The sequence below is a fragment of the Zalophus californianus genome, chromosome 3 (assembly GCF_009762305.2).
Source record: "Zalophus californianus isolate mZalCal1 chromosome 3, mZalCal1.pri.v2, whole genome shotgun sequence".
Lineage (NCBI taxonomy): Eukaryota > Metazoa > Chordata > Mammalia > Carnivora > Otariidae > Zalophus > Zalophus californianus.
Genome location: NC_045597.1, coordinates 176227129 through 176365001, shown reverse-complemented (window position 1 = coordinate 176365001; position 137873 = coordinate 176227129). Strand labels below are relative to the sequence as shown.

General features: G+C 48.6%; 7 protein-coding genes and 1 long non-coding RNA gene across 37 annotated transcripts in view; 3 read left to right on the top strand and 5 right to left on the bottom strand.

The window, feature by feature from the left end:
• Window positions 1-922: 922 nt before the first annotated feature.
• On the top strand, window positions 923-26836 carry LOC113920109. The gene is made up of 4 exons (XR_003519234.2): window positions 923-1576; window positions 3426-3484; window positions 7511-7637; window positions 26752-26836. It is a non-coding gene; the product is annotated as an uncharacterized LOC113920109 (long non-coding RNA).
• On the bottom strand, window positions 11650-47388 carry TTLL4 (tubulin tyrosine ligase like 4). 11 transcript variants are annotated; one of them, XM_027590308.2, is made up of 25 exons: window positions 47112-47388; window positions 41535-41618; window positions 40050-40157; window positions 39638-39736; window positions 33357-33451; window positions 29841-29994; window positions 29174-29273; window positions 27324-28917; window positions 26331-26443; window positions 25912-25975; window positions 21961-22082; window positions 21456-21566; window positions 21021-21097; window positions 20137-20328; window positions 19954-20036; window positions 19595-19723; window positions 18015-18137; window positions 17610-17708; window positions 17154-17288; window positions 16602-16739; window positions 15126-15228; window positions 14290-14500; window positions 14080-14150; window positions 13590-13675; window positions 11650-13161 (listed from the first exon to the last, which is right to left on the bottom strand). In XM_027590308.2, the coding sequence occupies exons 8-25, from the start codon at window positions 28817-28819 to the stop codon at window positions 12903-12905; spliced, it is 3612 nt and encodes a 1203-aa protein (XP_027446109.2). In that variant the 5' UTR covers window positions 28820-28917; window positions 29174-29273; window positions 29841-29994; window positions 33357-33451; window positions 39638-39736; window positions 40050-40157; window positions 41535-41618; window positions 47112-47388; the 3' UTR covers window positions 11650-12902. The 11 variants fall into 11 exon arrangements, with proteins under 11 accessions (XP_027446109.2, XP_027446119.1, XP_027446113.2 ...); XM_027590318.2 differs by having other exon boundaries at window positions 11650-13065; XM_027590312.2 differs by lacking the exon at window positions 29841-29994.
• A 1952-nt stretch (window positions 47389-49340) lies between these two features.
• Window positions 49341-78295, bottom strand: STK36 (serine/threonine kinase 36). Of its 8 annotated transcripts, XR_003519292.2 has the most exons (29): window positions 77956-78060; window positions 77378-77552; window positions 76516-76656; window positions 76331-76408; window positions 74921-75051; window positions 74428-74677; window positions 73025-73118; window positions 72563-72732; window positions 72236-72423; window positions 71620-71719; window positions 70083-70226; window positions 67123-67302; window positions 66013-66110; window positions 65485-65590; window positions 64087-64237; window positions 63745-63872; window positions 63107-63211; window positions 62499-62597; window positions 62324-62412; window positions 61980-62043; window positions 61678-61788; window positions 59998-60072; window positions 59431-59605; window positions 59063-59210; window positions 58716-58863; window positions 57396-58142; window positions 55776-56358; window positions 54977-55069; window positions 49341-49456 (listed from the first exon to the last, which is right to left on the bottom strand). XR_003519292.2 is itself a non-coding variant. In XM_027590711.2 (27 exons), the coding sequence occupies exons 2-27, from the start codon at window positions 77459-77461 to the stop codon at window positions 56215-56217; spliced, it is 3948 nt and encodes a 1315-aa protein (XP_027446512.1). In that variant the 5' UTR covers window positions 77462-77552; window positions 77956-78060; the 3' UTR covers window positions 55648-56214. The 8 variants fall into 8 exon arrangements, 1 of the variants encoding a protein (XP_027446512.1); XR_003519291.1 differs by lacking the exons at window positions 49341-49456; window positions 77956-78060 and adding an exon at window positions 78166-78295 and having other exon boundaries at window positions 54678-55069; XR_003519293.1 differs by lacking the exon at window positions 49341-49456 and having other exon boundaries at window positions 54678-55069; window positions 78020-78141.
• A 114-nt stretch (window positions 78296-78409) lies between these two features.
• RNF25 (ring finger protein 25) lies at window positions 78410-84735 on the top strand. Of its 2 annotated transcripts, none has more exons than XM_027590714.1 (10): window positions 78410-78466; window positions 80746-80820; window positions 81064-81166; window positions 81257-81324; window positions 81418-81487; window positions 82615-82686; window positions 82784-82921; window positions 83282-83371; window positions 83640-83774; window positions 83948-84735. In XM_027590714.1, the coding sequence occupies exons 1-10, from the start codon at window positions 78426-78428 to the stop codon at window positions 84524-84526; spliced, it is 1371 nt and encodes a 456-aa protein (XP_027446515.1). In that variant the 5' UTR covers window positions 78410-78425; the 3' UTR covers window positions 84527-84735. The 2 variants fall into 2 exon arrangements, with proteins under 2 accessions (XP_027446515.1, XP_027446514.1); XM_027590713.1 differs by having other exon boundaries at window positions 83279-83371.
• A 290-nt stretch (window positions 84736-85025) lies between these two features.
• LOC113919560 (mitochondrial chaperone BCS1) lies at window positions 85026-88914 on the bottom strand. 4 transcript variants are annotated; one of them, XM_027588913.1, is made up of 8 exons: window positions 88827-88914; window positions 87209-87577; window positions 86968-87107; window positions 86584-86778; window positions 86249-86312; window positions 85845-86014; window positions 85490-85607; window positions 85026-85328 (listed from the first exon to the last, which is right to left on the bottom strand). In XM_027588913.1, the coding sequence occupies exons 2-8, from the start codon at window positions 87526-87528 to the stop codon at window positions 85076-85078; spliced, it is 1260 nt and encodes a 419-aa protein (XP_027444714.1). In that variant the 5' UTR covers window positions 87529-87577; window positions 88827-88914; the 3' UTR covers window positions 85026-85075. The 4 variants fall into 4 exon arrangements, with proteins under 4 accessions (XP_027444714.1, XP_027444715.1, XP_027444716.1 ...); XM_027588914.1 differs by lacking the exon at window positions 88827-88914 and adding an exon at window positions 88770-88801; XM_027588915.1 differs by lacking the exon at window positions 86249-86312 and having other exon boundaries at window positions 85845-86009.
• Window positions 88915-88992: 78 nt separating this feature from the next.
• On the top strand, window positions 88993-107245 carry ZNF142 (zinc finger protein 142). Of its 4 annotated transcripts, none has more exons than XM_027588906.2 (9): window positions 88993-89472; window positions 91129-91443; window positions 94187-94786; window positions 95883-96050; window positions 97153-97977; window positions 100045-100222; window positions 100993-103927; window positions 104473-104578; window positions 105523-107245. In XM_027588906.2, the coding sequence occupies exons 2-9, from the start codon at window positions 91164-91166 to the stop codon at window positions 105990-105992; spliced, it is 5562 nt and encodes a 1853-aa protein (XP_027444707.1). In that variant the 5' UTR covers window positions 88993-89472; window positions 91129-91163; the 3' UTR covers window positions 105993-107245. The 4 variants fall into 4 exon arrangements, with proteins under 4 accessions (XP_027444707.1, XP_027444708.1, XP_027444706.1 ...); XM_027588907.2 differs by having other exon boundaries at window positions 88994-89198; XM_027588905.2 differs by having other exon boundaries at window positions 88994-89617.
• PLCD4 (phospholipase C delta 4) lies at window positions 107227-126586 on the bottom strand. 4 transcript variants are annotated; one of them, XM_035726602.1, is made up of 16 exons: window positions 126455-126586; window positions 123527-123582; window positions 123219-123377; window positions 121827-122055; window positions 120548-120677; window positions 119728-119959; window positions 115748-115949; window positions 114474-114618; window positions 113681-113833; window positions 111400-111594; window positions 109920-110076; window positions 109459-109575; window positions 109045-109217; window positions 108365-108500; window positions 107864-108013; window positions 107266-107782 (listed from the first exon to the last, which is right to left on the bottom strand). In XM_035726602.1, the coding sequence occupies exons 2-16, from the start codon at window positions 123546-123548 to the stop codon at window positions 107676-107678; spliced, it is 2307 nt and encodes a 768-aa protein (XP_035582495.1). In that variant the 5' UTR covers window positions 123549-123582; window positions 126455-126586; the 3' UTR covers window positions 107266-107675. The 4 variants fall into 4 exon arrangements, with proteins under 4 accessions (XP_027444711.2, XP_035582495.1, XP_027444712.2 ...); XM_027588910.2 differs by lacking the exons at window positions 121827-122055; window positions 123219-123377; window positions 123527-123582; window positions 126455-126586 and adding an exon at window positions 110223-110318 and having other exon boundaries at window positions 107227-107399; window positions 120548-120741; XM_027588911.2 differs by lacking the exons at window positions 121827-122055; window positions 123219-123377; window positions 123527-123582; window positions 126455-126586 and adding an exon at window positions 110223-110318 and having other exon boundaries at window positions 120548-120741.
• A 7550-nt stretch (window positions 126587-134136) lies between these two features.
• CNOT9 (CCR4-NOT transcription complex subunit 9) overlaps window positions 134137-137873 on the bottom strand; it is a 30434-nt gene continuing 26697 nt past the window's right edge. The window contains exon 7 of one of the 3 annotated variants that reach the window (XM_027590390.2): window positions 134137-136542. In XM_027590390.2, coding sequence (XP_027446191.1) covers window positions 136374-136542 — 169 coding nt within the window. In that variant the 3' untranslated portion in view covers window positions 134137-136373. The other 2 variants (XM_027590391.2, XM_027590392.2) reach the window with 2 other exon arrangements.

The window sequence follows — 137873 nt, the reverse complement described above, 5'->3', positions numbered from 1 at the left end:
GTTGTAGGATTACGAGTTTCCAGAGAAATTACGGCAGTCCCCTTTGGAAAAAAAAAAACCTCCCACATGAGCCATCTGTTTGGGGTGATGAAATATTTGGCAGTAGATAGTGATAATAGTTATGTAACAAAGTGCATGTCGTTAATGCTACTGAGTTGTACATTTAAAATGGTTAAAATGGCCAATTTTATGGTATATATATTTTGCCACCATAAAAAAAATTATAGAGGGAGGAAAGGAAGGAAGAAAGAAGGGAAGAGAGGGAGAGAAAGAAGAAAAGGAAAGAAAGAGAGAAAGAGACCCAGCCCAGCCCAGCGCTGAAGTCAGGTAGGAGCTACGTGGGAAATTAGGCATGACACTCCACAGAGTAAAGCTGGATTCTGTGTCCACGTCCTACCTGTGCATGTAATTTGTACCCCCAAGATTCCCCAATCTAGAAGCTTGTTAGAGCGTTTGCAGATTGTTTGAAGGATAGTAGAGGGTTCGGCTGGACCCGTGATAAAGTGTACTCACTAGAGAGAATGAGAGGTTAAAAATAAAATCAAAGGACAAACTTGCATTTCCAAACCCACAATTTCAACAGAAGGTTTATGAGACCAACCTTGGAAGACTAACTTGTAATTCCAACAACATTACTGAGTTTCTCAAATTCATGTTTAATGAACAGTGACACAGAGCTGGGAGCAAATGGCGTGGGTTGGAAAGATCACCAGTGTAGTCTCTGGGAGGTGCAATGCCTGAATGATATTTTGTGGATAATTGTGTAACAAGGATGCCGTAATGCTACCAAACAATGGGCACATTGTCTGTTCAAAATGAAGTAAACAGTTTCTGTGCTGTCATCACATATTTGGTTTTTGGCTTTTAGCTGGGTTTTTTGTTTTTCGGTTTTTTTTTTTTTTTTGAAATCTGATGTCTGATCTTATTTATTTGCTACTCTTAGAAAAATCTCATTTTTGTTTGGACTCAGAGGTAGAAGCTCTCAAAGAGGATACTCCCGTCTCTTGGCAATCTGTGCTTGGTGCTTTTCTTTGGCCTCCTTCATTCTCTTGGCCAAAGGTTGAGCATATTCTGCACCCTCTTACTTACTTTTCTCTGTACGCTGTTTCTTCAGAGTGATTCGCCGACATTTGGGTTGGAGGACACACAGAGGACCAAGACGCTGAATCTTGGGCGCTTTGGTTCTAGGTTTCTTACCTCCTTTTTTAGGGGCTTTCTCACAACATACGGGCGGACATCATCTTCTTCAGAAAGACTGAAAAGCTTGTGGATTCTGCTAGCTCTTTGGGGCCCCAGTTTTGTTTTTTTTTTTAACAATGACCAAGTTGAGAAGCCTGAGATCGGCGTCCACAATGCAACCCTGAACAGATTTGCGCTTTCTCTCTCCAGTCCTCCTTGGTCTGTAGCGGGAATGCCCCTTACCCAGCATCAGGCGGACACGGCCATGGATCAAGAGCACCTGCTTTGTGGGGAAGCCTTGTTTGTTATCGCCACCCTTGCTCCAGACCACGAAACTTGCCATTCTTCACCCAGAACATCGGAAGCAACATCTGTGGCCACGTGCTTCTCCTAAAAGGTACGAAGTCTGCGTTCCTCATCCACTTCAGTGAGTCTCTGGCAGCCAGTAGCTGGAATGAGATGTTCCATTTCATCCTAAAGCAACCTACTGCCTCCAAGGTGCCACCAAAAAAGAGTTGCCATCGCATGTTCTAAACACTTATGGGGATGTTTGATTTTATAGCTTTATCCTGGATTCACCTGCTGCTAAATGGAACACAAGCAAGATAGAGGAGAAAATAGACATGGAATGTATAGGGGCCCAGGCCAGGCTGCCCCAAGATGGGCCACTTTGGCATGAAGATTATTTCGAGCTGAAGGCAATTAAGATCCTGAGGGCTCAATAGAAACTTTGGCCCTTTCCTTAACTAGTTAGAAGACTTTAAATTGGGGATCTTTCCCAAAATAATGGTTATTACCAGAGATAAGTTTTATCTGAGTGACCCATCTGTACGGCAGGGAAAACATCCAATTACCAACATTCCTGCCCTGTGAATTGCATTCCTTCCCTCTGAAGTCCCAGACCCCAACCCCCTTCTCATTAGGTCAGGATGACATATATCCCTCGTTTTGCCTGTCTTTGGAATTTCCATGTCTGTTTGGATTCCCTGTATGTACCCTGTTAGATTTTATTTTCTCCGTCTCATGTCAATTTGATTCTTAGTCCAGCTGGAAAGACCTTGAAGGGGATGGGATAGTATGGCTCCCCGACAAATGGCACACCTGATTCCACTTCTGTGACGTTCTCACCCATGTCTTCCCTCACATTTGTGTAACTGGGGAGTTGGATGCCAAAATCTAGACAAAGTAAAAATCTCTATTCAACTTTACAGTCACTTAATGAATATTTAGTGAGGGACCAGATGGAAAGTCAACCATCTCCAAAGATGGGAAATAAATGATTTCAACCATGTAGATTTTCAATTCTGTTAGGTGGGATTAGAACAGACTTTAGGACTAATTTTTCCCCACTATCAAGGTGATCCCCTTCTGAATGTTCAATCTGATGTCCCATGAATTTTACATTTTTTTCTACTTTGGGGGGAACATAATCCTTTCCTGTCCTTATATGAGTTCTGAGGATTATGCCCTTAGGTGGGTTTTCCCCCCAGGCTTGGGTGGTTTCTTCCCACACATGCGCTGATCAGAATTGAGCTGAAGACTCAAAAGGGACACTCTGTAGATCTCCTGAGCGTTCTTCCTGTCCCTCTTTCTGTGTGGAGCTCTCCTCTTTGGGAATTCCCCTAAGAATTCCTGGCAGCCCCGACTCCTAGTTCTCCTTCTTCAGCTCAGGGGCTCTACCAAGCTCCACCTGGGGTCCAGTTCCCTGAGCTTTGGTCTAGAAACTCTCTCCAGGTAGTAAGCTGGGGCAACCGAAAGGATTGTATTTTTTGTTTCCCAACTCTCAGGTCACTGTCCTATGCTGCCTGATGTCCAGTGTCTGAAAATCATTGTTTCATATTTTGTCCATTTTTTAGTTGTTTCATGGGGGAGGGCAAATCTAGTCCCTACTACTTCATCTTGGCTGGAAACAATCACATAGATTTTAAATTAGAAAATATTCTTTATTGCTGTCTCCCTTAAAAATTGTTCTTGACTCCCAACGTATGTTATCTTTTATACTGAGGACTTGGTTTACCATCTCCAATATTAGGGGAGAGGGTTGTCAAGATAGGTGTCAGATGGGAGCTAGCAATTCTTTTTAATGATACTACAGGTATCTCTGTAGAATTGTTTAGCTACAGGTTGATTGCTATGATGGATAGCACAGGTCTTGAATTTGGCTTCTCATATAAATAAAATAAAATCTAATTTGCAGTTTGAGCTTCCAGACTCCATTTTATGAAGTCTCTTCTCTTTTTTTACAGCTGCATCTCTGGGGTACATCGTGGGATAAACTTTAGGATATGTAATCACTAAGAGATCTGTAAGTGCGAATGCAGGCCATTTTATTCTAGAGTTAAATGGAAGCCACTTTATTTAGAGTGGTACAAATAAAATAGATTTTTTTTAAAAGATTTTATTTTATTTTATTTTTTAAGATTTTATTTATTCATTTGTGAGAGAGAGAGAGAACAAGCAGGGGGAGAGTCAGAGGGAGAGGGAGAAGCAGACTCCCTGCTGAGCAAGGAGCCCGATGCGGGACTCAATCCCAGGACCCTGGGATCATGACCTGAGCCGAAGGCAGACACTTAACCATCTGAGTCACCCAGACGCCCAAAAAGATTTTATTTTAGAGAGAGAGAGCGCATACACACGCAAACAGGGGGAGGAACAGAGGGGAAGGGAGACAGAGAGAATCTTCAGCGGACTCCATGCTGAGCACAGAGCCTGATGCAGGGCTCTGTGCCTCCTTCCTTCAGGCCCGGTCTTCCCATTGATATCTGAAGTCTGTAACTGCTACAAGGCACTAAGAAACTGGACAGTACATGCATTCATTAGTTCATTCAATAACCTTGCACAAGTCATCCAACCTCTTTGAACCTCATTTTTCTTATCTGAAAAATAGAGATAATAATCATACCAATATTGAAGGAATTTTTTGATAAGAGTGTGTGAGTGTGCGTGTATGTGCATGCTCGTGTGTGTCTACTCCAAGAACAACGCCTGAGTCAAAATGGAAACCCAGTAAGCGATAGCTAGTATTTATTTTGCTCAAACGTCCACTGTCTGGAAAGAAGTATACATATTAATAAAATGTCTGTAATACCTCTTCCAGTGACTGATTTCTCTTCTGAAATATATCATGATGAGATTTTCAAGTCCGAGTCCGAGACTTCATCTATTAATAGCACAACCCATAAGAAAGGTCATTTGTTGAGGCTAGAGAGGAATTGCGAAAAAACAAAAACAAAAACAAAAAACTGTCTTTCATCTCCACGGATTTAAAGTTTTTCCCATCTAATAGAGGGAACAGAATCAGTGATATTTATCTCAGCTATAGTCTCAGATATGATTGCTGAGATACAAATTGGCACTTACCAAGCCCATGGTCCTGATTTTGAATCAATTCCCCAACAAGGGAGTTGACTTAAAATTTGTATTCCTCTGCCAAAGAGCATTCAGATTTGGGTTGTCTGGTTTCAAGTGAACTATCTTTCAAATTTGAAATATATCATGCACTGACGATATTATGACTAATGGGTACAGGGATCCATTCACCTTGCAGATGTAAGTTCCCTTTGCTAGTATTAAAATTGTCACCTGCCAACCTGGAGTGGCCTGCTTCTTTCTTCAGTCTCTCCCTGCCCTCTTCATATGGGGCCTGGTTTCAGATTACACCAGGAAAACTCCTGAGAGGGTTGTGAACCTACATATGCATATGATGGAATATTATTTGGCCATAAAAAGGAATGATGTACTGATACATGCTATGGAGTGGATGAACCTTGAAAATACACTAAGTGAGAGAAGCCAGACACAAAAGATCACAAATTGTAGGATTCCATTTACATGAAATATCCACAATAGTAAATCTATAGTGAGATGGCATAGGCTTGCAGGCCCCTTGCGAGCCAGGGTCATTCAAGGACTGCAGTGAGAGTTAGGAAAGCCAGGCAAACCTGAGCAAGGAGGAGAAAATGTTCTCTTCCCCTTACCTCATGTTGCAAGTTCTGAATGCCTGGATCTGCAAGAAGTGGCTCTTGCCTAGATTAGAGGCGTCCCTCCTTAGGACAAAAACATGCTGTCTCCAGAGGAAGGGTGGCTGAGAGAATTCTTTAATGTATCTTTCTTCAAGGATGTTAGTTTAATCCCATTATGTGTGAAAGTACATAGTGTTATGCTTACCTGATTGCTACAAGTATATAGCTATGTGGAAAATAAACGACAGCATGCAGTTGCAAGTGCTGCCTTTGCTCTGCATCCCCTGTGTCCCGGTGATTTCGCGACCCTTACCCAGGGACCCCAACGCACTAGACGTTGACACTATAGAAACAGCAAACAGGAAGTGAGGGTGGGGGGTAGGGGTGCTGGGGTTTCCTTTTAGATGGATGAGAATGTCTTGGAACTAGAGAGTGATGGTGGTCACACAACACTGTGAATATATTAAATGCCACTGAATTGTTCACTTTAAAACAGTTATTTTGGGGGCGCCTGAGTGGATCAATCGCTTAAGCAGCTGACTCGATTTTGGCTCAGGTCATGATCTTGGAGTCCTGAATTCAAGCCCCACATCAAGTTCCGCACTCAGTGGGGAGTCTGCTTGAGGATTCTCTCTCTCTCTCTCCCTCTGCCCTCCCCCTACTTGCACTTTCTCTAATAATTCTTAAAAAAAAAAAGTTAATTTTATGTCAATGTCACCCCAATTTCTAAAAAAAAAGTGCTATCTTAAAATTAATGCACAGGTTTTAAGTGCACAACTTGATGAGTTTTAACTAGTGCATTACATGTGTAAACAAGACCCCTATCAAGAATAGAGCATTGCCATCACTCCAGAAAGTTCCCTGGTACCCCTTTTCCTACCACACTATTAACTCCCAGAAGGAAACATTGCCCCGATTTTAATCCCCACAGGTTATTTTTCTCTGTTCTTGAACTCCATGAGTTGCACTGTGTGTACTCTTTTGCAACTGGCTTCTTTTATGCAGCATAAATTTTTTGAGATTCATGTTGTTGAATAAACCAGTAGTTTATTTCTTTTTATTGATGAATGGTAATACTTCAGACCAGTTTATCTGATCTTCTATTGAGAGACACTTGGGTTGTTTCCTACTCTTTATTATGTTGAAGAAAGATGCAACAAACATTTCTGATGAGCATATTGTTTTATTGCGGAGGGACTATCTAGGACTGGAAATGCTGAATCGAAGGTAGATATATGATAACTCACAAGAAACTGCTGGTGTCTCATAGCAGTTGTACCATTTACACTCACACGCGTCAGATGTGAAAGCCCCAATTGTATAACCTCTCCAACATTTGGTCTTGATTGCCTTTTAAATTTTAATTATTCTAGTGTTATCTCATTGTCTTTAATTTGTATATGCATGATGAAATGGTATCTCCTTGTCCTTTTTAGAAAGTCAGCTTCATATACGTACATATGATAAAACTCACCCATCTGGAGTGTATAGTTCGACTACTTTCAACAAATGTACCGTCATGCAACCACTACCACAATCAAAATAAAGTATTTCCAAAGTGCCCCTGAACAGTCAATCCCCACCCTCATCTACAGTCTCTAGCAACCACTGATATGCTTTCTGTCACTACAGTTTGCCTTTTCTAGAATGTTATATAAGTGGAATCATATTGTACATAGTTCTGGGGCACCTGGGTGGCTCAGTGGGTTGGCGGGCTGCCTTAGGTTCAGGTCATGATTCTGGAGTCCCGGGATCAAGCCCTGCATCGGGCTCCCCACTCAGAGGAGAGTCTGCTTCTTCCTGTGACCCTCCCCCATCTTGGGCTCTCTCACTCTCTCTCTCTTTCTCAAATAAATAAATAATAATAAAATAACATACATAGTTTTTTGTTTCTGGCTTCTTTGATTTAGCACAATACTCTTGAGATTCTTCCATATTATTGCATGTATCAGTTGGTTGTTTTTTTGAGAGAGAGAGAGATTGAGAGAGAGAGAGAGAGAGAGAATGTGAGTGTGCATGCCAAGGCAGGGGGCTGGGGGAGGCAGAGGGAGAGAGAGAATCCTAAGTAGGCTCCACACCCAGCACAGAGCCAACGCAGGGCTTGATCTCAGGACCCTGAGATCATGACCTGAGCCAAAGTCAAGGGTCAGAGACTGAACTGACTTGAGCCACCCAGACCACCCAGGAGCCCCAGTTTATTCCTTTTTTTTCCCTGAGTAGTATTGAACAGATATATCACAATTTATTCAGTAGGTGTTGGATATTTGGGTTGTTTCCAAGTGTTTGCTCTATGAATAAAGCTGCTATGAACATTTGCATGCGGGAGTGAATTGCTGGGTCATATGCTAAGAGTATGTTTCACTTTACAGGAAACTACCAAGCTGTTTTCCAATGTACCATTTTGCATTCCCACAAGCAATGTATGCATTCCAGTTGCTCCGCATCCACGCTGACACATGGTATTTTCAGCCTTTTTCATGTGAGCTATCTTACTACGTAAGTGGTGTCTCCTCGTAGTTTTTCTTGTATTTTGGCTTTCTTTTGTTTTGCCCTTTTCCCATCCCCATCCCCTTATGTCAAGGTCTGGCTTTCAATAGATCCCAATGAAGGAACTGCTCAGCTACGTAGCAACCCAGACCCAGAAGCAGGTCCTCTACAATAGTTTAACACCAGGTTCTCCTTGAATGTGCCTTGCATGGGATGCAAGGGCAAGGCTCCCTTTCCAGCCACACCCGTGTCTCTGGAGGAGCGGCTGTCCACGCAGGACGCCATCCAGGGTGCACCTGCAGCAGGCACCTGGGAGAACGGGTGGAGGCCCAGTCACGCTGCCCCGTCATTTGGTCTCAGTAACATTCTTAGAGGTTCAGTCATATTCGTAGATGGTAGCTTCGCCCCATTGGCTCCTCACTGAAGAACATACACCAAATCTCTGAACCTGCATCATTATAGTTTTATTTTTTTTAAGATTTTATTTATTTGACACAGAGAGAGAGAGAGAGAGAGCACAAGTAGGCAGAATGGTAGACAGAGGGAGAGAGAGAAGCAGGCTCCCCCGATGTGCGACTCGATCCCAGGACCCTAGGATCATGACCTGAGCCGAAGGCAGATGCTTAACCGACTAAGCCACCTGGGCACCCCCCCTTTTTTAAAGTTTTATTTAAGTAATCTCTACACCCAACATGGGGTTTTAATTCACAACCTGGAGATCAAAAGTCACATGCTCTTCTGACTGAGCCAGCCAGGAGCCCCTAGAATCTATTTTAAATCTGAACTGTATGTTATCACTTTGCCTAATTTTTTCCATACATCCTCCCCCCCATTTAACCCTCATAACTAGCCAATGAAGTATGGTTTGGTCTCCCCACTTCACTAATTGAAGCATGAAGAGAAAAGAGTTTTTCAAATTGTGTTAGCTTTCCCAGTAACAGTCCCTAGCATTCTGTGTCCAAGTCCATTATAATAAAGGCACAAATGGGTTTTAGAAAACAACTATTGATCCTTCTCGTGTGCTTTCATCTATGTAAGAAATCTGCCAAGAGCAACATATGATTGCTTGCAGCTTTCATTGCTCCGAAGCTGATGAAAGGTCATGTCAAAAGAGCATCTATTGATCCCTGGACATTAAAGAGGATGAAAACTCTGGTGGGGGGTTGGGGGCGGTCCAAAGGCCAAGAAGGTTTGAGAGGCTGGATCAGAATCACAAGTGGCATGAGACAGAGGTCCCTCAGCTACACATCTCTGAAAAGTCTCAAAGCAGTTGGGGGATTCAACCAGTAAGCACACAGCTTAATCTTAGGTCTTAAAAGGACAAATCCAGGGGAAACGAGAAGGGGAGGTCCCCCAGCTGCCTTTGGTGCCCCCCTTATTTAACTAATTCAGCTGACAGGACATGGAAGTACCTACCATGTGCTGGGTTATCCACCTCCTTCACTGGCCCAGGGTTGGATGGACTCAGGGGGCAGCCAGGTGTGTCGTTCAGCCATGGCGAGAGGGATAGTCGCCCTCAACAAATAGCCTAAGAGCTTAAGAATGCACCTATAACAACTGTCCTTGGCATAGCTGTTGGGTCTGTGCATGTTCTTGGCTCCAGCTCCAGTTCAAGATCTCCCGCTTTCTGGACCCTGCTCCTCCCCCTTCCAGCCACCTGGTCCCTAGTGCTCCCCTGCTCTTCCTTTTCCATCAACGTTTCTCTTGGGATAGGGCTGAATAATTTCATTCAATTCACATACTTGCAATGCTTAATGTGTTTCCTGTCCCAGGGAATTTGTATTCTGTAAAATATTTTAATTTTATTTATTTGATGGAAAGAGAGCACAAGCAGGGGGAGCGGCAGGCAGAGGGAGAGAGAGAGAAGCAGGCTTCCCGCTGAGCAGGGAGCCCGATGCGGGGCTCGATCCCAGGACCCTGGGACCATGACCTGAGCCAAAGGCAGACGTTTATCCAGCTGAGCCACCCAGGCGCCCTAAGTATTCTGTAAAACATTAACCAAAGTAACCCTCAATGAAGAGTAAAACAGTAGAATGAATAATGCTGGTAGTGTTTGTCTGGGGGTGATGAGGCATATAAAGCCTGTTCTGGCCTTCCTCACCTCTAAAATGTCTCAGCTGCTTCACTTCCCTGTGGAAAGGGCTTTACATTTCTCGCCTGCCTTCCCCTAGCCGAGGAACAGGGCTTGGACAGCAAATGGAGAAAGGAGTGACCGTGTTATATATTAAGTTCCCTTTACGTCCTAAGTACTTTTACTATGGCTTGCTTAATTTTCACAGCCCTGCAATGTAGGTATCATTTTCATGTTATTTAAAACATGTGACTTTAGGGGTGCCTGAGTAGCTCACTTGCTTGGGCATCCAACTCTTGGTTTCAGCTCCGGTACTGATCTCGGGGTGGTGGGATTGAGCCCCGCATCCAGCTCCACGCTCAGTGCGGAGTCTGCTTGAGATTCTCTCCCTCTCCTTCTTGCCCCTTGTTCATGCATGTGTGCTCTCATAAATAAATAGATAAATAAAATCTTAAAACACCGGACTTTAGAAAGTTAGATGACATGCCCAAGGTCACACAGCAAAACTGAGATTAGAATCCAAGGTCAGACTACAAGGTCCATGCGCTCTTCCTATCACACCACCACCTCTTTATCAGTATGCATTCTAAATTAGTTTCTGATCAATCTTGAGTGAATCTGAAGTGAACAGGAATAGTGACCACCCTCCATGCCCCCACCCCAGCGCCCCACTCCACTGATCCGGAAATACCCCGTGTTTCTCCCCAGTCTCCAAACAGGGACTGGGTGTAAGTCATCAATTTAGAAAAACAGTGGACACGTTCTGACACTTACCCTACTATAGCTCCAAAGTTAAAACTTTTGAAAAATTTCATTACTTCCCCCAAAGTCCTTATTTAGCTGAATACCTTATACCGTGGGTATTCATTGCTAAACATGTATGCTGAATGCTCAAGCAAGGTTCAATTTTCTCTCAAGGGTGAAGGGGGACTATAAGCCCCATTCCTTTCTCCCATCTGGCAAAACACTCACACCTTCAGATGCTGTGATGGGATGGAAATTAAAAATAATGTCCGTACAAAGATGCTTTAAACTACTAAGGACACTTATTTTCATTACTTGCTTAACTAAGCCCTCCTCCCACCCCACCCCCCAAGCCCACGCTGCTGCAACGCCGGTCCCCTCCCCCTTCTCATTACGGGGGGGATGCCGTCTGGGGACTCTCAGAGGGTGGGCTGAAGGCCTCAAGTTGCTTTCCAAGGAGCAAACCAGCACAGCCGGCCCTCCGGACCAAAGCCCTCACCCCAGACCAGCCACCCCAAAAGTACTGAAGCAGGTGGCCAGCTCTGTTAGGAAGGCCGGGTCCTGCCCCCATCACAAGGTTTGTTTGACCTGGCACTAGGGTACTGCATGCAGGTGGGACGGGGGGGCGGAGCTGGCTTCAATTCTATTGGAAGGGATTTAACTAGACTGCCGGGCCTCTCCGCTGGTCCTGGCTTTGACGTCCTTGCTGCTGAGGACTTTGCCACCAAGCTTTCTTCACAGCTGTCAACATGGCCTTCCGACTGGCCAGTGTAGCCATCTACTGGGTGGCCTTGAACCCAGGCAGGCCTCTCAGTGACTTTTCTATGGCTCCATCCCAACTCGCCACTTAGAACTCCAGGAGCCACGAAGCAGGGTGATGGTCTTTCCAAAACTCGGAGAATGAAGGCAGAGAGCCTGGGGCCAGGGGGCTGCTCCTTGGGCACCATTGCTAGAAAACCAAAGTAAAGAAACCGCAGGGCTGGGGCAGGAGTGAGCAGCTCCCAGGAAGTGCTGGGTCGAGGAGGAGCACAGTTCGAGGGAAAAGCACCTTTTTTTTTTTTTAAGATTTTATTTATTTATTTGAGAGAGAGAATGAGAGAGAGAGAGAGAGAGAAAGAGAGAGAGAGAGAGAGAGAGAGAGCATGAGAGGGGGGAGGGTCAGAGGGAGAAGCAGACTCCCTGCCGAGCAGGGAGCCCGATGCGGAACTCGATCCCGGGACTCCAGGATCATGACCCAAGCCGAAGGCAGTCGCTCAACCAACTGAGCCACCCAGGCGCCCGAAAAGCACCTTTCTGATCCACACTATCACACTGTGTACTTCCCCTGGACACCACTCTGCCCCAGGAAAGGAGCAGAACGCCCGGCTCGGGGGCTCGTGTTCTTCATAGGCACCGTTCACTCAGTCGACATTTATCCCACACTTGCCATCTTACTGGGTCTTGGGGAGGCAGATTCAGTTAAGACTACGAGAGTTTCGTCAGCGGTCCGGCTAGAAAGCCATCCTACAGGGGTGACTGCTCCTGAAACCCACCTGCCACGCCACCAGACTCCACTTGCCCTCGTGACCTGGGAGCCAGACCCCGCTAATCAGAGACTGTGACGGGAGTAAGCAGAAGCCGAGACTCCCTCTGTGTTGAGGGGACATGAAATCAGAGCTCCTGCCCTGGACTGTGTCCTTCGATGGATGGACAGAGACAACAGCAACTGATTATCTGGGCTCCTTCACTGGGGCCACAGGAAATTTGCAAAGCTCACGAGACCTCTCACCTCACAGAGCACCAAGAACTAACATCCCTGAGAGAAGTCCAGAAGGTTGGACAGGTCGTGACGTGAGGTCAGAATACAAAGGCTCAGGACTTCTGGCCGCTGGGTGCTGGAGGAAGTGAAGCCCTTAAGACGAGGACGACAGGAAGTGGGTTTATCCGTGTGCGGGCTCTCCCTGCCTGCCTACTGAGGAAGACTCAAGGTTTCTCAAAGTGTCCTCAGGACAGGGTGTGGGGTGCCGGGACTGAGGGTGAGACCTGAGGAGATAAGGACCTTTGGAGGGACCTCCTCAATTACAGGCAAAGGACTTCAGGCCCAAATGTGTTCAGTGCGGTTTCTCCTCCAGAGCTGTGACTTAATCGCCGAACCAAGGTCGGAAACAAACCACACACGGCTCTCTGAAGTTAGAAACCAAACCCTGCTTTATAAGGCTGAGTGGCCATCAGTGGCTTCTCTGCGAAGATATGAGGTACCAGCCAGTGAACCTTCCTCACCTTCTCCCCATTCCACATTCCCACCACCCCTCCAGATACCCATCTCTGCAATTCAACCACTTCAAAAAAAAAAAAAAAACAAAAAAAACTTTGAGGAAGGGGCTGGGGCTCAGGCTGGCTGACCAGCCAGCCGGCCGGCCAGTTCCCATGAGGTAGCTAATACCGGTGCTCCTAGGCAGGGGCGAGTGGAGGGAGGCCAGTCACGGGCTCACAGCAGCCAGGAGTGAGTCACCGGTTGACTGGGAGGTGGGGGAAGCAGACAGTCTCGAAGTCTGCCCAGAGTACTTCATCAGAGGTAACATCTGGGTGGAGACGCTGGGCTCTTTGCTGGTGTCCTCACTGTCCTTGGAAGAACTGGGTTTCCTGGGGAGAGGAGAAAGGCCAGCTTGGGTCTTCTTGGGCTTCGGGATGGTCCCGTCTTCAGAGAGTGGTATGCTTCCCTCGGAGAAGCTGTGTTTTCTGAAGGAAACGGGTGGGGAAAGAAATGGCTGAGATGGCTGTGTAGCTGGGACTTTAGCCTGTGATCTGCCCTCAGAGTCTGGAGCAGGCATTCACGACCTGACAGGGCTACACACCATAGTTACATGGAGAGAGAGAGAACCATAAAATACATCTTCTTTATCTGAAGGCTGGGGAGCTTGGTGCAAACGGGAACGTGTGAGAGGAGACCTCAAGGAGCCCACGGGCAGTGGGCACAGCTGAGAGGTTAACCCTGCGCTCCGGCTTGACTGGGCCGGGCAGATGGGGAGCCACCAGGCAGAGGAGCCGCCCACCCCCCCCCAAATGGAGAACGCTGATCTCATCATAATGTGGGAAGAGAGGAAGAAGAAAACTCCCTGAACTCGCAGCAGCACCCAACACCCTTCCCTTGCCCAGACAGCACTCACCCCAGCTTGTCAGTCTCTGATTTGGAGAGAGCACTGAGTGCCACATCCCCCTTTGGGACGGTCAGAAGTGATGTTGGGAGGGACCACTAAAAACAAAGGAAGCAGTGAGGCCAAAAGGGCTAGGCAGGAGTCAGGCGGGAGTGTTTAGGGTCCTGGGACTCTCTCCCGGCTCTACCTCTGAGTGATCATGGGGCTCTCCTCTTCCCTACCCTTCAGGCATGGGCCCATCTGGGACAAGAATCTCTGTTTTCTCCAGATTCAGACAAGAAGTTGAGGCTACAAAGCACTCTTTGACCCTTGAAAGAAAGGCACCCAGGGAATCCTGGAGGCCACTATTCCCTGAAAGGGAAAGGTCGGGAGACACAGAGACAGGGCCTAGCGGAGAAGTGAGAGGGTCTGAACCTACGTCCAACCCATGCTGCGCTCTTAAGCTGGAGGACTGAGGGTGCCGACTGGAGTTGCCCCCCTCCCCTGCAATGGCGTCACTCACCACTGGAGCCGCATCAGAGATGGCTCCTGTGTGGAACCCTTTGTAGCACCAACTCCGAAGCAGATCTACTCCTAGGACAAGATTAGCAGGGGTGGGACTTAAGAGGGTGGAATCAACTGGTCAATTCTCCTTGTCAGGGAGGCCCCATTGTGTACCAGAATTTAATCACTCATTAAACATGGCCTCCTGTGGACAAGGAGGACACATCACCTTTGAGCTTGTTGCCATGGTACTTCTGTTCCCATTGGGTGGTGAGAATGTTGAAATATCGTGGCTGCTCAAAAAAGCGGAGATAGCGAGAGGAGATTCGAGAAGGAAAAATTCGTTCAAATTGACCACGGCGAGAAAACTCATCCTCCATCTCAACCAGAATCCGAACGTCATCTGGCGTCAGGACATCCAGCACAGATGCATAGAAGTCCTAAGGCCCAAGGAACGGAGAGGAAGAGAGTGTGACAAGAGGGTGTGAGCTGGAGGCAGAGGATCAAAAAGCTGGGGGACGGTGAGCACAGCTCTGAGGTCCTAGCGCTCCAGGACTCCCAAGGGAACACCAAGGCTGACTAGTGGGTCAGCTCAGGACCTTGTCTGTTCCCAAGCCTACTGAGCTTTGCTGTCTGGAGAAGATACTCTTGGTCTGGGCGGGGGAGCCCCTGGAGCACGGAGGTTTTAAGAGGTTGGCTGGATGGAGTCAAGCCCAGAATCTAGCAACTGAGATCTGGCATCTGCCTTCAGTCTACTACTCTCATTTGCTCCAAGAAGACATCAAGCCTCCCCGGGGCTCACTGCACCTCAAGAAAGAAACCCAAAGGGTCTACGGCTCTGACAACAGGGGATGGCTAGTATAGCATTTGGCTAAGAGCAGTGGTTGACCACGTGATAAAGGCCATCAACTCTCCCCTGGAACCACACATATGCCAGCAGATCCCTGCACACCAAGGGACCCCGGAGCTGGGTTAGAGAGAGGGAAAACTGCTTGCCTTGCGCTCCTAAATATTTCACCAGGGAAACTTTCTGTTGGCACTTGGGGGTGGAGGGTAATCTCCTACCTGATCAGGAATTTTCTGGGTCAGATAATAGGCTTTCTTCATCTTCTGTGCAGTGAAATGCTCCGGGGCCATTCGACATTTATCACTGGGGGAGCTGGGCAGGCTAACACAGTGGATGGAAAGAAAGCAAAGCGTAAGGTCAGCAGCTTCACATCCTGAGGACATGTGGAGACAGGGTCCATTTCAGGACCCTTAGCTTAGCTGGAGGAGGAAGACAACTCTTGGTTGGGGTCAGGGGACTCACTGGGGCACCAAGGTTAAGTGGTTTGTTGGTGGGAGTCACCCCCTTCTCAAGAGAAGACAAAGAAGTTTGAACAGATATTTGTTACTCAAGTAGATGAGACTGCAGTGCACTCTACTCAAGCAGCCTGTCTGAGCATCAAAGATCAAATACCACAGAATAACTAGAAGAGCACAAGGCATGCTCGCTGGGTTGCATGTCAGTGGTAAAAAAGAGGACTCTGGAATAATCGCTGCGTAGGTCAGTTTAGTTGGATTTGGTGGACACCTCCGAAATACCCAGCTCAGCACTGGGTGTGTGGCCCTGGGCACACTACAGGACTCCCTGCCCAGCGTCCTCACCCACATCACTACAATTACTGCTGAGAGACACGAAGACGGCCTCCACAGAGCTCACAGGACGGCAGGGGTCAAAGGACAGCCACGGCACAGAGCCACGCCGGAGGCTACAAGGCGTGGTGTGGAAAGCAAGTGCTGTTCCCAGCAAACCAGGACTGGAATCCCAGCTCTACCACTTTGTGGCTGAATAACCGTGGGTGGGCTGCCTAATCCCAGGGATCTCGTGTCCTCATCTGTCACCTGAGGATACTAATACCAACCTTAGGGGGTTGTGGTGGAGATAAGCTACAGGTTTCTCCTTACACACAGCAGGTCCCAACTAAATATTAGCTCCCTTCCCTCAAGAGTGGTTCTAAGAGGTTCGGGGCTGTGGTGGAGACAGCGCACGTGGAGCTGGCTTCATGAAGATGCTGCCCTCAGCTAGGCTCCCGTGGGTGGGTGAGGTCCCAACAGGGAGGTCTGACGGAGGGGAATGTCGGGAGGAAGCAACCCCATGAGCAGAGGAGGGGACACTATGGAGGGACAGTGAGAAGCCACACACATTTCAGAGAGGAGACTCGATTCGCTGACCCTTCCAACTCTGAGGTTCTAGGAGTGACTGCTTTGTCAGAGCACAGGAGCCAGGAAGAGGAGTAAAGGGAGGGGCACCTGGGGAAAGGAGGCCGGGGCCCCGAATGTCCCTGTGAGGAGTTAAAAGCTGATTCCCCAGGCCCTGTGGAGATTTCTGAGCTGGGAACAATATAACCAGCCATGCTTTTAAGGGGCACTGACGTGGGAAGAGGTGTGTGGGAAGACTGTGGGGGCAGACTGCGCAGCACGGGAGACCCAGCAGGAGGCGGCGCCCGGGCACCCTTCCTTCCCACAGTCCTCAGGGGGCTGCTCATGCTGCCGGCTGACCTGGCGCTGGAGCTGCCGGAGCTGCTGGAGCTGGACACGACATCCCCTGCGTTGGGCAGAACAAAGCCTGCCAGGTTCAGAAGGTCCCGGATCATCTGGCCTTTGATACTGATGTCCAGGGGAGAGTTGGAGTGGAGGCTTTGGAGAAAGGGAACAAGGAGTAGTAAAGCGGTTTCCGGCTATGCGCCCGAGTCAGTGCTAGCCCTGTGTGTACCCTGCCTTCCCGACTCCTGAGCACCACCGTGGGGGACTCCTTGCCCCCCCCCGAGAGTGAATAACCTGGTTCCTGACTACGACCTTCGTTTGCTAGGGGAAAAGCATGTGGTAGGGATCAAGCTGGAAAGAGCAACTTTTAACAATCTCTCTCCATCCTCAAAAGAAGCTTGAGATCATGGCCAAGAATGAGCGAAGGAGCGAAAAACAGATCACGAAGGGAAAACACAAATTCTAGCGCAGGAAAGGTCTTCCCAAAGTCAGCGAGGCCAGAGTGGCAAGAGGATTGTGAGGATACAGGCAGGGTTGTACTCGGAGCGCCCTGAGACTTGCACCTACCTCGGGGAGATGTTGACCTCCAGGACCCAGGGCTTGAGGTTCTCATCCAACATGATGTCAAAACCGAAGAGCTCGTGGCAGCTGTACGGCCGCCGCACGTACATCTTCAGTAGGCTGGTCACATAGGGTTCGGACCTGGTCACGGGGAAGGCCAAGTCTTCAGCCCAGCTCCTCCCGGAGAGCCCTACCTATACTGCCCGGACCGGGGGAGCTGCCCAGAGATGGGAGAACAGAAGCACCCCAGGAAAAGCAGCTCCCAAGAGATGCCTCTGATCTGGAGCCAGCTTCTGGAGAGGAAGTTCAGTAAAAGAGCAGAATTCCATCCACTCCTTCCTAGTCCCTGTCCTCAGAAACTCACGCACAGCGTGGTCGGCATCTGGGGCGCAGCCGTGTGAAGGCCCATGAGCCAAGGGGTGCAGCGGCAGGCCCCACACCCAGGGTGGTAGTGTGACTCACGAGATGATGGTTTTGACAACAACATCCTTTATCTTCTCCCAGATGGCATCAATATTGACTCCCTTCTGGCTCAGGTAGTTCCATAAAGCCTTCAGTGCCCTGCAAAGCAGGGGGGAAGGGGAGGGAGTGTCTGGGGTTATATTCTATGAACGGGTGATGAAGAAAAGAGAAAAGAAAAAGGAGTAAGAGGTCCAAAGGCGTTCTCTCCATGTCTCTTCTTTTGAGGTTTTCAATTAAGAAAGAGAGGAGCTTGGACAGAAACAGACCAATTCTGAATTGCCCAGTGTTTACATAACCTTTGGGTCTTACATCAATCCTCCACTGACCCAAGCCCCTGAACCTCCCCAAAGCCCAGAACCCTGTGTTCCCCTAGGCCTCCGCCTGACGGGGACGCCGCCTGGGTACCATTTGTGGCCCTGGCAGGCCGTTGCATCGGCATTGGCCTGGTACTCGGCATTCTTTTTATTGACACTGTAGTTGGTCAGGTGCATGAACTTGTTGCCAAGGCTCTTCATGGAAGGGGAGTACCTGGAAGTGAGGAGAAAGGCAGAGGTAAGACAGGGAAACGGCAGGTGGACATTGCCCCAAATCCCGAGGCAGTAAAGGACAAACAGACAGATCTTTTCAGATCTTTTCAGATTTCAGATCTCAGGCGCAAGAGCCTGAGACGTATGTCTATTGGTAAGGTTTCTAGAATACCACAGCTCTTTTATCATGAGCCGCTCACAAAACTCAGGAAACCAGTTTACTTGTGTTTACTCGTTCCTTATAAAAGGAGACAACAAAGGATACAGAGGACCAGCCAGGTGGAAGAGAAGTGTAGGGCAAGGTATGTGGGACTCATCTCCTTCATCCCACCTCAGTCCTGCAGGAAGACTCACCCCACATTCAGTGAGGTCGAGAACCTTCTCATTTCCTCTTCCCCATGTGACAATGCGATTTATAACAAGAAACTTACATGTGTGTCTCTGCCCCTGGTTCCTGGCACAGAGCTCCTAAATCCCGTATAAATTCCTCAGTGAGAAGAGCACTATAAGAGCATCTTTTGACTAATATTTGGTCTTTGACCCCAGCTCCTGAAACCCTTGTAATTTCCTGGTGATAGGAGTGTCCTGTGTTCTAATGAGGTGACTTCGGGTGGGCTCCCGGATAGGGTCTGATCACCAGACAGACCAAGCCATGGTTAGAAGCTTGGAATTTTCGGCCCTGCCCCCCCTCTTAAGAGGGAAAAGGGCTGAAAACAGAATTAACGATCAATCATGCCTATGTGATGAAGCCTCCATAAAACCCCAAAAGTACAGGGTACGTGTTCTGGGTGGGTGAGCCTGTGGCATGTGCTGGGAGAGTGGTGCCCAGAGAGGGCAGGGGAGCTCTGTGCCCCTTGCCATACACGCTGTCCTGTGCCTTATCTCCTGACACCCCACCTCGTCTCTTCTATCTGGACGTTAGCCTGTAACCGAACTACCATCTCCTCTTATGATGAGCTGCTCTAGCAAATTAATGGAAGCTGAGAAGGGGGTCCCAGGAACCTCTGACTTCTAGCTGACCAATGAGAAGCACAGGGGGCACCCGGATTGGTGACAGGCATCTGAAGCAGGAGGAAGGGGCAACCTCGTGAGAAAGAGCCCCAAGCTGGGAGCTCGGACCCTGGCGGGGGGGGGGGAGGGGGGAGGGGGCGCGTTGCCAGTGTCAGAAGGGGAGTTAAAATGCAGGATACCCAGCTGGTGTTGCAGAGAACTGCTTCCTGTGGAGAAGAGCCCCACGCATTCGCTGACCAGACGTGGCGGAAGTGAAGTGTTCTATGTAATAGGAGCCACACAAGAGGAAAGGAAGATTGGGTTTTCCAGATACACCCCTCCTTCTCCTTTGCCAACAAAAACTACCACAATGTGTTGTTTTTCTGCCTGGCATCCTCCAGTTTCCCTCGTTCTCAGGAAAACAAATCCCCAGAGCTGTCAGTGTGAGGCCTCAGTACGACCACATACTTGCAACTGGCAAAGCGGACGAGTCCATCTGAAAAGAGGTAAATCCGCAGAGGATCGTAGGAGGTGACGTAAACATAGATTCGCAGATCGAACTTGCTGCCGCTGATGAGGTAGGGTTTGTGTAGATACCTAAATAGGGAAGGGCCAGCTTTAGGGACAGGACCGACAAGACAGGGCTCGGTGGGTAAAACAGCAAGAGCCAGTCAACAGTCCCCGAGGCAAAGACCTTAAAACCGCTGGCTGACGGAGGTCGATGGCTGGGAGGACAAAGGGCAGAAGAACACTCACTATAAAAAGGGAACCCCCGGGCTGAGGAGATGGGAGAATGAGGAGCGGATGTGAGCTGGAGGCAGGCTCACCTCTGTACCAGGAGGGGCCTTCGCTTGGGGAGCTGACTCCACTTGTGAATGACCTGGATGCCAATGCCTCGGGCTGACGCTGGCTAGAAGTCAAGTGGAAAGGCGATGAGCTGTGCTGCCAGCCCAGTATGCCATCGTCCGCACTCTCAGACCACGGCCCGCCGCCCACCGCGATCCACCCACCGGTTTAACAATCCACTTCTGCCGGCTGCTGCTGTCCCAGGCTTTGCGCAGGAGCTTGGCATCCTGGGGCAGGATGAAGGACTGGGGGAAGAAGCTGAACTCCTTCTTGCCAAAGCGGCTCTGCATGCGAGACAGGTTCCGCCACAGTCGGTCCTTTCGCCCAATCTGGAAGGAACCTGGGAAGTGGTTTAGCTACAGAAGGGACAAAGGGTGAGAGCAGGGAGAGGGCCCAGGTGAGGCCAGGAGGAAGACAGCAAGGCTCACTGGTGCCCTTCCAACTTCCTTAGCAATGCTCTGAGCTCTTGATCCATCTTTACCATCACCATCTGATGGTAAGTACTCCCTTGCTGAGCACTCACCAAAAGATGATTAAAACACAAACAAAAAACACCAAAATGTAGTGCCCCCGAGGAGCTGATAGCTCATGAATAGCCAGAGAACCGTGAGGTCAGGCATGATATTCCCCTTAAGTGTCTTTTGCCGTGACAGCCTGCAGAGCAAAGACAGGAAAGCACCTGGCCTTCATGAGGTCTGGGGGCAAGGGACTCCTTTGTTGCAACATAAGACCAGAGTCCTCTTTGTGCATATCCAGCTTGGAGGACCGGAGGCAATGCACAGTGGTCACAGGAGAGATATGATTCATGGAAACACGTGCCGCATCTCAAGACACACCAGAGGAGAAAGTGTCTTTGGGAGGCGGCAGCTGCGCCACTAGACATACGTGACCCGCCAGGGCCCCGCTGCCCCCTCCTCCTGTACCGCCTCCGCTCCTCTATGCATGTTCCTGGCTTCGCGGTCATCCTCCTCTTGCCCCCCTGCCCACACCAACCTCCTCCTGCCTGGTCCGAAGTCCAGGGGAAGGGCTCGCCAGAAAGGACACCTACCTTCTGATGCTCCCGAATGGATCGGAAACTAGGAGACTTCATGTGGTGACCCCAGCAGCCCAGCCAGTCATCATTTCCTACAGAAGGCACATCAGGGAGTCAGTCCTGCTAGCAGCTCAGTCCTTGGGACAGAGAGGCTCAGAGGTCCCAGAAATACTGCCAGGCCTGGGCACAGCTCCCAGACCCCGTTTTCTAAGAGTTGCCATGGAGCTGTCCTACATGAGACCCTGGGGTCACAAAGAGAACAACAGCTCTCTGTCTTCTAACTCTGAGGACCAGGCTCCGGCTCAGAAGGACTTCAGAGCCATGTCTTCCTAGGAGGTGGAAACTCCAGGTCAGGGTCCCCGCAGAGCAGGAGGTCCCTAGGGCCCTCCTCCCGCCCACAGCCCATCTGTCGGGGCAGAGGACAGGCTCGCAGTAAGGCAGGTGACTTACTCTTGCTGATTTTGAAGTGGGACCGTCCAATGGTCTGCTTGACAATGTTGGGGGTCACTGTGCTCATCTTCCACCGGAGCAGCTTCCTCTGCTCCCAGGGAAGTTTCTCCACTGGGGAAAGGGGATGGGGGATGAAGAAGAGCAGGAGAGTCAGGGTTAGAAGGGGAAAGGTGGCACAGGTGCTCAACCTTCACTAGGGAGACAAGTCACTAAGGAGTGTTCTAGGCCAGAGTTTCAAAGGAGCACCCTTAGTGGGAGAAATGGCAGGTTGAGGAACACGGACAGGAAGGAGGTTGGAAGGGAGAAGAAACAAGGTCAGGTTATGGGGCTGACAAGGGTCAGCTCAGGGACGGACAGGGAAAAGTTCCCCATATCAGACCGGGGAACTGAGCACCAGAAAGGTCATTCTGGAAAGCCCCTTGCACCCTACTGCCACCTCCTCCCAACTTCGCTAGCATCCTACTCCTGGGGGCACTTCTGGGCTTAGACACTTGCCCGGGTTTACCTCTCTCATCCCGGGTGCCAAAATAGATGGTAGGGGGCACGTTGGGAAAGAGGCTGTAGATGAGGGCTGGCCGGACAATTTTCTCAGTGGAGAGGGGTTTGGTCAGAATCTCCGCACAGCTCCTAGGATGCAAAACAGACGTGTGGTAGAGAAAGGGGAGGCTACAGCCCTGAAGGGCTGTTACTCCATCATTTCCTTCAGGGTCCAGTCTTCCACATTGTGATTCTACAAAGACAAGTACTCAGTAATTATTTTGCAAACAGGAATCCATACTGTGCCAGGGCCAGCACCGTTACATGTCACCTAAAGACCAGACTTTCCAATACTTCCTTCTGTGATATAGCCCCAAAATTTCCGGTGACAGGCCACAGGCAGGGGAAGCCCCTGGAAAGAGTGGTTCTGAGAGCAGGTATGCGACACTTGAAGAAAGAGGAGTAAATGAGGAGCAAAAACAATTGATACGGACAATGAAAAATAAGGAAGAGCAGAAAAGACCTAAGAAGACGTATAGACAGTTTTAAAAACCAAAAGGAAAGAAAAAGCAACAGAAAGGGAAGAAATAGGGATACTTCTAACTCGTTTTATATTTAGGCTAATCTGAAGATATGCAGATGATGAAGGCTCTTCTCCATTTTGGAAATGACCCGGGACATCAGGTTTTTATGTAACAGTGTGATAACACAGGACTGGGAATCTGGGGCAGATGGCTCAGCCAAGGTGATCTCAAGGGCCTCTAAAAACTGAACACCTCAACTATGTGCCAGGTACAAGCAGACAGACCCAGACCATGTCTTTAAATAGCACTGAGGAAGAAGAAAATAGTTATTACTCTCTCTACTGGGCTGACATGACCCACAAAAATTACTATTTACGATTAATCTTTAGCTTATAAAGAGCCGTTCTGCCTGTTATTTTCCAGCACAACAGAAGAGGCACTAGTATGGAAACCATTTCAGTGTTTAAAATCTTAAAGATTTTTAAAGAGTGTTACTGGGTCAAGTTAAATACTAATTCTCAGTTAAATAATTCCAACTCTTAATTCCTCATCCAAAATATTTTATTTCGAAGGCTTTTAATTTACAGAGTATTAAGATTGCTGAAAATCAGGGAGTTAAGATTTAGAAACAAAGACAAAACAGGAATGTAAAATGGTATAGCCATCAAAAATTAAACATGTCGGGTGCCTGGGTGGCTCAGTCGGTCAACTAGGTAATGATCTCAGGGTTGTGAGATCCAGCCCCGCATCGGGCTCCGCACTCAGCTCGGAGTCAGCTTGAGATTCTTTTCCCCTCCTTCTCCCCCACCTTTGCTCCTCCCCCAGCTAGTGCTCACTCTCTAAAATAAATAAATAAATAAAATTAAAAAAAAAAAAAAAGAAAAGAACAAAAACACTAAATATGCAACTACCATACGACCCAGCAACTGCACTCCTGGACATTGATTTCAGAGGGATGAAGACTTATGTTCACACAAAAATATGTACATGAGGGTCGCCTGGTTGGCTCCAACGGTAGAGCCTATGACTCTTAATCTTGGGGTTGTGAGTTCGAGCCCCACATTGGCTGTAGAGATTACTTAAAAAAAAACAAAAATTTTTTAAAAAATTATGTACATGATGGTTTACAGCAGCTTTATTCGTAATAGCCCAAACTGGAAGTAACCCAAATATCCTTCAACAGGCAAATGTACTGTGGTACATACATCCACACCACACAACATTACTCAGCAATAAAAAGGAATGAAAAACCTCAATGCATGCAACAACCTAGATAAATCTGCAGCAAATACGCCGAGTAAAAAAAGCCCCTCCCAAAAAGTTACACACGGCGATCATTCTATTTGTATAATATTCCTAAAATGACTAAATTATAGAACAGATTAGTGGTTGCCAAGCATCTTATAAGGAGGGGCTAGTCATAGGAGGGAAGTGGGTATGGCGATTAGGACAACAGGAGGGATTCCTGCAGTGATGTACGTATGTGTATCTTGACTAATATTACTATCTTGGTTATACTACATCACCCTAGTTTTGCCAGATGTCACCACTGGGGGAAACTGAGTAAAGAGTTGAGGGGAATCTCTGTATCATTTCTTACAACTGCATGTGAATTTGTAATCGTCTCAAAATCAAAAGTTTAATTAAAAAAAAAGGCAGAAAATCTTTGTTAGCTGCCTCTCAAGAGTACTGGACTGATCATCCTCAAGAGGCCTGGCTTCTGGTCTAGCAGTGTTGGAAACTATGACCCCACAATAGTTAACTTCTCTGGTCCTCAATATTCATTATCTGAAAAAAGAGTCTGGACTTAATGACCTCCAGCCCTAAAATTAAGTGATTCTTAGAGAAAAAGAATATGCAACAGGAAAGACAATAAACTATTGCTAGGTAGAGAAACAGAAACAGTGTTTTCAATGACCTTTCTATAATTGTCAACTTTTCTATAATAAAATATATACCTCTCTCACAATTCAGAGAAAATGATTTTAACAATCCAAAAGTATTTCTGATTTTAGTCATCCTTAAAATGCAAAGTGGTTTGGAACTCATCAACCTTCATTTGTGTGAAAATCCATTTAAGCCTGGTGTAGATAAGGACAGTACATCTTGTAGGAGTTAGATTAACCAAGAAACAAATTATGAATAAACACCTTTGGTGAATTTTATCTTATAAATCCAAAAAGTTAAGTAAAGGGCCATGCAGCTGTCTCAAAGGAGGGACAAACCTAGAGCACCCTTAAGTATGGAAAACATGAGACTCCAAGTCAATCACATAATAAATGCCCTTCTCTTATGGAGAGCAGAGGTCCTCGGGCAACATCCAGATGTACCTTTTTTTTTTCTGGAAGGAGGACAGTTTAGGCTCTAAGTCACAGAACCAAGGCACCAGACTCGAGGTACCTAAGACAGGATTTCTATCGCCCTTCACAGAAAGCCCTACTTCTGTCTCTCCACTTTGCAAACAGCTCTCCCCCCTTGCTGGCTCGGCGCTTTGAAACTGATACAGTCGCCGCCACCATCACACGCACAGAGCCGCAGCTGGCCTTGTCCACACTAACCAAAGCATGGAAGGCTCCTGGTCCCCCTGGCTTCATCTGAGGCACAGCGGACGCAGAGAAAAGCTAGCTGAGTGTGGGTGCTGCGTATGATAGGTATGGGTTAGCCTTGACACAGGTGGCTTTTCATTAAAATGAAGAGACATTTTGCATGAAAAACAGAACAAAACTCACCAATTGTCAATACTTGAACTTCGGGGGTTTTTGTTTTTTTTTTTTACATTTTCAATAGAAGTTATTTAAAAAAAAAAAAACTTTAATGTTTAGTACTTTGGGGAGGGGGGTTCTTCATAATATTTAATAGACCAACATAATACATAATGAGGCAAGGTGGGAAGCGGTGAGGGGAACAAGATTATGCTGAATGAAGCGTGTTAACTTTCTACCCGAAAGATGCCATATATGACCCTTTAGCCAGTTCCAAAGATCTTTAGCACAATGACACGCCCTCGTTTATTGTAACTTCCTCACAGTCCTGCATTCCTTCCTCTCCCCTGACTCCCATCTCAGTTATGCAGCATCCTCCAACAACCTGTTTTGTAAAGGAAGGGCCTACATGAAGAGACTTCCATTGGTCCTTGTTTGAAAACTGAAGTCCCAAATGTAAAAATCTGGTAAAAATGAGTTACAGTTAACAGGGCCATTAATGACTTTATAATCTTTTTTTTTTAAAGATTTATTTGAGAGAGAGAGAGAGAGTGTGCAAGCGAGCAAGCGGGGGGTGGGGGGATGGTAAGGGAGAGAATCTTCAAGCAGACTCCCCACTGAGTGCAGAGATCATGATCTGAGCTGAAACCAAGAGTCAGAAGCTTGACCAACTGAGCCACCCAAGTGCCCCCCTCTTTATAATCTTAAAGAGAGAGCAAATGAGCCTGTACCAACGATCGACACAACACTCACCGAGAGATCACTGCTACTGACTCGCTGGTGGAGACAGCACTGACTGAGGAACACTCTGAGTCTCCTGGAGGGGAAAGAGCAGAGACGTCCCACTGAGAGAGGCTGCTACGCAAACCCACCAAGCCTAGGCATCTCTTCCTTGGGCATCTTGCCTCAGCCTTCCTGCGGAGCCACGAGCACCACCCTGCCGCCTTGCACTGCCTTCCGTGAGCTTGGCAGTAGCACAGAGGAAAGAAGACTGGTGGACCGCAGGGCTAGTGAACCAATTTCCCAGAAGCCACTACCGCCCTTACACCCACAAGGCAAATGATTACGGTAGGGGATAAATGAGTCAAGGACCCAGTATACAACTGTCAGCCCCCTTCCCACATGGGTGGCGACCACTTCCCAGTTGGGAGGGGAGAGGGTCCCTTACTCACCCTCTTCCTCTTCATTCTCATCATGGCTGCAGCAGTCCTCCAAACCATCTGCTACTAGCTCTTCTTCTAGATCTTCAGCCTCACCCAGGTCTAGCTGGGGGTCTGTAGGTGAACTATAAGAAAGAACCATGCCCCAGCCCAGTCCGTAAGAGAGAGGTCACAGCTAGATGCTCATTCCTTCATCACCTCCCAGTATTTGTCTCCTCCCTACTCACCAACCTGCCGTCTCTTGCCCGGATCTCACAACTCATTTTTCTTGCCCTCAGAGCTTAGGTCTAGCCATAGTTCCTCAACCCTACAGCCCCTGTTGTGCAGAGAGGCACTCTGTCTCCCATCTTCTCTGAAGTCCCTCCACAGCACCTCAGTGCAAAATTCTGCATACAAAATACCATCAATGAATGTCTGGTAATTGACTTCACAGATCCCTGGACCTCTGGGAATTCCGAACAAGGCCTTGGTGGACCAAGGTTCCAGAGAAGTAACAAGGCACAAGAGAAGGAGCCAGGTTTGTGTATGCCCTAACTCTGAAATGGCTATGAAACAAGGAATGACAGAGAGCCTGATTTGGTTTGGAATTAAGTAGAAAAGTCACAGGCCCCAATGTTTCGTATTATTTCTTCCTGGTTATAACCTAAAGCAGGGTCGGCAAACTCTTTCTCTAAAGGACCAGACAGTAAATCTTTTCAGTTTTGTGGGCCATTCAGTTTGGTGTAACTCACCCCTACCACTGTAACAGGAAAATAGCCACAGACAGCAATAAACGAATGGGTGAGGTTGCGTTTCAATAAAACTTTATTCATAAAAGCAGGCAGTGGGTGAGATTTGGCCCGCATGCTGGTCTAGGTTTGCCAACCTCTGCCCTAAAGTGAAAACCAAAATTCCAGGGCAGCCAAAAAAATAAAACCACCTTCAGAGACATAGGGTCAGTGTCACCAAATTATGGAGTATACATTCTACTGCCTCTAAAGGCATCAAAAACTTTCTCTAACTTACCCGATATCCCTAGCAGGGGAGTCCAGTCCCCTGGCTTCCTTAGGCCCCTCCTTCCCAAGCTGGCCCAGATGGATGGAAGAGAGGCGGGTGGCCACGTCGGCTACACCAAGCAGCTGAGGGGGAGAAGGCAGAACAGAAGTTTTCTCTTCTCCAAGTGGTAGGGAGTCCATCGCAGATCCACAGGCAGGGCTGTGGCTGAGCGCACTGGCATGGGAGGCAAGGAGGTGAATGCTGATGCGTTTGGTACAGAAGACCGTACTGTCCAACTCCAAGGTGTCTGAGGCGCTAGGGGGGATCCTACTGTTTGCTCCGGCATCCTCCTGCGGGAACTGCTGGCCTACCATGGGAGGTTTCCACTGCCGGGTCCTGTTGAGGAGATCACACTGCAAGCCGGGGCTCAGGAAACAAGACTGTTCAAACTGGCAGCCTTGCCTTGGCTTCTTCTCAAAGCCTCTTGCAGTCAACTTTCTCACGGCCTCAGTGAACCGAACCTCCTTAGTCAGAGCCTGAGGAACCAAGTCGCCATCCAGGCCACAAGGATGCGGCTCTGCTCTTGCGGCTAAGTTACTGCGGTTGTACTGGGAAGAGGCAACATTGGTGGTCAGAGTGTCAAAAGAGCGAGGGGCTGACAGGGTGCTAGGGGCCGGGGCGTCACCTGGGACAGTGCCATCGCTCTTGGGCACCCTGTGCTCCACGGGCTGGAGTGCACAGTCTCCGGTGCCCCCCGAATGATGCCAGGGGACAAGATGGACCTTGGGTGAGGGTACTGGCTTCAGGCCCTCTGGGGCCTGCGATAAAGGCACTTTAGTGCTATTTGGCCGCATGAAGGAGTTGTTATTCAGCACGGGCTTGTAGGAGGAGTGGGAGGAGGCGAGCGGAGACGGGATCTTCCCTGAGATGGCAGAGGCCAGGCTCTTCCCCGAAGGGTTTTCTCCAGCTGCGCCCACTGAGAGGTACGGATCTGTGGAGGACGCCATGGGCTGGGCCATGGGGGAGACCGTGAAAGAAGGGGCCTTATTGGCAGTGAGTCTGACAGGGAGGCTCTTTGGAGGGAGAGAGAAAGGTCTCTTTTCTGGCAGGCTTGAGCGCAAGCAGAAGGACTCCAGCTGCTGGTAGGATTTGTGGCTGTAGCTGGCGCGGCGGTATAGCAAGGTGCCGCTGAACAAGTCTGGGAGCGAGTGCAGGGAACAGGAGCCGCTGTGGCCCGCGATGACAGCCGAGCGCCCCGAGCTACACAAAGTGCCAGGGCAAAAGAAATACGCTGGCTGGGCTGGGACACCCAAGAGGCCAGGGCCCAACCCCGCTGACAGTGTCCCCACCTGCTTCCGCTCCAGCTTCCAGATTGGCTTCACCTGCTGATGGGCCTGCGCCCAGCCTCTGCCCTCAGAGGGCTTCTCCAGCGGCCGGGCAGGCACCGAGCCGGAGGGGCCACTCTGCTTGAAGCTGGTTCCCTGGCGGAGGCCAATACTGTAGTGCTCTGTTCCTGCAGAGGCCATGAGGGGCCCCCATCATGGCCGCGTGGCCTCGTGGCCCAACTCGGAACAGGTGCCACGCACCTCTAGAAGCTGCGGCTGCATTCTCGAAGTCCGTCAGCCTGGAGGGAAGAGAAGCCGTTGGGAATGTTACCGTCCCAGGAGGACAGACCGCGTGCTATGGCGGTCCTCGGTGAAGCAACAGAGCCCCACCCTTGTCCCCACCCCCCAACCCCCAGGGCAACCAGCCGTGGCTGTCACTTAGGAGCCCCAGAGAAGAACATTAGACTCCTCCAGTGTTTTCAGCGGTCTTCCGGCTGCCCTCACGCAATCAGAGCCGGCTTCATCAGGGACTGGGCCACCGAGGAGTCCACTCACAGGTTCCCACTCCCTCGGAGCTCTTTGCTCTCTCTCCGAAGAAAAATGCATCTGTCTGTCTCACCATCTGTGACTTCACTGAGCGGCTTCCTTCTCTCTCCTAATAAGGCAAGTCCAGGGGTGGCAGAGAAACCAGCCAATTATCTTCCTCCTCACCAACCAATTCTGAAAGGTCAGGGGTTACTTGAGAAACCTATTTTACATCTACTCATCCCTGACCAACTCTCAGAGGCCCCTGGTGTGGTCTGCTTTTCATGGCTAGGTGTGACAAGCTGAGATAGAAGCAGAGAATTCCCCTGCTGACCTCTGGAGTTCACTCGGAAGCTGAGACACTGACTTCACCTCTCCAAGTGTCTCGCCAGCTATATAGACTTAAATCCCATCACACGTGTTGATGGGAAAAAGAAACAAAATGGAACTGGACACCAACGTTATTTTTACTTAAAGTGACCTTATTTCCAGCAGCCATTGTGGGACAGGAAGAGTTCAGGGAGTAGAATACAGGGGAAGGAGGAGAGCTTGCTTCACCCCAAGCCCTAAGCATCAGTTTGGGCTGACCTCAGGGGGTAGGGCCTGTCTCAGACATTCCCTCATTCGATGTTTCCTCTAAGGCAAAACCAGCCAGTAATTCCGAGTTCCAAACAGTCTGTTAAGCATGGTCACTTACTTTCTAAATCAAAGTCACAAAATAATCTCCAGTTTTCAGAAATGACAGCATCCAGAGGGTTGGAAAAACAAGACCCTTCTATAAGAAGTCACTCATCTGGGATAATTCTGAATGGAATCCTGGCATCCATACCAAGGAAATGTTTTTGTAGTAGCTACAGGGAAAGAATTAGCAGAGAATTTTTTTGTTCAAATTACTTTTAAAACACAAACTTTGGGGCACCTGGGTGGCTCAGTTGGTTAAACAGCTGTCTTTGGCTCAGGTCATGATCCCAGGACCCTGGTTCTGGGATGGAGCCCGCATTGGGGCTCTCTGCTCGGCAGGGAGCCTGCTTCTCCCTCGCCCTCTGGCCCCTCCCCCACCTGTGCCCGAGCGCGCACCTCTCTCTCTCTCAAATAAATAAAATCTTAAAAACAAAACAAAACAAACAAACACAAAAACCCCACAAACTTCAACGGGGAGAGGACCTCATATTCTGATAAGAGACTAATGGCCAAGGAAGATCCATGATTCCTGTCTACATCTATAGGAACTGTTGGTGTCGACCAACAGAAAGCCTGCAGAAGCCACATGACGTCACCCACTTTTCCTGCAAAGGCTGACCCATGTGGATTCTTTCTCAAGAAGAGAGTACAAAAACCACAACTCATGGCTGCCAGTATTCAATATGACAGTGGGCTAAAAACAGCCTAAGTTCTAAAACTAGATTTTGATGCCAGGAACCTTAAATTAAGGAGACAGAAAATGGACCTCCACCCAGTCCAAACCATGGAAATCCCGTGCAGGGGCTGATTACACTCTGTGCGTTTAGGGTAGAGAAGCAGACACAAGGGAAGAGTCAAAGCCCGCCAGGGACTTTACCAGACCCCATGTGTGTGCTGTGTACACCCAACAGATTCACAATCCCAACTCACGTCATCCTCTTTCAGGAATCCATGTCTTGCCCTACCCATGCAACCCGACACACCAAAGTGATGGGAGAAAAGAACCAAGGAAATGAAACTGCCCTGGGCAGCCTGAAAAATACCCCACTTGCGCTTCCTCACATGCATCCCGCTATCTCCAACCTTCATGCCTTTACAAGTGCTCCTCCCTGGAGTCCTTTCCTTCTCTTTCACCAGACTTAAAGGTCATCAGCTTGAACACCCCCTTCTCCAGGTAGCCTTCCCGGACTCTCCACTTTGAACAGGATGCCTCATCCGTGTGCGGGCCACCATCACCGCTTCTACCACACTGAACTTTAATAATGCACCACTCATCTGACCAGGAGCCACATGTTGGTTTTCTGCTAGCTCATGTCCCCAGCAGCGTCTGGAACACAGTAAGTGCTCAATATTCTGTGGAACGGATAAACTGCAAAAGTTCAGTAAATGAAGGGGAAACACACTAGCAGTGGTGAATACTAATTTGGACACCTAACAAATGCCAGGTACTGTGCTAGGCACTTTGCCTCTGTTGTCTTATTTAATCCTCACAAAAACCTGACACTCAATTTACTGACGATGAATCTGAGAATCAGAAAAGCTAAGTAACTCTTCTATAATTAAACAACCAATAATGAGTGGTGCCGAGATTAAAACTCGAGTTTGTCTGACTCCACATGCCTCTTAAATGAAACACACGCTTAGTCCCTGTCCCCTCAATTATCCTTAAGCTTCAGGGACAAGACAAAACCCAGGTTGGAAACACTCTCCCAGTTTATACTGAACCCCTTCAGGGTTGCAGCCTGTAAGAGCATGTGTTCTCATCATCACCATGGCCAATCTCACTTTCCCCCGTAGCTGTGGATGCCCACTGCACACTACCCCAGGGCTGGGTGAAAAGAACCCTCCCACCATGCAGTGTCTGCCTCTCTGCATTGCATCATATGAATCCTCAGGGCCAGGAATACTGAACGCGAGTGGCCTGGCATCTGGCTAGCTTGACTTCTAATCCAAATGAGGAAGAGGGAAGCAAAGAATACACTCCCACCCTCTTCAGAGGCTGCGGATGGCCGGCTCCCAGGCAGAGCGTGAAGCAGGCCAGCTGGGCAAGCGCCAGAGTCAAGTGGATTCTCCTCTCTCTGACTAACAGGATTCCAGAACTCGTATGTCTTTGCAATGGCTGTTCCCCACTCCTTGTTCCCCCATAGTCCCCATGATGTATAGGACGGCAGCTTAGAATAGAGCCACCTGTCTCCCTAAGGAAGCATTATCTGGACACAGGGGCCAAGCAGATGATGAGACGGTTTTGTAAAAGTCTCTTTCTGGGAAAGAGCTCCATTGCTAGTAAAAGACGGCCAGGGTTGGCTAAGATGACTGTCGGGAACTGCCAAGCAAAACAAGTCTGTCATGTCAGATCATCTACACAGAGCAGACTCGAGAACATGAAGTAAACAGTATCACTCATAACAGTACCACATACAAACGTTCTGACCTGGTACCACAGTTTCTGCCTCAGAAGCAGTGTCTGGTTTAGATGAGGAAATGGTTGCTAAAAGCAACCTTCTTCCTTCTCCTTACAGAGATTCTTGATGAAATCACAACTCCATGTGAAGGGGAAGCAGGGACCTAGCTAGAAAATTCAGGCAACCTGGGTCCCGGGAACCTCTGACTGCTGCCACAGGCCACCTTTTCCCAGATGTGGCCCTTAATAGCACTACCACTCAAGTGCCACGGAATGACCCCACTCCCTACAGAAACGAGGAGTGACAAACTTTAAAAAGGCCTAGGTGGTCTAAAATGTAAGTAGAGGAAATGAGAAAATAGTTGCAAAATACAGCACACTGAGTAGTGGTTTCTGGCCATAAAGTCAAAGTCTAGATTGCCAAATAAGGTCTGGCAGCCAGACCCCACAGACAGCTTACACCCAGAAGGTCGTTTTTCCCTGAGGTCATAAAACCTGTCCCCTGTGGTATACCCTGGGCTCCTGACACAATGTCTGGGAGATCCTTCTCCCCATCTCCCTCAAATTTCTAAGTGCACCGAGATGACACAAACTTGGTGTGTCTGTGTGTGTGCCTACAGAATCTCAGAGACGGGCTGCCCATCTCCCAGGAAATATTTTAGGATGAGACATCAAAGGCAAGAGAACAAGAAGGAAAGGTATTTATATATGTAGGAGGCCTCAGAGAGGCTACTAATGGAAGCCTTGTTTTAAAAAGAGCCAACTAAGCGGCCCCTGGGTGGCTCAGTTGTTAAGCGTCTGCCTTCAGCTCAGGTCATGATCCCGGGGTCTTGGGATCAAGTCCCACATTGGGCTCACTGCTCAGCAAGGAGTCTACTTCTCTCTCTCCCTCTGCCTGCCTCTCTGCCTACTTGTGCTTGCATGCTCTCTATCAAATAAATAAATAAAATCTTTTAAAAAAATAAAAATAAAAGAATAAAAACACCGAACTGAAGCAAACCTAAACTTAGAGTAATTGGTGATTATATAAATTAAAGGATTCACAAATTCCATTACTTTCACTCAATTTACATATACTTTTTAGCCACATACGTCTACTACTTAAAAATAAGCAAAGGCATTCATACTTACTCTCTCTGACTAAGCCTAAAGGATCCACCATCAGTTGACCCTCCAATCGACAGCTTGTGAGGAACTTACTTTAGGAGCCAACACACTGACCTCATCTGGAAAAAAGTATTTTGAACAATCTAACACATTTCACAGAGCTATTAATCTTATATCTTTCTTGCTCCTACACATTATCCCTGGGGAATAGGAGGACTTAAGGGGTGAACAGGGGATACAAACACTATTTTATTGCCTGCGGAGTTCAAGTTTAGAAGTAAACAAGCCTGTTTCTGGTTAAGTTCCTCAATCAAGGTCCAAACAGGGAAATGCCCAGCTGAAAAGAAAGGTTAGTTTAGGGCAGAGCAGCTGAGGAACGGGTTCCTGGGAAGGAAAGTCTCTCTGAAGCAGCTCTCAGAACACGTGAATATGTTTATGCCAAAACAAAGATCTGGGGGCGCCTGGGTGACTCAGTCGGTTAAGCGTCCGACTCTTGATTTCAGCTCAGGTCTTGATCTCAGGGTCATGAGTTCAAACTCTGTGTTGGGCTCCACGCTGGGCATGGAGCCTACTTAAAAAAACTAATATAAATTAATTAAAACAACAACAACAACAACAACAACCAAACACCAAAGGTCTGGAAGAATATACACTAAACTATTATGGCAGATACCTTGGGGAGAGGGGTGAAATGAGGATGGGGCAGGGGTGGGGGGGTCCTTTTCCAGTTTACTTGTTTAATCTTTTAAAACAAACAACAACCAACCACATGTAACTTGTGTGAAGTATTCCAAGAGTCTCCAGGGCTCTACCACTCCTCACAGCCATGCTGGATCAGCAGTTACCACCCCTTCATAACTCCTGTCAAACAGAGCTCTGATGAACAGTGAATTCATTCAGTGCTGAAACCACACAGCTGGAATGTTTGGGAAAAGACAAGAGAGGAAGTACCATTGTTAAGAGGGTAATTCTTCCCAAAATGATCTATGGAGTAAACGCAATTCCTATCAAAATCTCAGCAGGCTTTTCTGGAGAAATTGACAAGCTGATCATAAAATTTATATGTTAACGGAAAAGACCTAGAACAACCAGAAACAATTTTGAAAAAAAAAAAAAGAACAAAATTGTTACACTACCTGATTTCAAAACTTAGTATAAAGTTACAGTAATCAAGATAATGTGGTATTGGTATAAGAACAGACATATAGATCAATGGAACCAAATAGAGTCTAGAAATAAATCCTTATATTTATGGTCAATTAATTCTCAATAAAGTTGCCTATGCAACTTAATGAGGAAAAGGATAACCTTTAACAAATGATGTTGGAAGAAGTGGATATCCATGTACAAAAAAATGAACTCAGACTCTTACCTTACACCATAAATTAACTCAAACTGGATCAGAGACCTAAATGTAAGAACTAAAACTATAAAACTTCTGGCAGAAAACATAGGAGAAAATGTTTATGACTTTGGGCAATTGACAAATTTTAAGAGAAAATGTGGTAACAGTCCAGCTGTTAACTAGATTATATCAATGAAGAATTTAGAAAAACACTATTGAGAGAATGAAAAGAAAAATTTATAAACTGGGAGAAAATATTTGCAATTATAAAGGACTTGTATCCAGAATATGCTAAGAACTCTCAGAACTCAAGAAGAAGATGAAAACCAACCCGATTAAAATTTTTTAAATAGGCAATTTTAAAGATAGGCAAAATATCTGAATAAGTATTTCACTAAAGAAGATGTATAAATGACTAATAAGCACATGAAAAGATGATCAATAGCTTTAGTCATTAGGAAAATGACAATTAAAACCACAGTAAGATACTACTACACACCCACTAGAATGGCTATAATCAAACGGATTGATAATAGTGTTGACCAGAATATGGAGAAATTAGACCTTTCCTACATTGCTGATGGGAATATACGATGATACAGCCACTCTGAAAAACTGACTGTCAGTTTCATAAAAACTGTAATATATAATAACCCAGCAATTCCACTCCCAAGTATCTACCAAAGAGAAATTAAAGCATTATGTCCAAACACTTACACACAAATATTCATAGCAGCATTTTTAATAGGCAAAAACTAGAAATAATCCAAATGTCCATCAAGTGGTATAGTAATAAACAAAATGGAATGCTACTCAGCAATAAAAGGCAACAACCTGGATTAACCTCAGAAACATTCTGCTAAGAAAAAGAAGCCAGACACAAAAGACTATATATTGTAGGATTCCATTTTTATAAAATTTCTAAAAAAGACAAAATTATAGAGATAGAAAGTAGATCAGTGGTTGCCTGAGGCTGAGGGTAGGAAAAAGGAATGACTATAACTGGGAATGAGGGAACTTTATGGGGTGATGAAAATGTCCTAAAACCAGATGGTGGGGGCACCTGGGTGGCTCAGTTGGTTAAGTGTCTGCCTTTGGCTCAGGTCTCAGGGTCTTGGGTTGGAGCCCCTGCATCGGGCTCTCTGCTCAGCAAGGAGTCTGCCTCTCCCTGTCTGTCACTCTCCCTCTGCGTGCTCTCGCTCGCTCTAAGTAAAATCTTTTAAAAAAAATAAAAAATAAAACCAGATGGTGGCAATGGTTGCACAAATGTACAAACTTACTACAAGTGATCAAACTCTACTTTATAGTGAATGAATCAATTGTATGGTATGTAAATTATACCTCAATAAAGCCATTAGAGGTGGAAGGGAAAAAAAAGGACAGAGGAGCCAGCTTAAAGAGGTTCCCTCTAACCAAATCTGGGACAACCTGAGCAGCAAAATAAATGAGTATCAGACTATCTAAACAAGAATCCATGAATCCACAGGGATACAAATAAATAAAAGAATGAATGAATAAATTGGGGAGAAGGAACAACGCCCCCTTACAACAGAATTCCAACTGATAAGAATAGAAACTCACCACTGGCAACCACCATGGTAATACTGCTTCAGGCAAAACTCATCAGTGGATCCTAAAATTGGTGGGTGAGAGATTACTGGGAAATGGAATAATTATATTGTCTCAAAACATCTCTCCACAACATATTTATTAATTATGAAAGAAAAAAAACATAACTTGGGGCACCTGGGTGGCGCAGTCGGTTGAGCCTCCGACTCTTGGTTTTGCTTCAGATCGTGATCTCAGGGTCGTGAGATCAAGCCCCACATCAGCTCCACGCTCAGTGTGGAGTCTGCTTCGTTTCTCTCTCCCTCTCCCCACTCCCTGTCACGTGCACTCTCTCAAATAAATAAATACATCTTGAAAGAAAACAAACAAACCCATAACTTTACAGTGGAGAAACCAGGCAGACACGACCATAATCAAGTGATCAAAGTTCCTATCATCAGTAAGAGCACAAATTGGCATTATGCACCCCATGACAGGACACACTGAAGGACACATCATCGCATCTGTGATTTCCTGACCTAAATGCACCACCTGAATTCAAAGGGAAATATCAGACAAGACCAAATTGAAGGTCATTCTACAGAATAACTGGTCTATACTCTTCAACTGTGTCAAGCTCATGAAAGACAAAGGCTGAGGAACTATTCCACTTACAGGAGACAAAAGATAAGACAACCAAATGCAATGTGTGCTCCTAAAACAAAGGACAGTGACAAGACAATTGACAACATCCGAATAAGGTAGATATGATAATAACATTATAGTATATGGTATTATATCAACGTTAATTTCCTGATTTTGATCAATATACTGTGTCAGTTTAAGAGAATATCTTTGTTTTAGGAAACATTTAGAAGTTTTTAGGAAATATTCAGATGTAAAGGGGTTCATGCCTGCAACTTATTGGCAAACATTTCTTTTTTTTTTTAATTTTATTTATTTATTTGACAGAGAGAGCACACAAGCAGGGGGAACAGCAGAGGGAGAGGGAGAAGCAGGCTCCCCGCTGAGCATGGAGCCCGATGCGGAGCTCAATCCCAGGATCCTGGGATCATGACCTGAGCCAAAGGCAGACGCTTAACCGGCTGAGCCACCCAGGCGCACCTTGGCAAACATTTCAAAAAACAATTCACTGTTCACATATGAACACTAAAGCAAGTGTGGTAAAATATTAACATTTGATAAATGTGGGTAAAAAGTAAATAGGAATTCTTTGTACTATTTTTGCAGCTTTTTTGCAAGTCTGAAATCATTTCAAAATGAAAAAGGTTTTTTTAAAAAAAGGTTATTAACTACTTTTAAAAGGAAGCTTGGTTTTCCTCAGACCAGGAGGCAGGCAGCGCACAATCACCTTCAATTCTTTGAAAAAAGACTGGCAGGAATGGATTTTACCAGGGAGTGATTCCAGCCAATGAAGTAAGACTCACTCCTTGCTCCATACCTGAAGCAGGCTTGACTGGGGATCCGCCTGTCATCACTAAGGTACAAGAACTGAAGTCACATGCCTTATGAAGGGCCTCCCCAGTACATAATTCTTCTCAGTGTAGCCACCTTAATATGAACTAGCCACCCAGCATACTCCGCTCTAATCTGCCAGTGAATTTGCAAACTCTGGCTTAAGGGGCGTTCAAGGAGGAAGGCAAACACCAGAGCCTGGCAGATGATATCCAACAGCACTTTCTCTGGGGCCCATCAACACACAATGTCGGGGGACATCTCCAATTTTTAGGGGGAGAAATGCCATTTAAACCTGATTCTACGTGAAAATATCACTGCCCAACAAAACACAAGTCTTTGTCTTGACTTCAACCTAGAAGGCAGTTACTGCCAGCACCATCTGGGAAACAGAAACCTAGAGGCTGAGATAAGGACTGGCTAGACTCAAGGGATCAAAGAGACAAAATGGGAAACTCCAGGTTTTCTATGACCCCTGCTATTGAAGAAGGGAACATGCTTTCTCTTAATCTCCTTGAATTAGATGAGAATGTCAGATTTTAATAAAGTCATGCTAAGGAGAATGGGAGCAGGGCTGAGATAAGAATGCATCAATCATATCCCTCACTTAATTGATTCACTTTTAGAGCCAATTAACCTTGTTAAAGTCAGGAGCAGTAAATAAGCTGCAACTGCACAAAAAGACTTCAGTTAAAAAAAAATTATATACACAGGCAGAGGGGGCTAAGTCCCTGGGACAGGTGTCCATGCAACACCAAAACTCCCAACATGCCCTGGGTAATGATTTCACCCCGAACTCAGATCTTCACTCCTACTCACTCAACATCAACAAGTCTTTCCAGCTTCCAATATATGTCCCTGGAGCCATCTATTCTCCGTTTCCACCATTATTCCCTTAGTCCACACCACTATCACCTCTCACCTGCTGGTTTCCCCCGCCTTCTTTATAATCAATTCTCCAGACTGTGGTCGAGGTGCTCTTTTTTTAAAATGTAGCTTAAAGCTATCTGGTGGCTCCAAGGCCACGTGATCTGACTCCTATCTCTCTGACCTTCTGCAAGTCACTCTTCCTCCTCTGCAGGCGTGTTCCCACCTGTGTTCCCAGGGGCTTTGCTGTTCCCTCTGAAACACTCAGATCTCTGAATGGCCAGCTCAGTTCCCTCAGCATTCAGCAAACATCACCACCCCAAAGAGCCTGTCCACACTAATACTGCACCACCCCTGATCATTCCCTATCACATTACCTTATTCTAATCTGTTTCATTCTTCCACTAGCTGAAATTACTTTATGTTAGTATTTCCTTATAACTGCCTAAAGAAACAGTGGAAGAATAAGTAGGAACTGATTTTTTATAAAGATGACCAATGGAGTATGAGACCTGTGTATACCTTTTCTATCATTTTAACTTCTGGCTATATAAATGAATGACCTAGTCAAAAACCCTGTTCATTATTTTTAAAATAGAAACTTCAATTATTTATGCATTCCTTTGTTATGTATCTATCTTCTCTTCCAGAATGAAAACTCTTTGAGAACTGGGGCCTTGTTTACACAGTCTGTGCCCAGCCCTGGAAATGTAATCAGGGCCCAGTAAATATTTGCTGAATACATACATGCATCCACAACAGTGAAACCCAGCATAGCCACAGCAGGCCCTCTTCAGATTAAACAGGTGCTCCTCTCCTACCACCATCTCCTTGTCGCTGCTTCTTTACTCAGTGCAGGAACTCGGCCACAGCCAAACCCACCTCCTTCGGGGGTGCCTTCTCCTCCCCAGGAGGCCCCCTCCAAAGTCCTCCATGGCTCCTGATTTATCCTCCCTCCCACGTCCAACCAATCTGCTCTGGCTATTTCAACCATTATCTGTAGAAGCTTCACTCTTCAGATCTGACCTCTCTCAAGCTTCATGCCCTCATCACCAACCGTCTGTGTCACCTTTTCCACGTGCATATCCAACCACTTCAAGCTTGTCACACCAGCTCTGCACTCTTGACCTTCAGTTGCTTTCAGTGAAACCTTCTTTCTCTCAGTCACCTGAGAAGAACACGTAAGCCAGTTGTGACTTCTTCCTTTCCCATATTCTCCAAAGCCACGCCAGTTATAAAACTTAAGAGAGATTCTTCCTTGCTAGCATGCCTCCTCCATCTATTCCCCCACTCCCTCCGCACAGCCGGACCATTGCAATAACTCCAGACTGAGGTCTGTGTTTCCAGGGTCCCCCCCTTCCAAAGCCCACCCTGCAGGCAGCCTCCAGATTAACTTTGCTTGATTATACTTGATCGGGTTACTCCCCTTTCAAAAATTTCCTAGGAGTCCTCGCTAAATATCACAGTAGCCCACCAATCACCTGCATCAGAATAACATGGGGTGCAGGGCGCCTGGCTGGCTCAGTCAGTAGAATGTACAACTCTTGATCTCAGGGTTGTGAGTTCAAGCCCCATTCTGGGTGTGGAGCCTACTCGAAATAAAAAATAATAATAATAAAAAACAAAACAGAACATGGGATGCAGATTCCCAAGCCCCATCTTCAAAGTGGATTCAGTGGGTCAGGGGGTAGGGCCGGGAATCTGCATTTTTAACAAACATTCCAGATGATTCTCACATGAGTCAGCAAATAAAATCCAAGTTTCTTAGTTTGGGTTGGAAAGGCTTATTTCCATCTCCTTCCACCTTGAACTCTGCCCTATGAACTGTGCTGGTCTTAACACTAAACTCCCAGAATAAACCTTTCAAACCTATCTGCAGGCCTTTACTCCACTAAACCTCTTCCTTCTGAATCCTTAATATTTTATTTACCTTTTCCAGGCACAGCTCAAGCCCCACTCTCTCCATGAATATCTCTTGCATATCTACCCCTCTAATTTGGTACTTTACAAAGGCTACTCTCACCACTGTTCTCTTTTCACATGGATATGCCTCCTAAGCTGCATGGATGGTTTTCCTAGGGAATCCCTGTGCCCCTCTAACAGACAGGTGCAAAGCTAATCTGGTGGAAGATCACTGCCCTAGTTGGTCCTCCTTCTCAGCCATGGCGGCCATGTCTCCCTCCCCAAACAACTTCATGGGGCACGCGGTCCCTAGAACAAAGTTTCAAAAACAATTGACTTGGGGTGATGGAAATGTCCCATATCAGTTATACCTCCACAAAGCTGTTAAAAATAAAACCAAAAAAAAAAAAAAAATTGACTAAAGGATAAGAAAGGAGGATAAAGAACCGCAGAGCAGTCTAAAGATAAAATGGCCTCAAACGTCCCTTTCTTTCTATTTACATGCCTGGCTCAGCCCAATCCCTAGCCCTCCGAGCACCCACCTGACCAAGTGCAGAACTCTTGCAGTAGAAGCCTGACGGCCGTCCCTCCCTACAACCTCTGCAGCCAGTCTCAGGAATCACACCAACCTGCTTTGTCATCTTTATACAACACTCGGAATCTGCCTATCTCATTCTGCCTTCCACTCTCTGAGATGTAATTTTGCCTCAAGTTTCCTCCTTAGTCGAGAGTGAATGAAGAGCAGCCTATGCTAGAAAAACCTATGGTTGTTGTTTCAAACCACCAAGTCTCTAGAGGCCAGGTCCAGACCAACCTGGACAAGGTATCTATTTCTACAGAAAGCAATTATTCATTGCCCACTGATTAAATCACTCTCCTGTATTACAGGAGTGTGTGTGTGTGGCTCTTGGGACCTGCAGTTTCCTTTCCCTCCTCCACCTAGGTGCTTCCCTCGGTCACCAGGGGAACTCAGGACATCAGAAATGGTTCAGAGTCTACAATTCGAAGGATCTCTAATGAGATTAATTGCTCAGTAGTTATTTTAGAAGATGGAACTGACTTACCTGGAACTTATCCTGGAAGATTGGAGAGGATCGTAGGAATCATCCTCATTTTCTCTTATGAGATAAATCCCTAGCTATGTCTCCCTAAAAAAAGTTGGAGGGGCAATGAACTTCTTGAAGGCCTACTGAGAAAGGAAGGTCAATACCCCAACCCTATGAGATGGGAGGGTTTTAATTAAGATAGATGGCTTCTGTAGAACACAGTTCAGCAATGCAAAAGGAGGTGGCCAAGCTGATAGAAAAATATAACTTACAGCACCTAGAGCTGAGAGGGGCCAATCTACAAATTACTGAAAAGTAACAACTGCTGAAGGCTCAACATAATTAGGTGACTAGCTCTCCTAGAGCCTTGGCTTTTATCACCTTCAGAAAGGAACCTCCTTCCTCCTCCTGAGGGGGGACAGTGGTCCTCAGGGTATAGTACACAGGTTCTGCTGGGGAACCGAGCTTCCTAACAAAACTAAGAGGTGATTTGCTTTTTTAATTGTGCTGGTCTCTCCATGATGGTACAAAAGCAATGGCAGGTCAGACTGTTGGTGCCTGAGCAAGAACTGAGACAATAGCACACCAAGTTGGATCCTTGACCACCACACGCTTCCTCACCACACAAAGAATGCCAGGTTTACCCAAGAACGTCCTTGGTGACACAATAAAAATTATCTTACATCTCAATTCTGGAGTGCACCTTTTTAATGCTCTGTGTGACCAAACAAGGAGTGCGTGTAAAACACTTCTGTGCATACACAAGGTGATGGCCGTCTCTAAGGAAAGCACTGTGTGTTTGAACTGCAAAATTTTTCTGTGGAACACTATATTCACTTGAAAGAATAAATGACACGAAAGTGATGGGTTATTTAGACTTTGGCATTTGGCAAACATTTTCTAGAAAACAAAACAAAGTGAGTCTGTCAATTCAAGAAAAACAACTGACAGTATTTGTTGCCAATGATAAAATTTCAGCTTCCAAGAGAAAAATTAAAATTCTGGCAAAACTGTATCTGCCACCATAAACTTGACAGCTTCCCAAAAGTTAAGGATTTTTCTGATGAAAGTGTGGTGATAATATGAATGTTTTTTTTTGGGGGGGGATACTGTTAATAAAATGTGGCAACATTTGGAAGAGCTGCTTAACTCAATGAAAACAGTGCTGTCCAGATACTTATCACAATGTGACAGAATCATGTCTGGGTAAAAGGCCCCGTCAAAAAAAGGCCCCGTCAAAAACAAACAGGAAGAAAAAGAAAAAAAGACCCAGTCAAAATGAGACACAGACCAATGGATTTTAATGTAACGAAGTATGAAAAGTTAATTTCAGATTCCACATTGCAATAATCATAAAACCATCCCTTGGTAACTTTTGTGTAATACCAAAGAATACCCACAACTACCAACTAAATGTCTGTGAGGCTGGATTTTCTTTCTTTCTTTTTTTTTTATTATTAGAGATTTCATTTATTCACTTGAAAGAGAGAAAGAGACAATGAGAGCACGAGTCGGGGGGAGGGGCAGAAGAAAAGGGAGAAGCAGGTTCAGGGAGCCCCAAGTAGGGCTCAATCCCTCATGACCTGAGCTGAAGGCAGACACTTAACCAACTGAGCCACCCAGGTGCCCCGAGCTGGATTTTCTTAATAATTCAACCAAAACAACACATCAATACTGACTGAACACAGAAAGAGATATGAAAATCCAGCTATCTTCTATTAAACCAGACAATAAAGAGATTTGCAAAAACAAATCTACTGTTCTCACTAATCTTTTTGAAACAGTATCATTTTTCATTTTAAAAATTCTGCTTATGGGGGGCACCTGGGTGCCTCAGTCAGTCGAGTGTCTGACTCATGATTTCGGCTCAGGTCATGATCTCTGGGTCACGAGATCGAGCGCTGTGTTAAGGCTCCACACTCAACATAGAGTCTGCTTGTCCTTCTCCCTCTGCTCCTCCCCCCTGCTCTCAAGCTCTTGCTCAAATATATAAAATCTTTTAAAAAATTAAAATAAAATAAAAATTCTACCTATGTTAACTTGTAATGTATTTATTACTTCTAAATGAATTAATAGGGTGGGGGGATGGGGTAGCCAGGTGATGGGTACTAAGGAGGGCACGTGTTGTGATGAGCACTGGGTGTTATATGCAACTAATGAATCACTGAACACTACATCAAAAACTAATGATGTAATATATGGTGATTAACATAACAATAAAAAATTAAAAAAAAAACTAATGATGTACCATACAGCGGCTAACTGAACATAATAAAAAAATGAAAAAATAAATGAATTAATATTTCAATTTCTAATATGGCAAATATCAAGATTATATATCCCATATTAAAAAATATATTGACGATCCCGAAGAGGTTTTGAAGTGCATAAAAGAGTCCTAAAAGCAGTAAGTCTGAGCACCTCTGGTCTAAAATACAATTGCCTGTCCAGAATATCCAGGAGGGCTCCTAAAGACAAATTTCTCTGTATTTCAGGGCCTAAGAGAAATTAGCACTCTCCATATTTATTCCCAAATGCCCAGTCTGGTTTTCCAGTTCTGCCAGGGGAGAAGGTAAGAAGTTCAGGGCACTTAAGAAAATTTTTCTCTGCATTTCACTGACAGATCAAAGCATCTGATGCCATGCTGGAATCCAGGGAGCCTATAATCAGACAATTCAAGGTCACAAAGGAATCTTGTGGGGAAGCTAAACTCAACTCCAGATCATGAGTATCAGATCCTGAAGTTAAGGCTTCATCCAGATACAGCTGTTCAGCAAGTGACTTTTCATTTACACACTCATTTTTGTATTTGGTTATAAATTCTTTCATCCCTTTTCCTCTGTCCACTCTCTCAATATTGGTGTTCCTAGGAGTTCAGTCTTCTCACTCTGCCTGGCACATAGTCAATATTCAATAAACTCTCCTAGAGCAATCTCTTCCATCCCATGACTACGACCACCTCCTCCATTCTCAACTTTTTATCATCACCCAGACCTCTGTCATGAACTCCAGACCTACAGAACGACCTCCTGGGCCTCTACCTGGATGTGCTGTAGGGACCTCAACTCGTCATGTCCAAAGTGAACCCCTTTATCTTTCTCCTCAAAGCTGCCCTTCCTCCTAATAGTTTCTCCTGCATCACCACCCACCTTGTCACTAAAGTCGGAACTTAGGATCATTCCAGATTGTTCTTTGTCCCACTCTCTGTATATCTATTTTGCCACCAGGCCTTGTCCACTCTATCATCTTTAACGTCTCTCTAAACCCTCTCCATTCCCACTGCAACCAACATAGAGCCCTCAGCATCTCTAGCCTGGTCTCAAGTTTTCTCACTGGCTCCCTGCCTCCAGTCTAAAATCCTCCCTATTCAACCCACACTCTGATGCTATAGTAACCTCAAACACAAATCTAATGTTATCTTCCTGCTAATTATCTTTCCATGCTTTTCCTGCAACACACTCTTCAAATGGTTTTCCTCATGTATCCCCAAAAGAATTTAAATCATGTATTCCTTGCACATTAAAGTTTAATTCTAAGATTTTCATCACAAGTTTAAACATGCTTATTCTTTTGTTAAAAAGGTGGTAGAATCTACTAAACATTTTATAAAAAGAACTAAGTTAAGGATTAACTGTAATTCAAATAAGCATTTCATGATTTGATAAAATAATTTTTAACTATCTTATTGAAAAATGCACACCTAAATTAAAAGAAATCTCTTTAAAAGTTTTTATGCAAGTTTTATGCTATAGCTTGAAAAACCCATGGTCCCAAAGAACATTCTAGCCACATTTAACTGTTGAGTTCATCTGTATTCAGAATATCACAATAAGAATGAAGCCTCACCCTAACAGCAATGTGTACTAGGAGAAGACAGGAAGCCTTCTGAGTTTTCAAAGTAATTTAATCATCAAAGGAGGCCTTCCTGAAATCAGTATTTCCTAATACTACACTTGGAAACCTGACTTTTTTTTTTTTTTTAAGATTTTATTTATCTATTTGACAGAGACAGAGAGAGCACAAGCAGGGGGAGCAGCAGACAGAGGGAGAGGGAGAAGCGGGCTCTCCACTGAGCAGGGAGCCAGACCTGGGATCATGACCTGAGCTGAAGGCGGACGCTTAACCGACTGAGCCACCCAGGCACCCCACAACCTGACATTTTTACGCTTGGGACAACATTATAATTTGGGAAGTGTGAGGGATATAACATCCTGCCGCCCCCGCCTTTTCTTGTAAGGTCAGTTTCCGAAGAGTTCATTTGGAAGCTGAGGATCTGAAAACTGATTCTTCTAAAGCTATATGTGCAGGTGTATTCCTTGGAAGTCCTGGGCCCCAACCACTCTGCTTGAAAACCTTGAGGATACTGTTCTCTTTAACAAAACATCTATGGCCCTTTGTGATCTAACCTCTATTAATTTTCCTCTTCCTATTTGTCATGGGATGGCTACCTCCAAACCCAGCTCAGGTCTGTCAAACTGTTTTCAATTCTCTTTTTAGGCCTTGCTGTATATTTTCTAAAGCTACTTTGTTTCTGGAGTGTGCTCTCAACTTCTTTATTCCCAGAGGACGCTTGATAATTTTTCAAGGTTCCATCCAGCCTAACCAATAAGCAGCTGGTAACTTTCTCAGCGTCAAGGGGGTAGGTCTCATGCAGTGTCCCAGTATTTACTGCAAGAAATGAAGGATGGACAGAACACTATCCCAAAAAGTCCCCCAGCTACTTGCTGATTGGCTAAATCAACAGGTGATGAAGTTGAGGAAGATGTGAGCTGGACTATCTGAGAGAGCAAGAATGACTCCATAAAGAATGATTAAAATATTTCCTAGATCCAGAATGAGAATGTGAAGACCAGGGAATGGGGATAATATACTTTAGGCAAGTCCGGGTTAACTATTTTTCTAATGTTTTATCAGAGCACACACCACACAGTATGGCAAATACTTGTTTACTTGATTAAACCCTAGACTATAAGCTCCGGGAAGACATGCGTGCCTTGTTCACCACTGTTATCACCCCACCGCCTTCCATAGTGCCCTGGCTTCACTAAATATATGCCGATATTTGTAAAAAATTGTTGAATGACTGATTACATAAAGGGTGCATAAATGAAGAGTTAAATTTACAAGATCTCAAATTCTGTTTGAAACTCTACAGTTTAGGAAAGTATTTCCCTACAGCTACTGAAGATGGAGAAAGAAAAAAGTGGGTATTCATGTTCAATTCAGCTACGAATTGAGAGGAGCTTGGGTTCACACCCAGGCGAGGAGAATTTAAACCGCAGCGCGGCGGGAAAGAGGAGGCACGGAGGCCCAGGGTGAGGAGATGCTGCAGGGTTCAGGCACCCAGAGGCAGGGCTAAGTTCACGGGGCGTGGCGGAGGGGGAGAAGGTTCCCGAGGACGCGCCAAGACCCGACCGGGTGGAAGGCCGCAGCCCCCTCGCCTCCCTGGAGATGGAGAGGTGGCGGGCAGGAAGCGGGGCAGGGGCGGGAGCCGCCGGGGGGCTGGGGACCCGCGTGAAAGGACCCGGGCATGAGGGAGGGGCGGGAGAGTCGGCGGGCGGAGGGTCGTTCCCACGGCTTCACCGTCACACTCACCTAGCGGACCCAGCTTCGCCCCGGCTCGGCGCCGGCTCCGCGGGGCTTCCTCCCTCGGCCTGCTGGGCAAGCGGGCGGCCTGAGACGCCCCTAGCAACCACGCACCGCCACGCGACCCGAGCTCCCAGCCGCCGGCGCCGAGGCCGCCTGCCAGGCACTGCGCGCGCCCCCAGCGGACAGACCGAGGGCCTGGAAGGGGCGATCGCAGCGGGCGGGCGGGAGGCAGGCGCGCGGAATCTCGGGGGTTGTGGGGCCTGGGAAGGCAGGCCGTCACCTGCTCGCGCATGCGCAGGCGCTTCAGAGCGCGTGAGACCCAGCGAGCGGAATTCTGGGAGATGTAGTCCTGAGATTAACACACCCACACACCCACACACCACACACCCACATCCCCCCCACACACACATACACACCACCGCCCCCCCCACCACCGTGAAAGACTACGCTCTGGGATTCCAGGAGATGTAGTCCTGAGATTAAAACACACCCACACACCACACACCCACACCCACACACACCACCGCCCCCCGCCCCCACCACCGTGAAAGACTATGTTCTGGGATTCCAGGATTCTCTTCTTTGGGCCTTGATACCACCTCACCTGAATGAACTCTTTGTCCATGCCTTAAATTCGCTCCTCTAAAATCAAATCTTTATTAAAGAAGTTTCTTAGTAGTCCTTTTCAGCAGAAGTCTTTCGAATTTGACCCCAGGAAAGGAGACACCGCCAGATCCACTGTTTCCCTCCAACCCACTTTCTCCTAACTCTAATCTACTCAGTAGAGTACTATTACAACCACCTGCTTTATGGGCTTCAGGTATGAACTTTAGGAAACACTGACTCAATTCATCATCTCCCTAGGCAAGGCAGACTGTGCCCTGGATGCTCTTAGTCCCAGATGTCCCTAGACCTAATGGATTTGAAAATCAAAGGAGAAGGGTGTCTGGGTGGCTTAGTCAGTTAAGCGTCTGCCTTCGGCTGGAGTCATGATCTTGGGATCCTGAGAGCGAGCCCCACCCACATCGGGCTCCCTGCTCAGGAGGGAGTCGGCTTCTCCTCCCTCTGCCCTTCCCCTGATCCTGCGGCGGGTGCTCTGTCTCTCACATAAAAATAAAATCTTTAAAAAAGAAAAAGAAAATCGGAAGAGAGCTGGAGGGTGAAAAGGTCTTTTCTAAACAGTAGGCTACAGAAATAAAGGGCACAATAAAAGTGAAGCTAACCTAATGAAAACAATCTGGACCAGTGCAAAGGAAGCTTAATGAATAATTGACTTCAGCAACAGTATTGACAGATGCTAAAACCATTAGAGGATTGATTGGGGGAATTTTACCCTTGGAAGGATCACCTCTAGATTTTAACCAATCTTAGATCACGAAATGCAGGACAGCTATAAATTATGTTTCCTAATGTGATGCAATTTGAACTATACAATATTTAGGAAGTAGTGTATTTTTGTCAAAAAATAGTTGAATCTGAATCTAATCAAGCTTTTGGCTCCAACTTCCAGTTTATAGGAAATAAAGGGACATAATGACACTGCAAGAAAGCAATCCGGCGAATCCAGAATGTGGGTCAATGTACAGACAAATGACCTCATTTCTTCAACAATTTCAGAGTTAAAAAAAAAGTGAGGTGTTCTAGATTGTAAGAGACTTAAGAGACTATCAAATGCAGTGAGTGGACCTTGTCTGGATCTTGATTCAAACAAACCAACTGTAAAAGGTAAAAGATATTTTTGAGACAATGGAGAAATCTGAATATGGACTGGGGACATAAAGAACAAAGATGTTAGGAAACCATTATTAATTCTGTTATGCAGTTGACTGAATGGTGCCCCCTCCAAAAAAATATATCCACATCCTAATTCCAGGAACCTGTAAGTATTATATGGCAAAAAGATTTTGAGAGGATTAAGGAATTGTCCTGGATTTTCTGAATGGGCCCTAAGTCCCATAACAGGTGTCCTTCATGAGGCCGAGGGAGATGTGACAGACAGAGAGAAGACACAGAAAAGAGAAGGAAGGGGCACCAGGGTGGCTCAGTCGGTTAAGTGTCTGCCTTCGGCTTAGGTCATGATCCCAGGGTCCTGGGATCGAGCCCACACCATTCCCCCACCTTGTGCTCTCTCTAATAAATAAAATCTTAAAAAAAAAAAAAAAAGGAAGAAAAGAAAAGAGGAGGAGGCAACGTGACCAAGGAGGCAGAGATTGGACTGATGTGGATACAAGCCAAGGAATGCCTAGAGCCACCAGAAGATAGAAGAGGCAAGAAGTGGATTCTTCCGTAGAGCCTTCTGAGGGAATGGAGGTCCTTAAGACAGCCTGATTTCGGACTTCTGGCCTCCAGAACTGTGAAAGAAAAAATGTCTCTTATTTTAAGCCATTAAATTTGAGGTAATTTATTGTGGCAGCTAGATTACTTTGACATTTTGGTTATTTAAGAAAATACCCTTATTGGGGCGCCTGGGTGGCTCAGTGGGTTAAGTGTCTGCCTTTGGCTTAGGCCCTGATCCCAGCGTCCTGGGATCAAGCCCCACATTAGGCTTCCTGCTCAGTGGGGAGCCTGCTTCTCCCTCTCCCTCTGCTGCTCCCCATGCCTGTGCACACTCTCTTTCTGTCAAATAAATAAAATCTTTTAAAAAAGAAAATACTCTTATTTTTCACATACAGATATTTTTTAGCGATTAGACATGATGCCCGGGGTTTGCTTTTGCTTTAAAATACTGATAGCAAACACTCTAGAGGCAATGAGCACACCTAGCACCCAGGTCCTACTTTCTAATACCATTCTCCATTAAAAAAAACAGGGGCTCCTTGAAGAAATGTCTGATTCCAGGACTGGGGTAAGAAATATACAAGATGAGCCTGAAGCATTTTGTAGTGCCAGAAAGAAAAACCACATTGGTGGGTGTGTGTCATGGGAGCTAACTGAAAGAACTCCCAGTGACCAAAGCTGGAACAATTTGAGCAACAAAACTGAATAAAGTAGTAGTGGTTTATAACCCAAAGTATAAAACGAATATGTATGAGTCCCTGGCATAAATAAATGGTTCAATATGTTCATAAACACAGTAAATACACAAATTTCCTGTGCAGAAGAATTCCAAATAAATGTAGATACTATGTAGATTCTCAGCCCTAAAGGAGGGTAAGCATAACTCCCTCATTCCTTAAGTATGGGCTGTGCAAAGTGACTTCTTTCCAAGAGCACAGTAAGGAAAGGTGGAAAGGGTGGAGTAGGGCAAAAGTAGAAACAGTAGAAAAATCTGACAAACACCTTTCAGCCAGGTGATCAAGGTCAACAACAACAGTCAGAAATCAGATACATAGTATGCGCCCTTGATAGGTCATGAAAATGGCACTTTACTTTTGTGATCTTCCTCCCCAAAACCCATAACCCCGTCTAGTCATGAGAAACATCAAATTCCAATAGAGGGGAATCCTAAAAAATCCCTGACCAGTACTTCTCAAAATTGACAAATTCATCAAAAACAAGAAACTTCTAAGAAACCATTATAGTCAGGGGAGCCTAAGGAGACAACTAAACGTAACGTGTAATGAGATCATGGCACAGAAAAGGAAATCAGTTAAGAAAACTAAGGAAATCTGAATAAAATACAGGCTTTGGTTAATAATATATCGATATCAGTTCATTAATTATAACAAATGTATCATAATAACGTAAGATGTTAATAATAAGGGAAACTGTAGGGGAGGAGCATAACATATGAACTCTCTCTACTATCTGCTCAACTTTTCTGTAAATCTAAAACTGTTCTAAGATATAAAGTCTATTAAAAAAAAAAAGCTACATCAAAAGAAATCTGCCCAGACCACCTTAACCAAGTGATCAAAGGTACTTCACCAATAATAGGAAAAAGCAACATCATTAGCTTCGGATAAAGATATAGAAGACACATCACCATTTACATAGTGTTTCTACTAAAAATGTATAACCTCTGGGGTGCCTGGGTGGCTCATTGGGTAAGCGTCTGCCTTTGGCTCAGGTCATGGTCCCAGGGTCCTGGGATGGAGTCTGGAGTCAGGCTCCCTGCTCAGTGAGGAGTCTGCTTCTCCCTCTGCCCCTTCCCACTGCTCAGGATCTCTCTCTTTCTCACTATCTCTCTCTCAAATAAAGAAATAACATCTTTAAAAAAAATAAAAATAAAAATGTATAACCTGAATCAAATCACAAAGAAATCATCAGATATACCCAAATTGGCCTGTATTCTTCAAAATGTCAACCAATGTCAAAAAGGCAAAGGAAAAGATGATGGATGGTTTTAGATTAGAGACAACACAACTAACACAAAGCATGATCTTTGGTTGGATCCTGGACCAGGAAAAGAAAATTGGTATAAAGAACATTACTGGAGGGAGGTGGGCAGGGGTTAGGCTAAATGGATGATGTGTATTAAGGAGGGCACTTGTTGTGATGAGCACTGGGTGTTATATGTAAGTGATGAATCACTAAATTCTACTCCTGAAACAAATATTACACTATAGGTTAATTAGAATTTAAATAGAAATTTGAAAAAAAAATAACCATTTTGAAAAAATATATATATATAGGAACAATTGACAATATTTGAATATGGGTAGCACACTAGTTAATAGTATTATATCAGTGTTAAATTTCCTGATTCTGCTAATCATGTTGTGATTATATAAGTGAATATCCTTGATCTTAAGAAATTGCCACATAAGTATGTAAAGGTAAAAGGACATGATATTTACAACTTACTAACAAAGAGTTCAGAAAAAGATTGTAAAACCAGTCGTGGCAAAATGTTAATCAGTGACTCTGGGTGATGGGTGTATGCAAGTTCTTTGTAACTGTTCTTTCAACTTTTCTTTAAATTTTAAATTACTTCAAAATAGAGTGCTTTTTAAACTATAACAATGACAAAATTTAAGAAGGAATAGGTAGAACCAGTTTGACAAAATGTTTGTAACAGCTGAATCTGTGGGATCAGGGTTTGGGAGCTTATTATGCCATTCTCTCTCCTTTTTTTTTTTTTTTAAGATTTTATTTATTTGACAGAGAGAGACACAGTGAGAGAGGGAACACAAGCAGGGGGAGTGCGAGAGGGAGAAGCAGGTTTCCTGCCGAGCAGGGAGCCTGATGTAGGACTCGATCCCAGGACGCCAGGATCATGACCCGAGTGGAAGGCAGAGGCTTAACGACTGAACCACCCAGGCACCCCTCTACTTTTAATGTTTGAAAACGTTAACCTGCTTCTCACCCCAGAAGAGTTAAAACACATATACTCTCATACACGTGCAAAACCAAACACAGGCATAAATCCTCAAACCTTCCAGACATTCTCTGAATTCCAGGCACTACTCAGACCATTCATGTCAAATCCTCTCAGCACTTTGTACAATGATATAAAATGAAGTGAGATTGTTTACATATTTATAAGCCCTTAGGTTATATGCTCCCAAGGATGGAAACGTGTTTTCTTATTATGCTTCCTCATGAAATGATTAACTATTGTTTTATGTGAGAACCTAAAAAGTTTGTATATTTAATTTCGCTACATCAAGTTTTTTATGTACCAGGCAAGCATGGTATTTCTAGCTAGTATTTAATGAATTATTTGGGGGAAAAAATAATTCTTTCCTAAGGTAATTCTTCCTAGTTCATCTTTTAGGGGGAAGAGGTCTAGATTTTAAAATACAATACTGTATTTGCCTGAATCCAGACAAGTCTTAGAGAAGTACTGTGGTTTTGTTAAAAACAAAAACAGAAGTTCTGATCTGTTAAAGATATACACCAAAGTACTATGGGTAACATTATATGTTTCCCAAGATTTGTTTTCAAATACTTGAAGGGAAAAAAAAATAAAATTGAATACTTGAATAGAAAAAGAATAGATATGGCAGATGTTGGAACCATAATGGAGTTCACTGAATTCATGTCTCTACTTTTGTGTGTTTAAAAATTTCCAGCTGGAGCGCCTGGGTGTCTCAGTTGTTAAGCGTCTGCCTTCCGCTCAGGTCATGATCCCCAGGTCCTGGGATCGAGCCCTGCATCGGGCTCCCTGCTCGTCGGGAAGCCTGCTTCTCCCTCTCCCACTCTCCCTGCTTGTGTTCCCTCTCTCACTGTGTCTCTGTCAAATAAATAAAATCTTAAAAAAAAAATTTCCAATAGACTTAACACGTTCAAAACTGAACTTGAATTTTCCCACCCACTACCCCTCCACTAATAGCCTTCCTCATTTAGTTAACGGCAATTCCGTTCTCCCAATTGCTTAGGCCAAAAATCTGGGAGTTATCCTTGTCTACTTTCCTTTGTTCACATCCAATCAGTTAAAAAATCTTATTTGCTCCATGTCCAAAATATATTCAAAATCTACTTTTCACCATCCCACTGGTACCACGGCAGCCACCTAAGCTGCCACCCTGCCTCCCAGCCCCGCCCCCCACTCCTTACAGTCCACGCACGACACGACAATGACGAGTAATCTTTCAGAACATAAGGTAGATCACATCTCTTCTCTGTCAAAACTCTCCAATAGATGCCCACTTTACTCAAAGTACTAGGTCTGCAGGCTTATAACATCTGGTCCCCACTATCTTCCTGTGCTCTTCTCTACTATTCTCCCCCTTCTTCACATCTTGCATCCAAACTGGCCTTCCGTACAGCTCCTCAAGCCCACCAGGCATGCTTCTATCTCAGGGCCTTTGAAGTGATTATTGTCTCTGCCTCAGATTTTCCCTCAGATAGCTGCCCTGCTCGTTGCCTCATCTCCTTCAAGTCTTTGCTCAAAGGTCATCTCAGGGAGGCCTAACCTGACCATCCAACTCAGCATTCCTCATCCTCTTGTTGTGCTTAATTTTTCTCCAGAGCTTTTCTCACCTCTCTACATGCTACGCAGAATTCACTTATTTTAGTAAGTGAAGTCGTCTTCCCGCCCGGAATGGAAACTCTATGGCGAACACACATTGCTTTATCTCCAGTGCCTAGAACAGTACCTCTGGCACAGAGAAAGGACGCAATGGTGAACCGAATGAAATAATCTGGATAGGAGGAAATTATGGTGGTCTCTAGAAAAAAAAAATGTTATTTTTGCTAGAATATAAACAGACAATGCACAATGAAGATGAGGGCTAAATCAAATTACTTATAAAAATAAGGGCACATGGGGTGCCTGGGTGGCTCAGTCAGTTGAGTGTCCAGCTCTTGATTTTGGCTCAGGTCGTGATCTGATCTCAGGTGCATGAGATTGAGCCCCATTTCGGGCTCAGGCTCTGCACTCAGCACAGAGTCTGCTTATCCCTCTCCCTCTGCTCTTCCTCCCACTCGCGTGTGCGCGTGCACATGCACGCACTCTCTCTCTCTCTCTCTCTAATAAATAAATAAAATCTTAAAAAAAAATTAAGGACAGGGCGCCTGGGTGGCTCAGATGGTTAAGCGGCTGCCTTCGGCTCAGGTCATGATCCCAGAGTCCTGGGATTGAGTCCCACATTGGGCTCCCTGCTCCTTGGGAGCCTGCTTCTCCCTCTGTCTCTGTCTCTCATGAATAAATAAATAAAACCTTTTAAAAAAAATTAAGGACACTTTACTCATCTTTCATTTCAAAAAACAATTGGAATTTAGGAAGGACAGAAAGTAGTCTCCCCATTTTACAGATGGAGAAATCAGGGCTCTGGGAAGCTTGTTGCAAGGTTTAAGCTTTCTAGTATGTTTCCAGCTGGATCACGACTCTAACTAATGGGTCTGCCAAACATCTCTTTCTGGTAAAATGCACAATGTCGATAAACAGCTGCCCTTCTCAAGCAGCTGGGCTTCCCAAACATTGAAATTCCACCAAACATCAAAACTCATCAGTAAGGCTGAGATCACAAAGCAATCCAATGTACCTCTCTGTTTAATCCTATCCCTCCCTATTTCAGCTCCACTGGCCCTGGCTTGGAAATAGGTGGCCACATGTAGCTCCTCTGGGTTGGAAGAAGCTGGAAGGCAGAAAGAGATAGAATAAATAAGCTCCCAAACAGGATCTTCTGTGAACAGGACACAAGTGCTTGCAACACAACACGGCAGCTGAGAGAGGAGCTGAGTCCCTCAACCTCTTACCCTGGCAGCTCCAAGTAAGGTGAGGTATACCTTTTATGACAAGGGTTTACAAACAGAGGAAGGGTGAGCAGAAGGAAGGTAGGAAGGCAAGAAGGCAAGAAAGAAAAAGAAAGAAAGAGAGGGAGAAAGAAAGAGGAAGGAAGACAGGCAGGCAGGAAGGGAGGGAGGGAAAAGAAAAAAGGAAGGAAGGAAGGCAAGAAGGCAAGAAAGAAAAAGAAAGAAAGAGAGGGAGAAAGAAAGAGGAAGGAAGACAGGCAGGCAGGAAGGGAGGGAGGGAAAGGAAAAAAGGAAGGAAGGAAGGAAGGAAGGAAGGAAGGAAGGAAGGAAGGAAGGAAGGAAGGAAAGAAAGAAAGAAAGAAAGAAAGAAAGAAAGAAAGAAAGAAAGAAAGAAAGAAAGAAAGGAAGGAAGGAAGGAAGGAAGGAAGGAAGGAAGGAAGAAAGGAAGAAAGAAAGAAAGAAAAAGAAAGAAAGAAAAAGAGAAAGAAAGAAAAAGAAAGAAAAGACTCTCCACCCTAACCCATGGATGGGAATGTGGGCTACGGGTCAGAGAACCATCCACCAGCAGGGACTGATGGCATTTATCACCTAGAGAGGAGACAGGCTCTGTCTTCATCACTGTCCTGGGGCAGTGCACTAAGGCAGGAACCTGCTGGAGGGATTATAGGAGCTCCAGAAAGGAAGAGAGCTCTCAGATGGAAGATGCCTCCCTGATGTCCAGGAGGCATGTTCTTGGGATTAAAGGCACATGATCGGAGAAAAAGCCTTCGATGTAGAAAAGGAAGGAATCTTCTCTGGCACCAACATCAATGAGGTTTACTGGTTGAAATCAGTATCTGGGGAAAGGAGGGAGCTTTATACAGAAATCTCTTCTAGTTTCTTGTTCTCAAATAGTTGACTTGCAGCTTATCTCTTTTGTTTAGTCTCCTTAGCTCTTGGTTGAGTTGGTGGCTCATATAGTAGAAAAAGGAGAGGTTGGCAATAAGGGGGCCACAAAGGCTGGAGGACGGACCGCAGGAATCTGAGATCACATGCTGTGGGTTGGCCTCAGGAGGTGAATGAGCTTCCTGCAGTGTCTGGCAGAGGCAGGCCGGGGGCTGCTGGGTGCCAGTAACTGATTCCCCAAAGAGAGCATGGCTAATCGCTCACTGGCCCCCAGGGACACCAGCACCTGTGGGACAGAGAGCAGATGACAGAACACGACATGGCCCAGCAATTCCCATTCTAGAAAAGAAAGAAAAAGAAAACGGGCTTCTGGGGACTCAGTCTAGATTGGGTGGGGAAAGAGAAACGGTGGAGATGGGGCTCATCAAGACCGGAGGTCTACTCCCATTTGCTTCGGTTATACACCATGAAATCAAGGCACCGAGGGATCCACGGACTTGGCCCCAAGAAGGGTAATACAGGCTGTGCGGACACGCAGTCAAAAGTGGGATTCCCAGCAGTAGGTCCTGACCAGTGGGCCTTAACCTCGTTACCACTGAGAATCCTTTTCATTATTTCCCCCCAGGGATTGCCAGAAAACCCTATAATTTATACCATCGCCATCCTGTCAAAATGTCTGTTCCCACATGCACCATCCAATGCTACCACATTGCGCTATAATAATTTGGATGTTTAGCCTTATCATAGGTAGATGTGTGATTTCCATTCGGCTATTTCATATACCGGGCAGAAAAAGCAGGATGAAGCAGTGGTTAAGGTATGGGGCTCAGGATTCAGACCCTTGAGCTCAGAAGTCCAGTCCCCCAAACTAGCTTTGTAACTTGGACAAGTTCTTAAAATTCTTAGTGCCTCAGTGTCCTCACCTGCAAAATGAGGACTACAATAGCTTCAACTAAGTAACAAAGGTAACATGCTTAGCATGCTGCTTGTCACAGGGTGAGGGCTGAAAAAAGATGGTTAGCTGCTTCACGGCTCCCGGGATGAAATCCCACTAAGCCTCAACATGGCCTAGTGTGTCCTCACCTCCACCCCACACAGCAAGACAGAAAGCCTGGTCCTTGAGACCCCAGGCACTTCCCACTCATCGGAGCCCTCCCCTGTACTCCTTCCCTTCCCCATGGTGGGAGATGGGAGATGAGTTTGTCATCTCCCACTTCCGGACAGGGGGATTTATGGGTGTCCCAATTCCTTAAAAGACTACCTCAGAAAAATGTTGTGAAATACAACCCCACCGTCGTGGTCCACGAGTCCCCAGGGGCGTACCTGATGGATGCAGGGCTCCTGTCGGAGGCTCCGGAGGGCAATGAGGGCGGCCTCCTTCACATTTAGCTGGGGGTCTCCACACGCCATCTCTAGGAGCCGCTGGGGTACTTGGCACTGTAACAGCTCTGCCCCCAGCCCCTCAGGCCCCAAGTTGCCCAGAGCCGACGCGGCATTGCGCCGGATGCCAGCCTGAGGGTCTCCAAGCAGCTGGGTCATACTGGGTACGGCGGCAGCCAAGGCAGGCCCCAGGGGACCAGCCTGGTAGGCTGCGTTGCCCACAGCAAAGGTGGCACTGCGCCGCACAGCGGGATCCTTGTCTCCAAGCCCCACCAGCAGGAGGCTGAGCAGCCCCGCCTGGCTCTGCAGCGCCCCACGCAGGGCCAAGCTGTGTTGCAGCAAGTGCCCCAGGAGCCCGTACGTGCGGGCCCGCACAGAATTCTCTGGGTGGCCCAGGAGACTCCGCAGGGGCCGGTAGGATTCATCAGAGCCGGCCAGGAGTTCTTGGATAAAGGACAAGTGGCTGGGGGACAGCACTCGGGCTGTGTGGGCCAGCAGGGAGAGAAGGTCGGAGGTTAGCAGTGGCTGGTCACCCAGGAGGGCAACTGAGAGGAAGGAGATGACAGGTCTAGGGGAGGCAGCCACCGCGGTCACAAACTGGTTGAGAGAGGTGGGATCCGTGAGGGCCAGGCGTGTGAGGAGACTGACAGGCAACTCAACTTGAGGCAGCGGAAGATGGTGGCAGCAGACCTGGGGACAGAGGGGCAGGGCAGTAGGCAAAAGGGGTTCAGGGAGAGGGAGCACTCACTGCAGTGAGGTAGCTCGAAGGAGCCCAAGCTCTGGCAGAGAGAAAAGCCAAGCTATGCTGCGAAATACCACAGAGAACCGGAAAACCTGACCCAAGCCCGCCACGTGAGACCCAGTGTGGAGCCCAGGAGAACAGGTGCAAGATCATTCCTTGCTCTGCAAGGATGAGCTTGCTCTGCCTTCAGAGGCCCACTGCTTAGCGCCAAGAATTGCCAGAGAGGTGATTCCTGGCTGAGGAGCTGAGTCTCCAGTGCCTAGACTGGGATGTCCTCCCCACGGAGCTCCAACGGATCCAGAAGAGGGACTGATGGAGGGGGCGGGGTGCCAGCCCCAGCTCCAAACAATGCCTCTGCTCAGGCCTGGATGCTTTCTCCACTCCCAGCTCTTAGATGGAGTCAGACCCTCCACTCTCCCCAGGGCCCACGAGAGCCTTGGAGCTGTTGGCAAGTGAATTCGAGTACACAGGGTTGGCCATCTTCCTCCCCAACTGTCGCGCCTGAGAAGCTTCCCAAGTACCTGAAGCAGGTGGGCTGCAACTTCTGAGGCCCCAAAGTCAGCCAAGACACCTCCGAGGAGGTCGTCGTCCACATCCAGGGCGAAGGGGAAGCAGAGGAGCCGGCAGACAGACAGCACCACGAGCGGCAGAAACTCAGGCCCGTGAGGCCTAAGGAGGGCAGCGTGGAAGGCCCGACTCGGTTTGCTCACCTGCCCTTTACCATTCTCCACCTTCTCAAATCCCGGCTCCGCCTGCCCAACCTCACCAATCCCACTGCCCCCCTCATAGCTCATGTTCTCAGCCACAGCTCTCCTGACTCCCCCTCCCCACCCTGCCCTACCGACTCTCTCCTCCAGCTCTGACTCACGTCCGGCCCAGCTGATGCAGGAAGCTGGGGGAAAGCAGATGCTTCAGGGTGGACATGAGGATACTTCCATGCTGTGACAGGTGGCTCAGGCATAACTGGGGCTCCTGGGTGAAGGTGGCCACGGCCAGGCTCAGCAGGGCTGCCACGCCTGGAAACACCCAGAATGGAGACCCAGTGGAGCAGGCAAGAGGCCCAGGTGCTCCTGCTTCTCCAGGGCTCCTGGGGCTTCCACTTGCTTAGTCCCTTTCCCACCCAGCGTGGCCCACGCCATCCTCTTCCCAGGCGGCAACGGTCACGGCAATCTCCTCCTCTTGAAGAGGGATCAACACTGTGGCCCTACAACGGAGGCCGTGCCGATGGAAAGATACCTTGGGGTGAGATCAGTGTCCAGTCTGGCTCTGGGCTTTGTGGCCTAGACAGCGACGGCTCCTCTTCCTGTGGAGACACCACCTCAGGGAGCCTTAGGGCCATGGAGAAGCGGTGCCACAGAACGGTCCACATTTCTGAGCTAACCACATCCCTTATCAGGCTACCCTTCTCTGGCTGGAGAGGAAATTGAAGGAGGGTAGGTAGGGAGGTCGAAGTCAGGCCTCGAAATGCCTTTCCCCCCCCCCCCCACTCTCATCCCTGACCTCCAAGGAAAGAGAGTCCTAGAAATAATTCCTCTGTTTTCCCAAAAACCTGGGATTTCCCTATTGTCTGAGTTCCTTTCTTCTCACATCTTAACCCATGTGTGTGTCTGCTGGAAACCAGGGAATTATGGCTCTCCTCCCCCACCGAATCCTGAGGTGATTCCCCTGAAAGGGTCCATGCTGAGGGCAGGTAGGCCCATTCGAAGGCTATCACGAGCACCCTAATTTGACAGAAGAGGCGAGTATGGGTTGCTTCTTCATTCCTATTGTCTAGCGGCTCATTAGCCCAGGAGGCACCCATACCTGGGTGAGGAGGTGCAGCAAGAGCATGAGGAGGCCGTCGTAGAATCCACAGCCACCTGGTGGGGTCAACCGGACCTGTTGGAGAGAGGCAGGGAGAATGCAGGTCCTGTGCATGCAACTCCTGGTCAGGCAGAAAGAGCTCTTCCTCAGCCCAGGGCAGTGGGGAGAGCTCTTCTGGACTTAGAGGAGTCTTGGTTCCTGACTGTTCATTCAACGACTACCTCTGCCCCAAAGACACATAGACTGGTGGGGTAGGAAGATACTTGCTAGACAAGAGGCTGGGGGTGGGGGTGGGGGTGGAGACACAATGGAGAGGGCCTAACTCTACCTTCTGGAGGTAGAACACTGATGAATTAAAAGTTTAAAAGGCAGTCAAGAGAAGGAGGTGGTAGGAAGGAACAGCATTCCAAGTAGAACGCATAGCATAAATAAAGCAGCTCATGAACGATGATACGTGACCTTTGGAAGTGGTAAGTCCTGGTATAACAAGAATATAGAGCCCAGAGGAAATAGATGAGCTTTGAGGAGAAGGTAAAGGAGTTTGGACTTTATCCCGGAAAGAGTGCGAAGCCACTGAAGACTTATACAATGTCCACACGGGCAAGATTTTTGTCTCTTTTATTCACTGCAGTATCCTCAGAGCCCAGAATAGTGTCTGGTCCTCAATACATATTTCTGTGCTAAATACTTACTAGTTGAACAAATGACTGGACTTTTAAGAAAGCTCACTCTGGTGGCAGTGAAGAGAATGGACTGGAGAGGAGGGAGTCTAGAAAAGAGATCCTTCAGCAGGCAAGTGCCACAGTGCAAGATCGATGATATGCCCACAAACTACAGCAGGGCATGACGGTGGCAGGCAGCAAAAGATCTGAGAGATGACAGGAAGGCAGAGCACCTGGGGCCTGGGGGAACCATCTAGATGGCGGAATAATGGAGCAGGGGGCACAGTCTATGAGGACTCCCAGGTTTCTGACTGGGGCTCCTGGATGAATGGGAACGCCATCCCTACCACCTCTCTGAAGTTCAACTTCATCTGGAAAAAGGACGTGAGTATCATTACATTTCATGTGGTCTCTCTTTCAAGCATGCTGTGGGATGACATGTGAAGTGCTTTCTAAGTTATAAGGAATTCTGTGTCTGTAAGGATGACAATCATCTGAATATGAAGTCTATCCTTCTTTTTACAGAATGAGAGAAATACAGGTTCCAAAGTATCTAAAAAGGAGGGGGGGCGGACGGCCTGGAAAAGGAGAAAGCGGAAAGGAGGCTACACGGCGGATGGGATTCCTGAAGAGTTCTCAGGATGCCAGCCACCTTTTCCACCTCAGTTAAGGAGAAGGAGGGGGCCAGGGAGTGCAAACTGCAGGCAGAGGGGAAGAGATGAAGCTTCTGAAAAGACCTAAACAACAGGAGCAGGAGCTGCTGGAGGAGGGGACTAGAGCAGGCAGGGAGGTCTCATCCTCGGGTAACTCGGGTCTCCCTCCCTCTCTCCTTCCTTGCCTGCGAGTCTGGGCTCAGAGGGGGCTGTTATCTGGGGGCAGACACAGAGGAAAGGAAAGACCCCTTGGCTCCCTTCCCACCCCTTGGTTTGCCCCAGGCAGGCTGGCGCTACAGTCTTTTCCCCTGAATGGAGTCCTGGGTCTGGTCAGAGAGGTCTGTGTCCTCCCTGGCCCGCCTCACCTCTGCAGGGGCAGACAGAGCATGTGAGGCTGCCGCAATCCACTCCACAGGCTGGAGGTCGAAGGTCACCCCTTGCTGACTGAGTTGTCCCAACAGACAGGCTGCTGCGCTCTGAGAGGAGTCAGAGGAGAAGGAATGTCTGAACCTGCACAGCAGGCAGGACAGGCAGAGAGGATTTCCATCTCTGTCCGGCCCCACGGACGGCCTCAGGACCGGCTGCTACTGGGACAGTGACGCCCGTACTCCCCGAAGGGCCGGACGGCGGGGTGCAAAGGGGAGGAAGAAGAGAGCTGAAAACTCACCACGAGAGAGACGATGTGTGAACGGGTAAACAGAGTAGCAATCTCGTTGCCCAGCTTCTCCATTCTGGAAAAAGGAGATACATCAAAGGGTGCAGCCAGGGGAAAGGAGGCTGGCGAGTGGCCTCCCTCCCTGCTGGACGGCACTCTCCACAGAGGCTGTACGACCACTGCCAAGACACAGAGTTGGTGGGAAGCTAGCTCTGCTCTTTGCAGAGAAGACTTCACTCTCTCTATCCCAATCCCTCCTAAGGATAGGCTACAAGGTGCCATTCCCCCATATTCTGTAACAGGGTGAGCTGTGGGGATGGAAGATTCCAGTGGAGAGACCCCACTTCGTGACTTACCCAGAAGGTAGATCTTGCAGCCGGAGGACAAGAAGGGAGAGGAGGTAGAGTGCTACTTCGGTAGACTCTTCCCAATCCATTACCTTTACCTACAAAGGAAACCCTAGATAGCAGAGCAACTTCTGATTGAGACGGCGGGGCCACCACGATATACTCGCCTGTGTTGCTGGCCTACCTTGCCCTGGACCAACATCAACAGTGACTCCAAGGCCAGGGGCTCGTGCCCTAGAAGATGGCACAGGCGCTCACTGACGTGGCAGCAGGAGTAGAGAACCTGAGGAAGGCGGAAGCAATCAGCGAGGCTGAGCAGCCCCTGAGCTGAGAAGCAGGCTGACCTCTCAACAGATCTATAGCATCCACTGTGGAGGTAGTAGAGAAATCCAGGCCACTTCCACCTCTTGCTATAAGACAGTGAGATCAGGCTACTTCTAGGCTCTGGAGGGGACTGGCTGACAGTGAGGCCATCTCAGTGGAATAGATTTAAAAGCAGAAAGGGACCCTCTGGGGTCTCTTGTCTTTCTCAGTGTCTTTCTCTCTCTCTCTCTCTCTCTCGGTCCTGGGGATTGAAAAGAAATCTGGGGCGCCTGGGTGGCTCAGTCAGTGAAGTGTCCGACTCTTGATTTCAGCTCAGGTCATGATCTCAGGGTCATGAGATCCAGCCCCGAGTCCCACGCCCAGTGCGGAGCCTGCTTAAGATTCTCCCTCTCCCTCTGTCCTTCCCCCTCTAAAAAAAAAGAAAAAGAAAAGAAATCTGAAGTCCCAAGGGTTTTGGACCGGCAGTACCTTGAGAAGGTGGAGGCACAGGATGGGATGCTGCAAGCCAGAGATAAGGGACGGCCTCAGTTGGTTGCTGTCTTCAGTGAGCTGATTCGCCAAATGCCGGGAGATCTGTAGGAACATACATGAAGCCTCCATCGCATTCCCATGATTCCCATCCTATTCCTCTCCTAGCTCCAACGAATCAGGTTTCTCAACGCCTTGCTAGCCACTCTCCCTCAGATTCACCAGGAACCTCAGACCCCATCCCATCCCCAGTCCTCATGGCCAGAGGAGAACCAAAGGTCATGGCCTAGTTTAGCCCTAGCGTAGGCAGGTACAGAGGAAAGAGTTGCTGGCCAAAAAGGGGGTAGGAAATCTAAATCCTGAGCCCTTGAGGAAGCATCACGGGTGGCTTCGGGTCAGCCACCCTGCCACACGGACGGTTTGTCACCGTGCTCTCTAACCAGCTGGCCAAGGGCTCTGGGATTTAGGTGACATCATGTTCTACAAGTGGCCCCGACCCAGGGTAGGAGCATCTGTTCCTGGAAGTACAGGGTAAGGAGGAGTATAAATGCTCGTTTTTCTGCCTTTCTGAGAAACTGAGGCCAGCTTCCTCATCTCCAGCAACCCGGACGAGAGGAAGCAGACACTGCAGCTCAGACCTGCTCCTTGGCTCCCCAGCAGCTGGGCAGCCCCACCGGAGCAGTGCAAACGGCCGCCAACGCACAGGACATGGCTCCAGGCAGACCCTCGCTCTGCTCCCGCAGCGGCTGGCTCACTTGGGGGGCTCCTATGGAGAAAGGGCAAAGAACGCAGGGTGTGGTCTGGTCGTTTCTCTCAGCTCCCGGTTCATTCTTCTAGCACACAGCACACAGTTAGTTCCTGAGCGCTCACTAAATGCCAGGAGTTATTCAAGGCAATGGCAGTCGAGGCAGGGGTGGGGCGGGGCGCAGAGCCAGAGTTGCTCTGGAGTCAAGAGAACCTCCGCACCCTACTCTGGTTACCTGGGGGTGTGTGGAAAGGGAGCTGGGGAACTGTCAAGCCGTGGAGCAGCCCGTCCAGGACCGCCCGCTGAGTCGTCAGCAGGCTGGAGTAAAAGGCTTTGGAGACGGACCAGCTGTTCCCATCCATGGCTTCACACAGAACAGTAAAGCACTAAGGGAGACAAGGGCGAGGTTGACATGAGGGCAGCAGAAAAGTGACGGGGCTTAGGGTAAGGAGCAAGAATCCCCCAGAGAACCTGAGCAAAAAGGAGAAAACCCAGAGGGACCAGCAGTGCCATTCAAAGTGTTCCTCGCACAGAAAATGCATTATAATCACCCTCACGTTTTAAAGAATGGCAATTTTAGGTGTCAATCCTTCTATTCTCTGATCAGCTGCCTCCTAGATAATGTTCCTCAAAGTGTTATCTATGGACCATGAGTATGAGGATTCCTGGGGATTCCTGCGTCCCTCCCAACCCAGTCCTACTGGTTCAGAATTTCGGGAGGTGGGGTGTTTATTCCAAACTCCCTATGTACTCGCTGCACAATGACATATAGGATAAATGCTGGCCAATAACATAAGTTGCCGATGGCCAAAATTTAGGTTAGGCGTTGGAAAAGCTTCCTGACTCGAAAGGGTGAGGGATGTTAAAATAGGCTCTCAGACTAGAAGAGTTTGAATGGACTGCTAGTTGGAAGCAGAAATGCAGTCCAGAGCTGTGTCCCCCACTGCCAGTTTGAACAATGACTAGGCAATTGCTTACTTCCTTGCTGATGTTCCTCTCTGTCTCCTCTGAGATCAGTCAGAACTCAGCTATCCTCCTGCTCAATCCTCCATTCTCCTGTCCCTCATCTCCACAGTCCAGGGATGAGAACCCACTAGCTTACTGGTCCACAGGCCAAATAAGTTTGGGAAATACTAGCCCATCTGCAAGGCTCTTTAAAAAGGAATACTTCAACTTGTGGTTCCCTGAAAATAGGCCACAGTGCTTAATGCCTCTAGATCTTTATATATGTTACTTCTTCTGCCTGGAATGTCCTCCCTACTTCCTGCCTCACCCATCTGGCAAACTTCTATGAGTTCTTCAAATCCTAGCAAAGATGATTTCCTTCAAGACTTCTATGACTCCGCAAGTAGCATTAATCATATGTTCTTCAGTGGTGCTTCTGTATTTCATACAAGTTTTATGTAAGTTCTAATGTACTTCTCACGCTATTGTCCTTGATCATTTTTCATCTCCCCTACTAGACTATTTCTAGTCCCTTGAGGATGGGGACTTTCTCTTACTCATATGGCACATAGTCAGTAAATGTCTATTGTATTACCTTGACCTAATCCTGTATAGTTATAAGACAGGGGAAGGGAGAAACACGGGGAAATACATCAAAGACAGAAATCTGGACAAGGGAGCAGATTACCATAAGGCTATCCCTCCGCAAGGTCTGCTCAGAGTCATCTGGTTGGGCCAGCAGTTTCCCCAACAGGTCCAGAAAGAGGCTGGCAGCCTCCTGAAACACCTGTAGGCTGGGAAAAAATTGCCCATCTCTCTAAAAGCCCACATGTGGTAAATGGGTCAGTTCTGGGCAGGTAGGAGAATCTCTGCAAAGGAACATCTCAGAATGCTCCCTCCCCTCTCCCCTGCTAAACACACACACAGTCTTCTATACACACCCTCCTAGCCCCTTCTTTGCCATTTTCTCTAGGTTATTCATATTGTGACCCTTCCATTTAGTGTATGGTGACCCTTAGAACCTGCAAGCCTTGGGGTGAACATAGAGGGGTCTCAGGGTCCTTAGGAGGATTAGCTAGACCCTCAGTGGTCAGTCAGCTGATCCCTAACCTGTTGGCTTCTTCTTACTTAGCCTCTTCCTAACAGAGAGGGAAAGAAATAGGGGTAGAAATTGAAGCCAAAGTGGCCAACGGAGCAAAGCTGGCTCTCATCCCACCTGTCACCTGTCTGGTTCCGCTCCAGATTGAAGGTGCAGGCAAAGTAGGCCTGAATCACAGCCATCAGGTCCCGTGAGAAGGTCCCATACCAACATTGCTGCCAGGCAAGAGGACAGAAAGTAAGGGCAATGAGGAGGATAGAAACAGAAAAAGAAAAAGCAGTAAAAAAACAAACAAACAAACAAAAGTCCAACATCCAGGGCAGGTTGACCAAACAGGAAGGGGCAGAGGGAAGAGAGCGTCCAGACAGAAAGGAGAAATCTAGAGGTCACAAAGTGGCGGCCAGGGGGCAATAAGCAGCCTGAAAACGTGTCCTGTGTGGCTGGAATAGGATTTGGGAGTTTAGGAGGCTGTTTTTCAAAATAGCTCAAATTCTTCTTTAAACTCCTTAAAAACACTCAAGGTTAGTACTCGTGAGCAGAATGCAGCTTTCAGCTGCCTGAGCCGAGGCCCCATTAAACATTTCAGTATTCTGTCCTCTCAGCTTGGCCACAGCAGAACACAGTAGGGGGAGGGAGGGACTCAGCTTCAGACACACTGAGCCTCAATCCTAGCTCCTCCACTCATCGTCCCTGCGACCATTTACAAGTTAGTGCCTGCGTATAAGTTGGCGAATCTCTGAATTTCAGTACTCTGTTCTATAAAAGCAGGGCAACGAAAGCCTAGGATTTAACATTCCAAAACACAGTGCTCTAAAGATTGGGAAACTGTGCATACAAATCTGGATTTCTAGCTTCTCTTAGAAAACTGGAAGATCTGGTGACACGGGGCCCATGTTCCCCCATGTGGCAGCAGTGAGCTGGAGCTGAGGGGATGTCCCATTCAGCTTGGGCACAAGCTCTCCAGTTTATCGTACTCCCCACTACTCATATGGTCACACAGACTCTACTTCCCCACCTGACAGGATCTGTCTGGCCTCAGAGGGCAGCAGAGTTTGCAACTCATGATCTACTAACTAGACAGGAGGAAAGAAAAGAAAATGCCGGGGGCCGAATAGAAATCCAAGGTGAAGAAACTGAAGAAGAGGAAATTTGAAGAAGAGAGATCCGAGGTGAAGAAACTCCTATATAAGTCTTCCGAGGCTCCCAGGCCCCCGGCGTAGGGCTTACCTGCTGGATACTGTTGTGTTCCTGGCTGTGTCTGAGCAGGCTGAGCAGGAGCCCGGGGAGCCCCGCCTCGCGACAGAAGGAGTACAAGGGAATGGAGTCACTGCAGCTAGACAGAAGACTGCTCAGGACTCGGAGTGCCGGAAGGATACGGGATGCACCCTCCAGCATGCCTTTCAGGATCTGGGTGACATGAGGGAAACAAATAGTAATCGATATTATCAGAGGGAAAAGGAGAGTGACAAATACCAGTCCCCAAGGAGCTGGCAAAGCAGACCAAATGTTCTCACTCCTTTCTTTGGGACTCTAAAACCCAGGGAAGGAAACAGAGAAAAAGGGAAAGAGCCAGGGAAGTGACCAAGGGAAAGGGGACCTCCCCTCAGTCTCTGTGGGATCCAGTGCCATTCCTATCTGCTCCCTCCCTTCTCCAGCCCTTTGCCTTAAACACACACACACAGGCACGCATGCACGCGCGTGCGCCCACACACACACACACACACGCACACGCGTGCGCGCGCGCGCACATACTTCCAAGTATTAAAACAACAGACACAAAACAATGTCATTCAACTCCAAACAGATAAAATGAATTATCTAACTCTAGATCAAGACTTGACTAACTATGACCCACAGGCCAAATCCAGTCCATCACTTATTTATATATAACCTGCAAGAAAGGGCACTATGATACTTTTAAACGGTTATTCTTTAAAAAACTACTCTTCAAACAAGAATAACATTTACATCAAGTGCTTTATAATATGTCATCCTCTGTTTCTAAATCTTTTCACTTATTTGTTCATTTATTCTTTACAATCACCGTGCAGAGTAAACAATTATCCATTTTACAGATGAGAAGACTAAATCTTCTAGATAGGTTAGATAAGGAGTCAAATCACACAGCTGAAGAGTAGTTCAGCTGGAATTCCAACTCCGCAAGACTCACCCTGGAGGCAGAGCCTTTCTCCTGCCTCCCTAATGAAGTTACCACCCACTACAAGGACAGCGTGGAAGGCCCAGAAGGGAGGTGCAAGGTGCCAAGACAATTAATGGGGAAAGGAGAGTCTTGGACCAAGGGTGCTGGGACGACTCTATAGCCACATGCAAAAAGATGAACTTAGATCCCTACCTCACATTACATATAAAAAGTAACTCAAAAAATGGGCCAGAGACCTACATGCTACAGCTCCAACTAAAAAAACTTTTAGAAAACACATAGGAGAAAATCTTCCAGACTTTGGGTCTGGAAAAGATTTCTTCCATATAACACCAAAAGCATAATCCACAAAAGAAAAAAAATGGTAATTGGACGTCATCAAAATTCAGAACTTTTGTGTTTCAAAAAACACTCTTATGAAAATAAAAGGACAAACCATAGACTGAGAGAAAATATTTGCAAACCACATATCTGATAAGGGTCTCCTATCCAGAATATACAAAGGACTCTTACAACTCATGGGAACAAACAACCCAACTTAAAAATAAGCAAAAGAACTGAATAGATATTTCACCAAAGAAGATATACAAAGGGCTAATAAGCACATGAAAAGATGCTCCACATTAGTTATTAGCAAAATGTAAATTAAAATGACAATAAGACACGATTTCACATTCCCTAGAATGGGCTGTGATTAAAACAGACAATACATGCTGGCAAGAATGTGGAGAAACAGAGACCCTCACACAGTGCTGATGGGAATGCAAAATGAGGCAGCCACTTTGGAAAATAGTTTATCAGCTTCTTAAAATGGTAAATATAAATTACCATGCAACCCAGCAATTCCTAGATATCCAAGGGAGAAAAAAGAAAACGTTACGTCCACACAAAGACTTCCATGTGAATGTTCATGGCGACATTATTCATAAAAGCCAAAAAGTGGAAACAATTCAAATGTCCCTCAATTGGTGAATAAACAACACTAATTATGAATGCCAATTAAGCAAATTGTTGTCCTTTAAAAAAGAATCTCATTCTTCTCATTAGTATACCTGTATCAGAAGCTCTTATACACATATCTATATTTTTAATTTCATCAACAAAATTTTTTTATTTAAATTCAATTAGCCAACATATGTTCATCATTAATTTCAGATGTAGTGTTCAGTAATTTATCAGTTGTGTATAACACCCAGTGCTGGTCACATCATCATCAATAAAAATTATGTGGAAAAGTGCTTTCTCTCATTCCAGAAGTACTTAATAATACCCTCCATTTTTGCCTCTTGCTCTTTGATGCCCAAAACGTTTACCATCCGAGTTTGCCAATCCCTGCTCTAAATGAATGCTTTTCCCTTCAGAAAGAGAAAATCCAGGCCTGTTTTGGGTTTTTTTTTTTTTTTTAAGATTTATTTACTTATGGGGGTGCCTGCATGGCTCAGTCGGTTGGGCATCTGCCTTAGGCTCAGGTCATGATCCCAGGGTCCTGGGATCGAGCCCTGTGTCGGGCTCCCTGCTCAGCAGGAAGCCTGCTTCTCCCTCTGCCTGCCCCCCACTCATGCTCTCTCTTGCTATCTCTCTCTCTCTTTCTAAACAATAAACAAAATCTTTATTAAAAAAAGATGTATTTATTTATTAGAGAGAAAGAGAGAGCGTGCATGCTCAGGACGTGGAGGGGCAGAGGGAGAGGTAGAGAAGAAACTCAAGCAGACTCCCCACTGAGTGTGGAACCAGAGGCGGGACTGGGTCTCTCAAACCTGAGATCATGACCTGAGCCGAAATCAAGAGCCAGACACTTAACTGACTGAGCCTTCCAGGCGTCCCCTTTTTTTAAAGATTGATTTATTTAATTGAGAGAGCCGAGGCCTGTTCTTTCTGTGTTACTAAAGGAAGCTAGCAAATCTTGAATTAAATAGATGAATTGAAAGAGAACTGAAAAGGGACAAACTTTCTTTTTCTCCTCAAGTTTTTTAACGCCTCATCTGTGATTACAATAGTCTAAAATCCCATTACATGTGCCCGTTACCTGCTCCCCGGCCTCATGCAGCTGGCCCTGGATGCGTTGGCAGAAGTCAGGATTGCACAGCAGAGTGAGAGGGGCCTTCAGTTGGATGGGCACAGGCTCAGCAGTCTCTAGCAGGTGCTGCCACTCATCGTCGCTGTCTGGCTCCTGAGGTATAGGGGCGTGAAAGAGGAGCGTGTCAGGTTTAAGGGTAGTAGCACCCAACCTGGGGAATCATGGAGTAAACACAAGAACCAGTGAATTCTTCGGCACAGATATATATGTTTCAACAACCAGTTTACAAAGGCAGAGTTGGCCGTATGTGAGGGGTCTTGAAAAGTCTCTCGGAGAATACTGGCACGTGTTCATAAAGAGATACCTACAATTAGGTCTACTGCAGCATGGTTTATAATAAAAAAAATTGGAAACGTCATAAAGCCAATCAGTAAGGGAATAATAAATCATGGCACATCCATCTTAGGAATATTATGAAGTTATTAAAAAGACTATAGAACTGGGGATGCATCACCTATGCAATATTCCCACCAAAACTGCATAAATGAACCTCATGATGAGGAAGTATGAATTTGAGGAACATTCTACAAAATAACTGGCCTTTGTACCTCAAAACTGTCAGTCATGAAAAACAAAACTAGGAACTATTCCAGATTAGAGGAAACTAATGAAGTATAACAACTAAACACAATGCCTAACACCAGATTGGAGCATAGGCTGGGAAAATTTTTTTTCCCTATAAAGAACATTATTGGACCAACTGGCAAACTTTGAATATGGATCGTAGATGAAGTAACGGAATCACATCAGTATTAAATTTCCGACTTCTGTAACTATACTATAGTGGTGTAGATTAATGATCTTGTTCTTCAGCGATATGCACTAAAGTATTTAGGGGTAAAGAGACAGATTGCATCTTACCCTACAATGACTCAAGAAAGAGGATTTACCCATATGCAGATATCTAGGGAGAGAGGATCATAAAGCAAATGTGGCAGAATTTTAACAGTTGGTGAATCTGTGTGAAGGGTATACAGGAATTCTTTGTGGCAGCCTCACAATTACTCTTTAAGTTTGAAACTATTTCAAAATAAAAAGTTAAAACCCCCTAAAAATGACATGTTCTGATGTAGAAGGATCTCCAAAACAGATCATATGGTAAGTGAGGCACGATGTAAAACAGTACATGTGGTGTGAACTCAGTAACAAAAAGCAGCCAAACTACAGATTTCTGTGTGTGCATGTACGTATCTAAAAATTCAGCAAGTTTGGAAGAAGAAAGACAAAACTAATAACAGCAGACACCACTGGGATTGGGGTAAGGCTCAAGAGGGACTTTCATTTTTACCCGTATGTTCTAATTTTTTATAATTACCTGTTCAGATGCTATGCAATTAAAATCTATAAACTGATAATAAGAAATCAATTTTTAACAGAAGGGGAGCTCATACTTGGGATAGTTGGGAATCACTGTTCTAGAAAAACATCTACCCAGACCCAACATCCCATGGCAGGGTCAAGGCCAAGTGGAGCCTCTATGGCTTACCTCATTTTCTAGGTCCACTGCATCAATGCTCCGCTGGCCCACCACCTCTGGCCTCAGTTCTGGGAGAACTCGTTCACAATCCTGAGTGATCTGGTTTTCCCTGCCAGAGGAACAGGGAGTAGGAGGCTCCTACTGACCTGTGAGGCTCAGGGTTCATTAACATGTCCCTCGCTCTAGGTCCAAGATAAGAATGAAGAACAAGCCATACAGGATTGGATAGGGGAGAGCTTTCTTCTAGGATATGGCCAGGACAGGATGTTGACCACTCCACACGTATCCTTGACTACCCTTCCACTTTGGATCTTACTGTCAAGTCTACCTTGGCAGTTTTCACCTGTAGCTCTCAACTCAAATAATCTTCCCTTTTGCATGGAAACAATTCTTTCCTTCTCAGTTAATGTGCAACTGAGGCATAGAGAAAGGAAAATTCCCACGATTCCTGATGAATCAGGAAAATAGCCAGAATCAGAATTCAAGAACCCAGGACTCAGACTCCCAGGGCCCTGTCCCCATGAGGCGGTGGCTAGTGACCGGCACCATGTTGTATTTGCTTTGGCAAAAGTGAAAGATCTGCAAGATACCTCAGCCTATAAATTCCTGGCTACCCCCTCCTCACCGAGGTGCAGGGGGGGCCTCTCCAGCCCCCCACTCAGCCCAGCTGCTCTTCATTTCTGAGGCCAAGATCTCAGCCGAGAGGCCTGGTTCCTGAGGAGTGGCTCTTAGTCTAGGCAGAGGGGCTGTGCCAGAAGCCATCTGGCTGGTCCTATCCTCTTGCTCAAGGGCAGGTCCTGTGTTCTGGTGTTTCTGTGGGAAGTGGGCAGGAGACACTGAATCAAAACTATTTGGTTGCCTTAGGGCAGCATAAATCCTATTCATGGCCCTTCATCAACCTTCCTTCTCCAACCTCCCCAGTCATATCCCCTATCCCCTCTGTCCTACATACCTTCTGCTTGGCCTCCTCAGCCATGCGCTTACAGGCCTGTCTCAAGAGGCGAGATCGATTGCCCTTGGGGGCCAGCTGATGCACCTGTTGGTCCTTTAGGACCTGAAGTTCTGGGGGTAGGCGACTGGTGAATGGGGTGCCCAAATCTGGGCCTCCTGGTTCAGTTATTACTGTAGGGAAGGAAGAGGGAGAATGCATGATCACGCTAGAGCTGCGCCACCATCTCCACTGCGCCAGAGACGACATCAGTGTCCTCAGGCTTCTGTGGAAGGAGACCATCTTGACAACATGGCAAAGAGGAAGTGGGGTGGCAAGGGAACTGGCAAAGGTTAGGCAAAGGGCTAGGAAGAAAGTTCAAGCTGGTAAGGTAAAGCAGATGCACTGCATCCAGACGCTGGGGAAGGGAGTAGATTAGAAAGAGCCCAGGGAAGTGCAAAAGCCCTGGGGACCATAAGGACTCACTGGTGACACGACCAGCTATAAAGGGGTGATGTAAGAGGTCTGGCCAGGACAGACGCTGCCTGGGGTCCTTGGTGAGCAGTCCCTGCAGGAAGCTCTGTGGAGAGAAAAAAATACCCCATGGGTCTTTGCTTTCCTACAGGCTCTCTTTAAGTCACCAGCAGAAGCAGGAAACCAAGACTCCTGAGTCCATTCCTTCAGCAAACTGGATGGTCTTAACCACATCCTCTCTAATCCTATCCTTAGGCCTCATTTCCCTGGCTCCAGGAACAGACTTCACTGCCTCCCCTCCTGGAGAGCTCCACATCCTGTCCAGAGACATTCTGTCACCTTCACAATCATCTTCAGAAAGCAAACATTCAAAGGGGTCCAAATGGCTCACTGTGTCTTCCCTCTGATTGTGGGTTTGTTTGCAGCTGGGTAGGAACAGATGCACACTCACACACAAGTCATTGCATAAAGATAGGTTTGGGAGCACACAAAAACAGAAATCTTTCAGCAAGTCTTCAGATGGTGGTGGGGAAGGGAGACTGCCTCTGAAAAGGGTACATCTGTTATGAGGTATCCTTGGGAAAATCCTCAGTTGGGCCTAAAATGGGAATAGAAGGTACTGGTAGATGATGACCACTGTTCTAAAGCAAGGTGTCATTTGTGGCTCTTGCTGAATGAAGATGCCTAAGGGAGAATGGAATATCCTATGCCTATCACCCACTCAAGTTTCTTTTGTTTAGATTCTTTTTGATAATTACTGAGCTTCCCCAACTAAATAGGTTGGGGAGAAACTTGTCCCTTTTCATCTTAGAGCAAGGGAAAATTATAATGAGACGGCACTCTGGGAAAAGGTTGCATTTAAATTCCATTGAGGGTCCAAATTTTGCCCTAGATAAGAAATAAAAAGGGTCAACTCTTTTTCCTCCCTCCCTCCAACCCTCCTTCGCCCACTGAGACTTAGCTGCAATCAATAGGCACCACCTCTGTCACCTGTCCCTAATAGCTGAGCTGGCCCCACTTGCTCTGGCTGTCGGAATGTCTTAAGATTCTTTCTTTCAGGAAGACTGAAAGTTCTGTGGGCAAATCTAGATATCATCTGGACCTTGCATCTGATAGGAAATAAGTGGAATAGAGACTGTGTAAAAGGACAGCATCTGTCCCTGGTGGCTTGAAATTACCTTTTCATTGTGATAAAGAATAACCTGCCCCAAGGAAGGGCTGCTAGTCCCAGGTTTGGCGGACCTTAGAACACCCTCCCAGAATCAGCCCCTGCAGTAGAAAAGCAAGGCAGCTGGGCCCAACTCCTGCTTTCATTCAGTAACAGCAAAATCTTGCCCCCGATTTTGGAAAAGGGAACAGAGGCAGAGGAAGACAGGTTTCTGATGCCAAGTAATCTCCCTTTCTATGTTCATTACCTTGAAGCAAGGACTAATGGTGGTCGGCCAGCGCACAGGGTCCTTGAGAATGAGGCTGACCAGCTGAAAGATGCTCGTAGTGTAGAAGGGAGGGGTGCCTACAGCCAGCTCATACAGTATGCAGCCCACAGACCAGAGGTCTGCGGTGTGGTCGTATGGACGCTCTTCCACCAGCTCTGGAGACATATAGAGTGGTGTGCCTTTGATGGATGTCAGCACCATCGTGTTGGTGCTCATCGCCCGGGCAAATCTGCAGGAGATGATGGAACGGAAATGGGACGAGAGACCGTAATCAATACACAAACTAGGCCTGGTGACTACTACCTATCATTGTGTGAGCTATCCCAAACCCACACAGAGAGCACCTTCCTAAAGATCCAACAGGAATCCCAGTCTCCAGCTTGGCTTCTAAAATGAGGCCTAGGTAAGTCAAGCATATGGTCTGAGACTCCCTGCAGAATGAGAAGCAGAGACGGAAGGTCAGTCTCCTCACCCAAAGTCACAGAGCTTGATGCCACCACCCTTAGCAAGAAGGATGTTCTGAGGTTTCATGTCTCGGTGGAGGATGCGGTGGGAATGCAGATAGTACAGAGCGGACACCAACTGGGCAGCAATGACTTGAACCTAGGGGTCAAACAGGTGGGAGAAAGAAAGGAGAGGTCAGAGGAAGGAGCCTACTGACAAGCCCAAAGACACTTCCCTAAATTACTGATGTGATCTCTACTTTTTCTTTTTTCCAGAGCTTCCCATGACATCTTCCTTAGTTCTTGCCCCCCCATTCATTCATTCTTTCATTTGTTCATTCATTCATTGAAGAAAAATGACCATGGATGAGCAAATTATCCCGTGCCTCTCAGATGCGTCATTTATAGGCTGACGATAATACCACCACCTCCCTTATAGGGTTACTGCAAGGATTAAGTTAAGTTACAGCATTCCATGCTCAGAATGGTGGCTGGCACTTAGTAAACCTTCAATATACATTAGCTGTTATTAAACAAGACAAAGTCCTCTTTCTCAAGAGAAGTGGTCAAATGAATAAGATACACAAAATGAGCAAGATGATAACTTACAAATAATAATGCTCAGAGGGAGATGGCATGCCGCAACAGGAAATCCTGAGGAGGGGGGTCTACTCGCTCGGGTACAGAGAAATCTCTAGAACAAGTGTGGCTGGAGAATGTGTTCAACCATCCCACTGCTAACCACTAGATCTTGCTGGTGAATCCTGCCTTAACCACAACCTTATCCCTTCCTGCCCCCTCTGGTACCACACACTAAAGGTGCCTAGTGATAGCAGCAGCATTAATAATTGCTAACTAGGGGCATCTGGGTGGCTCAGCTGGTTAAGCATCTGCCTTCGGCTCAGGTCATGATCCCGGGGTCCTGGGATCGAGGCCTGCATTGGGCTCCCTGCTCAGCGGGGAGCCTGCTTCTCCCTCTCTCTGCCTGCCGCTCCCCCTGCTTATGCTCTCTCTGTCAAATGAATAAATAAAATCTTTAAAAATAATAATAATAGCTAACTATGTTGAATACTGCATGTCAGGCACTCTTTTAAACACTTTACATGAATTAATTCACTCATCTTCACACTAGCCTCATGCGACAGACATTATAATTACATCCATTTCTAAATCAGGAAACTGAGCACCAAGAGGTTAAAGTAACTTGCCCCCGAAGATCCAGCTAGAAAGTGGCAGGGTCAACCTTTGTACTCCGAGATTTTGGCTCCAGTGTTCACATACTTTCCTGTCACACCACATTGTCTCCACATACACCCAGACTCTTGTATTTTCCTTGGGAGTTTTCAAAATGGTGATTCTCAGTGCCCTCAGCTTTCCCTACCAGTCCTTAAGCTGAAAAGAGGTCAGGGGAGGGGAGAGGTTTGAGCCAGGAAACATACCTGGTCTTCGGGAAGTTTTCCGTCATCTTCCAAGATCTGAAAGAGCTCTCCCTCAGCATAGTCTGTCACCACCACCACCTGCAGGGAGAAGGCGGTTCTGATGGCTCCAGATTTATGCATTCTGAGGTCAGGAAATTTCTGGGACCCTTCTTCTTGGGGAAGGGTGACCCAAAACCGAAGTGCACCTCTTTGTCAGTTTCAAAGCTGTCAAGCATATGCACAATGTTGGGATGCCGCAGACCCCGCATGATTTCAATCTCTCGTTGCAGATTCCTCAGCTCCTTCTCTGAGCGTCCCAATTTTGGAATGAACTTCAGGGCCACCACCTGTCAGTGGTAAGATGAAGAAGAGTCAAGGCCTAACCACACTATTGAAACATTCACCTCAGAGCTCCAGAACTCAGGCTTTAGATTGTTGGAGCAAATTCTCATTACCTGCTAGTCTCCTACTCCCCTTCCGCACAGTACCCTGGCCTTATCCAGGCCTCCCCCGCCCCCAACTTGCCCTAGGAGAAAACAGCCTCCACCAGACAGATCCCTTTAGTGGATTCTGGGAGAGGTGTTCTGATCTGGGTAAAAAACTCCGGGTAAAGATTTAAGAGATTCAAGGAAAAGAGAAGGAAGAAAAAAATGAAGAATTGAGTTCAGGTGGTTTCTCTCTTCCAGTATGGTATGATAGAGGAAAAAAACAATAAATATAAAATTTATTTATTGTTTACTAGGTGCCAGACACTGTATTAGTATAGTAATTCAGCGTGAATCACATTTAATCCTCAAACCCCATCAATCAGATACTGTTCATAATTATCCTCATTCTAGAAATGAGGAAACAGACATTGAGAGGTTAAGTAACTTGTCCACAGTTCGAAGGCTAGAAAGTGGTGGACCTAGGATCTAAACCCAAGTAATCTAATATTAGGGCTCATACTCCGTAAGAGGAATGAGGAAGTCAGTGCCTCAGGAATATAGGTCGGTATTCTGGTCCCATTTTCCACCGTGGTTGGAGGTACAGAATCCCACCCAAGAGATACCCCTCTTTGTTCACCACCTGAGCACTGTATTTTCTTCGACCCTTGTACACCCTCCCAAAAGAGCCTTCTCCAATCATCTCCAACACGTGGTACTTTTCCATGACAGAGGTTTCAGGATCCCTCAGAAGGAAGGAGGTAGAGATGGTGGTGAAGGGCTACAGCTCCAGGGACAGTTCCATACATCTAGGAGGCCTGGTTCGGGCATGGAAGAAAGGTTAATGTTAGCCACCTTGCCTTTTCCTTTTTCATAATAATCCAGGTGTCAAAAACATCGTAGGGCGAAGTGGATGGAAAAATAAGATCTTGGAGCAAAGAGAGCGCCTCCTGTCGTTCTCCCTTCTTTTCAGCCACCTCCTGTCCCCCAACCCAACCTCGTTCCCACCGGACCCCATGTCCCCCTTCCCCCTCCACGCAGCCCCCCTCCCCCTCCCCTCCCCCTCCCCTCCCCCTCCCCTCCCCCTCCTTCTACCCAGACTCGCCCCTCGGCCCCGCCCCCTCCACCCAGCCTCTCCCACCCGACCCCGCCCCCTCAATACAGCCTCGCCCACCCGACCCCGCCCCTTCCAGCCTTTCCCAAGTTCCTGCCACCGCCAACCTCTTCAGCACCGCCTCCCACGGCCCCTGCCCGCGCGCTTCGCAGACCGGAGCCCCTCTCTCACCCCCAGCCTAGGAGCTTCAAGCTCCTTAGGCCGAGAGACGTCCACCCTGGCCTTCAGCCCCGTCCCTTCCGGCTGCCTGCAGACTTTGCCTGACTTATAGTTCTTCTCCACCCTCACTGCCGGTCTCTTTAGACTCCCATTGTTACCAGCTGTACTCGTTGGAACTGGTCAGAGAGGTTCAGAGGACGAAGGCGTTCACAGGTGTTGGGAGAGACGGCGGACCGCCCATAGGCACTTCCTAGGGCACTTCGGAACCGTCTCTTGGGCATCAGGAGCCACTAAGGACCTGGAGTCTATGGTTGCCTAGAAACGGCCGCTAGCCTCCCTGCCTCCCTCCCTCCTTTTAACTTGCGGCCCCTGACTTTCCTGAGTGTATTTCCGGTTCCGGCTGTGGGCCGGAGAAGACATGGCGGCGACTGCGTCGGCGGCTGCAGGGGAGGAGGACTGGTAAACTTTGGGGGCATGGGCTTTGGCTGGCCGCCTGGATCCGGTCCGGGGGACTAGTAGTGGCCGCGGACGGTCCGTACGGCGGGCCTGTGGGGCGGAGCGAGGGATAAAGGATGACAGAGACGCTGACATGTCTTCCTAAGAGAGCTTCTGTACTGGGGATCAGGAGGGTGGAGGGGCACCGATCTGATGGGAGAGGAGACCGGATCTGCGCCGGCCAGGCCAGCTCGGGCTGCGCCTTATCTGGCTTGATCCCCTCTTCTTCGGCCTCACTCGTCCCATTCTCCTGAAGTGGATTTGTTCAGGGTCCCGGAGGATGCCTGCTTATTAGCTCTCCCCACCTCCCTTTTACCTCCCGGAACCGATGTCCTCCAGCCTTCGACCCCCTTTCCCTTGGATCAGCCTATTTCTGCCGAGGCTTTCCTCAGCCGTCTCCCTCCCCGACAGCACTAATGAGGACTGTTACCTGAATAAACCTTTACACCTCACAAAAAGCTCTCCTAGTCCTTCTCTGAAGCATTCTCAACAAGAGACCAAAACCTGGAAGGACTCTGGGATTGGAAATAGGATAAATGTGGGTTCACTCCAGATTCTATTAGCGTGTGACGCTGACCAGGCCACCCAGGTTCTGTGAGTCAGTGTCCTCAGATGTAAAAAAGTGGGTGTGGCATCTACTCATAGAATAGTTGATAGGATCAGGGTGGATTTGTAACATAAAAGCCTCCTTTTTGTAACTGAGGTGTGGGCCCCTGAGGGGCCTAGATGAGGCCTGAAGAGGTAGATCGATTTGCTAAAAAGGTACACAGTTATGACTAGGAATCCAGGTTGTCTGACTCCATGCATCTTAGTTTTTAGTTCTAGGACATTATACAATCCCCCTGCCCCCCCCCCCCTTTTTTTTGTCACCACCTTACCATCATCCCATTCCATACCTCACATCCAGGGCCCAAGTCCCAGCTAGGGTGGGTGAAGTATTGAAGGGCCTCTTGATGGAGGTTACACTTCAGTGTTTTGTTGGTTCAGGGAGGCCAGCCAGTGTTGGCCTTTTTGAGACCACCTGGGCTCATCGTTTTCACCTTGTTCAGCGGAACTTGTAAGATTCTGAGGAGACAATTTGAGCCATGGAGAGGGCAGTAGTGATCTCACAGCTAGCTTGTGCTCTGAGACTCCCACACTTAAGTCAACCAAAACTACTCCACAGTTATCTCTTCTATGTTTTGAGGTGTCTAAAACTTAAAAAGAAAATTTGAGAACCAGTAATACATGGGTCATGCTAGGGCAACCCTGCTCTTGGTGAAGAAAGAACAGTATAAGAAAGGAAAGCAAGCATGCGTCTTTACATGCATTACCTGGGGAGAGCTATGGACTTGAGCCTATCACTAACCTTCAGTGTCATTACAATGGCTATTTCTATAATTAAACATGTATGTCCTCTCATTTACATCAAGACCACCAGATCCTGACCTAAACAGGTTGATCTAAATCAACCAGATAACAAGGGTCGTAAATACATTGAATACTAACTATATCCTTCCTTCTTTCAAGGGAGAAAGTTATATACAAATAGGAGAAAAGAGAACATAGACTAGCTACTATGGCCAAGATATTATTAGGTACTTTCATAAACAACTTTTTATCCTCACAATAACCCTGGAGAGTAGGTGGTATTATCTATATATGGTAGACAGTGTGACTCAAGCTTACAGAGATACTTACTCAGATCATGTAGCTGGTAAGTGATTGGTACCTATTACTCCACAGCTGATGGCTCTTCTACATTACGGCCTTTAATACCACCTCGATCTCTTTTTCTGTTCAGTTGGTATGTCCTTTGAGTAGGCTTAGGGCAACTGATACTGGCTGTATGTGTAGACGCTGGGATCGATGTGAACAGTGGTGTAGGGAAAGCCAGGGGTGGTATTGGTAACCTTGATGTGAACCGATGGACATCTTATTTCTGGGTCAGAGAAATGGCCAACCAGCAGCGCGATGAAACTTAAAACAGGGAGTCAGGAAACCTGGCTCTGGTTCTAGTTCTGCCTTTGGGAATCCATTTCCTCATCTGTTGACAGAAATGGTCCCTTAAACTCTGATTCCCATGCTTCCTACCTGGCCACTTGACAACTTAAGAAAACATATTTCCCCCATTTCTATGGAGGTTAGCAAGAGCATGCACTCAGGCAGATTGCCCGTTTTCTATAAAGCCAGCCCTCATGGGCTCTAGCAGGCTTTAACGGGGAGAGCTATAATGGTGAGTCAGTCTCCTCCTGTCTCCCTAGGGTACTTCCCTCTGAAGTCGAGGTGCTAGAGTCTATCTATCTGGATGAACTACAGGTGGTTAAAGGAAACGGCAGGTACGTATTCGACTAGAGGTGGGCAGGAGTCCCCTTAGTAATGAGAGAATTCCATGCAGAATCCACGAACCTTGATTCAGAGAAAATGTTCTCATGGAGACAAAGACGACTTCTTTAATTGCCCCCGAAAGAAAGAGCCCAGTGCTCACTTCCTCTACCTGCTTTACTGTTTCACCCCCATCTTCCCCGGTCCTCAAACTCCTGCTCAATCACATGCCCGGTCCCCACTTCATCCACCTGCAGATCTTCACCGTGGGAGATCTACATCACCCTGCACCCTGCCACTGCAGAAGACCAGGATTCACAGTATGTATGCTTCACTCTGGTGCTTCAGGTCCCAGCACAGGTGAGGCCCCTGCTTTACGGCAGCAAAGGGAGGAAGGGGAGAGGCCCTGGGGTGGAGTGCTTTAGCAGTAACATTATTTCCTCCCACTAGTACCCCAATGAGGTGCCACAGATCTCTATCCGTAACCCCCGAGGACTCTCGGATGAACAGATCCACAAGTAAGTCGGGCCGGTCAGAGCAGGGAAAACAGGATATAGCTCAGTCTGGTGAGGGGAGAGGGCAGGCCTAACATTTGCTTTGCCCTTTTCCAGGATTTCACAGGCACTGAGCCATGTGGCCAACGCTGGGCTGGGTACCGCCATGCTCTATGAACTCATCGAGGTAAGAGGTGTGCTAGCTCGGGAAACTGCGAGAGCTGTTTCTCTCAAGGGAGGTAGTGGGCCCAGAATCTTAAATACATCTGGAGTTATACATTCAGTTAGTCCTTGTTTAGGTGAGGCCTAAGTCCAGAAAGAAGATTTTCTTCTCTTTCCAAGAATTCCCCCCCAAAAGACAGTACTCTAGCTTCCCCAAGTGGCTTATGCCAGTATCTTGAAAACGACTTTTCCTGTTTAACTTGTACTTTTCTTGATCCCGTTTCAGTGCATTCTCTTGGCACTGGCAACCAAAAGTAGCCAGAGATAGGGACCTTGCCTAGAGGGTCTCACCACGAATTACCTTTGAAGGCTAGCCTGCCTTTGGAGTGGACTGAAAAAGACCTGGTTCTTTCACTCAGAGCTTCTACCCTAATGATGTTAGCAATCCACAGGGACCATCCCGAGCTACAAGTTCACATACAGAGAAAACTTCTGTTGTTTGAGATTACAAACACACAATTAAGTACGGGTCTTGTTTTCCTCAACTTTAAGTTTTGAAGAAAAATGTCCAGAGAAGAATGAAGGTGGGCGGCCTGGAGTCAGAGGGTCGGCTTAGAGCGTTATAGCGCTGAGGCCGGCCTCCACGATGCAGCACTGAGCTTTGTGGAATTTATTCAGACAGCAGTGCACATGAGTTAGTTCATAGCCCAACTTGATGCCTTTGAGTTCTCCGTCGTTGGGGCTGTCCATGCCTTGACTTTTTCTGAAAGCTGCCTCCAAGAACAGCCTTTTGGGGGGAGTGATAATCAGAGGGGGTGAACCAATGAAGGTGTCCCAGAAGATAGGAGCATCAACAGAACATTTTGTTCTCCCCAGGTAGATCATTTTCATGCCTGAGATGTATTAAAGGTGACAGAATGTGTGGAGAAAGTGAAATCGGGTTTTGCAGCTGGGTGGATGGGGTGGGAGGGGCAGGGACATGGAGGATTGATTCCAGGCAGAGGGAGCCTCACTGAGACAGGCGGGAACACAAAGTACCACACCGGCTTGGTAGGAGACGGTCCCGTGGTCACTCCTGGGAATAAGTGACAGGCTTTGTGCACAGTTCTTGCCCCTGCCTCCCTGTTTGAACAGTGTCTTCTCTTCTCTCAGAAAGGGAAGGAAATCCTCACGGACAACAACATCCCCCACGGCCAGTGCGTCATCTGCCTCTATGGTTTCCAGGTGGGGTTCTCTCTTGGGACCTGGGGTCAGCCCGGGATGGGCAGCAGAGGACTCATGAGAGCTTTGGCGCCATGCCCTGTGTCTGTTGTCCGTTCAGGAGAAGGAGGCCTTTACCAAAACACCGTGTTACCACTACTTCCACTGCCACTGCCTCGCTCGGTACATCGAGCACATGGAGCATGAGCTGCAGGCTCAAGGCCAGGAGCAGGAGCGGCCACATGCCGCAACCAAGCAGGTCAGCACACCAGCCCTGCGCCCCCCCCCCCCGGCCCCCTGCCTCACACCCTTTCCTGTCCCCCCACTCCAGTGGCTGCTCACCTTTTTAGGGTCACAGATACCTTTTTGTTGAACGAAAGCTCATCTCCGTCCAGAAAAAAGGGCCTTCTTAGATCCCTATGTACACACTGCGTGCAGTTTCAGAGTCCCCGGATCTTTGTCTGGAGAGGCAGGCCCCGCGCCGTCCTGCTTCCCTGAACGGTGTGCCCCTGCCCTGGGTCCCCGCGCTGTGCGGATTAGGCTGGCTGACGGGGTTGGGCCGCTGGCGAGCACCCTGTGCTGGGAAGCAGGGCTGGGAGTTCTCCTCTGTTTTTAGAAGGCAGTCGGTGTGCAGTGTCCGGTGTGCAGAGAGCCCCTCGTGTATGATCTTGCCTCACTGAAAGCAGCCCCCGAACCCCAACAGCCCATGGTAAGGGGACTCCCTTCTCATCTGAGCCAGGAATAATGGCGTTCTCTGAGGCGGGAGGGATGGCATCTTGTTTGCCTCGAATGGGATCTCTGGAATTGGGCTGGACCGCCCTGGGACCTCTCTGCAGAACTGTAGCCCCCACTAGGCAAGGGCTCTGGGAGCCCAAATCTGCGGGACACACCCAAGCACCTCGTGCAGATCACCTGGGGCAGTCCTGAAAGCAGGGGTTCGAGTCTACTTCCTGTCTACTCTGCTCCCTTCCCTCCAGGAGCTATACCAGCCCAACGCAGAGAGCTTGCGCCAACAAGAAGAGCGCAGGCAGCTCTACCAGAGGCAGCAGGAGCGGGGGGGCATCATAGACCTTGAGGCTGAGCGGAACCGGTACTTCATCAGCCTCCAGCAGGTGAGGGAAGGCTTTCTCACTCCTCCCAGACTGCCATGGCCCTGGGGTGAGCTTTGTTCTACCCTTGAGGTTATAGGCTGATGGTGGTCACCCCCTGTAGTGAGCGAGAGGCCTGCAGTTCCCTGCTTTGGGGAACTACATCTCCCTCACTGCGTCTTCGCACTTCTTTCCAGCCTCCTGCCCCTGTGGAGCCTGAGTCGGCTATAGAGGCCTCCAGAGGATCCCAGCCACCCAGTGCCCTTGCCACAGAACTGTCCACCTCATCAGCTGCCCAACCCAACCCATCAGCTCCTCTGCCCATGGCCTCCCAGTACATGTGTGAGAAGATTGCAGGGGCTGGGCGAAATCAGCAAAGGTTGGGCGAGACCCAGAAAGCTATGCTAGACCCCCCCCGGGCCAGTCGAGGCCCCTGGAAACAGCCTGAACGGAGGCACCTAAAGGGAGGGGAGTGCCATGCCCACAGAGGTTCCAGTGACACCCAGGAACTGCCACCTCCTGAGGGGCCCCTCAAGGAGCCCATGGACCTAAAGCCAGAATCCTGTAGCCAAGGGGTTGAAGGTCCTCCCCAAGAGAAGGGCCCTGGCAACTGGCAGGGTCCCCCACCCCGCAGGACTCGGGACTGTGCTCGCTGGGAGCGCTCCAAGGGTCGGACACCAGGTTCCTCCTACCCCCGCCTGCCTCGGGGTCGGGGAGCCTATCGTCCTGGTACTCGAAGGGAGCCCCTGAGCCTGGAGTCTGAGGATGGTTCCTAGCAGTACTGTGGGGGGCAGGGACTTGGGGGGGCAGGGGGGCAATAAAGAGATTTGGCCTTGTTTGGCTTTCTTTGCTTGCTTAGTAGTGCCTAGCCTGTACAGTATGGCTCTTTCTGAATTTCTAGCAAGACTGACACGTGGCAGAATAGCCCCAGTTTTGCTCTAAAGCCCCATTTTCCCAAGAGACCAGGGTCTGAATAAAGACAGGTCTGACATACCAGCTAGTGTGGTGGGTTTCAGGAAAACTGGTAGATGCCACCATTTAAGCAGAACATGTGGGAACATAACATGCACACACCCACTTCGTATACATCCATGTTTTTACACATACACATTTTTTAAAAAATTGAATGCCTTTACATGGTAGACTGTACTTCCCTGTTTACCATAGTGTTTCTTCAGCTTTGCCTTAGCTTATGCCCCCAGCACTTGCCTCTGTGGCTGCCTGAGGGCCCCTGCTTTTTACTTAAGTACCAACACAGGGAGGTCAGACCAGAATGGTGTGGTAGGTGTTTATTGATCTAGAGGAGAGCTGAGCACAGCCTGCTCTCATGTCCTCAGAGACTCAGCATTATGAATTGCCCCTGCGGGATCATTTTTATACAGCATGAAGTAGCCCTGTACCTGGGCAGGACTGATCTGAGTTGTACCTTGAAGGACACGTCCTGCAAAGGCCTCAGCCAAGGAAGGTGCTTGCCCTGGATAGAACCTCTGGAACATCTGGGTCAGCTGCCAGTGTGAGCAGTAGCCCACGTACTCCTTCATGTCTACTCGTCCAGGGCGTATCAGGGCAGGGTCCAGCCTAAGGGGACAAGGCAGGAAAGGCAGAGTCACAGGCACAAGTACCACCAGGACCCCCCCCCCCTCCAGAAATGACAGTCCCTCGGAACCTCCTGATCCTCCCAAGGCGCTGAGGGGGTGGGATCTTGCCTCACAGCCTCAGAGGGCCTCACCCCTCCTTACCTGTCAACATGGTTGGTGGTCATGAACACGATGCGTGCCTCGGTGGATGCCACGCCGTCCAAGGCATTGAGCAGTCCGCTGAAGGTGAGGCGACCCAGGCCTTGGTACTTGACTGGGTCTAGAGGAAGGCAGAGATAAAGAAGTGTGGCTGGTCATGACCCTGCTTAAACTCTCTACCCCCCACCACATTCCCTGACTTATCAGTGCCTCTTGTGGACTCCTGTTGCCAACCCCAGGCATCTTTGGTCAGCCCTCTGGATTTCCACTTTCTTCCACTGCTCCTCGCTTACTCCTGCATCTCATTTACCTTCATTTAGAAATGCTTCCCCTTTCCTCAAAACTTCCCCCCACTTACTCTCTGCAGCTAGGTCTCGGCTAAGAAAGGCTGCATCCACGTCCTCCAGGAGCACCAGGCTCTGCTGTGGGGCCACGCTCAGCAGGTGGTTGAGCCGGTCATCGGAGAGGCTGGAGTCCGTAAGGCTCAGCAGGCAGATGCTGTGTTCCAGTTCCCCTGCCAGGGCTGTGCTATGGAGGACGGGAAGACAGGAGCTGGGCAACCTGGGAAGCCGTTCTCGGGCCCAAATGCTTGTCCTCACCGTCCTGGGTGGGTGTCAGAGACCTAACCCTTCTATGAGTCGAACGCTCCTCATGTCCCACATTTATCCTGTTCCCCGGTCCTCACATTCAACTCCCTATCTGACCCCACGGCCGATTTTTTTCTCCAGTTTACGGATTAAGAGAGAATGTGACCTTACTCACATAAAACTGCTTTTTCCACAACCAGGGGGCCCATAAAGCAGGTAGCCACGTCGGTAGGGAATGCCTAGGAATACAGCCAAGAGGATCAAGACCTAAAATGAATTCCTGCACTCTACCCCCAAGTCCACATTCATTCCCAACCCTGCCCCCTGGTGTCCTGATGACCTCGGGATGGGAAGAAATCACCCTCCACGGCAACTTTTCTTTCCCCTTAAATTTCTGGGAATTAGGCTAGAGCTTTATATTTGCCTGTCTGGCCACAGAGACCAGCCTGTTTCCCCCTGCTCTGACACCACATCAAAAACATCCTGGCCAAGACCCCAACTGCTGCTCACCTCTGTCAGTGTACCACTTGGGATTATCGATGAATTCCCGGACGTCTCTGACAATTCGGTCAGCCAGACCCTGTCCTAGAACCACAGAATTCAGCGGCCGCCGCCGACGTGGATAGCCAAAAGGACGCCACTCAGAGCCCATGGCTGTGTACATGACCGTCTTCCCTTCCTCCTGCTGCAAGGCCAGCTCTCGAGCTAGTAGGGGGTAAGATGAGACAAGTTACAACTCAGATCTTTGCCGCACAATTAGGCAGAGCTGTGCCAGAACAGCTTCCCTCTTGGCCCCCTGGGCTGAGATCCTCCTCTCCAAGCTTCCCTTGCTCCGATGTCAAATGCCCCCATCCTTGCAACCCCCATGTAAGGCCAGCCTGTGCCATCCCACACCTTCCTCCAGGATGTTGAAGAAAACCTTTCGGTCAGTGCCCAGAGCTGTGAAGGTGACAGATTCCCAAGGGGTCCCTGTCTGCAGGTCTATCATCTGCATCTCTCGGCTTCGTTCCACTCGGATCCATTTCCCCTGATACCTGGATAAAAATGGTCAAGGCGGGGTGAATGAATGGGTCAAATCCAGCTCCCCTCATTCTCCTTTTCTACTCTTTGAGCCCTCCCTGGTTCCCAACCTTACCAGATAAAGTGGTTTCCAGGGCTGGGGACAAATTCAAACTTAGTGGAGATGCGCCCACTCTCATGCTGAAGGTACGAAGTCTCAACACTGAGGTGCTGAGTACGGGTACTGTGGCGGGTGAGCCAGCTAAGCAACCAGGCATAGCTTCGGTCTCGAGCAGGGACTTCCAGTGTGATCATGTAATGGCGCCGGAATGCCACCAGGCCCAGTTGGGCACCCTTCCGGGCCAGGGCCAGGGCTGTGCCCACACCCACAAGCCCAAATCCAGCCCCAAAGTAAGGATTGTCCTTCAGGGCCAGAATAAAGTCTGAGAGGGGCATCTTGAGAGGGAAACACTCAACCTTACAGGCTCTGAGGCATTTTCAAAACCTGTGGGTAAGGGAGCAGCGGAGATGGGACAAAGCACAAGATTAGTTCAGAAACTGGACTCCGCAATCCCTCCTCACCCTTGCCCGCTCCCTTCCGCAAAAGCCAAGTGCAGGTAGCACAGGTCAGTGCTACTGGGTGTTTCAATATCTTCTGTGGGCTGGAGGAGGTGCTGGAATGCAAGAGCTGAGACTTCAGGCCCCTCTTTCCATTTTGCCCTTCATTATCCTGTTCGTATCTCATTTTCTGCAGGAGGACTAGGTCTGAAGATTCTTTAAACATGAGAGTGATGTAACCAGCTTCTCATCAGGATAATGGAGAGAATGTTTGTGGTCCCTGGGATTAGCTGAGATAGAAAGGGGCGCACTGGCCAGAGTGAACAGGGGAGGAAGAAGCTATTTTCTTCCACTGACCTGTCAGTAACCTCATGCCTTGTCACCATGATTAATGTCCTTCAAATATCCTGTCCTTCACATACTCAATTGCTAATGTCCTGTTTAGCCCTTTATTACCTCCCAACTGCCCCTTGAAAATTAATTTTAGTTCTTGAAATGTCATCTTAATGGGTCTCTCTACCTACTGCTTCACCAAATCGCCTCACAGGGATCCAGAACATTCTTCATAAAGTCCGTTTCAATCCTATTACTCTGGCTACCGCAACACCTCCAATGGCTGGCTCTCAACAGATCCCTGAATTAGGTAAAAATTTCTTTGCCTGGTACTCAAAACCGCCCACAGCACGGCGCCCGCCTATCTTTCATTCTTAGTGCCTAATACTCCCAGTTGTACAAATATGCAAACAACCTTCTCCTTGCTCAAGCAGGTCTCTACTCGGAATGCCCATTCTAATTGATTCCTTCCCTCCAATTGAAGACCTGTCCATTTGCTGCTTCCTCCATGGAGATTTTTCCCGAACCTCTCCCCCCGCCTCAATAAAACGTGACCGAGTCTAACTCTAGAGATCCCGAGGAATAGGGGACTACGTCGTTTCTAGTACACCTTCCCGGCCCCTGCCACTTTGCGCGGGGCGCAGGGGGCACGCGGAGCGGTGAACCGACGGCCGAGACCACCGCCGAGGGTCAGAGTAGAATCCAGAATGCCAATATATCTATGCATGGAAGGCCACAGACAAAGCCCTCCCCCCTCCTGGCCCTTGTCGGACTCCCAGAAGCCCCCTCCCAAACCCCCTCCACACCCCAGCTCGCGCCTCCCGCAGCGTGGTTTGGAATAACACGTCACTCCGCCCCCTTACCGCCATGACTCTCTGGCCCTCCCTCTCGATGGTTTCAGCCCTGCGCACTTGAGGGAAGCGCCGCTCGGCCCCGCCCCCGCGCTCGTTCACCTACTTCCCGCCACACCCACCCAGCGGGCCCTGCCGCTCTGCCCCACAACTCTCGATGGTACTCCTTGAGCTTCTCGGTTGGGGGAAGGGGCGAGGGGAAACGCCAGAGAAAACCATAGAGTATCCCGTCAGCCGACGAGGGGAAGAGAGAGCGGCCTCCACCGGCCCCGAAGTCCTAGAGGTGGCTGGGCCGGAGGCGGTCGCACAAAGGGAGTCCCGGGAGGCCGCTCCAGCCCGTGGCGGACCATAGAGACTCGGCTCCCGCCCGCCCTGGGCCGGGAGGTGAGTGAGCAGCTGCCGGGCGGGAAGTAGTAGTGGGTGCGTGTGGAGCGGGCCGCAGGCAAAAGTTTCTCGAGCCCCAGGATGAGGGTGGGCCTGGGCAGCGGGACCACTCGGGAGGAGGTGCTGAAGGGAGCACGCCGACGATCGGGGCCCCGGCGCATCACAGCAGCAGTCCCGGTGCCCCAGCCGCGTCACTGCCCTGGACCCCGCCCGGTTACCCGCTGCCTCTCCTCAGGACCGTAATCATGACGATGCGCCATCCCAAGCTTTGCAGGTTACAAAAACGCCTTTCCCATTTGCTGGCTTTTGTGATTCTCGCTCCCGCCCAACGATGTGGACGCTGTCATCACCTCCACTTTACAGATAGGAAAGCTGAGGCCCTGGGAAGCGAGGTGACTGTGTCTGTCTGAGGCTACGCGGTGAGTCAGAGCCCAAAGGCAGGTGAAATCCCGGGTGCCTCGGGTCTCATTCTTTCCGCAGGCCCTCTCTCCACCTTAGTTTGTCCTTTCTCTTCCTTAATGCCTCTGCCCCAAAGATATGCTCATTTCTCCTCTTGTGACTACCTGTTTCCCACCTCACCCGCCTTCCAGCGGCTGACGGTTCAGGTTCTCCATCTAGAAGGACCTAGTCCTCGGCTCCCCGCAGAGCGGTGATAATATTCAGTAAGTGAAGGCTGTGGTTTCCAGAGAACCCTCTGACCGTGGAAGTGCACTTCCCAGCTCCCTTCCCCTGAGCCGAGGTTTTGAGTTGCAGGGTTTTCACTTGCAACCTGATTTCCTAGCACTAAGCCCTCACTCAACGGGCATGACTCAATTTCGTGAAGCTATTACCGTCATTCTTATACATTACTAATTATTCAGCTTCAGCTAATTTTAGCCCTGTAAACAGGATATGCAGTTTAGTTGCCATTCATTTCTTGATTGTGTTCTAGTGTTTTCAATATGAGGCCATAGTCAATGAGTTTGATATTTCTCTGGGTGGGTTACTTTATACCTAAGGAACCACTGGTTTGTTATCTTTGTAGAAATCTAGCTTTCCTCTGATGCATCTCCGTGTCAGCAGTTCTTCACTAGAATCTCATCCGTCTGACTTGCGAAGATTGTTGTGGTTTGTGTTCAGTGAAGTGATATTGTCAGTCAATTCCACTCAGAAAGCTCCAAGTCTAGGGAGGGAGACTGATAGGTAACAACGGTGTGGTGTGACAGAGTTTCTGGCAGAGCTAGGTACAAGGTGCCAGTGGGACCCCAGAGAGAGTAACTTCTATAAACAGTGTCAAGAAACCATAGCCAAAGTGACCTTTGTGCAGATTCTTAAAGGATGGGAGTTGATTAGCCAGATGAGAGAGATGGAGAAGGGGAAAAGGCCCATCAGGTTGGGGGGGGGCATGTGTGAAGGTATGGGAGCAAAAGAGGATGTGGTGAGCCTGGGGTGTGGCAGCTCATTGATATGGCTGGGTCAGAGGTCTATTAAGGGGAGAAGTGGAAGATGAGTCTGGAGAGGTCAGCAGGGTCAGATCCTGAAGGAAGGGCCTTAGACCCATACTAAGGAACAGTGAAATTATAGTATGTTAGGAGGGGAAGGGACCTCTGAGATCCCTTGGCCCCAGTTTTGGTGCAGATAAGAAAACTGAGGCCCAGATTGCTTAACGATTTCACCAAGGTCACTTAGCTCCAAGAAACATAACCTTCAGTCTTTAATATATTGGCCAAAACTTGTTGGCTCTCTCCTAATGCTGATCCCTATTAGCATCTATATACTTTTTGTTCTGAACATTGTTGTAAAAAGACTTCTAGGTTAGCTAGGTATGGCGTGTTGCCATGCAAGGAAATGCCTAAGTGGGCAGACACTGGGCCGTGCCCCCACACCAACAGGGAAGAAAGTGAGATTTCTAACTCTGTTTTGTTTGGGTTCTCTTCCATTGGCTTTTCAGCACATAAGGAGACCACAGAACACCAGTCAGTGGTGATGACAGACTCCGTGTTGGACTCACAGCCAACCAGCAACACTGGGGAGATGGATGGACTGTGCCCTGAGCTATTGCTGATCCCCCCATCTCTCTCTAACCGTGGGATCCTGGAGCCCGTCCAGAGCCCCTGTCCTGCTGGGAACCCCACACCTTTGCCTGCTGACCCAGGCTGTCTACTGGTAGAGGCCACGGCAACTGAAGAGGACACAGGGAACATGGAGATCATTGTGGAAGCAGTAGCTGGAAACCTGTCCCCAGGTGCTCCTGGAGAGACCCCAGGTACCAACCCAATCACTAGCAGGCCACTGGGACAATCAGCCCTGAGGGTTTCTCTGTGCTATTTTTGACCCTTCTGTATAAATAATGATGAGAACACAAGGTAGCATCTTATTTTTATTCTTAGAGATGTTGTCATTTGGTTTGCAGTTGGTGAATGTTGATTGAAGGCTGGCAAGGTGGTTCACAACCTGGTACCAAGCTCTTGGCAGAGTCTCTCCGTGCAAGGACTTCATGTCTGCTAGGCAGGAATCCAGAAGGGAAGACCTTTTTGACACCTCCACCCAATCCTTACTCCTATAGCATATCGACCCTCCCACTCGGGAACTGCAGCCAGGGATTAGGCAAAAGGCCCAGTGTCTCCACCACCCTGGGCTTGGCAGGGCTTCCCGGAGGTAATCCGGTATTTCCTTGCCCTAGTTTCTTATGTGTAACATCCGTAACTCATCCAAGGCATGTTGTCAAGAGTGGGAGTTGAGCATTTATATTTGTGCTAGAAAAAAGATTCTCCCCTTTATTCTTCCCATATCTACAACTTCTTATTTTTAGATGACTTCCCCGTTTGTTAACTGCCATCCTCCGGCTACAGTTGTCACAACTTGCCTTGGCAGTGTAGTATAGTGACAACAAATCCTGGGAAAGATTAGCTAATTTGATCATAGAGTGTTTCTAAGCTTCTGTGTGGTAAAGCAAATAAAGAAAGAACAAACATGGGAAAAATATTTGCGATACAGACGAGATCGGGCGCGTTCAGGGTGGTATGGCCATAGACAACATTTGCAATACATAAGGAAGAGTTATTCTCTTTAATTTTTTGTGAAGATTATTTATTTATTTATTTTAGAGAGAGATAGCAAGAACAGAGCAGGAGGGTGGGGCAGAGAGAGAGAAGCAGGCTCTCTACTGAGCGGGGAGCCTGATGCAGGGCTCCATCCAAAGACCTCCAGATCATGACCTGAGCTGAAGCTCAACCGACTGAGCCACCCAGGCACCCCGAGTTAATCTCTTTGAAATTCAAAGAGCTCCATAATAAGAAAAAGAAAGGGTGTTTTGTTTTGGGGGTTTTTTTTTTTTGAAAGGGAAAAAGAAACCTACACGCAATTCACTAAAGAAGAATAAATAGTTAATAACCGTAAGAATGCGTAATCTCACTAACACACAAATAAATTCTAGTTAAAAATAATTACGAGGGGTGCTTGACTGGCTCAGTTGGAAGAGCATGTGACTTTTTTTTTTTTAAGATTTTATTTATTTATTTTTGCAAGAGAGAGCACACAAGCAGGGAGGAGGGGCAGAGGCAGAGGGAGAAGTAGACTCCCTGCTGAGCGAGGAGCCCGATATGGGACTCAATCCCAGGACCCTGGGATCATAACCCGAGCTGAAGGCAGACACTTAACTGACTAAGCCACCCAGGCACCCGAGCATGTGACTCTTGATGTCAGGGTTGTGAGTTCAAGCCCCATGTTGGATGTAGAGATTACTAAAAAAAAACTTAAAAAAAATAATAATAATTATGATATGCCACTGTTGTTTCTCAACTTTGGCAAAAATTAAGCATTTTTTATAATATCTAGTGTTGGTGGGAAAACAGATACTGTCTTATAGCTTACAGAGAGTATAAATTTAGCATAATCTTTTGAAGATCAATTTATCTACGTAACAGATTTGAAAATATGCATACTCTGACCCAGTAATTCCATTTCCTAGGGCTCTGTCCTCTAGAAAGTGCTCACACGCATGCACAAGAATACAGGGGTAAGGATGTCTAGAGCCGCTTTATTTACAAGGGTTGCAAATAACCCAAATGTCCATCAGTAAAGGCAAGACCTCATTTTGACCTGTTCATGCTTGGAAGTACTATGAGCTGGACAAAAAACTATTAGATCTGAAGGTACGCATAGAAGAAAGTATCTGATCTATAGCAAGTTGGCCGGGGGAAGCAAATTGCAGAGAAATGACTCAGAAAGGTCTAAAACAATATAGACCAAATTGTGTGTTAAGGGTGGGGTTGGTTATTCTTTCTGTAGGTACATCCATGTCATTTGAATTGTTGCACTGAATTTTTCTTTAAACAAAGAAATGATAAAGAAAAAAAGAACCACCAGAGTAGACATGGCACAAACCTGGGCTGGGGTCTTAACAAGTGCAACAGCCTTCACCTCCCAGAACTCTGGGTCCCTCTTCTCATAGGGCAGCTAGAAGACCAAGTGCGTGTTTCCTAAGCCTTTCTTTATCAAGGTCCTGCCCATTGCTTAAGAAATGACCGTGATTACCGTGAACATGATTTGGGTCTTTTGAAAACAGATGTTCTCCATTTTAGGAATTACTGTGCCTTTGAAAAAAATCTCTTTACAGAATGTAAAAAGTAACACTTTGTCATGTAAACTGCAGATATTATCCCCAGATTGTCATTTTCTTCTTTTGAAATCTCCTAATTTTTCCTGTGGGCAAAACGTATTGCCTTTTCTTAATGCTTTCTGGATTTGGTTACTGCTTATTGTATTCATTTAGCAAATGTTTATTAAATACCCGTTTTATGCCAAATATTGTGCTTCCTACTGGGAACCCAGGTACGTGTGCAAATAGACTGTCCCTGACCTATGGGGCTTACACTCCGGGTATAAGACTTAAGGTCCATCTCCATTCCACCAACATTAAAAGATTCACCTACGTTTTCTACTAGAAGCTAATGCCTGTGAGTCTCGTTCTGTCTGATTCCGTGCCTCTGTCGGTCCTCTGCCTGCAGGTGTCCTGGTAAAGGTGGTGGAGGTGTACTTCTGTGAGCGCTGTGAGCAGAGCTTCGCAGAGCCCGCTCTGCTGGCCCTGCACCAGTGCACCGAGACCCTTATACAGCCTCTGCCGGACCTCTCTGGCCCTCCATGCTCTGTAGAGCTGACCCCCAGCAACCTCCCTCTCTCTGGCCCTCCGCAGGGCCAGGGTCCACCAGATAGCCCCCTGCCGTGCCCTGTGTGTAGACAGGAGTTTGGCCAACCCCAGGCCCTGAAGAGCCACTTCAAGAGTCACCGGGGCACTCCTGACACCTTCCCCTGCCCGGAGTCTGGCTGTGCGTTCTCGGCAGAAGATCGCAAGGGTCTGCAGCACCACCTGAGGCTGGCCCACACCGCAGTTCCTGTGCCGTGTTCTTTCCGGGGCTGCCCCCTGCTCTTTGGGAGCCAGCAGGGCATGGAGCTGCACCGGCAGGCCCATTACCCTTTCCACTGCAACCACTGCAGCTTCATGGGCTCCAACGTCAAGCTCTTCCGGCAGCATCAGCGGAACCATGGGGCCAGGACGCAGGGAGAACTGTCTGCCCAGCAGAGTCCTCCATCCCAGGAGCTGCTGCCAGGTATGAGGCCAGGGTCCAGCAGTCCCTTGCCTGGAACGCGGCCATGGTCAGTCCTGTAGGAGAGGCAGTTGGTTCTGGTACCATGAACGTGTGCATGAATGCAAGGGACTCTGGAGCAGTGGTTCAGGAGGGCAGAATTACTGATAGACATGGGAAGGCCTCTCAAAACCTTGCGCCAGTCAGAATATATGAGACAAAAAGGAAGTCTTTGTCCATGACAATGAGTGAAATTTGGCTTTGGCAACACTGTGGCTTTGAAGTTACTTGATGACTATTCTTTTTTGATTCATTTCAGAACTTTCTGAGGGCAAAAGCTAAAATGTTGTCAGCGGCTATAGCCACTGTAGACTTCCTTTTAGAGCAAGTGGGATGGGGCCAGAGAAGCTGGAGTTATTTTAAAAAGAAGCCTTCAATGAGGGGTGGCACTTCACTGAATCTTACTCCTCTTGGTCTCAAAAAGAAGGCATGGGATGAATAGAGGAGGAGGAGGAAGAAATAGGCCGGGAGAGGCCAGGATTCTGCTGAGAGACCTAGGCTTGCTAAGACTGGTTGGTGCTGTGTTCCCAAAGAGAAGACCCCTCTTTCCTGGGAAATAGTTCTACGTCTTTGCCTTATTGAAGCAACTGCCTCTGGAGAGGTAGAAGCGATGAATTGGAGGGGACAGGGTGTGACCCTGAATTGCTGAGTTAGGCTTCCCAGTAGAGCAGTTTAGAGGTCAGGCTATGTTCACCTCACTGGGCCACCGACCATTAGCCCTGGGAACCCGAGCGAGGGAAGTGCAGTCTACCCATTCTGTACCTTCCAGCCGCCTTCCCCCCCCTGCAGTGATCTCAAAGCCCTTGCCTTCAAGGGGTCTGAGGATGGTGTTATCTGAGGTTTGATTTGCTTTAGGTTGGAGCATTAATGATAGCTTAGCTCCTGGTCTTCCTCTGTCTGCCTTGAGTGGTAATAAATGTATAGACCTCGAATCCAAGTGCAAGGTTCTCTTCCACTAAATGGGGATGGGGTGGTCCTGCCAGCCAGGAAGAGCAGCAGTACAAGCAGTCACTGCTGTCGTTGGCTCCTGTAGACATTCTCAAGTTTTATGTGTCTCCAGCTCCCAAACTGCCCCCTAGAGAGGGAGAGCCGTCAGAACGAGCAGATACGCCCTTGCCCAGGCAGGAGTCAGCGGACGAGGAGGACGTGGAGGAAGAAGAGGAGAGTGGGGCACTGAAGGACACCCAGAAAGCCCTGGAGAAAGGCCAGGGGGCTCAGCAGTTAGAAGGTAATGATGTGGGCCGCCTGGGTGGCTCAGTCGTTAAGCGACTGCCTACGGCTCAGGTCATGATCCCAGGGTCCTGGGATCGAGCCCCGCATCGGGCTCCCTGCTCTGCGGGAAGCCTGCTTCTCCCTCTCCCACTCCCCCTGCTTGTGTTCCCTCTCTCGCTGTGTCTCTGTCAAATAAATAAATAAAATCTTAAAAAAAAAAAAGTAATGACGTGGTTAGGCTTGAACCTCTTGGTGGTGGGGAGGAATGGATCGTGGCTCTGGGCTTTCGTTTATAGTCTTTTGTTCTTAACCTTACACTTTGATTTGCCTAGTGGGGAAATGATAAATGGGTAAAGACTGTAGAAACAGAGTAGGGGTCAATAAGAGTTTGCTCTCCTGGGCTGGTTTTCTTCAGGCAGAAAACTCTTTTGCAAGGAAGGAGAGGGTGATATTCATCATATAAAAGTGCGAGAGGTTATTGGTCAGCAGGCTGTCTTGTCTGGCATTGGGCCCACGAAGATTTTATTTCTGAACCCTTGCTTCCCGGTTTTCCAGCTCACTAGAACATTTGAAACCCATCCATCCCACAAGGGAGCACGTTTACTGTCAAGTGAATAGAAAAGATCTGATTTGTATTTATGACCAGTTCTCTACGATCTAGAACTCAGTGAACCAGTGTTTAGAAGCAGGAGTACTTGACCTTCTTCTCTTCCCTTCTACACACCCTGTGGGTTTCTTTTCCTTCCAACCAACCCTGCTGGTCCCGCTGCATACTCCCGTGAATGAGGGCAGGAAGAACGAGAATGCTTCATCCAGATTATTCTCGTGAGCACCTCTAGACATAGGCTTAGGAACAGTAGGTGGCTGGGTAAAGCACTTCAGATGGGCCCACAACAAGGTCAGAGAAACCCTTGTGATTTTGCTTCTTCCAGTACTTGAATTTCTCATCTCTTTTTTGAGACGACACTGTTTGAGATGCTGTTGTTAGGTTTCCTGCAGAGAAAAGGGAAAGGCCACGTAATATTGCATCTGGGCAAATGGTGGTTCTCCCGTTATCTGGGCAGCCCCCGCCCTCACACAATCTCTCTGTCAACCCTCTCTACCTTTCCCTCTCCCAGGGGATGTGGCTTCTGGCACCGAGTCCCTCTTCAAGACCCACATGTGCCCAGAATGCAAGCGCTGCTTCAAGAAGCGGACGCACCTGGTGGAGCACCTGCATCTCCACTTCCCAGACCCCAGCCTCCAGTGCCCCAACTGCCAGAAGTTCTTCACCAGTAAGAGCAAGCTCAAGACCCATCTGCTGCGGGAGCTGGGCCAGAAGGCCCACCACTGCCCTCTGTGCCATTACAGTGCGGTGGAGAGGAATGCGCTCAACCGCCACATGGCTAGCATGCACGAGGACATTTCCAACCTCTACTCGGACACCTATGCCTGTCCTGTGTGCCGGGAGGAGTTCCGCCTCAGCCAGGCCCTGAAGGAGCACCTCAAGAGCCACACGGCAGCAGCCGCCGCGGGGCCCTTGCCCCTTCGCTGCTTTCAGGAGGGCTGCAGCTACGCGGCCCCCGACCGCAAGGCCTTTGTCAAGCACCTGAAGGAGACCCACGGCGCGCGGGCCGTGGAGTGCCGCCACCACTCTTGCCCCCTGCTCTTCGCCACGGCCGAGGCCATGGAGGCGCACCACAAAAGCCACTACGCCTTCCACTGCCCGCACTGTGACTTTGCCTGCTCCAATAAGCACCTGTTCCGCAAACACAAGAAGCAGGGCCACCCGGGCAGCGAAGAGCTGCGGTGCACCTTCTGCCCCTTCGCCACCTTCAACCCCGTGGCCTACCAGGACCACGTGGGCAAGATGCACGCCCACGAGAAGATCCATCAGTGCCCCGAGTGCAACTTCGCCACTGCCCACAAGAGGGTGCTCATCCGCCACATGCTGCTGCACACTGGTGAGCTGCCTCCCGCCCCTACAGTAACCCCTATAGTCGCCCCTACCATAGCCCCTACAGTAACCCGACCATGATGCCGAAGACACACGAAGGGCTCTGCGTCCGTTGTTTTCTTTGACCCCGTGTTCCTAGAGCTAAATCTACCATTTGTAGTTTACAAAGGAGCCTTAAGTGGAGGGTCCCTGGGCTAGTAAAATGGTTAAGCTAGGATTGGAATCCAGGCAGTCTCCTCCCATGCTCTAACCACGGTGCCGCCCACCCTCAGGCAGGTTTGGAGGGGTCAGATACCTTCCTTGGTGATTCAGGTTTTCAGAACATGCAATGAGAGACTGGGGAGACTGAGCCATCCACACCCGGGAGAGCCTTGGCAGGCGACTCGGACTCTTAATTGGTTGCCAGCATTATACCAATGCTTTGACTGACAACCAAATTCAGCTTCCTGCTACAGCAGCATCCCATTTGTGATCTCTAGGCAAGCATCAGTGGGTTGACAAGACATTTTTTTTAAAAATCTCATCAAAGGGGCGCCTGGGTGGCTCAGTCGCTAAGCGTCTGCCTTCAGCTCAGGTCATGATCCCAGGGTCCTGGGATGGAGCCCCGCATCGGGCTCCCTGCTCGGCTGGAATTCTGCTTCTCCCTCTTCCACTCCCCCTGCTTGTGTTCCCTCTCTTGCTGTCTCTGTCAAATAAATAAAATCTTAAAAAAAAAAAAAAAATCTCATCAAAGACTCTAGTTTGGGAGGACAGCTTTTAGGCAGCTTGGGGCAAAGCCATTGTTCCCATTGAAGAGTTCATTTCTGTGCATGCTTTAGTCACCAGACCTCATTTTTCTGAGGCCCTTCATAAAATCTCCCATCTCTACAGTGCTCTAATAGTTTGCCGACTTCTTTCATATTATCTCATTTAATGTGTAATAACAGTCTTGCAAGGAAGGCAGGTAAAGGAGAGAAACTGAACATTTAAATGGCCCATTTCGGGATCACACAGCTAGTATTAGAACTGGAGCCAGAACACCATTTCGCTTGCCTTTACCACAGGGAAACGGGCTAAATGGGTAGGCAGGGATCACAGGGAAGGGTTCTGAAGGAGCGTGCCCCCTTAGTGCGAGCTCTTGCCCAACTCCACGGACAGCTCTTCCTTGTGTTCTTGCTGGGCACCACGGAGGACTTTGGGATGTCTCATTTAATCTTCTCACCAACCATCAGCAGTATTTTTGTTGCCCCCTCTTTGGAGGCAAGGAAACAGACTGGGAGGGGTTATATGGACCTGTCCAAGGCCACATAGTAGTAGTAAGCTGGGATCTGAACCACCACTTCCTAGCTCTGTGGTTTCCCTGTGCCTCAGCTTCTTTCTCTGTAAAATGGGGCAGTCCTAGCACCTGCCCTCATAGGGCTGTTGGGAAGAGTCAGCAAGAGGGGGCATTTTTTTTTTTTAAGATTTTATTTATTTGACAGCAAGAGAGCACAAGCAGGGGGAGTGGCAGGCAGAGGGAGAGGGAGAAGCAGACCTCCCACTGAGCAAGGAGCCCGATGCAGGACTTGATCCCAGAACCCTGGGATCATGACCTGAGCCGGAGGCAGAGGCTTAACCAACCGACTGAGCCACCCACATGCCCCAAAAGGGGGCATTTTTATAAAGTGCTCAAGGGCACTTTGTAATGCACATTCTGTACCTGTTAGCTATTAATATCTTTATTAATGGGTTGGACTCTAGAGTCCAAATTCTTAACCACTGTGTTGTATGGCCTAATTTTTTCTCCTCTTCTGCAAAACTGGAGGGAATTGTGGTAAGTGGAGCACTTGGCCATTAGTGCCAACAAGCTCCACAGCAAATCCAGGTAGACTTGCCAGCTGGTTGTGGAAAGCATGGTCTTCACTTGCCCCCCCGGCTTCCTCCGCATCGGAGCAGAGGAGAGGGCCGGGAAGAGCTTTTGCTCGTGCTCGGCATCACAGCAAGCTTGCGGGCGTGGGGGCGGTGGGGTGGGGTGGGGGATGGTCTGTGTGCTCACTCCATCTGCGTCTGACCCATGTTTCCGCCTCTTCCATCCCTACCCCCACTCGCACCCAAGGTGAGAAACCTCACAAGTGTGAGCTCTGCGACTTCACGTGCCGAGACGTGAGCTACCTGTCCAAGCACATGCTGACCCACTCCAACACCAAGGATTACATGTGCACCGAGTGTGGCTATGTCACCAAGTGGAAGCACTACCTCAGTGTGCACATGCGGAAACACGCGGGGGACCTCAGGTAGGAGCGCGCGCACCTCCCTCCCTAGCCCAGGAAGCTGACGCTAAGCCAGCGTCCTCTTGAGCTCAGCCTGCTCTCCTGGCCCCAGAGTGACTCCTCCCAGTGCCCCTCTCTGCCCCTCTCGTGTCTGCTCCATTGCCTGCAGCTGGCCTCTGTGCCTGTGGCCCAGTATGCACAGGGAGAGCTCCCTGGGCTCAGGGAAGGGAGCACAGACCCAGAGTCCAGGCCTAGACGTGAAGGTGGCCCTTGAGCTCTCACAGAGTCCGGGCCTGGGGAAGTCGGGAGACGGCACTTGCAACCCCAATCCCAGCCACGTTCCACATGCAGGCAAGCTCCCCTCCATGCTGGGGCACGGCTGGCCAGGGGGGTTCTCCTGAGCTTTCACGCCTCTGTGGGAGAACAGGATCTAGGCACAGACACCTGCCCCGTGGGGCCACAGCCCCGCAGCTCCTTCCGAGTCCACGGTGGGTGGCGGATTCATGCTGTCTTCCCTGTGGGGAGTAACGTAGAGTAGGGGTCGGAACACAAGCCCTGAAGCTGGGCTGTCAGCCCTTCACTTCCTTTGTAACCTGAGCAGGTTATTGACCTCTGTGCTTGAGTCCCCTCACTTGGAAGTAGATGCCGATGTCGGAGGGTAGCGGCAAAGAATCAGTTAGATGACACGAGTAGGACGCTGAGCATAGAGCCTCGTCCACAGGAAGTCCTTAGGGGCTGGTTACGGGAGATTTATCACAGCGACTTTGCCGCACCCCCCCCTTCCTCCTCACCAGATACCAGTGCAACCAGTGCTCCTATCGTTGCCACCGGGCCGATCAGCTGAGCAGCCACAAGCTGCGCCACCAGGGCAAGTCCCTGATGTGCGAGGTGTGTGCCTTCGCCTGCAAGCGGAAGTACGAGCTGCAGAAGCACATGGCCTCCCAGCACCACCCGGGCGCGCCGGCCCCGCTCTACCCCTGCCGCTACTGCAGCTACCAGAGCCGCCACAAGCAGGCGCTGCTGAGCCACGAGAACTGCAAGCACACCCGCCTGCGGGAGTTCCGCTGCGCCCTCTGTGACTACTGCACCTTCAGCAACACCACCCTCTTCTTCCACAAGCGCAAGGCCCACGGCTACGTGCCCGGCGACCAGGTGTGGCAGCTCCGCTATGGCGGCCAGGAGCCAGAGGGGCCCGGGCCGTGCCCGACCCCCCCACCCGACTCCGAGCCCCCGGGCCAGCCACCCGCCCAGCCTGTGGGGCCAGACGGTGACCCTGGGCCCGTGGTGGAGCCCCCCTTGGACGCGGCGCCGCCGGAGACCAGTGAGGAGGAGAGCGCGGGGAGACGGGATGGCGGTGAGGCTCCGCAGGGGGACGAGCTGGTTGGCAGCCCCAGTCCGGCGGAGGTCGATGAGGCTGGCTGCACGCTACACCTAGAGGCCCTGGGGGTAGAGCTGGAACCTGTGGCCGAGCCACCCCTTGAGGAGATGGCTGAACCCGCCCCTGTGGCGTTCAGGCCCCTGGATGCCTCAGGGCCCCTGAGACTGGAAGGGCCAGAGGAAACTTTGACAGAGCTGTCTACCTTCGAAGGTGCCGCAACTTCTGGCTTGGGTGCCGAAGAAAAGCCCGTTCTGGAAAAGCCAGTCCCTGAGGCCCCCCGAAATGCCTCTTCCTCAGAGGAGCCTCCTGACAGCTGGGCGGGAACCTTCAAGGCCGCTCTGGCCTCCGAGAGCGCCCCCCTCCCCCAGTTCCCTGAGTCAGAGTCCTTACTCAGGGCCCTCCGGAGGCAGGACAAAGAGCAAGCCGAGGCTCTGGTGCTGGAGGGGCGGGTTCAGATGGTGGTGATCCAGGGAGAGGGGCGGGCCTTCCGCTGCCCACACTGCCCGTTCATTACCCGCCGGGAGAAGGCCCTGAGTGTGCACTCCAGGACGGGGTGCCAGGGCCGCCGAGAGCCCCTGCTGTGCCCCGAGTGCGGGGCCAGCTTCAAGCAGCAGCGCGGCCTTAGCACCCACCTGCTGAAGAAGTGCCCCGTTCTGCTCAGAAAGAACAAGGCTTTGCCCAGACCGGGTTCACCCCTCCCTCCACATCCCCTGCCCCCAGGCACCCAGGTCTCCGAGGATGCAGAAGGTGGGAAGCCCCCACCAGCACCGTTAGAAGTAGAGCTGGTGCTCCCCAAAGATGCTGCTCCTGCGCTTCCTAGGGAGCCCGAAGAAGTAGAGGAGCCTCCTGGCACGCTCTGCGTCTCCACAGCCCCTCCCGCGGGGAACGCCTCCCCCGCAGAGACCCCCGAGAAGTTCCACTTCGAGCAGGGCAAGTTTCACTGCAACTCGTGCTCGTTCCTGTGCTCTCGGCTCTCCTCCATCACCTCTCACGTGGCCGAAGGCTGCCGGGGGGGACGCGGCGGGGCAGCAAAGCGAGGGGCCTCCTTTCTGAGCAACGGGGACTCGGCCTCCGCGAACGGGGGGGGCACGGAGTGCAGCCCCGGCAGTGGGGACCCAGCTCTGGCTCCAAAGCAGAAGGGGGCTCGCTTCTCCTGCCCCACCTGTCCCTTCAGCTGCCAGCAGGAGCGGGCCCTGAGGACTCACCAGAGCCGGGGCTGCCCCCTCGAAGAGTCTGGAGAGCTGCAGTGCGGCCTCTGCTCTTTCAGCAGCCCCGCCGCCGCCGCCCTGAGGCTCCACCAGCAGCGGAGGCACCCCGCCGTCGCCGCCGCTGCCGCCGCCGCTGCGCCGGCCCGCCGGCCCCGGCCCCCGCTTCAGTGCGCCGACTGCGGCTTCACCTGCAAGCAGAGCCGCTGCCTGCAGCAGCACCGGCGCCTCAAGCACGAGGGGGTGAAGCCCCATCAGTGCCCCTTCTGTGACTTCTCCACCACCCGACGGTACCGGCTGGAGGCCCATCAGTCCCGACACACGGGTGTCGGCCGCATCCCCTGCAGCGCCTGCCCGCAGACGTTCGGTACCAACTCGAAACTCCGCCTGCACCGGCTGAGGGTCCATGACAAGACGCCCACCCACTTCTGCCCGCTCTGCGACTACAGCGGCTACCTGCGCCACGACATCACCCGCCACGTGAACAGCTGCCACCGGGGCACCCCCTCCTTCGCCTGCCCCCAGTGCGAGGCCCAGTTCAGCTCGGAGACGGCGCTCAAGCAGCACGCCCTGCGCCGCCACCCCGAGCCGCCGCCCGCCACGCCGGGCTCCCCCGCCGAGGCCGCCGCCGCCGCCACCGCCGGCCCCCTGCGCTGCGCGCGCTGCGGACTGCTATGCCCCAGCCCGGCCAGCCTGCGGGGGCACACGCGGAAGCAGCACCCGCGGCTGGAGTGCGGGGCCTGCCGGGAGGCCTTCCCCAGCCGGCCGGCCCTGGATGAGCACCGGCGGCGGCGGCACTTCAGCCACCGCTGCCAGCTGTGTGAGTTCGCCGCGCGGGAGCGCGCCGGCCTGGTCAAGCACTACCTGGAGCGGCACGAGGGGGAGGCGGCGGCGGCGGCAGGGGCGGGGGGCGGCGGCCAGCCCCCTCTGCGCTGCCCCTTTTGTGACTTCGCGTGCCGCCACCAGCTGGTGCTGGACCACCACGTGAAAGGGCACGGCGGCACCCGGCTCTACAAGTGCACCGACTGTGCCTACAGCACCAAGAACCGGCAGAAGATCACCTGGCACAGCCGCATCCACACGGGGGAGAAGCCCTACCGCTGTCACCTCTGTCCCTACGCCTGTGCTGACCCCTCCCGCCTCAAGGTAAGGCCGGGGGCCGCCGAGGGCACTCCCTGGGTTCTCTGATCCCGACTCCCGGTTATTAATTCGTTCTGGGACCTCCGGCAAGCCCCTTAATGCCACCAAGCCTCAGATTCCTCCCCTGTGACAGCGGGGCAGGGGATGGGGGGTTTCCTGGGGCGGTTGTGAAGGTGAAATTCCAGTATGCGTGCTTGGCCTGTGACAAAGGCATGTAGTAGTTCGGTGGTGATCTAGATGATCACGGCTAGCATTTATTGAGCACTTACTGCACGCTGGACGCTGTAATTTTAATTCTCACAAAACAGGAGATCTAGTTACCTTTGCTCTTTCTTATTTTATAGATTAATAGACTGAGAGTTAGGGGGTAAGCACCCAAAGGCACAGGGCGTAAGTGGAGAGCTGAGATAGGGTAGAGCGAGAGGTAGGCCCAGTGGGTTAGGGTGGCGTCAGAGTGGCCAGACCAGGCAGCCCGCTAGGTGACGGGAGCACCTCCGTTGAGGACCAAGGGTGCGCATTTTCTGGGCATACTCTGCTCTCCCCCCTTCCAGTACCACATGCGGATCCACAAGGAAGAACGGAAGTATCTGTGCCCTGACTGTGGCTACAAGTGCAAGTGGGTCAACCAGCTCAAGTACCACATGACCAAGCACACAGGTGAGTCTGTGGGGCACTTGTCGACGGGCCCAAGGGGGCCCCCCCAGCCCCCACTCCCTGGCACACCCAACCTCCCTGAGGTGGCGGATGCCCTTACTCAGATTCAGGGCACACATTAGGGGTAGAGGGGAGGCTGACTGGCCAGAATAGCTTCCCAACGCACTGAAGACCTATGAGAATCAGGAGAGAGGTGAGCCTGAGGGCCTGGACATGTGCACTTTGTAAAAGCTTCCCTGCTGACCGTGGCTCTAGGCCACCCACCCCCCAGTGAGAACCCCCCAACTTAAACATGTGACTGACAGAGGTCTGCTTAGTTCTGGCAGACACGATGGAACTATTTGGAGTAATGAGGAGAACATGGAAGGTTCACCTGTGTTAACTTCTTTTTTTCTCTTGGGTGTGGAGTCCATGAATTTTAGGTGCTCAGAAAACGGCTAATGATGGTGTGCCTGTATTATGCATAGGATGCCCTCGTGTCAAGGAAATAACCAGATGCATTTCAGGGCACTCTGCATCTGTGAGGGCCACCCTCTTGCCTCTACCCCTTCCTTCTTAAGCATTTTCTTTTACTTCTTGAGTTGAACAAAGAGTTCTATTTAAATGGATTCCCAAATTCCATGAGTACCCCATGATCAAAGGGGGGGTTGGAGTTTCCCGTTTGGAAACCCTATGATATCTGAGTGAGTATTCATTGCTATCAGGTGGCTACTCAGGGGTCCAGTTAGTTATCAGCGTCCATGGGGCACTCATTGTACACAAGGGGCTGTGTTGGGAGGAGGGCACAGAAACGTCAGACGGGGCTGGAGCGTTCCATAGATGCAGTCCTGAGTCAGCTTGCTGCCTGTGTCACGTCCCAGGATCTCAGTGACTCCTGGGCCCACTAAACGTTGCTCCGCCCTACCTTCGGCAGTAATTTTGTTCGTTGGCCCCGCCCCATCCTGTAGGACTGAAGCCATACCAGTGTCCCGAGTGTGAGTACTGTACCAACCGGGCCGACGCGCTGCGCGTGCACCAGGAGACACGGCACCGGGAGGCGCGGGCCTTCATGTGTGAGCAGTGCGGCAAGGCCTTCAAGACACGCTTCCTGCTGCGCACCCACCTCCGCAAGCACAGCGAGGCCAAACCCTACGTGTGCAATGTGTGCCACCGTGCTTTCCGCTGGGCCGCCGGCCTGCGCCATCACGCCCTCACCCACACCGACCGCCACCCCTTCTTCTGCCGCCTCTGCAGCTACAAGGCCAAGCAGAAGTTCCAGGTGGTGAAGCACGTGCGCCGGCACCACCCCGACCAGGCCGACCCCAACCAAGGAGTGGGCAAAGACCCCACCACCCCCACGGTGCACCTGCATGACGTGCAGCTGGAGGAGCCCAGCCCTCCTGCTCCCGCCGCGCCCCCAACCGGGCCCGAGGGCTGAGAGCCTGCCCGACCTCTTGGAGGGCGTGGTCTGAGACGTGCCAACTGGAAACAGAGCTCGCCTGCGGCTCAGGGGCCTAAGGAAGGGCTGGCTTCGAGGTGCCCGGGTGGCCGGAGGCCTCCAGGGACTCAGGCTGTAGTACTGTGACGTTGATGGCCATATACAAGAGTGACACGGACCACAAATTGATTTCTGGTTGGGGCACACTGTGTTTCTAACCCGTGAGTGCCCAAGTCCTTCATCGCTCCCCCAGAGTCCCTGGCTCTGCGACCTCGGTTTTACCTGTTCTCTCTTCCCCTTCCCCCTTGCTCTGTCAAGTCCACACAGTTGCAGCTAACTGCATGTGCTGTTGCGCCTCCCACTCTCTAAAGCATGTTAAACAGAATGGTTCCTGGCTTAGCGACGCGTCCACGTCCCTGACTGAACACGGCCAGGCTGTCCTGCCGGTCCGCCCTGGTTCCTTCTCAGACCTCTGCCTCCCCTTGGTCTCCTTTCATCTTCGCTGAGGGATTCCGAAACGTTCCCGGGTCTGCCTTCTCTCTCTGTCCTTGAGCCTGTCTTGGCCCTTTCCCTGCTCCTTATTTCTGAGCCCCTTGGTCTACCTGTAGACCCAAGAAGCCCTCCCTGCCCCTGGAAGCAGCTTTAATTCAGCCTCTATCAGCCTGGCTCGGCAGCTGCACGGGAGTTAAAGCACAAGACAGTGTGAAAGGCGTGGGACTTGGGGGAGACGGGGGGCCCAGGGAGAACCTCTAATCCAGAATTCTGTGAGTACCTCACGGTGACCGTATGCTTAATCACTGAAACTGGGACACACTGGGAAAATGAAGAAGGGTACTTTTAATCATTATATCGGGACAGTAGACATAAACCAGGACTATTCCAGGTGAACTCTCGGGAGGGCTTGGATCACATAACCCTTTGTCTCCTCCTTTTGCCCTTAGAGCCATATTTCTGTACCCTTCTATGTAGCACATGTGGGGGGGGGGGGCTGGAAACTTATTTTTCTACCCTTTCCCTGCCCCACCTGTCTTCCTCAAATGTCCCCCAACCTTCATATGTCCTTTTCTTGCCCAGCAACAGACCATACTCAAGCCAAACTGGGTAGAAAAGCTCTATTTATACAGGTGGCGCCAAGAGAGAGCAATCCAGTGGGGACTCAGGGTTATGCAGTGTTCTCCTGAATGTCACAGTATGGTCTTAGGGTACGGTGTCCTTCCCCACCCTTTGCCTGGGGAGCCTTGAGGCTTGATTGATCTTTTCCTTGGCTCTGGGCTTAGAGGAAGTTAGGGTGGAGGGGATGATGCCTCTTTGTGTCCTTCTGCTCCAAGCCCCTCTCTGGGTTGCAGCCAGCCTTTGAGCCAGGGTTGATGAGAGAGATTAGTCCTAGATCTGTGTAGGGGATTGAGCCTATGGCAAGAGAAAGGAAGGAAGTCCAGTATAGAGTATGTGAAGGAAGGGGGTAGAAATGATACCACAGACTTGTAAAAACGAAGAAGGGGAAGAGAGAGAGTGAAAAATCAGGTCCTAGATTGGCTTGTTAGGAAGGGTGAGGTAATTTTGTGCTTAGGAATGCACAATCCAAAACTTGATTCTTACCACCCCGGTTTGCTTTCTGGAGCATCCTTCCAGGTTGTTCTTACCACCTCAGGCCAGTGCACCCACCCTTCCCAGGAAGTGCCCACCTTAGGATTCATCCCCCTCCAACCCTTCCCGGATGCTGATATGCACGAAGATGGAAGCTGGATGGAGGCTGATGCCGTCCTTGGAGAGCAGGTGTATGTGGCGGTAGCCTGGAGAGGGGCAGGAGGAGGGCATTAGAAGGACAGCCAGAGCCCGGGTGGCGTTGGCCAGGGGTCGAAGGACTGGCCCACCTTGCTGCATGCAGGTCCAAGGCACTGTGTACTGCCCGATAAATTCATTTCGGGACTTCCGGTTGTAATCCTTGACCACAAAACGCAGCAGGGCCAGTTCGGGCACCAGGACCCGGAAGCTTAGCGTCTGCCCCCAATATGGATTAAAACCTGAGGTGGGGGTGAGGGAGAGAGGGAGTGAAGGAATAGACCTTGTTGGCTGCTTTAGGCACATCCTTGTGTCCCACAATTTTCACAGCGATCGGCATGTTACAGGTGAGGGGACTGCGGTGCAGAGTGGGTAAGCAATTTGCCCAGGTCACCGGAGCACGTAAGTGAGGGGCCAGGATTCAGATCCAAGATGTCCAAGCCCTCATTCTTTGTCCCGTTCCACACTGCCTCCCATGGAGGTGGGAGAGGGGGTGGGGACAGGGACTGTGCTTCATGGAGGGCAGCTGGGTAGGGAAGCAGCCACGCTCCTCCCCCCGCCCCTCCACCCTGCCCAGCAGCGCCCAGCCTCACCATTGTTCTCCACGTAGCTGGTCTCTTGCCTGGTTGTGTCAGGGTGGACGCCAAAGATCTCCACTCTCACCAGTGGATCCACAATGGACCTCTCTTTACTCATGTTGTCCTTGGGGAGTTGCTGCCCGCTGATCACCTGCAAGCAGGACTCTGGGACCTCACTAGTCCCTGTTCATCCCAGCCCCGCGGGGAGGGGGGTGGCGGGGGCTGGTGTCTCAGGACCTGGCGCTATAGCTTCTGGATTTGAGTAATATATTCTCTTCTAGTAACCTAGCTGCAATTTAAGATGCACCCGAGTAGAAATTGCACGAGGTTTGAAAGTAGGTATGTTCAGCAAACCCTTTACAGCCCTGACTCTGCCCCAGGCATTGTTGTGGGCACCTCTAGACTCATGATCACAGCAACCCTGTAGGCTGGGGAGTGGCATTCCTCCCATTTTGCAGGTGAGGAGCCCAAGGTTCTGGAACTTGCCCAGAGTTAACACGACTAGTGAATGGGTTCAAACCTAGGCAGCTGGCTCCCAGATCCCCACGGTTCACAGTCAGGCTATCCTGCCTCTCTTGAGGAATTCTTCACCCACTACGTTCCTGCCAGCTACCGCCCCCCCCCCCCCCGCCCTGCCCCCGGCTACCCATCCTGGCTACCCTAGGTTCGTCCTGTGGTTTCTCTCTCCGTGGTACCTGGATTAGGAGGGTCTGGGCTTTGAAAGGGCTGATGGGCCGCTCGGGGTGGAAGGAGCTTTGGACATCACGCAGGAAGTCAGGCTTCAGCACGTAGCCGCAGGCACCGTTCTGGCGGAAGAGCCCATCATAGATGTCCATCTCAAGCCCCGCGGTCTGCACATTCATGGCCACTGAGGGCCCCAGGAGAGAGGAAGGGAAGCATACATCTCAGGAGCCCTCTAGCCCCTCTTTCAGGGAATGAAGGAGATGGATTGGGTATCAAAGGGCCCGCTGGGAACAACCCCCCCCCCAGATTGCATCTTTCTTCGCCTAGCACCCTTCAAAGCATTCCCTGGCCCTCCTGCCACCGGGGCAGGTAACCCCCCCTGTTGCCCTTCCACTCCCTCTTCCCTGTCCCCGCCACCCCCTCACCCATCTGGCAGCCTGCGTTCCAGAGTTCCTGGGGGTTGTAGTTGGACGAATCTGTCCTCAGGCCACTGGGATACACACGGCTTAGCTGCCAGGCGTTGTGCTGCACAAACTCATTGCCTGTATAAAGGGCGTAGTGGGGAGATGACCCCCCCCCACTTCCCTGGCCTCAGGTTCACCACCTACCCACTTGACTCTTGTCTCCAGCATCTCCTGAGGCCAGGCCCAGAAAGCTTCACTGGGCCTGTCTGTTCCATGCTGACCGTCTCCCCCAGCTCTCCTCCCCCCTAGAGCCTTGGGCCCCCTGCTCAGAGCTCCTGACCCTGTACCTGCTCTGAGGAGTCGCTTAGCTCCCTCATCCCCCCTCAGCCCCTTGGTCCTCTTTCTTGGGACTCATGTGCCTGCCCAGCAGCCTGACCCTACCCATCCTACTTCCCTCCCTGGCCCTCCATTTTGGTCCTGACCAGCCTCCTTGATGAGGCTTCTGGCCTTAGTTTCAGAGAAAGATGAGGTCTCATAGAAGCGGTAGTGTTCCCTTGAATGAGTGAAGCTGTGGAATGAGACAGACTTCAAGTAGACAACCAGGGCAGAGAGGGATGGACACAAGATGGGTTTGGATCTCTGGAAAAAGAGAAAGTAGAGAGGAAGACGGAATTGAACCCTCAGGGGTCTGAGAAGGAAAGAAGCGATGGCCAGGATCTGAATTTCCCCGTCCAACCTAAGCCTCTGCCCGCTGCCTCCCCTTTGCGTTCTCCCTCCTGCCTCACCTGCTTGGGAAAGAGAAGGGGCCCAGGCTTGGAAATAGGAGCCTGAACCACAACCTCACAACAGACAGGCGGACAAAACAGCGGACACATCACAACCTGGGGATGGGAATGGGAATAAAGGCAGTCTACATACCCTCATGGGATCGGTTTCAGCCTCTGGGCTTAAAGGGTCTGCCCTACTGTTACTTTCTGGGTAACAGGTTCTTAATGATTACTTTTAAGCAGAGAGGTGTCCTCCTCTCTACCTCTCATCTTTTAAAACAATTTAATAGTATAGTTTGGTCAAAATGTACACGGACCCAGACAGATATGTCGAGGTATGCAAATGGCCAGGAAAGTCGTGCCAGAAGGATGTGAGGGTCCCAGGGTAATATCGTTATAATCTGCATTCCCATTTCCTTCCCTGGACATGGTAGCAGGTTAGACACCACAGCCCCGGAGAGGAGAGGGTAAGCTAGAAGTTAGTCAGCTAAGTCAGGGAAGTGCACGAGGAGAAAGGCAGACTTCTAACCAGGATCTTGGCGGCCCCACCAATGGCACCCCTTCCCCACAGGGAGATGAACCAGACCACTTCGGCACAGTCTTCGTAGAGCCTTCACCTTCCCCAACTCTTTCTGCTCCTCCTTTTTGGCTACTTCTGGCCCCTTCTCAGACTCACCTTTTCCAAGAAGCTTTCTCTAAGCCCATTTCAGGTGAGGTCACAGCAGTCACTTCAGGAGCCCTACGTCCCCAATACAACAGTGCAGGGTGTACACACTCTCTCTCTCTGTCACACACACACACAGAGCAGTGTTTTTCAAACTGGCCTTAATTTAAAGAGACTGAGAAGAAGTACAAAGATGTCTCAGGAGTCGACAGGGGACCCGAGAGAGCCAAATGGGTGCTTCAACTAGGATGGCTCCGCATTGATCTCTTTTGTATACAGAGCTCTCATATAAGATTTCATTCAAAAACGATTCCATGGCCCAAAGAAGTTGGAAAGCCACTGTAATCTATCTACATATGACAATATGTCGTGATGTCATGCACGCATCCTTACACCTCTTTTATTGGGGGCAAGGGGCATTTTGCTCCTCGGCCCTCCACCCTGCCTGGCTCTAGTCTCTCCACACATGAACTCAGCTTATAGTACAGACTGACCAAATGCTAGAGCAGAAAGACCACTCTCCTGGCCCACCTTCTCCTTCTTTTTGTCCTTACTGCGTGGGCTCAACTCCTGGGGCTCAGCCTCCAGCTGGGCCTCCAGCTCCGGGTCAGCTTCCTGCTCTCTCTCCAGTTCAGACTCTAGCTCTTCCTCCTCTTCCTCTTCCTCAAGATCCTCCTCAAGTGTCCTTAACTTCTTCCCCTTCACCAAGATCTTCCCCCGAAGCTCCTGGAGACAGAAATGAAGGGACTCCTTTACCTGTCTGCTCTGGGGTCCATGCACCTCCCACTGTTCTCACAGGCAGAGGAAGTGAGGGGCCAGAAGTCCCCACAGGAGGGCCGCTTGATACACACAGTAGGGCCGCTTGATACAGTAGGGCCGCTTGATACACACAGTAGGGATTCCCTATTGTTAAGCCAACTTGTCACATCTCCATCCAATTGGAAAACAATACAAAACAAAAAATACCTCACTCTTGACACAGAGAGATTCCTCCCAGATTAAAGATTTACATGTAAATATAATGGACACAAGAGTATTAGAAGAAAATAGAGAATCTTTTTGGGGCGCCTGGGTGGCTCAGTCGTTAAGCGTCTGCCTTCGGCTCAGGTCGTGATCCCAGGGTCCTGGGATCGAGCCCCGCATCGGGCTCCCTGCTCCGTGGGAAGCCTGCTTCTCCCTCTGCCACTCCCCCTGCTCGTGTTCCCTCTCTTGCTGTGTCTCTCTCTGTCAAATAAATAAATAAAATCTTTAAAAAAAATAGAGAATCTTTTTGAATAATCTTAAAGTGGGAAAAGCCTTTAGAAACAGGAGATGAGGGGTGTGTGGGTGGCTCAGTCGGTTAAGCATCCTACTCTTGGTTTTGGCTCAGATCATGACCTCAGGGTCCTGAGATCAAGCCCTGTGTTGGGTTCTGCGTTCGGCAAGAAGTCTGCTTGAGATTCTCTCCCTCTCCCTCTGTCCGCCCCCACCCCCCCCCCGCTCTCTCTCTCTCAAGAAAAGGAAAGAAAAGAAAAGAAAAGAAAAGAAACAGGAGATGATAACTCAGAAGGCATAAAAAGCACTGGCCAATTTGACTACATAAAGCTTAAAATCCTCTATAGAGCAGAAGATGCTATAAGACAAAAGCAAAGAATGCAAAAACAAATTTCCCAAAGCATCAATGTCTTTAACATTTAAAAACTTGTTATATGCCAATAAAGATTATAAACTCCAATAAAAGTGGGTAAATAATATCAATTAATTCAAAAGAAGAAAATATAGACTTTTCTTTTTTAAAAACTTGACTTTTTTTCTTTCCACATTTGCCACTATGAATCATCTTACTACTGGAGATACGTGTGGCCCGTCTCTTACACTGTTGGTCAGAGTGCAATTTGCTATTTTTTTCCAGAGGGCAACTTGGCAGTAACAACCAAAATATCAACATGCAAACTCTTCAACCCAGCAATTTACTTCTAGGAGTCCATCTCAAAGAAAGAGTAAATGGGGCGCCAGGGTGGCTCAGTTGGTTAAGCATCCGACTCTTGATTTTGGCTCAGGTCATGATCTCAGGGTCGTGGGACTGAGCCCCGTGTCAGGCTCCGTGCTCAGCGGGGAGTCTGTTTGAGATTCTCTCCCCCTGCCCCTCCCCACCCACCCCCGCACACTTGCGCTCTCTATCCCTCTTTCTCTCAAATAAATAAATCTTTTTAAAGAAAGAAAGAGTAGATGGACAAAGCTGTATGTACAAGTGAACAATTACCAACAACCTGAATGTTTACCATTTACTGGTTGAATAGATAATAGTTCATAAAAGAAAATGGAATACCACAGAGCTATTAAAAGGAAAAAAATTATACGTGAAAAGACATCCATGATATATATTGTATGTGAGATATAAAAGGGATATAGAAAATGACCCCAAGCATTTTTTAAAGTGTGAATATATATACACATATATGTTTATATAAGCATTTACAAAAATCTCTTAACACCTGTTATGGGAGAGGTTGAGATTATGGTGGGGGGATTTCCTTTTCTCTCTATTGTCTGTACGTTCTACAACAACTATGAACTATCTGGGGAAAAAAATCAAGATATTTCCATTGAAAAAAGAAATAAGAAGTAAACAATTGATTTCAAATTTAGAAAACGATAAACAATTCTGCATTTTATTGGACTTTTGGAAAATTAAAGTTGTCTCCAAGGATATTAAAGAGCAAGATGGTCCATGTAAGGGTGAGAATAAGGGAACAGGAGGGGCACGGAGGGGCACAGTAGGGAGGGAATGCAAGCCACAGCAGAGCCCGGGCTGGGGGAACAGGGCGCCTACCTCAGGTGAGGGCAGCTGAGTGGGCAGAAGCCCATCCAAGGTAGTGCTCAGCAGTTGCTCCCCCAAGATCTCGGTCAGATGGCAGGCCATGACCTGCTGCTGCTCCCAGCTGCAGTGGTTCTCCAGGGACAAGATGACTGGATAGTCTGAGGTCTGATGGGGAAGGGAAGGAACGCAAGAGCCAGAGGTCTAAAGCATGCAACCTCCCTGCTTCTCCGGACCCCCCCGCTCCCCGGTGACTCACTCAGAGTACCCTGATTGCTAAACCCCTCTCTGACCCGATTCGGGACATCAAGGAGGTCTTGCTGGGTCTGGGGCCCACCTCACATCTCAAAGTCACTGTTGGGATCCCAAATCTCAGACCTATACCAGGTGTGACCCAGGTCCCTCTGGGACCTTTGAGTTTTTAGGCTCAGCGTGGGACAGCTAGGCCATTCCCCTGATTATGTGTTCATGTTACACTCTCCTCTCCAGACTCCTGTTTTCCCCCAGCCCTACCCACCACTTTCTCGGTTTCCTTAACCACCCTCTCCGAGATGGGTGACAGTTGTTAGAAGTAATAGTCACTGAGCTCTAGCAATTACCTCTAGGACTACTAATTACTAGTGACACATCCAACCCTTATTCATAATCCCTTAATATTTGCCTGATGCTTCACAGTTAAAATCTCTTGAACATCTCTGCCATTTGACATAACCTCCCTTGCATCCATCTACCTTCCCCAGATGCAGAGCCAGCCACTCTTCCCTCAGATCATCTTCCCTCACCAGTACGCCCATCCCGGGACTCCTACCTGGAAGGCGTACTGGGCTACAGTGGCCACGACATCTTTGAATGGGATGCGGGAGGTCAGGGTGTGTCCATGGTAAACGATAGGTTCCCCGCTAGGTCCATCCCATATATCCACCTCCACGCAGCGGCACCCCCTCTTCAGGGCCCTGCAAGAACCCCAAGCCCCCAGGGACAGAGAGGTCAAGCTCTTATCTTCCGTCTAGGGACTCTCTCCCTACTCTGAAGAGAGCAGTGCTCACTGGCATTTAGTTGTCAAGGCCCCCTCAAGCTACATCTCCGCAGACCCTTCTCTGCCCACCGAGATACTGCTATGGCTCACTACCTCCACCCCCCACCCTCCCCAACTCACAATCTTCCTTCAGCAAGTCATCACATACTGCCTCATGATACTTCTGGTGTTCTGGTTGTATAGCATTCTGCAACACCTGACTTAGTCAAACTCTCAGTAATTTTGTTTGTTTGTTTGTTTGTTTGTTTGTTTTTAAAGTAAGCTCTATGCCCAACATGGGGCTTGAACTCAGGACCCCGAGATCAAGAGTTGCCCCGAGATCAAGAGTTGCCCCGAGATCAAGAGTTGCATGCTCTACCGACTGAGCCAGCCAGGCGCCCCTCAAACTCTCAGTAAATTTATACTTTATTTTCTCTACTAGACTTCCTAGGGCAGAAGCAATATGTTCCACTCATCTTTTATACCCTGAAGCTACTAGTTCAGTTGCTGCCACTGCAAAGATATCTTGACTCTTTGATCCAATCCACGATTAATCACGATAAAAGCAGATATCACTTATTAGCTATTAACACATGGATTATCTCATTTAATCCTCACAACAACTCAGACAGAATAGGCAATGTTATCATATTTCATAGATGGGGATACTGAGGCACAGAGAAGTTAAATACTTAGAACCAGAGTACCAGTGAGAGAACTAGGATTTGAGCTCATATGGTCTGACTCCAGAACCTATGTTTCTAACTTCTATGCTCTATACCGCCTTCCATGTAACGTTTAGTTTATTTGTTCAAAATAAATCTTCCAGGACCTCTGAGTTCCAAGAGAGTTTCACAGCCTATGAAAGAGAGAGAAGCTCCATTTGCCCACAGAGTTTCAATACTACTCTCCTGTCAGTCTTCAACATCTCTTCCAAGTCTCTCACGTATCCAGGGGTCCTCAGCCCCAAGCCCCCCACAACATCTTTTCATTCCCTGTTATCCACTGATAGAACAGACGGCCACTTCTCATGAACTGGAGCCCTTTCCCCTTCTTTCCCACTGCACCGTATATATCCCTCGACGCTGCTCTGGCCACAAAGCTGGTCCCCCACGAGGTAGGTGTTGTGAGAGGAGTTGATGTAGTAGTGGTTCAGGGGTTGAGTCATATCCTGGTAGATGGGGAGGCAGGTCGGGTTGAAGATATCTCCATCCTTCGAGCAGAGATAGCTGAGGAAGCCATCCATGCTCAGCACATGTCGCAATTTGCCTAAGGTGTGGAGTAGGGGAAGGCTAGAGTGAGAAGCTCTGAGCGAGGGCAGCCCAGCACACCTCTAGCCCATCCTGCACCTCGCCCCTCTCCAGGGTCCTGCCTTTCAGATGGTGTCCATTCTCAGCCTCCAGATCCCAAACGTGCCCCACCCACTGTCTGTCATTTCAATCATCCCCACCCTCAGAGAGAGTTAAAGATACGAGGAGAGGCATTAAGATCATTCTAGTTCACCAGATCCAACAGAACCTTCCGCCATGATGGAAATGTTCTGTCCTGTGCGGTCCAGTGTGGCAGCCTCTAGGCACATATGGCTACTGAGCACTTGAGATGTGGCTGTGTGACTGAAGAACTGAATTTAAAGTTTTGATTTTAATTAATTAATTGCAACTTTTTATTTATTTATTCATTTAAGTAATCCCTACACCCAAAGTGAGATCAAGAGTCGCATGCTTTTCCAACTGAGCCAGCCAGGCACCCCAATTTTAGTTAATTTAAATTTATGTTATTTTTAAGATTTTATTTGTTTTTTTAGATAGAGCATGTATGCATGTGCGTGTGCGCAAGAGCGGGGGGCCAGGAGCAGAAGGTGAGGGAGAGAGAGAATCCCAAGCAGACTCTGCTGAGCACAGAGCCCAATACGGGGCTCAATCTCACAACCCTGAGATCATGACCTGAGCCAAAATCAAGAGTCCGAAGCTTAACTGATAGTCACACAAGGACCCTGTTAATTTAAATTTAAATAGTCACACAGTGGGGCGGCTCAGTCAATTGAGCATCCATTCTTGGTTCCAGCTCACGTCATGATCTTGGGGTTGTGGGATTGAGCCCCATATCGGGCTCGGTGTTCTGCACTCAGCCTGGAGTCCGCTTGTCCCTCTCCGTCCCCCTCTGCTCTTCCCCCTGCTCATGTGAGCACCCGCACTCAAGCTCTTTATCTCTCTCTCTCTCTCTCAAATAAATAAAAATCGTAAAAAAAAAAAAAAAAAAAAAAAAACCTTTAAAAAAATAGTCACAAAGAGCTCATGGTTACCATAAAGGACAGCATAGTATTCGGTATAAAGGGTTAATTTTATATATGGGGAAACTGAGCCCAGAGAGGAACAAAGTCGAAGACTCTTGAGCGACACGACCAAGGTACCTGTGTTTTATTCCCTGGCCTGTGAGGCTGATGCCAACTATGACCTGAGGGTTTCTTCCTCTCACCAGTTCCCATATGGTGTTCTGCAGAGTGGTCATCCAATATACCCCTGGACTACAACACACCCTCTGTTTGAGGGCAGGGCCCTGTCACTCCTGCCACAGCCCTCACCCATATCAGCATGGGCTTCATACAATACCAACAACAATGACTAGTACTGAGCACTTGCTCTGTGCCCAGAATGTCCCGTGCAGCATCTCTCTTAATGTTCTCGCCAACGTGATGAGGTAGATAGAATATAATCTGCCCTGAGAGGTTAGGTAACATAACTAGTAAGTGAAGAAGCTGGGATTTGAACCCCGGACGTCAGGTGTCTGAGCCACGCCAGTCCCACCAGGCCGTGCAGTCTCACTGAGGGCAACATTGCTGCAGGGGGGCTCCCGTGGGAGGTGGAGCAACTCGACTCTAATGACCAGCTTCGTTGCTCCCGCTTTGACAAGGCTACAGATGGTGGAGAGCGGCAGGAAGTCAGGCAGGAGGTTTTATTCTTAACAGTAAGAACTTAAATTGTGAGAGAAAATCCACAGTTGCCAGATACTTTTCGTGTATGTCATTTCATTCGATCACCAATTATTTTACAAATGAGAAAATCGAGCCCCTGCTAGATTAAGCAGCTTGCCCAGGGTGACTCAGTTAGTAAGCAGCAGAGTGGGGCCTTGAGCCCGGGTTTCCTGGCACAGACTATCCTCTGCAGCCAGAATATTGTACCTGACGGTTGAGTGCAGGGGAGGGAACACCACCCAGAGGGGCAGGTGGTAGAATAAATGTAACTGATGTCTACTGGATCCTGCACTGGAGATAGAAGTTCCTATTTCTTGGGGGGCCTAGGTGGCTCAGTCAGTTAAGTGTCTGCCTTTGGCTCAGGTCATGATCCCAGGGTCCTGGAATTGAGCCCCGCATCAGGCTCCCTGCTCAACAGGGAGCCCGCTTCTCCCTCTCCCTCTGCCTGCCGCTCTACTTGTGATTCCTCTCTCTCTCTCTGTGTCAAATAAATAAATAAAATCCTTAAAAAAAAAAAAAAAAAGAAGATCTTATTTCTTAATCCTCAGGCATTCTTATTCTATTCATTTTTCCGAAATGATTGCTTTACAGCCCCCTTTCTTCTCTGAGCACAGACATGAATCTGGAATCAGGGATTCCAACCCTTTCTGTTTGAGTCTCAGTTCCATGAGGGCAGCGTTCTTGTCGGACCTTCTGCTGTATCTCTGGGGCTGAGCAAAAGTCCTGGCCCATTACAGGGGTTTAATAAGCGTTAGCTGAAGTAGTGAGTGAATGAATGAATAAAAGGAGTGGGAGTTGAGACCTAGGAAATGTGGGTCATTTATCCAGCTCTCATTCATCTCATCTCTCTCTTTTTTTTAAGATTTTATTTATTTGAGAGAGAGAGAGTGTGTGCGAGCAAGTGCACAAGTACAAGAGCAGGGGCGAGGAGCAGAGGGAGAAGAGTGGAGGGAGAGGGAGGGAGATAGAGACTCCCCGCTAAGCAAGGAGCCTGATCCAGAACTCAGATCCCAGGGCCCCGGGATCATGGCCTGAGCTGAAGGCAGGCGCTTAACCAACTGAACCACCCAGGGGCCTCTCATCCATCTCATCTCTAATCCTCATGCTCAACAGAGGTATTAGGTAAGGGTCAGGTGGCCCAGGTTTGAATCCCAATTCCTCCTCTCATTAGGCTTTGGCTTTGAGCAAGTCATTTGATCTTTCTAAATCCGAGTTTTCCTCTTTTGCACAACTGACTTAATAACAGAAGCCACTTCAACTGGTCATTGGAATGATGAGAAAAGACATGTAGAGATGTTAGCACATTAATGTGATACTTAGCAGAGGCTGAATAAGGATTATTCTCCTGATTTACAAGATTGTAGTGAAGGTTAGAGGAAGTAAGTGATGTGAAAGTAACTTGTAAATCATTTATTATTAATGTAAATTCCTCGTATTCTGAAGGGAATGGAGGGCAGGGCGATGTCTATTGAAGGGGCAAGGAGAAAGGGCTGAAGACAGAAAGGGCGTATTTGAGCTGTGCTTTTGCTGAAAGAAAGCCTCCTCCTCACCCCCTCAGCCGGGGACTGACTAGCTTCCTGGCCCAGAGGCTTAGCCACTCAAGAACCACTTGGAGAATTTGGAGAAAGCCCAGGAAGGGGCAGAGAGCCAGCATTTAAAGAGACAGCAAACAGGAACCATGAAGAGAGCTGGAAGAAAGGAATTAGGTGCTAGAAGAGAAGAAGCCAAAAGGAGAGGACCAAGGATCTCCCTTTTCCGCTGGGGACAAATGCTGACATCAGGACGAACTGATTCTGAAAGTGAAGCATGAGCATAGTGGAGGAAAGGAGACTTGTGGAATGTTCTTCCTCCTGAGAGATACAGCATTACAGAGGAGACTCCTGTCTTATCTGGGCAGGAAACTGCTGCTCTCCTTCCCAGGGAGTAGTTGAATGAGATGAAGATGCTTGCACAGGGGCTGGGGCAGGTGTGGGCTCAGCCTTCCCTGAGTTAGGCAGAAGGTGGCTTGTCTCTGGACCTTTCTAAGGTCCCCCCTCCTCGCCCATGCCCAGTGCCTCTCCACCCTGGCCCTCTTACCACTATCTGAGGGCTCGTAGCGGTCGATGAGGTCCAGAGCAAGGTCAGAAGCTCGCTCTCCTTCTTTCTGCTCCTCTTGGAGGAAATCCACAAATTCCAGCAGGGTCAACTTCTGCCCATCGGCCGAAAAGTTTTCAAACAGCTCGTACACCTCAGTACGTTTAGTCAGCGCCTTATAGAACTCTACAAACTCTTCTCCCTCCAGAGTCCCAGACTCGGATGTGTCTGCTGCCTGCAAGCAAGGGTTTAGAGGATGGTGAAAAAATCCTTTTAAGAGCACATTGTGTGGCTTTGACCTGTCCTGTAAGAGCAATCTTGCTGACAGGTGGATACAAACATCTTTCTGCAAAATTCTCCCAGAACTCCTGACACTTTGTGTTCATAGAAGACGCTTCGGTAAGTAAAAAGCAACATGGCAGCCGTACCATTTGCTAGTAGAGAAAACTTTCAATCAGAAAGGGTTAAATGCCCCAACAAGTGCCTAAGAGTTTAAAAGATCCCTCCTCCTATTTTATTCACATTCCAGTTGGACTTTTCCATTGTTACTAGGCACCTGGGAAGTTCTGGCCATGGACAGAGAGGTCCTTGAGGTCTGACACAGTAACGTATGGTTGTTTACCCTTCATAAGACTATGAATTGTCTTTCTAAGAAGACTGAAGGGTGAGAACCATGCCCTACACTTTCCATCGAGCCTGGCATAGTGGTAGGGCACATAGGAGAGATTCAACAAAGAGTGATGCTGAATAGGGCCAGGTACATCTGGCCACGTGAGAACACGGCCTTGGCTGGCTTCTGAAAATCCTTCCCTAAAAGACTCACTTGGAAAAGCTGGAAGGCATATTCTTGGTCCATTTCCACATTCATCAGGTGCAGTAACCGCTGGACTTCGTGGAAACTCATCCTACCATCCTGGTTCCTGTCTCCACGCTGGAACCAGTCACTCAGCCATCCAGGTGTGAGTCAAGGCAAAAGCACTGTGTGTGTTTGTGTGTGCAGATGTGTGTGCATGTTCATCCACTGACATCGCCTCCCCTAGCTTTGCTACAAGTCTCTCCTCCATGCCAATGCATTTTCCATATTAGCTTCCAGAATAATCTCCCCCGAGCACCAATCTGTCTTGTCCCTGCATGGCTCAGGTGCCTGCAGGGTCCTCCCTGTTGCTTGCAGAAAGAAACCCAAATTTTTTAACGTAGATTGAAGGTCTTCACCCCCACAATCTGGCTCCCACGCAGCCTTCTCAACAGACCTCTGTCCTCCCCGTACTTTAGCCAGACTCTCCCTCCTGCTCTTCAATGTCCTATCTCTGAGACTTTTCTCATGCTGTTCCCTCAGGCAGCAGAGCCTTCCCCGTCCTTTCTTTATGTTCAAGTTCTACTGTTTTTCAAGGCTCAGCTCAAACTCAACTTCCTCCCTGATGTTTTTCTCAGAACTCTCTCAGCTAAAATTAAATATTTCTCCTTCCTTTGAACACCCACAAATAATTTCAGTCCCATAACACTTCTAGGGTACTTCGATGATTTACACAATTCCATTTTCTCCACTGACTAAAACAATGCCTGAGTCTCATTAATATTTGTACCTCTAAAGCCTGGCACAGCGCCTGATACCTTCTGCTCAATAGATGGTGAATGAATGAATGAATGAACGAACGAACAAATGAATAAACGGCCTGGCATGGAAGGTGAATACAATCTAGGAAACCTGAATGAGTCAACACCACAAAGTTCTGCTTCCCAGTCCTATGGTAGCTAATGCCACTGGGATCTTCTGATCGGCTCTCAAGATCAGCACCTTGTTTGGTCCTTTGTCTCTCACCATCCCTCCCACCAGTCCTGAAGGGCCTGATTTCTGCCTACCCTCTGCCTGGTTATGTCTTTGTCATCCCAAGCCTCCATTACACCTTCAATATCCTCTGCCTCACAGTGGCCTGAGCTGTCCTTGCCCACCCCATCTGGACTCTTAGGCCTCCCTAGCACAGCATGCCAACCCCCACCCCACCCCCGGCCCCATCTCTAGCCCTGCAGCATCTGGCTCCTTCAGTGACCCCTGGCACCACCACCCCCCCCCCCCGGCCCTTCCGACTCCATCCTGCTGATACTGATCCAGCCGCTCCTGTTGGTCCATGCCGGTAACAAATTCCACCAAAAGCTGGAGCCCCTGCATCCATATCTTGGCCTCCTCGATGCTGTTGGCCACCAGGTCCAGGTTGGAGCGGCGGCCGTGGAAGACGATGGTGAAGCCCTGCTCCAGGGGGAGCTCCTCGGCCAGGCTCCGCAGCAGCTCGGACTCGTGGCCCTCACGCACCGTCTCCACATCAGAGATGGAGACTACCAGAGAGGAAACAAGGGGGCGCGGTGGGGGGGGGGGAAGAGAGTCCACCGAGTTGCAGGGGTGAAGGGTTAGGGACCCTTTAAGGAGCCATAGGGAGGAGGAAGCCCAATCTCCCTCCGCAGGATGAAACCCCCAAAGACTGGGTACGGGGAGATGCAGACCCCTGGGATTCAGGATTCCCCGTGAGTCGCTGCCATGTTCAGAGGCAGCATGCCAAGGGGCCCGTGCTGGGAGTGGCAAGACCTGGCTTCGGGCCACTGGCTGGCAGTGTGACACAGACCAAAATGACTTAACCCCTCAGTACCCTCGTCTGAAATAGGGGATGGTCCCTTCTATGGCCAGTCCACATGGTGACCACTGCGGGGCTGATGGGATGGAAACACACTTAAAGGTAGAAGCGGTTACACCAAAGCATGATATGTCCAAGTTCAATTTCCCCGTTCCAGGTTTGAGGGCCTCCTCTTTCCAGATGTCTAAGAAAGCACCAGAGAAATTCTTCCACCCCCTTTCCTCAGCTGGGGTTGCTGTGGATCGTGAGCTTTGATTATGTCTCTAAAGCAGACTCTCTCAGATGTGTCCTGTGATCACGTTTTTAGAGGGGTCATAAAGCGTCTGGTCAACAGGATGCACATTGTTGTGCTGCATTTGTGATATTTAAAAATATTCCTCATAGTGGCTAATTTGTGAAATGTATCCTGGCTTCAGGGGCCACGCCAGGTGCTTGTACATTAACTTACTGAGTCTCCGTAACCTTCTAGCAGGGACTATTCAATCCCCATTTTGCAGATGAGGAAACTGAAGTTTAATGTAACTTGTCCAAAGCCACTCAGCTAGAAAGTAGCAGAGCCAGGGCTTTGATCTGGGCAGTCTGATGCGTGAGATCATGCTCTCACTATAATAATAATAAATAAAACCTAGGATTTATTGAGCCTTATTATGTGCCAGGGCACTCCTAAGCCTTTTACATGCAGTAACTGATTGAATCCTCATAAATAGCCTTAAGAGGCAAGTACTGTTATAATTCCCACTTTCCAGCCTCCGAGGTAGATGCGCAAGGACACACTGTAGGACCCTGGTCCCTCCCCTGCTCTCAAGCACCTGGGCTCTTCAGAGTCTGATCCCCCCACCACACCCACGCCTAGCCATCCACGTGACTCACAGGTGGGCTTGGCAGTGCCTCCTGCCTGCCGGGCATGCCAGACTGTCATGCCATCATCCTGAAGTCTGAAGTATCTCAGTTTCTTCCAGCTTTTGGACCTCACCTTGCGCATCAGCATGCCCTTCTGCATCAGCAGCAAATCTGGATTGATGGGCAGCCCTGGGCCAGGAGAAGAAGGGGCTGGCTGGGTAGCTGGCAGGAAGGGTGGAGGGCCCAGGAGGAGCTCTTGAACAGGGGTCCAGACTCCTCCCCTCCTCCCCATCCCTGGGATGTCTCCCGAAACCCTCCTCTCCTACTGGGGTACTCACGGCCTTGCATCAGAGACATCATTACCCACTGCTCCGCCAGCTGGTGCCAGAGTCACCTGGAGGAGCACAGAGGACCAAAAGGCTCTGGGTTAATACTGGTGATCTTAGAATAACAGATCAAAGGAGGAAGAGAAGGAAACCCGTGCGTCCTGACGGCCCACAGTGTGCCAGGCACTTCATCTACATAGTCTTTAGCTCTTTTTTACTTTTCGCTTGAGTTTGATGACTTTGAGGCTTAGAGAGGCTAAGAAACTTGCATCAAATCACATAAGGATTCAGAATTTAGAGCCAAATATGTCTGATTCCACAGCGTCTGCTGTTTCCCATAGCCATCACCAGAGAGGACTACTAGCATTCTGCCTTGGCCCCTTGGGAACTGGGGGGTCTGCACGGGACCATGGAGAGGGCTCCCAAGATAGAGCAGCTGAGGTGATTCCCCCTGGAGAAGAGAAGGCTAGGATATAGAGAGATTCCAGGTTCTGCAAGGGGGCAGCCAGCAAGATGGTGGTCCTTAATAATGAGCTGAAGGGTGTGACTCTGGGGTGTTGGGCAGAAAGCTACTTTTGCCTCTTCGGTGACACTTAGTACCATGCTTGTTACATAAGCCACATTCTTCTGCCTTCCCATGGTAAAGCACACTTTACTCTTCATAACAGTTACTCCCAACAGCTTAACGGACCAGGTGAGTTACGTGTCTTAGAAATGCATTTTCAAGTTTCCTTTGCCTCCTGAAAAAGAGAGCCCTCTTTAAGATGCATGCTAATTTAGGATCTGGTTAAGTTGTCCTAGTAGGTAAGAACAAACTCCTCTTGAAAAGAACCAGAAGAGGGGCGCCTGGATGGCTTAGTCGGTTAAGTGTCTGCCTTCGCCTCAGGTCATGATCCCGGAGTCCTGGGACTGAGACCCGGGTTGGGCTCCTTGCTCAGTGGGGAGTCTGCTTCTCCCTCTCCCTCTGCCTGCCCCTCCCCCTGCTTCTGTGCGCTCTCTCTCTCTCTCTCTCTCTCTCGCTCACTCTCTCTCATAAATAAATAAATAAATAACTTAAAAAAAAGAGAGAGAGCCAGAAGACTTGATATGCAGCCACATTGATTCTAGCTCAGCCCCTCTAAGAAATTCTCAACTCTTGACCAAATCATTCTGGAACTGGCAAAGCGCAAGAAACATAGAGCTCAATGCTTTGCGAAAGCAAAGGAACTGCCCTTGAATAGAAATGCTATGTTTTTTAATTGATAAGTTTAAATTTTTGACAATGGTGAGCATCTAAAACACGAAAAGCGTCTCTAAAGCAATCATTCAGTTGGTGCTCCATTAGAACATGGTGCAGTTCCACTCGCTAGATCTCATCAACGAAAAGCAGAAGTCCAGAAATGATTTGTGACTTGTCTGAGGTCACATGGCATCTCAGTGCCTTCTTTCTCTTTAGCTGGAAGAGCCTATCAAGTCACCCAAGGGTGACTAAATCTTTAGGAAAAATGCAGAGGTCACTGAAAATACAGCTCCCCTGACTGGAGGACCTAGAGAAGGCTTTTTAAAGGAGTAGCAATATGCAGGGGCCCAGAGGGAGAGGGGAAGGTTGGGGAGCCAGACTGTACCTAAGTGGGAAAGATAACTCAAGGCAGCCCTCAGGAGAGACAGAATCCTGCGACAGTTCCAAAAAGCAAAGGTTTTGCTGGCTGAGGCTGAATATAGTGAGCCTGGGTGAGATCAGAAGAAGCCTCTGGATGGAAGAAGGGACCTAGGGTGCTTCATGAGCGGCAGAAAAGCAGCCCCGCTTGGAATCTAAGGCTCGCAAAAACTGAATGAAGAGTGAAGTAACAGGTCCCTCCTAAATGTCTCAGGTCCCCAGACTCCAGGGGAAGGGGGAAGTCTGGGGTTCTGATCCCCCTTGCCAATATCCTTCCTTACCTCCTCTTTGAATTTCAGCTCCCATGTTTGGGGCATAGGGACCTTGGGATGGGGTGGATCTCGGCCCTGGGAGACGACAGAATGCCCTTTCCTTACACCTGTGTCCAGGAGCCTCACAATCATGTCCTGAAACGTGCTGGGACACCCCTATTTTGGAGCCTATCTCCTCTCAAGAAAGCCTTAGAAAATCATTTTATGCATTTTGGTCAAACTCTTCCAACCCCAGGGTTTGGCATGCTCTTCCAATCCTGCTCCCATTCCTGACTCACTATTTTAAACTTATATCCAGGTGACATGTGGCCATATGAGGGCCGATTTCAACTCGAGGAGCCACAGAATGTCAGAGCTGGACTTCATTTTATGGAGAAAGGCTAGAAAGATTAGCTGAACTGCCAGAGTCATCGAATGAATTACGTGGTAGAAGTGGGACCAGAACCATGGTTCCTTGTGACCAGCTCAGAGATCTCACCAAGGCTCTGCCCTTAGAAAGGGTTTTCTCTGGGGGTGCCTGGGTGGCTCAGTTCATTGCATATCCGACTCTTGGTTTTGGCTCAGGTCATGGTCTCAGAGTTGTGGGATTGAGCCCAGCATCAGGCTCCACACTCAGCACAGAGTCCGCTTGAGATCCTCTCTCTCTCTCTCTCTCTCTCTCTCTCTCCCTCTGCCCCTCCCCCTGCTCTCTCTTTCTAAAATAAATAATAAATCTTAAAAAAAAAAGAAAGGGAAAACCCTTTCTTTCTAAAAGGAAACTCTGGAAGCAGGTTAGAGCAGGGCTAAGAAGCAACAAGGGACATGGATGCTTTGTCTCCCCACTTTTGTCATTCTCTGCCCCCACCATGTCCCACTTAATAGCCTTTCTTTCCTTTCTTCCTATTTCTCTCCTCTCCCCAACCTGGTGCCTTCCTTTTCCTTTGGCCCGGCTCACTCTTCTCTCCCCATCCCATCTGCCTCCCTACTTGCTCACCCGCCAACCTCTCTGTGCTCTCCTCTCCTTTTCCTTCTCCCCACCCCTTCTCCCCTCACCTCTTCCTCCTTTTCTTTCTCCTCTAATTCCCAGTAGGTCGGGTTCTCGTCCCCTGTGGGGGTTTTGACCCTGGGGTCCAGGAGGGCGGAGGACACTCAGGAGCACACCCCTCCACTCAGCCTCGCTTCCCCCGTATCCTAGGAGACTGAACACACTGCTCAGAGAATGCGACTTGGAACCCAGGTGTTCTAGGTCTTGGTGTGGCCTCTGGCGTCTGAAGGTAGGATGGGAAGGACGTCACAGCTGATGCAGTGCAGTGAGGAGAGAAGGAACCAAGGATTGGGAGTGGGAGCAAGAGCAAGAGGTGAGGAGCAGAGGATGAAGCCTGAGACTAAGAGATTGAGTCCTCACTGTTCTCTCCTGGGCGCGAATGTGGAGATCCTCAAGGACACAGATAATTACCTCTATAATATAGGTGAGAGAATAGACATAAAATGAGGTGGGAAGTGGCCAGGGCTGCCCGGTAAGATTTGGTCCTCAACTTACAGGTGGCTGTAAGAGATGGACTTTGGCAGAGTTGCCAAAGGTGCCAATGGCATTACAGTGAAATTCGGCGTGTCTCAGGGCTGAGGGGCAGGAAGAAAGAGAATCGTTATGTCTACTCTCTTGCTTCTGAGCAGGATTATTGGGTGACTTCATTCATAGAAAGAGGGCAGAATGGCTCTGGTCATAGGTAGCCTTCCAAATGTTAAAGCTTCAAGACTCTTTCATAACTCAGCCGATCCAGAGGTTCCTGGCTATACTGATATCCCTAGGTCAAATAGTGATTCCTTAGTGCCACCCAAAAGGACGGAGCTCAGGAATATTTATTTTAAAAAAGAACCCCTACTACACAAGCAAGTCTGGGAAACCCTAAATTCCTTTTTTTTTTTTTTTTGAAACCCTAAATTCCTACCACAGATCAGGAAGCTGCTGTCCAAAGTCACATAGCTGGTTAGCGGCAAAATCAGGACTAGAAGCAGGTGCTCTTCCCAGCACAGCACTTGCGCATGCCAACAAACTGCCCTAGCCCATGGAGCAGGCTAAGAACAAGTATAGAGCTCAAACCCGGGCTCTTTCTAAGAAAATCTCATAACTCTACTGTTTGTATGATCTTCCCTGGGTCTTCGGTAATCCTCAACATTCTGCTAATGAATCTATTCTACTCCAATTCTCTCTCTTCCCTTACTAGGATGGGGCTCACTTCTGAGTGGTAGCTAAGAGGTCCCCATGTAAGGGGTGACTGCCACAGCCAGGAGGAAAGCTGCAAATCAAAGGGCTAGAGAGAACCAGGAGGTGGGAGCCTTGCAGACGTGTTAGGGCTAAGGAGTCCGGGGTACAGTTTAATCAGGGGGGATAAACATGTGGCGGACAGAGTTAGGGACTCAGGCAGGGCAGAGCTTGGGGCAGAGGCTGGTCAGAGCCTCCGGGCCCTTACCGTGGGCAGGATAGCGGTCCGGTGTCTGAGCTTGTGCGATGCTCGCTCCTGTGGGACGAGGAAACCCAGTTGGGCTCTTTCTCTCCTCTCTCGCTCGCTCGCTCACTGGCTTCCTCCCCTTTTCTACCGCAGTTTGCTGCTGTGACTGGCAGACTTGCAGCCAAAGGGAAGGAGTAGGGAGGGGAGAGGTGTGAGCTCTTCCAACTCTTAAAGGCCCAGGACACAGGTCAAAGGGAGGGAGTTTTGCGGGAGGCGGGGGTGAGACAAGGATTAAAGGAGGAGGAGCCCGGCTGCCCTTCATCTTGATGCCAGCCCTCATTGACCCCAATCCTGCAGTAGCTCTCCCGGTGAAACCCAAGGAGTGTCTGAGTTGCGGTGCTCCGTGAATCACTGCTTTTCATTCCGCACGGTTTCTCCCTGCATGTCACACAGCTGTCTTTGCCCTGATTTCATCTGGCTCCTTTCCAGGGTGTCGGTTCCACTGGCCGGCTTCTGCTTCTCTCTGCGTCCTGCCTTGCAGGGCACTCAGTCTAGCTCTGTGGCACAGGGTAAGGAAAAAAGAACCAGGGCGGGGAGGAGGAAGATGAGGAGAAAGAGAGGAGAGGAATGACCCTAGAGGGTAGAGGGACGGGTTAGTTAGTATCTCCGTATATTTTGGGCACTCACTAAATATTGAAGGAATGCATACATAAATGCATGAAATAATTCATTTCTTCTTTTCTTTACATGTATGCATTCTAGGAACGTTTCTTCCTCCAATATGCAAGGACACGTGTGTGTGTTTATAAAGATGTGTGTAGAGATGATGCGGACTCACGGTATTTTAAGAATCAAGGGCAAAGAGTGGAGCACAAGATTGGAAAGACACCCAGGGGGAGAGAAAGGTGATGAGCTTCTCGCAAGGTGAATGAACAGGTGGCTGTAATAGAAACCGAGACTGAGGAAAAGGGGACCAAGTTAGGAGAGGAATATAGGGGATCGTAAAAGGCTTCATTATGGCCCCATACTACACACTGAGACCAAGACCCAGGGAAGTCTTGGCAATGTCCTGGGCTCACATGTTAGCAGCAGAGACGAATAGTCCCTGGCGCTCTCCCAAACACTGTGAGCTGGGACCTACTTTTGCTCTGCCTTGGAAAGATTGTGGGGTATGGAGCTTTCTGGCCCAGTCAGTGGGTGGGAGTCAGGCAGCTGAGGGCACAGGGCACAGCCCTGGGCTTGGACTTCCGTGGATCCTCTCCAATGAGGTGTGTTTTAATCTAGGCATAGGGGGAACTAACTATATGAAATGATGCGATTTTAAGTGTGCTGAGGTCTGGCTACCTCTCATGGCTCCCCCAAACACACTTTGAGTGCCTAATATTCTACCATTAGTGATTATTTATAGCTAAACCTTTAGTCCCATTAAAATAAAATCCTCCTAAGTGATTACCATAAATGTCAGGATTGTGGTTACTTTGGGGAGGAGGGAGAGTTGTGATAGGATCGGGCACGTAGCTGGCTTCTGAAATAGCTGGCCAAGTTCTAATTTCTAGTCCTGGGTGCTAACGAGGGTCTTCCCTTTATAACTTATTCAACTATACATTTTCCTTTCTTTTTTTTAAAGTAATTTTATTTTATTTTTAAAGATGTTATTTATTTATTTGACAGAGAGAGGCACAGAGAGAGAGGAAACACAAGCAGGGGGAGTGGCAGAGGGAGAAGCAAGCTTCCCGCTGAGCAGGGAGCCCGATGCGGGACTCATTTCCAGGACCCTGTGATCATGACCTGAGTCGAAGGCAGACGCTTAACGACTGAGCCACCCAGGTGCCCCCTTTTAAGTAATTTTAAAAAAGATTTTATTTATTCATTTATTTAGAGAGAGAGCACACAGGAGCAGGGGGAGGGGCAGAAGGAGAGAGAGAGAGAGAGAAACTCAAGCAGACCCCATGCTCAGCGTGGAGCCTGATGCAGGGCTCGATCTCGAGACCCTGAGATCATGACCCAGGCTGAAATCAAGAGTCGACAGCCCAACCAACTGAGCCACCCAAATGCTCCAGTACTTTAGGTAATCTCTACACCGAACGTGGGACTCGAACCTGCAACCCCGCGATCAAGAATTGCATGCTCCACCGACTGAGCCAGCCAGGTACCCCTAACTATACATTTTATGTATTTTTCTCTATCTGTGTTATATTTTACAACAAGAGGGTTTCTGATTTTTGCAACTGGTAATTTCTGAAGCTTTATTGGTTTTCCACAATTCATTGGTTGAGTTTCCATATTCTCCTGAGAGCAGAGTTTTTTGTTTGTTTGTTTAAATTTACTTATTTAAGTAATTGCTATACTCAATGTGGAGCTTGAACCTGCAACCCTGAGATCAAGAGTCCCATGCTCTTTTGACTGAGACAGCCAGACGTCCCTGAGAGCAGGTTTGGATAAAGAAAGAGGAATATGGGGGCGCCTGGGTGGCTCAGTCATTGGGCGTCTGCCTTCGGCTCGGGTCGTGATCCCGGGGTCCTGGGATCGAGCCCCGCGTCGGGCTCTCTGCTCCGCAGGAGGCCTGCTTCTCCCTCTCCCATCTCCCCCTGCTTGTGTTCCCTCTCTCACTGTGTCTCTGTCAAATAGGTAAATAAAATCTTAAAAAAAAAAAAGAAAGAAAGAGGAATATGCAGGAGGGGAAGCTGAAGAGGGAGGCCATTCATGGGGAATAGAAAGATTAAGGGGGCATCAAAATTTAAATGGTGCTGACTTCACATTTTATTTAATAGAGCCCCCCTGTTTTCCTCTCCCATTTCTACTCCCCTAACATCAACATGTCCTTAGTTTTCCATGCTTCCCCCTTACATTCCTCCCTCCTTCTACACTCCAGGATTATGTACGCTTTGCCTCTGCTGCCTCACCTAATTGCTGCCAAACTTCCTTCCCTTCTGGGGGGTTCAGTGGGGGTATTATTCCTCCTGGATTTTCTGGGAGAGTTCAGATCTTAAATATTCTTTTTCAGTGTTTTCATAAACATACCAATCCTCCCCAGATCATGCGTTCTGATTTTTGTGGGCAGGCACTAGGGAGACCTTCACAAGGTCAGAATGGCTCCAAAGAGTGGCTTAGAAGACATCCCTGCTGCAGGGCGATCTTTAGATCCAGGGAGGGAGCAGACAGATTGGGGGGGTGGGGGGTGGTACAGGAACTGTCCATGTGGTTTTGGTTGTTCCTATTTCCATAATGATCCTGGCCCTCCCCCACTGTTGTCTATTATTAACAGATCCAGAAACTTGATCAGGGCAGCAGCAGCAGAGGGATTTTCAGGGAACCATGCCCAGGAAAGGCCCAGAAGCCCTACATTGAAATGAAGGGGCAGCTGGCAAGGAGGGAGACCCAAACACTGTCCTTGTCCACTGCCACGCAAACCTAGACCTTCCTCCTTATACACAGTGGAGGTGCCCTAAATATCTTCCTTCTCGGGACTAGAGTCAGAGACCAGCTTCCAGTCCATCCAGCTAAACTACTCAAACTTCTGAAATACAGCCCATCTTCTTCGTGGTCAAAAATGCAGCTCAAAATATTAAATTCCACTTAAAAAATAATCAATATGAGATCACTTGTGGAATTAAAAGACAGGATACCTAACTTCAGAAGACCAGAGAATATATAGCCATTCCTCAATTCTTAACATTAGAAACAGAAAACTAAGGGGAAGGGGAAAAGGAGGTATAACATCAAAGAACAAGATGATGGAATTAGAATAAAAAATACAAATGGTGTAATATTCCATACTGAGACAAAACCTTCAGAAAAGGTCATAAAACAAAATACAAGTATGTGCTATTTGTAAGAAGCATGTCTACAGAAAGGCGTTAAAAAAATAAACTGCTGCATAAATCTTAACAAAAAGGTGGAAAGTTAAAGGAACATATCTGGGAACAGAGACTACACTTTTGTCCTTATTCAAAATTGCCTTGGCTGTTTTGGCACTTTGCATTTCCATATAGATTTTGGAATCCTCCGCTTGCCAATTTCATAGAAATAAACCTGCTGGGATCTTACTTAGAATTGAGTCTAACCTGCAGATCAATTTGAGAACATTGGCATCCTTACAATATTACTTTCTAATCCACGGAGAAGATATATCTTTCCATTCATTTCTTTCAAGAATGTTTTGTTGTTGTCAATGTAAAGGTTCTGCATATCTTTCAATATATCTATTTTGAGCTATTTATGCTACATTTTTTAAAAGTTTATTTTCAATTTAAGTAATTTCTACATCGACCATGGGGCTCAAACTCACGACCCCGAGATCAAAGTCACACATTCTTCCGAAAGAGCTAGCCAGGTACCCCGTTGTATTTTTGAAATTCCTTTTTTTTTTTTTGTATTTAGAAACACGTAATTGATTTTTTTGCATGTTGACTTTGTATTCTGGTACCTTGCTAAATCCATTTCATTCTAAGTCTGCATATTCTTTTGGATTATCAATGTACACAGTCATGTTGTCAGCAAAAATTGTTTTCCTTTATAATCCTTTTATTTTCTTGGTTTATCACACAGGCTTGGACCAGTATAATAATACATGGAGGTGTGGCAGTGGACATCTTTGGCTCGATCCTCATTTAATGGAGGAGGATTTCAGTTTTTCATTGAGAGGTTTACTATAGCGTTTTGTTGATACCTTTTGTTAGATTAAGGATGTGCCCTCCTATTTCTGGTTTTCGAAGTTTTTTCTTTTAATCATGAATAGGTATTGAATTTTGTAGTGTTCTTTTGTGTATCTACCTAGATTTGATCACTTTTCATGTATTGAATCAATCTTGGTTTTTTACAGTAAACCCAGATTAGGTATGGTGCATAGTCATTTTTTTTTTTTTTTTTTTTTTTGCTAGATCTGATTTGCCTATTTTTTCCAGGAATTTTACATCTGCTTTCAAAGGAGAGTTCAGCCCCTGGTTTTCCTCTGTGATATCCTTAATGGGTTTTGGTGGCTTCGAAAGTGAATAGGGACCTGTTCCCTCATTCCAGAGTCTCCGGAACTTCACGGAAGATTAGTAAAATATGAGTGATGTCCCTTTTTCTAACATTTTTTTGGTCTGATCTAAGGTCTACTAAGGTTTTATCAATTTTATTGATGCTTTCAAGGGAATGACTTCCTACTTCACTGATTTTCTTTCTTGGACATTTGTTTTCTATTTCATTGACTTTCGCTTTTTTTTGTATTTTCCTCTATTTTTTTGAATCTGCTATCCTGTTTCTGGACATAAAAACTTAGATCACTGACTTCAGCCTTTCTTTTGTAACATGTGAATTAAAGCTATATTATTACTTTACCTGTATACCAAAGGTTTTGATATGGTATTATCTTCATTATCAATTTTTTTAGCTTTGTGATTTCTTCTGTGACCCATGGGTTATTCAGAACTGTATTGCCTGTTTATTTCTAGCTAGGGATTTCCAGTTCTTTTTCCTAACTTAATCCCCATGTTCACAGAACCATTATTTTACTTTTTAAAAATTTTTTGAGGACTGATGGTCCACTATGACCAATTTCTGTAAATGCTTCTGGCGTAATTAAAGAGGTTATGCACGCTGATTTAGAGTACATTACTCTTTTTGTCAATTAAGTTAGGTTTGTTACTTGTGTTGTTCAACTTATGTCATATTGGCTTTTGAAGTAAATGTATTAAAATATTTTTTTAAAAATTAAATTCCACAGCATTCAGGAATTTCATTTCATTCTATGCTTTCCTATTCTAAATGTTTTCTTTGGGCTTTTGACAGCAATACCTGTGTATATCGCCCCCCACCCCCACCCCCAGCCTTTGAGCAACAGGAGTAGTGAGCAAAGGAATGCTATATATAGACAGTAAGGAAGGCATGGTCTGAAGTCTACCAGTGCCTCTCCTTGCCCCGTTCCACCACTCAGTCATAGACCCTCTGATGCCTTGGAAAAAAGCTGGAAGCAGAGATTGGCTCTGTCCCGCTGAGTGCCAGAAACAGGCACAGAAACTCTGGGGATGTGTGCTAAGTCTTGAACCTCAGGAGGAAATGAATATTAAAGTCTGTGATTAAATGTTTCCAGCACTACCCCTTCACTTCAAGTCTCTCCCACACCATACTAAATTCTGGCCATGACAGCCAGGAGTGAGGTTCTGTTTCAGCAAAAGACATTTTATCAGATAAAGGGTACCACCCCAGCCTCCCTAACAGCTCTTATCCAGCAGCAGGACTCTTCCCAAAGGACCTAGCCATAGGGGAACCGTCAATGCCCTCTTGGCAGAACGGTGTGTTTGTGTTCAACAGATGGTAGAGGCAGGAGTGACAAGGATCATGTGACCAGAGTGCCTCGAGATCTCCATATTGACAAAATCAAATCTCCAGTTTAAAGGAAAAATTGTTTTTATAAAAACAGAAACAGGTTTTATTTCAATCCTGTTAGGGAGTGAGAGGGATGGAAAACAAAAAAATGAAGGGAGGGGTCTCTTTATACACACATGACATCAGGATCAACTACAAGGAATAATACCCATTTTCATCCCTCCCCCAACTCCTAGGTGGGGTCCAAGGACAGCTGAGAATAGATGGAACAGGAATTAAGACACTATTGGCACAGTGACGTGGCCAGCGCACCAAAAGATGGAGAAGAGAATTCCCCAGGGAGCAAGGCCCTGGGTCTCAGCTGCTTCCCCAGCGGAGGGGGAATGAGAAAACTTCGGCTCAGCAGGAAGGCAGTGGGCAGAAATCAGAGACCCCTCAGCTGGACTCTCCAGATCACAAAACTACGGGCTGAGGGAAGTCCAGACGCCTATCCAGTCCATGCTGTTCTCTGCTTTCTCCAAGACCTCTTCTCTTCAGGCTTGAGACTGAGAGCTCACCTGGTTCTCCTCTTCATCTTGAGGATGAAGGCAGGGGAGTAAGTGCTTTATTCTACCCTTCCTACATCTAGGCTACTTCATTACTATTTTCTCGGCTCTAGAGACAGAAGCCAACTAACAATGCCGGCCCCCTTTGTGAAAGTCGGCTTGAAAGAGCCCTTGGTTGGCAAATTTGCCTCTGCGAAGGTTTCTCTGAGCTTGCTCCTTACAGACAGAGCCTCCCCAGACTTGCTCGGAGATACCTTCATTTATGTGAGATGTGGACAGGAAACTCTGTCTCTCTCTAGCATTGGATTAATAATCCCATCTTTGGAGATGGGGATGAGAGAGAGAGCGAGCAGGTGTTGGCAGGGGGAAGGATTGGGGGAAAGCAAGGCAGTTTACACTGTGTTACAGATTCGAGTCTCTGGATAGTGCCAAAGAAGGCAGGGGGATTCACTGACTCAATATGAACAAGTGGAAGTATTTTAGTGGCTACCCTGTAATTCCCATAGACCAATAGGGAATGTGTCAAAAAAAAAAAAAAAAGGAGAGACAGCAAAGAAGCAGAGTCAAACCCTCTATCTTAAATCTGAATAAAACGAACTCATTCAGCTAATACCACTTCCAGTACAATCGTGAACACAGATGGCGCTGCGGAAATTCATACTAAAGAATGGGATCAAGTAGCCTGTCATCTTGATCCCAGGCACCTTTAAAAGTCATCCAGAAAATGTGAGGACTGGAATTGAAGGTGAAGTCCATGCCGCCTTACCTCCCCCAATACAATACCCTTCCAGGACAGCCTGATGAATTAATAAGACGTCTGTTGAAGTTTAATAAGAGGGACGTGAAAAAGGGAAAAGCATTGAGATTTGGCAGAGCTAGCAGCTAGAGCCAGAAACAAGGTGAGGGTCCTTGTGGCATCCAGAACTGGGGGCAGAAGGACGGAAAGGGAAGGGAGAGAGGCAGCAGGGTCCTGTCGTCCTTTGGCTTTACCCTTCCCCTGCCTCCCATTCCTCCCCACAGTTCATGCAGCTACTGGCCTGCTAGAGGGGATGCAATGCCCAGACCAACTTTTTATTAAGCTTATGCAGCTAACAGACTTGTAAACAGTGCCAATTGACAAAGTTTTGCTGAGTATTACAGCTGGTGTCCACTAAACACACCTCTCTCTGACATCAAAAACAAAAGACCCAAGTAAACAAATACTGAGAGAGAGGACGAAGAGACACGTCTTGAGTCTTCCAGGAAGGCAAAATAAAAGACCGCCACCCGGCTTGGTCCCAGGTGTTGCGCATGCCTCGCGTGCTACCACGGTCACGGCCATGGCCACAGCCACAGCCACGGCCCCGCCCTGCCCGCAGGTGGTCCGGGTTGGGGAGAAGGGCCATCGCAGGCACGCTGCAAACACAGCATTTGCTGGTGTGGACACCCTCCTGGAGCTGTGGTGGCAGGCTGCTGTGTCAGGAGCCCATCTCCTGGGAGGAGCGGAGGGAGCCCAGGTCCCAGAGGCAGCCCGTTCACCCCAGCGGGGCGACCTTGCCCCTGTTCTCCAGTGCACTTCAGCATTGAGGTTGTCTATTCCTGGTCGGCGGTAAAACCTGAGCTGTTTTCCTCGAGGATTTCCCCTCCCTCCCCCAACTCGGGGGAGTGGTAGAAGGGGGCAGGGGAGGATCACTGAGGGGGCAGGGGGATCCCCCGGGGATCGGTGACCTGGCCCTCTTGCAGGTTCTTCACCAGTTGTGCAAGCCAGCGTTTCGTGGTGGTGTCATCTTTTAGCACCTGGGCGAAGGTCGTGTCCTTCAGCTGGTCAGGGAGGCACTGCCTGAGCGCTTCACGTGCCCTACGTCAGAGACAAACAAGCCAACCGGGGAGACCAGCAAATAAACCCACATTTGGGAGACAGGGAAAAGGCCCTTTCTTAGACATAAATATACAGAATCCCGGGAATATGAGGTTCAGTCAAGTTATCTTAAGAATCCATAACAATTCTTTAAAACTTGTCTTAGGCATGGGCTCAGAGATCTCCATGATCTGTCATCTGTGAACATTTTCAGGACGATGTCTCAATGTGGAATTCCAAGACACCGCAAAATGGAATGAAATGGTGCAATAGTTGAATTCAAACTGCTTTCTGATTTATTACAGTCAATACTGTCAATATGCTCATGGTAAAAATAGATGGGTTATAGTAAACGGAACATTTCCAAAATCAGTACATGAACAGGGAAAGACAACCTGACTCACAGTATGATAAATTAGTGAACTTTAATTCTAAATTAATATAAATTTGAATCTTTCCAAAAACTACCTCAGTTTTTTTATTTCCTTTTTTTTTTTTTTTAAAGTAAGCTCTATGCCCGACGTGAGGCTCAAACGCATGACTCTGAAATCAAGTCACATGCTCTACTGACTGAGTCCACCAGACGCTCCTGCTTCAGTTTTATAGTTAAAATTCTTAGTAAGAGATGAGAAGTAAAAACAAAACTATGGTAGCAACATTATCAAGTGAACTTTCAAATGTTCATTTGAAAGTTGGCTTTGGCTTTACCCTTCTCCTGCCTCCCATTCCTCCCCACGGTTCTTTAAAAGAATAAGTTCTTTCTTTAAAAGATGACCAGTGGAAAGTCAAATCTGAAAACCTCAAAACAGTAAATGTTAATGGTTTATAAAGCTGTTTTAAATAAAGTTACAGCTTTTGTACTCAGACTAGTTTAAAGAAATATATTTTCAAACTGATGAAAACAGGAACCACTGAAGAACAGGACAAAATGGTTGAAGAAATAGCTAGGGCTTGAATAACCTCAGTGGCAGAAGGCTGCGTTCACATTAAATCGAGTTATCCCCATTCCTAGGAACACAGAAATTGCCCCATTATGTGGTTTAGCAGAACCCGAGCAAGTGGCTTTCAGCATGAATTATGGATTTACAAAGCAAAAGGTCAAACATTTCTAAAATGCATTATATCTACAATATATGATTTCTAACAGAAAGATTATGAACATAGGGAGATAAGATAATTAGCTCAAGGACTTTAGAGGAATCAGAGAACTGAAAATATAATTCAAGCACCCTCTGGGATCCATTCCTTTCTTAAGAGATCTTTGAAAATATACTTCTCTTTCTCACCACCTGGGGTAGCAACAGAAAGCTCAAACCACAGGAGTAATGTAT

Coding starts and splice junctions, on each gene's coding strand:
- TTLL4 (XM_027590308.2), bottom strand. CDS start 28,819: ATGGCCTCTGCAGGAACAGAGCACTACAGTATTGGCCTCCGCCAGGGA. Junction 17,709..18,014: donor GCCTGCCAGGGCCACAAATG/GTACCCAGGCGG, acceptor CCTGCTTTGCAG/GGCACTGAAGGCTTTATGGA. Junction 13,162..13,589: donor TCAGAGACTGACAAGCTGGG/GTGAGTGCTGTC, acceptor CGTTTCCTTCAG/AAAACACAGCTTCTCCGAGG.
- RNF25 (XM_027590713.1), top strand. CDS start 78,426: ATGGCGGCGACTGCGTCGGCGGCTGCAGGGGAGGAGGACTG. Junction 81,488..82,614: donor TGCTCTATGAACTCATCGAG/GTAAGAGGTGTG, acceptor CTCTTCTCTCAG/AAAGGGAAGGAAATCCTCAC. Junction 83,775..83,947: donor ACTTCATCAGCCTCCAGCAG/GTGAGGGAAGGC, acceptor ACTTCTTTCCAG/CCTCCTGCCCCTGTGGAGCC.
- ZNF142 (XM_027588906.2), top strand. CDS start 91,164: ATGACAGACTCCGTGTTGGACTCACAGCCAACCAGCAACACTGGGGAG. Junction 94,787..95,882: donor ATCCCAGGAGCTGCTGCCAG/GTATGAGGCCAG, acceptor ATGTGTCTCCAG/CTCCCAAACTGCCCCCTAGA. Junction 104,579..105,522: donor CCACATGACCAAGCACACAG/GTGAGTCTGTGG, acceptor CCCATCCTGTAG/GACTGAAGCCATACCAGTGT.
- LOC113919560 (XM_027588913.1), bottom strand. CDS start 87,528: ATGCCCCTCTCAGACTTTATTCTGGCCCTGAAGGACAATCCTTACTTT. Junction 85,608..85,844: donor CCGAGACCTAGCTGCAGAGA/GTAAGTGGGGGG, acceptor GCCTTCCTCTAG/ACCCAGTCAAGTACCAAGGC. Junction 85,329..85,489: donor ACCACCAACCATGTTGACAG/GTAAGGAGGGGT, acceptor TTGTCCCCTTAG/GCTGGACCCTGCCCTGATAC.
- PLCD4 (XM_035726602.1), bottom strand. CDS start 123,548: ATGATGTCTCTGATGCAAGGCC. Junction 122,056..123,218: donor AGGCACTGCCAAGCCCACCT/GTGAGTCACGTG, acceptor CCTCTCTGGTAG/TCTCCATCTCTGATGTGGAG. Junction 114,619..115,747: donor AGCGTCGAGGGATATATACG/GTGCAGTGGGAA, acceptor GGGTTCTTGCAG/GGCCCTGAAGAGGGGGTGCC.
- STK36 (XM_027590711.2), bottom strand. CDS start 77,461: ATGGAAAAGTACCACGTGTTGGAGATGATTGGAGAAGGCTCTTTTGGG. Junction 72,733..73,024: donor TATAGCTGGTCGTGTCACCA/GTGAGTCCTTAT, acceptor CCTTCCCTACAG/TAATAACTGAACCAGGAGGC. Junction 66,111..67,122: donor AACACAACAGTATCCAGCAG/GTAAGCCCTACG, acceptor CTTGCCTGGCAG/CAATGTTGGTATGGGACCTT.